Source organism: Schistocerca serialis, chromosome 2, assembly GCF_023864345.2.
Source record: "Schistocerca serialis cubense isolate TAMUIC-IGC-003099 chromosome 2, iqSchSeri2.2, whole genome shotgun sequence".
Lineage (NCBI taxonomy): Eukaryota > Metazoa > Arthropoda > Insecta > Orthoptera > Acrididae > Schistocerca > Schistocerca serialis.
Genome location: NC_064639.1, coordinates 205,592,306 through 205,736,484, shown reverse-complemented (window position 1 = coordinate 205,736,484; position 144,179 = coordinate 205,592,306). Strand labels below are relative to the sequence as shown.

At 44.3% G+C, this 144,179-nt stretch overlaps 1 protein-coding gene across 1 annotated transcript; it reads left to right on the top strand.

Moving 5' to 3' along the window:
- The first annotated feature begins 37,863 nt into the window (after positions 1-37,863).
- Positions 37,864-142,387, top strand: LOC126455845 (uncharacterized). Its single transcript, XM_050091606.1, has 3 exons — positions 37,864-37,984; positions 61,927-62,315; positions 142,292-142,387. The coding sequence occupies exons 1-3, from the start codon at positions 37,864-37,866 to the stop codon at positions 142,385-142,387; spliced, it is 606 nt and encodes a 201-aa protein (XP_049947563.1).
- The last annotated feature ends 1,792 nt before the right edge of the window (positions 142,388-144,179 follow it).

The window sequence follows — 144,179 nt, the reverse complement described above, 5'->3', positions numbered from 1 at the left end:
GTCAGTAGGGGGCGAGCTGGATTGTATGGTAACTGCAGATAATTTCACAAGCCAAGCTTGCTAAAGAAGAGTTTTATTGGATGACCAGTTGTAATGATATTCATAACAGTATATATGCAGTCTGAAACGACTTGAAACCCTGATTTACAACACGCTGTAGTATTTTAAAGTATGATACCTGATGATGATAGCATAGCTCTGTCGAAAACAATGAAATGCATTTTTAGCTATATTGGCTTGGAAAGTTTTCTTCAGTTACCAATATCCCCAAAATTCTCCAGAAAATCGACTTTGAAGTTTCCTGAGTGCCTTTAATACCCGAAAGTTAGGTCGATATCTTTTCATATTCAGCGTGGGTCTGGATGTAACTCACCTGAGGTGTAGGGGTCCTGGGTTCGATTCTCGACCGATGCAAATCCTTAAAAGTTTAAAAAAATGGATATAGATATCTACATATGTATTTATGTATGTAGGTACCTGATCCTAAAGTACTGGACCGATTTCAACCAATCCTGGTACACATATGATTTACTGTCTGGAAAGAATCACTTTGGGAGTAAGAACTACGTATCTTCAAAGTGGTGGGGATGGGTGTGAAATAGATGTGTAGCCCAAGACACGCAAATACCCACAGCTTAGTCATCCAGTATTTCAGAATGAGTGCACTTAGAGACTTGCAGCGAACTGTACACATAGTTTCAATACTTTGCGAAACCTTTTCTCGCTGACGACACACACAACGTAATGATAGGAAAAAAGTTTGTCGCCTAGTACATTACCGGTGTTCATGCAGCAAACCTACCACATGAAACAAGACGTTTCAATTTATTACTCCTTTTCTATTACCAAATTCGTGACACATTTTTCAGGCAGTATTCACATATACCACGGACTGTACCAGTAAAATTGCACCATTGTACGATACTTAGTTCATGAATGTGACGTCATATACACTGAAAAGCGCGCAAAACTACAGCATCGTGCAAGACTTTTAAATTTGTTAATTCGTTGCTACTAACACTATCTGTAACACTTTTCGCAGACAGTATCCAAATTTTCCGCGAATGTACCAACAAATATATATGAATTTACGGCTCATAGTGCAGCAGATACGATGTCAAATACAGAGATGTGTGAAGAACTGCCACATCATGCATGACGTTCTAATGTATTACTTCTTTACTGCTAACTCTACTAACAAAACATTTTGCAGACAGGAGTCACATATAACTCTGAATGTACCCGCAAAACTGTCTCATTGTAGAGCACGCAATTCAGTAGAAAAATACTGCCATGCTTGGAAATGAAACTGTAGGGTAAAATTCACTACGCACTCAGATGAAAAATGAGTAGCAAATATGTTTGAAATAGATTGAGATTTTCACTATGCAGTGGAGTGTGCGCTGATATGAAACTTCCTGGCACATTAAAAATATTTGCTGGACCGAGACTCGAACTCGGGACCTTTGCCTTTCGCGGGCAAGTGCTCTACCAACCTTTTTTTTTCATTTTGTTCGTTATTGATCGTTGTGTTTGGTCGTTGTGGACGTCGCTAAACATCCTGTTCAAGTTCGGTGGTTGATCCTTCCACTCACTTCTTTGTTACAGAGGCCAACCGGCTCTCTGACCGAACACGCTGAGCTACCGTGCCGGTAGCAACTGAGCTACCCAAGCACGACTCACGGCCTGTCCCCACAGCTGTACTTCTGCCAGTACCTTGTCTCCTACCTTCCAAAACTTTACAGCCCCCAGGCCGTGGCTAAGCCACGTACCCGCAGGAGTGCTAGTTCTGCAAAGTTCGCAGGAGAGCTTTTGTAAAGTTTGGAAGGTAGGAGACGAGGTACTGGCAGAAATAAAGGTATGGGGACGGAGCGTGAGTCGTGCTTGGGTAGCTCAGTTGGTAGAGCACTTGCCCACCAAAGGAGTTCGAGTCTCGGTCCGGCCCACAGTTTTATGTGCCAGGAAGTTTCATGTTTGAAATATGTTAAATATAATTGACAGGTATTTTACATGCGCATATGTGGGCAAAGCCACGGGTAAAATGTTCATCCTGATCCCTAGGAACAATTTCGTTCAAATTTGGTGCGCATGTTAGTTACAATTTGGAAAGAAATACTTTATGGGTAAGAACCACCAGCCTCCTATTGGCCTGAGCGTGATAATGTAGAGAGACGGGGGGGAGAAGATTATAGACAGAGGAGGATGAGGAGGAGGAGATGGACACAGCCCATGGGAGGGGCAGATGGACATGGTGAGGGGGAGGGGAGAAATGGACAGAGAGAGGGGAGAGAACGAGATGAACAAAGAAAGGAAAGGGAGGAGATGAACAGGGAGAAGGAGAGGTGGAGATAGACAGAGAGGGGGAAAGAGGATGTGGTCAGAGGGAGGGGTGAGGAGGTGGAATTACTGGGGCAAGAGGAGTTGGACAGAGGGGGAAGGAGCAGATGAACAGAGCTACAACCAGCAGATTACAGAGATAGGGGGAGGGAGAGGAGGAGAAGAAGGAGGAGGAGGAGGAGGAGGAGGAGGAGGAGGAGGAGGAGGAGGTGGACAGAGAAAGGGGCCGGAGGGGTTGGAAAGAGAGTGGTGGGGGGTGGGCGTTGGAGGTGCCCAGAGAGGGGCGATGGAGGAGATGGACAGAGATGAGGTGAAGTGGGGGTTGGAGACAGAGGGTGGAAGAAGATGATCTAATAGAAGAATAGAATATACACATGCGGGCAACGCAGGTTACTCAGCAAATCTGCGTGTTCTACGAGCATTTATGTGAAGCGTAAAATACATGAAGAAGGAAAAATTCAGTAGTGCATGAGATGTAATCAGTGGAACGCTGGTTCAAGTCTCGTTCTTGTCAATATTTTTTTCATTTTTTCCCGTTCGGTTCAAATATCTTAAAAACGTGCTCCTCGTCTAGGTCGTGTAGGCCCAAGAGTTGTCGTCCGGCCGCCAAGTCACCCTCTGCCTCACGGAGTCATGCAGAAGCGATATGGATCAGAACTGCAATATGGTGGTGGGCGCAAAGTGCTGACTTCAGTGACACCAATGATACTGCGTACGGTATTGCCAGTACAGCAATGATTGGATATAGTCTTGCTTAATCCAATGTACCCTTTTGAAACAACCTGTATTTCGTTATCATGTAAATCAATGTCAGTTTATCTGTATATGAACGGACGAATCGTCTGTGATAGTCTTCTCTCTGACACACACACACACACACACACACACACACACACACACACATATATATATATATATATATATATATATATATATATATATATATATATAGGGTGTCCCAGCTATCTTGTCCACCCAAAATATCTCTGGAACAATAACAGCTATTGGAAAACGACTTTCACCAGTACATGAATGTACATATTTGGAAACATTCTAAAACGAAAGCATATGTGTTTTTTAACACAAACTTATGTTTTTAAATGTACCTCCTATATTTTTTCTTCAGCAATCCATAGCATGACAAAGCACATACACAATGGCGTTGATTGCATCGCAATATTCCCATTACATCCCGAGATACTTGGACGCGAAGTGGACGCTTGTAACACCCGACATGCGCTGCTAGCGCACGTCCTGAGGCTCAGGCGTGAAACCCATGCTGCCCGTAATCGTGATGTGATTGACATATGTAATCACACCTCCATGCTTATCAAGAGATCCGAAACGAATAAAACGGTCTGCTGCCATCAACTATCATAAGCACATAATGGTTTCACTCTTGCACGTTTTACGTATCTACGTACACAATACTATTACGAGTGAATGATTAACTGTCACTTGCGCTAGATCTACAGTAAAGTAAAGTTTTAACGTTGAACGGCATTACCTTTTTAGTAACGGATTAACGATAAGCGAAGTTAACTTTGTGACTAACGTTGCGGTACACAGATATGTTACAGAACCGTATCACCCCTAGCTTATGGGATAAATACCTGCTGGAATGTACGACGTTAATGCAGGATGGCAGCAGACCGAATTATTCGTTTCGGACCTCTTGATAAGTACGGAAGTGTGATTACGCATGTCAATCACATTGCGATTACGGGCAGCATGGGGTTCACGCCTGAGCCTCAGGACGTGCGCTAGCAGCGCATGTCGGGTGTTTCAAGCGTCAACTTCGCATCTCAATATCTCGGGATGTAATGGGAATATTGCGATGCAATCAACGCCATTGTGTATGTGCTTTGTCATGCTATGGATTGCTAAAGAAAAAATATAGGAGGTCCATTTAAAAAAACAACTTTGTGTTAAAAAACACATATGCTTTCGTTTTAGAATGTTTCCAAATATGTACATTCATGGGCCCCAGCCCTAGATTGATACCGGTGAAAGTCGTTTTCCAATAGCTGTTATTGTTCCAGAGATATTTTGGGTGGACAGGATAGCTGGCTCAAATGGTTCAAATGGCTCTGAGCACTATGCGACTTAACTTCGGAGGTCATGAGTCGCCTAGAACTTAGAACTAATTAGACCTAACTAACCTAAGGATATCACACACATCCATGCCCGAGGCAGGATTCGAACCTGCGACCGTAGCGGTCGCTCGGCTCCAGACTGTAGCGCCTAGAACCGCACGGCCACTTCGGCCGGCCCAAGATAGCTGGGACACCATATATATAAGAGCAGTACATGTCGTGTGGCAGCCCGCTGCTATCGCACATCCAGTGACAAAATGCCGTACTACAAAGAAAAGCGCTGCCCATTGCGCGAAGTCAATTAATGACAGACGAGTGAAAGCAACAATGTCAGCTAAACGTATTAGTACTATTACCGTTCGTGTAACAGCTACTGGATATGGGTGTTGCCAGAGAGCAACATTGTCAATTAATGGGATAAAATGGGATAACACAAAGCTGGAAACAACGTAACGTGGCTCTAATAACTACAGATCCGACACCTGTCATCACACCGATTTAAATAAATGTTTCTTTCACCTGTTACGAACAGATTTGTGGGTTTCGTTACTCTTCGGCAATAACGGCGTAACAGTCTCAACCGAATCGACCTGCGGCTTGTAATTCGCGTTGTCACCTCCGATTGTGAGTTTATCCAAACCACAAGCTGATTACCAAACATGCGCTTCGTTTCAGCAATAATGGTGTGTCAGCGAAAACTGTCCGTACCTGCGGTCCATTTGGTTAACACAATCCCAGACGCCGATAAAACATAATTCTTAATTTTCCACTTATCTCATGAACAGTTAATGGAGCAGAAGCTGCAATGCAGTAACGGCTGTGTTTAAAGCGCGATTAAGTTTTCGTCGTAACTTTTCTGTACGTGTGTCCTTTCCCCTTCAATCGTAACGAAGCTGAGATGTATTACACTGTGGAGAATACAGACAATGACATGATCAAAAGAGCCAGTAAATAGAACGAAAAATCCAGGATTAAAGTTCAGGATGAACGATATCAATCAAGAAAAATGCTGAAGGCTTTGTTTTCCTCTGCGAATGTTAGGAAGATTACACAATCTGCTGAATGGAATAAACAGCCTGGTGACCAGAAAATATGGCGTGAGTGTGCACGAAAGGAGGACGAAAGTAAAGAAGAGTAACAGTAATGAGATTAGCGACAAAATTAACATTTAAATTGTGGACTGCACAGTAGAGGAAGGAAAGGATTCTTCTGCCTTGAAAGTAAAATAACGGAAGATGAGCGAAAAGACGAGAATATAAAAAGTAGCTTAGCACAGCAAAGAGAGTAATGTTCACCAAAAGAAGCCTACGAGTACGAAATGTAGGTCTTAATTTAAGGATGAAAAGTTCTGAGAATGTACATCTGCATTGAACTATTATGGCACTTAATGCTTATCGCCATCTTTCAGAGTTTCAGAAAGGATTAGTTATTACCATGAGGTACCTGGAAACATTATGCACAGATATCGAGTAGACAGCCTGTTGTTGCGCAAGGATTGCAGAACGATTAGTGACAAGATCAGCAGTTCCCAATCTGGGGGTAATTACCCCTTGAGGGACAAAATGAAATTATATGAGGGGCAAAAAAGGAAGGTTCAACCGCATTTCGGTGACGAAGCTAAATTGTTTCTAAAAGATCATTACTATAATCATTATTCCTTAAAACAGTAATATTGATTACATAAGTTACCAATAACTACGTTTTTTAAGATACTAGCAATAACGAGAGACGTAATGTGGCGGAAGGCTACAGTTTGTGAAACGAACGTATGGACAACACCTTCCTTGCATGATCTTCGCAGTACACATACACTTTGAACCAAGCATCTCTGACAGCGAAATTGTGACGTACAGTGAGGTGTCAAAAGTGATGGGATAACGATATGCACTTATCGAGGTGGCGGTAATATCGCGTATACAAGGTATAAAAGGGCGCTGGATTGGAGGAGCTGTCATTTGTAGTCAGGTGATCCACGTGAAAAGGCTTACGAAGTGTCCCCAAGACATTACATCAGTGGCTGAGATATTGCCAGCTTACGGCGACCAGGTTTATCAGACCAGGCGGGCAGAAATCTCTACGCTAGGCAACACATTACAGGGGCCACATAGCAGCTGTCTCACTGTAACCAAACAGCGCATGGGCCTCAAAGCCTGAGCATTTACTGCTGTCCGTCTGAGGCAAAGACGCTAGGTTTTCCCTAGGATGACTGCATTTGTCCACGTTTTCTGGGCTCATGAGCACTCTTCGCCACACGTCGGTGTCACAACAGTGGCTTTCAATGTTTCAACTTGGTGCTTTTCCTTTGTATCAGGAGGCTGATAGGTACTCTTCTGGAACATTATCTCATTCTTGCAGCATAGTGCTGTCCTGTCAGAATGACGATACGATCACTCCTTAGAGAGGTCATGTTGCTGAATTAACGAATCAGAGTCTCACCCGAGCGAGGTGAAGCAATAGTTTCCAGGGTGTGCCATATTATTTACAGTATCGTCCCTCTTGTCAATCTGACTGCTACACGGAGTGCTGGCCTTGACTTAGATTAGCGTTGGCTGGACAAAATTTAAAGAAAATTTTGCGTTTGCCGAGAATACTTCTCTGTGATGCAACAAATGCATATAGGTCATAAATTATACTCATGAACATTAGTTTCGAACGAATGTAATTTTAATCATTCATCACCTGCTACGAGATATCAGACCTGCGCTTAATGCTGTAACATAAGACTAGAAAAATATATAAACTCGAGATGTTCACTGAACTCCAACAATTCAATCAAATTTGAAAGATGACGATACTTTTTTTTTGACAATTTGATGACAACAACTTAATTTTCCAGAAGAGAGGATATATAAATCATTTAATCTTTTAAAATTCAGGTGCTGTAATTTACGTGTTATAGTTACATAGTGTTTATGTTTACTAAAGAGTATTAGGATTTTTCATGAGAGCAAAGGAAAATGTGTAGTAATATTTTAGCACTATCGTCCTGTAATAATCTCTTGAATTTAAAATTCATGACGTCCATCGTTTGCACTAAGTTACACGCCTGTATACTCACAATTTGGTACTTCGTGGATCATTTGAACAAACTTCCGTCGCCCATCTTGTGAAAGGGTGTGCCCACGAACAATCCACTTCGTGTTTTTTCCGTATCAGCGGTGTCGCCCGAGGAAATTGGTATACAGGGTGTTACAAAAAGGTACGGCCAAACTTTCAGGAAACATTCCTCACACACAAATAAAGAAAAGATGTTATGCGGACATGTGTCCGCAAAAGGCTTAATTTCCATGTTAGAGCTCATTTTAGTTTCGTCAGTATGTACTGTACTTCCTCGATTCACTGCCGCATCTGTGGGCTGACGAGAATCCGCACGCAATTGTGCAATCACGTCATCAACACAGATTTTCTGTGAACGTTTGGGCAGGCATTGTTGGTGACGTCTTGATTGGGCCCCATTTTCTTCCACCTACGCTCAATGGAGCACGTTATCATGATTTCATACGGGATACTCTACCTGTGCTGTTAGAACATGTGCCTTTACAAGTACGACACAACATGTGGTTCATGCACGATGGAGCTCCTGCACATTTCAGTCGAAGTGTTCGTACGCTTCTCAACAACAGATTCGGTGACGGATGGATCGGTAGAGGCGGACCAATTCCATGGCCTCCACGCTCTCCTGACCTCAACCCTCTTGACTTTCATTTATGGGGGAATTTGAAAGCTCTTGTCTACGCAACCCCGGTACCAAATGTAGAGACTCTTCGTGCTCGTATTGTGGACGGCTGTGATACAATACGCCATTCTCAAGGCCTGCATCAGCGCATCAGGGATTCCATGCGACGGAGGGTGGATGCATGTGTCCTCGCTAACGGAGGACATTTTGAACATTTCCTGTAGCAAAGTGTTTGAAGTCACGCTGGTACGGTCTGTTGCTGTGTGTTTCCATTCCATGATTAATGTGATTTGAAGAGAAGTAATAAAATGAGCTCTAACATGGAAAGTAAGCGTTTCCGGACACATGTCCACATAACATATTTTCTTTCTTTGTGTGTGAGGAATGTTTCCCGAAAGTTTGGCCGTACCTTTTTGTAACACCCTGTATACAGGGGAGTCACTAGTTGTTGCTACTCAGAATAACTCCGAAAGTATAACAGTAGATGAAAAGTTTGTGGGATAAATGTTGCATGGGACAACGGGGGCCATAATGTGACGTTGGTTTTTTGTTGCTAGGTGGGTTCGCGTGAGAGATATTGGCAACTTTGTTTTTGTAAATGGGATACTATAGTTTGTTACTTATTTTCTGATAGCGGTTATCGAGACGAATCCAATGATGTGTTGTAAGTGAGCTGTTTAGGTTTTCTTATTGGTAACGCCACGTAGAGCTCTGTGTGAGAATCACTGGCTGTGCTGTGTGCAGTCTGTGTCTAGTTTGCATTGTTGTCTGCCATTGTGGTGTTGGGCAGCGGCAGCTGGATGTGAACAGCGCGTAGCGTTGCGCAGTTGGAGGTGTGCCGCCAGCAGTGGTGGATGTGGGGAGAGAGATGGCGGAGTTTTGTAATTTGTCATGAACTGCTATATATATTATGACTATCAAGGTAAATACATTGTTTGTTCTCTATTAATATCTTTCATTTGCTAACTATCCCTATCAGTAGTTAGTGCCTTCCGTAGTTTGAATCTTTTATTTAGCTGGCAGTAGTTGCGCTCGCTGTACTGCAGTAGTTCGAGTAATGAAGATTTTTGTGAGGTAAGTGATTTCTGAAAGGTATAGTTTAATGTTACTCAGGGCCATTCTTTTGCAGGGATTTTTGAAAGACAGATTGCGTTGCGCTAAAAATATTGTATGTCAGTTTAAGCACAGTCCTGTATAAATTGTTCTAAGGGGACGTTTCAGTGTAACAGTAAAGTGATTGAAGGTCAACGAAGGTCCAAAAGGTGGCATGAACGTCCATTTACAGAAGGTTTTCGAAGTGATGACCATTGATACCAATGCAGTGCTGCAATCTTCTTACAATGGATTCAGTGGTATTCCTTATCACTTCAGCACTTATCGAAGCAAATGCCCTGACAATTCTCTCTCGTATGTCGTGCAAATATTAAATATTCGCCGAATACGGCGTATCCATCTAACGTGCCATTGACATGTAAACACCGTACGACGGTATCGTCGAATCAAGTGAATATGAATGATGTATTCCTTCGAAGAACAAATCGATATGCTTCTCATTTACCGAGAATGCCAACGAAATTGAATGAGTGCTAGAGACATATGCGCTGAAATATACCATCAACGTACTCACCCTACACGTCGTACATTTAAATAGGTGTATGATAAATTGAGAACAACTGGATCTTTAACGCATCGGAAAGATATCAGGCAAATGAAATTTTCTAACGAGGAAACAATAATTGGTGCTCTTGCCACTGTGGTTCGACATCCTTGTATCAGTTCGCGTCAAATCGCAAGGGAATCTGGCATGATCCAGAGTAGTTATGTTCGTGTTCTGCATCGCCATAAATATCATCCTTACCATAGCAGTCTCCACCAAGAAATAACTGGTACGGATTGTATGCGTCGCGGTGAATTCGGCCGATGGGCTCAAGTTCAAGTTCAGAGGGATGACACATTTATTAATTTAATTTTATGTACTGGCGAGACTACGTTCACGAACCATGGAAATGTTAATTTGCATAACATGCATTATTGGGCAACTGAAAATCTATGTTGGCTGCGGCAAGTTGCACATGAAAAACCGTGGTCGTTGAATGTATGGTGTGAGATTCTGGAGGACAGAATTATAGGCCCGTAATTTATAGAAGGAAATCGTAATGGTAGGAAGTACACCACATTCCTACAACAAACATTAGGTTTGTTATTGGACGAGATACCTTTAGAAGCAAGGAACAGAATGTGGTATCAACACGATGGATGTCCGCCACATTTTTCGCTGATGGCTATAAATGAGTAGCAGAGACAATTCCCAAATCACTGGATTGGGCGCGGAGAAAATGTGTCGTGGCTGGCTATTTTACCAGACTTGAGACCTCTGGATTTTTGCTTGTAGGGATTCGTAAAAGGTACTGTTTGTAAAGACGTTCCACCTACACCTGAAGATATGCGAGGGAAAATTGTCAGAGCATATGCTTCGATAAGTGCCGATGTTATAATGAATACCACTCAGTCCACGATAAGACGATCGCAACACTGCATTGATACCAATGGTCATCACTTCGAACACCTTCTGTAAATGGATGTTCATACTACCTTTGTGACCTTTGTTGACCTTCAAAGCCTTAGTGTTGCACATCATTGGACTCGTCTCGATAGCCACTATCAGTAAATGAGTACCATTTAAAAAGAAAAAACAAAGTTGACCTTCATATCTCTGAAGCGAACCCACCTAGCAACAAAAAACCAACGTCATGTTATGGCCCCCGTTGTCTCATGCAACTTTTGTCCCACAAAATTTTCAGCTCCTATCATACTTTCGGAGCTATACTTGGTGGAAGTAGTTAGTGACTCTCCCTGTATACTATCATCTCGTTACACTAACTCCTCAAACGACGTCACAACGAGCCACACTGTCGTTTCTTTTCTTCCTTTAAGCGCAAATTTCAGTATCTGGAAGAAAACAGTTAATGAATATGTACAGTAGACTATTTATTTCCGTCATGAGAGCGTGTAGCTTTACATTCTCACCTCTGCAAATTGGAACGCGAAGAACATCTCATCCATTAGTTTTACATAAAACAGAATAAAGGACGGAGCAGCAGAGCAGAAATTTTTTCTAGACTGTTCCCCGCTTGAATCTAGACAAAAAGGAAATTACATAGACAAAGTTTTTTAACTCTGCAAACAGTCACAGAGATTAAAGCCGCTCTGACTGTCTCGCGTATAATTCCGTGAGTAGCTGTCTGTCCACAGAAAGTTTACTAACTGTAAAATGCTGTATATAATTGTTCGGTGCAGTTCCATACTGCTACCTCTTTTTCCAGCCCTAAATTTCTCAGCAGTATAGATTCTCTTTCATTCTACCTCTTTTGTCTCCTCCATTCACTTTTGTTCTTCCTTTAGGTTCCACAGCAATAGCTCTCGGTATTCTCGACATTTATACTCTCGTACTGTTCCTGGAATTCGTTGATAAATAAGGTTCCACAGTCGCACTTCTGTCAGCATAAGTTCTGTGTTTCGGAAAATCAGTGTTCTAGAAAATTGATGTCGTGAAAATTTTCTTCTTTATCGGAAACCGGCTCTTCTATATACAAGTTAATGTAGGCTCTTGTGTGTCTGAAGTTCGCTGTATGAATTTTTCTTTGAAGAAATGCGTGTTACCACAATTAGCTGTTTTTAATGACAATGCTTTCACAATCTGCAACTGTGAGTAAGTTTTCAAATTAGTGTACACTGGCAATCAGTTGTCAGATTTCATTCGTTTTTAGACAAGACCTAGGTTTCGATACCATTAAGTGAAATTTATCTTGTTCCGAATAATTCACAATTGTGCATATAAAGTGATAAAAATTCCTAAATGGAAAATAAAAACTATCACTTACTTGGATTACATTCTGCAAAACTTGACACATCCATCATACCAGAGGTGCCCAAGACACATACAGATAATATGATTAAAATCCACAAAAAATGTAAGGTTAAGAAAACTGTAGCTGTTGAACAGTTAGAAACATATGGCTGTTGAACAGACAAACGTTAAATTAAGCACGTAGCAACCAACTCTAACGCTTAGGTAAAGTACGAGAGAGCGCACGTCGGGGGCTGATGTTTTAATATAATTTCAGTTATACACTCCTGGAAATGGAAAAAAGAACACATTGACACCGGTGTGTCAGACCCACCATACTTGCTCCGGACACTGCGAGAGGCCTGTACAAGCAATGATCACACGCACGGCACAGCGGACACACCAGGAACCGCGGTGTTGGCCGTCGAATGGCGCTAGCTGCGCAGCATTTGTGCACCGCCGCCGTCAGTGTCAGCCAGTTTGCCGTGGCATACGGAGCTCCATCGCAGTCTTTAACACTGGTAGCATGCCGCGACAGCGTGGACGTGAACCGTATGTGCAGTTGACGGACTTTGAGCGAGGGCGTATAGTGGGCATGCGGGAGGCCGGGTAGACGTACCGCCGAATTGCTCAACACGTGGGGCGTGAGGTCTCCACAGTACATCGATGTTGTCGCCAGTGGTCGGCGGAAGGTGCACGTGCCCGTCGACCTGGGACCGGACCGCAGCGACGCACGGATGCACGCCAAGACCATAGGATCCTACGCAGTGCCGTAGGGGACCGCACCGCCACTTCCCAGCAAATTAGGAACACTGTTGCTCCTGGGGTATCGGCGAGGACCATTCGCAACCGTCTCCATGAAGCTGGGCTACGGTCCCGCACACCGTTAGGCCGTCTTTTGCTCACGCCCCAACATCGTGCAGCCCGCCTCCAGTGGTGTCGCGACAGGCGTGAATGGAGGGACGAATGGAGACGTGTCGTCTTCAGCGATGAGAGTCGCTTCTGCCTTGGTGCCAATGATGGTCGTATGCGTGTTTGGCGCCGTGCAGGTGAGCGCCACAATCAGGACTGCATATGACCGAGGCACACAGGGCCAACACCCGGCATCATGGTGTGGGGAGCGATCTCCTACACTGGCCGTACACCACTGGTGATCGTCGAGGGGATACTGAATAGTGCACGGTACATCCAAACCGTCATCGAACCCATCGTTCTACCATTCCTAGACCGGCAAGGGAACTTGCTGTTCCAACAGGACAATGCACGTCCGCATGTATCCCGTGCCACCCAACGTGCTCTAGAAGGTGTACGTCAACTACCCTGACCAGCAAGATCTCCGGATCTGTCCCCCATTTAGCATGTTTGGGACTGGATGAAGCGTCGTCTCACGCGGTCTGCACGTCCAGCACGAACGCTGGTCCAACTGAGGCGCCAGGTGGAAATGGCATGGCAAGCCGTTCCACAGGACTACATCCAGCATCTCTACGATCGTCTCCATGGGAGAATAGCAGCCTGCATTGCTGCGAAAGGTGGATATACACTGTACTAGTGCCGACATTGTGCATGCTCTGTTGCCTGTGTCTATGTGCCTGTGGTTCTGTCAGTGTGATCATGTGATGTATCTGACCCCAGGAATGTGTCAATAAAGTTTCCCCTTCCTGGGACAATGAATTCACGGTGTTCTTATTTCAATTTCCAGGAGTGTATAATTTTCAACTTTTCTTGTTGCGATATACCATCGCAACATACAAACTAGTAATCTAAGTTTCTACCTAAATAAAATAGTGTAATAGTAATGGTGTGAAACCAGATAAAATTAAATGAGTAAAAAGCACTGAATATCTTTAATTATACAATCTCCCACATTTCTTCGCAGTAAAGACAGAAAGGCAAAAAACTGTATTAACATGAGGGGACAAATGGCCTGCATCTATACAGAAAAATTTAATACTTTTAAGCTTTGAAAAAGACATTATGGGAAGTAATTAACAGTGCCTTGTTTTGGTAAACTAGCTTATCAAGAAACATGCCATCTCCTGAAAATAGAGATAAGTAGTACGATATTTGTGTGGGGAAAACAACTCTTTCGAAGAGGAGGAGATTTTGATAAACTAAAACACCCCGGCAAAACGTTACACATTCACGAGCAACGACTTGAAATCGTTAAACAAACGTCTATTTCTCTATTGCGAGTGTGTCTTTAATAGAAAGCTATTTTTCCCTGCTGCGTAGCAAAAAATCTCCACCATCGTTTATCTTTACACATAATCTCAATTTATTCTGCTCTCTTTCGGATTGAGAACTGATGTTGACGAGTGTTCTTAGAATTATGACTATCGGTGCCTTTTTACTTAACAGGTGTTCTTTATATCTCCTCGTATGTCTGATATAAAATACTGGACATACATCAATGTAATTTCGTAGACACCCTGAACTACCTGAGGGGTCTGCTACTTTGCAATCATATTTATTAACCAGCAAACGTCTAATCCTGTATGAGATACTGCCTATGAAAGGTACTGAAATGCACTTTTCACATTTATTTTTCCCGTTTTTAGAGTCCCCTAAAAAGGGAACCACGTTTGTAGTTTTCTTTTGAAAAATTTTCTCTACTATACAAGGATCGTAGCCGTTATTATAAGAAGAGTTTCATGAATACTCATCTCTTTTTCATTTCCTCCGGAGGTACAGGTGTTACTATAGCAAAAATTTATGATTGAGTGAAACGACATCTTGTGTGAGTGCTGGTGCGTTGAGTCAGCGGAATAATTTGGTTCACATTAATTACCTGCGAAATACATCGAAACCATTTTGTCACATGTAACCTCGAGTTTTATTTGGAGTTTAATGGAACGTTATCAACAGTTAGATGGCCTTGCAAGGGGTAATGCGTTAGCAGGCATTCTGGCCGATATTTTTATAAACACGTTAGAAGAAAGTTTTTTTAATATGATGCACCTACAAAACTTGCGATTCAGTTGTATTTGAGATAATGGAACGGGAGATAAAATTCATCAGCTCTTTGGTATGTCCAACAGTCTTCAAGAAAAAGTTAATTTTACACGTGAGTTGCAAAATGAAAATAGCAATTTTTTTTTTATATATCTGAAACGCGGTGTTTCATGTGACAGAACGTGTTTCGATATTTTCCGCAGACTATCCAATACGAAGCAAATTATACGATCTCACTGAACGCCCCCAGCAGTCCCACAACATGGCGATCTTTCACTTAGTCCTAAATCGCTCAATAGTAACACATTTATCTCTGGAAAAAGTATAAAAGTGATGAATATAATCAAAATAACGGATACGATGCATGCCAAATAGAAAAGTTTTTTGTGAAGAAAGCTGTAAAAACGGAAAAATGAAAGTAAATGGAACATTTCAATACTTGTCATAGGCAATATCTCATATAGGATTAGATTTTTGCTGATTAATTAATGTGGGTGCAAAGTAACATTCTCTACTGCCAACGCCCTACAGAAAGACTTCAGCTACAAAGTGAAAGCCACAAGTGATTCTTAAGGTAGTTTAGGCGTCTACGAAATTACACTGATCTATGTCCAGTATTTTATATCGGGCATTCGGGGAAAGATAAAGAACACCTGTTGGGTAGAAAAGGAACCAACACCAATACTTCTAAATTCGCAGAACACTCGTCAACATCAGTTCTTAATCCGAAAAAGAGTAGAATAATTGAAGATTCTGCATAAAGAAAAGAAAGGGTGGAGACTTTCAGAACGCGCGGCAGGGAAAGATAGCCTCCTATTAAAGGAACAGTCGCAATAGAGAAACAGATGTTTGTTTAACGGTGTCAAACAGTTGCTCGCGAAGATGTAATGTTTTAACGGGGTATTTTGTTTATCAAAATCACCTCCTCTTCGAAAGAGTTGTTTTCCCCACATACATCTTGTACTACCTCTCTCTACTTTCACGAGATGGCAGATGGCTTTGTTTCTTGATAAGCTAATTTATCATAAGAGGGCACTGTTAATTACTTCTTGTTACGTCGTTTTCTAAGCTCAAATGTTTTGCATATTACTACATTTTTGTCTAGAGGAGCAAGCTACTTACAGCTTCATGTTAATACAGTTTTTTTTTCCTTTTTGCCTTACACTGTGAAGAAATGTGTGCTCATCGAATTACCCGATGTACAGTACTTTTATCCCTTCTAATTTTATCTGATTTCAGTCCATTACTGTTATACTGTTTTATTTTGGTACCACAACTGTATGTTGCAACAGAAAAAGTTAAATATTATAGAACTGAGCATATACTAAGGCATCAGCTCATGGCACACGGTCCTCTCCCTGCCAATCTACCACAGGGCTGCAGCTAGTTGCTTCGCGGTTAATTTGACCTTTGTCTGTTCAACAGCTATACTAGTGTCAATCTTAAAGTTTTATGGATTTTAATCATACTATCTGTATGTATGTTGAGCCCCTCAGCACATGTTTTACGTAATGTAAGTAACACTTATTCTTTTCCATTTATAAATTTTAATTTATTTATATTCACAACTGGGAGCAAGGTATCACCTATTATTGTTCAACAATATTTCTAATTTCCAGATAATTCCTTTTTCTTCTTAGGAAGATATCTAAAATTGAGTCAAACCAAAAACGAATGAAAACTGGGCACTGACTGGATGTGTACTTCGTTAATTGGAATAATTCGATAGGAAGTGTCATGTTCGAGTAGACGTCAAAATACATTGTGGGAACAGCACACACAGCCGTAAGGAAAAAATTAGAACTTTTCCCATACAAAGTGACAGTCGTGCAAGAACTGAAAAATACTGATCATGGCAAGAGACTATAATTGTCAATGGTTCAAAATGGAAGGGATATTCTTAATGCAACGATTTTCACTGATGCGTGGTTTCATTTATCCGGGTTCATGAACTCGCAAAATTCTCGTATCCAGAGTACTGCAAAAAATGGTTCAAATTGCTCAGAGCACTATGGGACTTAACATCTGAGGTCATCAGTCGCCTAGAACTTACAACTACTTAAACATAACTAACCTAAGGGCATCTCACACGTCCATGCCAGAGGCAGGATTCGAACCTGCGACCGTAGCAATCACGTGGTTCCGAACTGAAGCGCCTAGAACCGCTCGGCCACCGCGGCCGGTGGAGTACTGCAAATCCATTGTGTATTCATGACGAACCACTTCATTCTATGAAAATAGGAGTTTGGATTGCAATTTCTAGACGTCGCATTGTGGGTCCCATATTTTTCAACGAAACAATAAACGCACAACCATACTGCAGTGATATTCTGTACCCATTCATAGGAGAACTTGTGTTAAGTCAAATACTGAACGGTTATTTTCAACAAGGTGGTGCAACTGCGCATACAGCTCGCGTTTCAATGTCACTGCGTGCTGATGTTTTTGGTGATCGCATAATTTCACAATGACTTTGGCCTTCACGATCGCCTAACCTAACAAAAAAGAAACAAAAAAAAAAAAAAGTTCAAATGTGTGTGAAATCTAATGGGACTTAACTGCTAAGGTCATCAGTCTCTAAGCTTACACACTACTTAACCTAAATTATCCTAAGGACAAACACACACACACACACACACACACACACACACACACAAATAGACTGTGGAAATTAAAATGTCCTGTGGTGTCTCTCCTGCTCCAAAACGGCCCGTTTGACGTCCAACCCCCCTTAATGTGTGTCTGAGCGCTGATGACCTCGACGTTGAGCGCCCGTGAGCCGCTACACACACACACACACACACACACACACACACACACACACACAACAGCGCTCGGCAGTGCGGATGGTCACCCATCTAAGTGCCAACCCAGCCCGGCCGCGCTTAACTTCAGTGATATGATGGGAACCGGTGTTACCACTGCGGCAAAGCCGTTGGCAGTCAAGAATATAGGTCATAATAAAAGAGACAGGCATTTATCATGGAGTAATAAAATCACAGTTGCAAGCGGCGGCACGATTTAATTGCTGTAGCCGGCTAACACTGAGACATACAAAGCGCAGAAGGCATCAGACTAAACGGCATGTAAGCCGACACTGCCATGAGATGCACACGCGGATTAGTCGTGCCACGGTGGCCGAGCGGTTCTAGGCGCTTCAGTCCGGAACCGCGCGACTGCTACGGTCGCAGGTTCGAATCCTGCCTCGGGCAAGGATGTGTGTGATTTACTTAGGTTAGTTGGGTTTAGGTAGTTCTAAGTTCTAGGGGACTAATGACCTCAGATGTTAAGTCCCATAGCGCTCAGAGCCATTTGAACCATTTTTAGTAACAAAACGGCAAACTCACAAACGTCTGCGTCAAGAGCAAAATTACGTGGCAGTAGGTATACACTAATAACATGTAGCACCCAGATAATAGGCAATATGAAAGTTGGCAAAAACAGTAAATCAGCCTTTTCACAGGTAGTTTTAAATAAAGTAGAAGCCTGAAAATGGCGGTTGAATAAGGGAAATCGAGATTCCCGATGCTACTGAGAGGAAAATTCCAAAGATCAGGCAGTTCTAAGTAACGGCTGTAAACCTTGAAAGACTTTTTTACTACGCAGCTGCTTGTTCGTAAAGAATAAAACCATCTTTAAACGACAGATGTTTGAAAATTTCCATGTCTTCAAGGATATCGAGTCGGAGAACCGTTTTCTCGGAATGCAGGATCTGACATTGTGCACTTCCTTGGGTTTACGGCCTGTGATTAGCAAGTGGTCGGCAAAGGATGAATTATGAATATTAGTAGCCTTTTTTCCTTGAAGATGTTCCCTAAATCTTACTGATATAGCTGTCCTTGTTTGTCCTATGTAATAGCCCGGACATGAGTAACAGACGATTTTATAAACTACTGACTTTTTCAAATGAGACCGTGTTGAATCCAGATTGTGAATAAGATTATTTTTTAGAGAATTTTTGGTAGAAAAAGCTACTTTGCAATCATATCGGATGACTACAGGATGTAGTGTCATTCATCACTCCGAATTACTTTTCGTTTCCTATCACCCACTGTCCAGTGCCATCCCTTAGTAACGCCTATGGAAATGTGTGGCTTATGGGGAGTTGCTCGATCATTGTAACCGATTATGTTTAGTTTCAAACGCACACTCATTCTGCTAGCTAGATTGATGATAGTCCTTTGGAACTCACGAGTGACTTCTTCTGCTTATTTCATGTCATTTCTTACAACCACCCTGCGTAACGCTTGACGGTCCCTGTCGGCTTGTACAAGAGGTCATCCTGTACTACCGTCAGCTGTGGTTCATCCTTCCCGTTCCCAGATCATTATCACATCATAAGCAGTCGACCTGGACAGCCTTAGAAGAGTTTATATGTCTCTGGGAGTTTTGTTAGTTAGGTGACATCCAATGACTAGTCCACATTTGAAGTCACAGTACTCTCTGCCTCCTTTAATGAGCCTCTCGTGACATCTACTGGTCAGTTCCGCACTACATAGGGATGTCCGGACAATCTTGGCCAGATAGTATAAATACAACGTTTAAGCAATCGTTCTTCCCTCGCTCCATACTCTAGTGAAACGGGAAGAAACCTTAACATATTGTGCACTGGGAAGTACCCTCTGCCATACAATTCACACTGGTTCGTAGATTATAGATGTGGATGCAAGCGTAGATACGAGGGCAGTTCAATAAATAATGCAACACATTTTTTTTCTCGGCCAATTTTGGTTGAAAAAACCGTAAATTTCTTGTGGCATATGTTCAAACATTCCCGCTTCGTCTCGTATAGTTTCATTGACTTCCGACAGGTGGCTACCTCAAGTTGGTACATTTATCCGTCTCCATCATCGTTGAAAGTTTGTAACATCGTCACGGAATCACCCTGTGTATACGTTTACTGGCGGCGGCACCTGTAAGACTGCCGCTCTGTAGCGTTGTTGGGTAACGGTTCTGGACGTGACTTCCCATGTAAAACTTAGTAGATCAAGTCCCTACTATGACTTCTAGAAGTGTGTAACATGAACTGTGAAACATTCCATATATGTTTGTGTCATTTGCCTTGTGTACGTTAGGAAAGCAGGTGTTGACAGATGTGAAAATTACCGAACTATCAGTTTAATAAGTCACAGCTGCAAAATACTAACGCGAATTCTTTACAGACGAATGGAAAGACTGGTAGTATCTGACCTCGGGGAAGATCAGTTTGGATTCCGTAGAAATATTGGAACACGTGAGGCAATACTGACCCTACGAATTATCTTAGAAGCTAGATTAAGGAAAGGCAAAGCTACCTTTCTAGCATTTGTAGGCTTAGAAAAGCTTTTGACAATATTGACTGGAATACTCTCTTTCAGATTCTGAAGGTGGCAGGGGTAAAACACAGGGAGCGAAAGGCTATTTACAATTTGTACAGAAACCAGACGGCAATTTATAAGAGTCGAGGGGCATGAAAGGGAAGAAGTGGTGGTGGTGGTGGTTAGTGTTTAACGTCCCGTCGACAACGAGGTCATTAGAGACGGAGCGCAAGCTCGGGTTAGGGAAGGACTGGGATGGAAATCGGCCGTGCCCTTTCATAGCAACCATCCCGGCATTTGCCTGAAACGATTTAGGGAAATCACGGAAAACCTAAATCAGGATGGCTGGAGACGGGATTGAACCGCCGTCCTCCCGAATGCGAGTCCAGTGTGGGGAAGAAGTGGTTGGGAAGGGAGTGAGACAGGGTTGTAGTCTCTCCCCGATGCTATTCAATCTGTATATTGAGCAAGCAGTAAAGGGAACAAAAGAAAAGTTCGGAGTAGGTATTAAAATCCATGGAGAAGAAATAAAAACTTTGAGGTTCACCGACGACATTGTAATTCTGTCAGAGACAGCAAAGGACTTGGAAGAGCAGTTGAATGGAATGGACAGTGTCTTGAAAGGAGGATATAAGATGAACATCAACAAAAGCAAAATGAGGATAATGGAATGTAGTCTACTTAAGTCGGGTGATGCTGAGGGAATTGGATTAGGAAATGAGATACTTTAAGTAGTAAAGGAGTTTTGCTATTTGGGGAGCAAAATAACTGATGATGGTCGATGTAGAGAAGATATAAAATGGAGACTGGCGATGGCAAGGAAAGCGTTCCTGAAGAAGAGAAATTTGTTAACATCGAGTATAGATTTAAGTGTCAGGAAGTCGTTTTTGAAAGTATTTGTATGGAGTGTAGCCATGTATGGAAGTGAAACATGGACAATAAATAGTTTGGACAAGAAGAGAATGAAAGCTTTCGAAATGTGGTGCTACAGAAGAATGTTGAAGATTAGGTGGGTAGATCACGTAACTAATGAGGATGTATTGAATAGAATTGGGGAGAAGAGGAGTTTGTGGCACAACTTGACCAGAAGAAGGGAGCGGTTGGTAGGACATGTTCTGAGGCATCAAGGGATCACCAATTTGCTACTGGAGGGGAGCGTGGAGAGTAAAAATCGTAGAGGGAGACCAAGAGATGAATACACTAAACAGATTCAGGAGGATGTAGGCTGCAGTGGGTACTGGGAGATGAAGAAGCTTGCACAGGATAGAGTAGCATGAAGAGCTGCATCAAACCAGTCTCAGGACTGAAGACCACAACAACAACGTTAGGAAAACAGATTGCATCTATTCGATCGACTCTTAAGCAGAAAGGAACCAGGAACAGCTGAAATCTGTAACGCTTTCTGACTTTACCAAGGAGAGTAGATAACGACGGCATTGGCAGGAGTGTTGAAAGCAGACAACGGCGTGTCGCCATCCTGCTGTGCACGTTTACCTGTTCCCGCAACCAGCCGTCAGGCCTTCATGCCTGGCGGGCGTAAATGAGAGGGTCGTATCACACTTGTGCGGCTGCCGTGTAATCGGCGCCAGTACACGGTTGTCGGAGGTACACACGTCGCGTAAGGCACTTCACAATGGTCCGACGCCGCCTAAACGGCACGGCTGCCGTAATACTGCTGCTGCGCGAAGCCGGCAGCCCTCACTGCAAGATCCGGCAGCCGCAGACGGAAAACCAAAACTACTAATGGGTGGCGGCTGTGCGGCACAGTTGACGTTCACGCTTACTGGTGTTCGGAGTTTGTTTACTGCTCGTGCGCTATTTCGCGTGAAATTATACACGTTTGAGCAGATCTTACCTGTCTCATACCGGACGGAGTGGCCAAGCGGTTCTAGGCGCTACAGTCTGGAACCGCGCGACCGCTACGGTCGCAGGTTCGAATCCTGCCTCGGGCATGGATGTGTGTGGTGTCCTTAGGTTACTTAGGTTTAAGTAGTTCGAAGTTCTAGGGGACTGATGACCTCAGAAGTTAAGTCCCATAGTGCTCAGAGCCATTTGAACCATTTGAACCTCTCATCATGGCGAAAATGTTCCTGGAAGTACTAATTGCCTTAAAAAAGCAACTCTACTTAAAAAATGGAAAACGATGAAGAAGTTTTATTTCAGTACAAAGGAAAGAGTGGTTCACTTGCAAAGCAGACGGCGTATAGGACGCTGGTCGACCTGTTCTTGAATACTGTTCGAGTTTTTGGGATCCGTGCCGGGTCAGACTGAAGTAAGACATCGAAGTAATTCTACATCTACATCGATATACATACTCCGCTAGCCACCGAGCGGTGTGGCGGAGGGCACAATTCGACTCGCAGATCGCCCGAGGGAAAAACGACTGTCTGAACGCCTCAGTACGAGCTCTAATTTCCCTTATCTCCGAATGGTGATCATTGTGCGATTTGGAAGTTGGGGGTAAGAATATATGCTCTACATCCTCGGTGAAAATCAAAAATGGCTCTGAGCACTATGGGACTTAACATCTATGGTCATCAGTCCCCTAGAACTTAGAACTACTTAAACCTAACTAACCTAAGGACAGCACACAACACCCAGCCATCACGAGGCAGAGAAAATCCCTGACCCCGCAGGGAATCGAACCCGGGAACCCGGGCGTGGGAAGCGAGAACGCTACCGCACGACCACGAGATGCGGGCGGTGAAAATCATGTTTCGGAATTTAGTGAGCAGCCACTTCCGTTTAGCTGGTCGTCTATGTGCAATAATCCCACTCCAAACTTTCAATGAGATTTGTAACGCTCTCGCGATGGCTAAATGTACCAGTCACGAATCTTGCCGCTCTTCTTTGGACCTTCTCAATCTCTTGAATCAGACCCAACTGGTAAGGGTCCCATATAGACGAACAATAGTCTAAGACTGGACGAACTAACGTATTGTAAGCTATTTCCTTTGTTGAAGGACTGCATCGCTTCAGGATTCTACCAATAAACCGTAATCTAGAGTTCTCCTCGCTCGTTATTTGTGTAATCTGATGATTCCATTTGAGATCATTTCGAATAGTCACAGCCAGATACTTCACGGATATTACCGCTTCCAAAGACTGGGCATTTATTTTGTACTCTTACATTAATGGAGATTTTAGCCTTTTTATACGCAGTAGGTTACACTTAATAATATTGAGAAATAACTGTCAGTCATTACATCACGCATTTATTTTCTGCAAATCCTCATTGATTTGTTCACAACTTTCTTGTGATACTACTTTCCTGTAGACTACAGCATCATCGGAAAACAGTCTAATGCCACTGTCAATACCATCAACCAGATCGTTTATGTAAATCGTAAAAAGCAGCGGACCTACTACGCCGCCCTGGGACATACTTGAAGTTACGTTTGTTTCTATTGAAGTCACTCCATTCAGGACGACATACTGCTCTCTCTCTCTTAGGAAAATTTTTATCGAACGGCATATGTCATCGGATAGACCAAAAGCGCGCACTTTTTGGAGCAATCAACAGTGCGGAACTGAGTCGAAAGCCTTTCGAAAATGGAGAAATATGGCATCAACCTGGGAGCCAGTATCCAGAGCCTGTTGTATATCGTGCACAAATAGGGCCAGCTGTGTCTCGCATGACCGCTGTTCCCTAAAACCGTGCTGGTTTCTGCAGATGAGCTTCTCAGAGTCTAGAGCACAAAATATGTTCCATGATTCTACAACAAATCGATGTCAGTGAAATTGGCCGGTAATTGCGTGCATCCGATTTTCTACCCTTTTTATAGATTGCTATGTCCTGGGCCTTCTTCTAGTCCCGTGGAACTTTCCGCTGTTCCAATGATCTCTGATAGATGACGGATAAGAATGATGCTGTATTTGTAGCATAGTCAATATACAGGGTGTTTCAAAAATGACCGGTATATTTGAAACGGCAATAAAAACTAAACGAGCAGCGATAGAAATACACCGTTTGTTGCAATATGCTTGGGACAACAGTACATTTTCAGGCAGACAAACTTTCGAAATTACAGTAGTTACAATTTTCAACAACAGATGGCGCTGCGGTCTGGGAAACTCTATAGTACGATATTTTCCACATATCCACCATGCGTAGCAATAATATGGCGTAGTCTCTGAATGAAATTACCCGAAACCTTTGACAACGTGTCTGGCGGAATGGCTTCACATGCAGATGAGATGTACTGCTTCCGCTGTTCAATTGTTTCTGGATTCTGGCGGTACACCTGGTCTTTCAAGTGTCTCCACAGAAAGAAGTCACAGGGGTTCATGTCTGGCGAATAGGGAGGCCAATCCACGCCGCCTCCTGTATGTTTCGGATAGCCCAAAGCAATCACATGATCATCGAAATATTCATTCAGGAAATTAAAGACGTCGGCCGTGCGATGTGGCCGGGCACCATCTTGCATAAACCACGAGGTGTTCGCAGTGTCGTCTAAGGCTGTTTGTACCGCCACAAATTCACGAAGAATGTCCAGATAGCATGATGCAGTAATCGTTTCGGATCTGAAAAATGGGCCAATGTTTCCTTTGGAAGAAATGGCGGCCCAGACCAGTGCTTTTTGAGGATGCAGGGACGATGGGACTGCAACATGGGGCTTTTCGGTTCCCCATATGCGCCAGTTCTGTTTATTGACGAAGCCGTCCAGGTAAAAATAAGCTTCGTCAGTAAACCAAATGCTGCCCACATGCATATCGCCGTCATCAATCCTGTGCACTATATCGTTAGCGAATGTCTGTCGTGCAGCAATGGTAGCGGCACTGAGGGGTTGCCGCGTTTGAATTTTGTATGGATAGAGGTGTAAACTCTGGCGCATGAGACGATACGTGGACGTTGGCGTCATTTGGACCGCAGCTGCAACACGGCGAACGGAAACCCGAGGCCGCTGTTGGATCACCTGCTGCACTAGCTGCGCGTTGCCCTCTGTGGTTGCCGTACGCGGTCGCCCTACCTTTCCAGCACGTTCATCCGTCACGTTCCCAGTCCGTCGAAATTTTTCAAACAGATCCTTTATTGTATCGCTTTTCGGTCCTTTGGTTACATTAAACCTCCGTTGAAAACTTCGTCATGTTGCAACAACACTGTGTTCTAGGCGCTGGAATTCCAACACCAGAAAAATCCTCTGTTCTAAGGAATAAACCATGTTGTCTACAGCACACTTGAACGTTGTGAACAGCACACGCTTACAGCAGAAACACGACGTACAGAATGGCGCACCCACAGACTGCGTTGTCTTCTATATCTTTCACATCACTTGCAGCGCCATCTGTTGTTGAAAATTGTAACTACTGTAATTTCGAAAGTTTGTCCGCCTGAAAATGTACTGTTGTCCCAAGCATATTGCAACAAACGGTGTATTTCTATCGCTGCTCGTTTAGGTTTTATTGCCATTTCAAATATAACGGTCATTTTTGAAACACCCTGTATAATCTTACGATGCCTTCCTGGTGTCTAAGGATCTTAACTGATTTACAATCCCAGATACACTAAACACTATGTCAGCCATCCTTGCGTTTGTTCGATAACTGAAAGAGGGTATGGTGCTGCAGTCCTCTAACGTAAACGAGTTTTGAAATCTAGGTTTAGAATGTCGGCCTTCTGTTTATCATCATCAGTTACATTACCCGTACTGTCAGCAAGAGAAGGTATTGAATCATTTGTAGCGTTCATAGATTTTACGGACAACGAAGAGGCAGGCTGCTTGATTTGTGACCGGTAGGTTCGAACGACACGTAACTGTTACTGAGATGCTCGGGGAATTCAAATGGGAGTCCCTTGAGGGGAGTTGGCGATCTTTTCGAGAAACATTATTGAAAACATCTAGAGAACCGGAATTTGAAACTGACACCCAAACGATTCTATTCCCGCCAACACACAAAGGACCACGAAGATAAGATACGAGAAATTAGGGCTCATATGGAAGCATATAGTTAGTCATTTTTCCCTCGTTCTGTTTGCCAGTGGAACAGAAAAGACGCTAACCGCCCAGGTGTTTCTTCGAGATGAAACATGGGTGGCCTACGTCACACCAGAATCGAAGCAACAGTCCATGGAATGGCGGCATTCAGATTCACCCAGAAAATTGAACTTTAAGCAAACACCTTCTTCCCGGAAAATCATGTGCACAGTTTTTTGGGACAGAGAAGGAGTATTGCTTGTGGAATTTCTGCCTCGTAATGAGACAATCAATGCAGCAGCTTACTGTAAGACATTACACAATCTGCGCCGTACAATTCATAACAAAAAAACGTGGCAAGTTTGAAACATCCCCTTAGAAAAATTAGTGAATTACTGTGCTGGTAAACCTCATACATTATTTGATATTCAAACAGCTGAGCAGAACTGAACGTAGTCAGACATTTCGTTCTTACCTATTCTGATCAACAATAAACTGACACACAATATTATAGCGCAACACAACCTTACTTTCAACAATCCCTGCAAATGAATGGCCCTGACTAACAACAACCTCTAACTTTCATGAATCACTTACATCACAAAAATCTTCGTTACTCGAACTACTGCAATACAGCGAGTGCCAATACTGCCAGCTAAATAAAAGATTCTAACTACTGAAGGCACTAACTACTGATAGGCATAGTTAGCAAATGAAAGATTCTGATAGAGAACAAACAATGTATTTACCTTAATAGTGTTGAAAAGTATATATATCGGTTCACGACACCCAGTCTTACAAATTTACTCTTTCTGGCGGACACACGTCCAGATCGTCTGCTCTTAAAATTCTGCCATCTCTCTCCCCACATCCACCACTGCTGGCGGCTCACCTCCAACTGCGGAACGCCAACTGCCCAACACTACATTAGGGAAGTTTGCAACAATGCCACCCAGCCACAGACTTCACACAGCACAGTCAGTGATTTTCATACAGAGCGCTACGTGACGTTACCAACATAAAAACCTAAACAGCCTACTTACAAGTTGAGAAAGGGCATCGTTTTGCTGCAAGACAGTGCCCGTCCGCATGTGGCGAATCAGACCAAAGATCTCATAACACCTTTTCGATGGGAAACTATAGATCATCCTCCGTACAGCCCCGATCTTGCGCCCAGAGACCCTGCACTTGAAGAAACACCTGGGCGGTCAGCGTCTTCATGACGAAGTCAAAACAGTGGTGATGCAGTGGTTAACAAGGCAGGTGGCAGATTTCTATGAGGACGGTATTCAAAAACTGGTACAACGCTATGATAAGTGCCTCAATATTGACGGAAGTTATGTAGAAAAGTAGATTAAGGTACAGGGTTTCATGTAAAAATAAAATTATTGAGATATCTTAGCGCCGGCGGGAATGGCTGAGCGGTTCGAGGCGCTACAGTGTGGAACCGCGCGACCGCTACGGTCGCAGGTTCGATCCCTCCCTCGGGCATGGAGTGTGTGATGTCCTTAGGTTAGTTAGGTTTAAGTAGTTCTATGTTCTAGGGGACTAATGACCTCTGAAGTTAAGTCCCATAGTGCTCAGAGCCATTTGAGCCATTTTAGATATCTTAGCACGTCTTTTTTTTTTAATTTCAAAACTGTACTTGCTTAAAAAACACGCCTCGTATGTACGCCCGTAGCCGTCTGGACACACGACCTGCTGGGAAACCATGTACGGCCATAACCGCGATAGGGTGAAAATTGGTATCAAGTAAATTGACAAAGTAGTTCAAAAATGTTCAAATGTGTGTGAAATCGTATGGGACTTAACTGCTAAGGTCAACAGTCCCTAAACTTACACACTACTTAACCTAAATTATCCTAAGGACAAACACACACACTCATGCCCGAGGGAGGACTCCGGGACAAAATAGTGCACGTCCTTAAGAAGTTCTGCTCGCTTTCTTCCGGGCGTCTGATGTGCAGAAGGCAGGAACGGAAGAACGTGGCGCTCACGTGGAATGTCAGGGGACGCGCAGCAGCCTGGAGGAGACGGGGTTTCAGCGAGCGGGGCAGAGAGACGGCCGCGCCATGTTTGCCCGGAGAGGCACCGGTGCTGCCTCTTTATGAGTGTCCGGCGGCGTCGGCTGTTTGCCAGCGACACGCAATAAGCCGGCCAGCTGCGCCTCGTCCACCTCTGGACGCTGGATGGCGGACCGCGTGGGGCTGGACCACCCCCGAGGGACAGTGGTCACTGCCGCGGCGGTACACTCCACAGGGAGCAACCTCACAACCCCACGCTTGTAATAAACCTACGATTTGGCAACAGCCTCTATTCCCAGAATTTCAATCGCGTTGTAAAGGGATGGCAACATTCTCCAATAATACTGTGAACTTGGACCTTCTTTCGCAGCTGATGCAGGTGGCATCCGTCCGACTACAGACTGACGCACTCCTGCGTAGACGCATTCCAGCAGTAGTGATGAGCTGTCTGTTTCCACGAAAACGCTGTTACAGAAGGTGCGCCATTCCACACTCCCCTCCCCCCTCCCCTCACCCCAACCGGCATCACTACAGTCATCGAGAGGAGAGAGATTTTGAACAAGAGCATGTCGTGCAACAGCGAATCCTAAATTACGAACTACCAGTGCAATCAGGGAGCTGAAGTAACAACAGGTTTTGCAGATATATTCGTACTCTTATACTCGTACATCAAGAAGAAATGCAGATGATAAATGGGTGTTCATTGGACAATTATATTATACTAGAACTGACACATTTTCACGCAATTTGGGTGCATAGATAATGAGAAATCAGCACCCAGAACAACCACCTCTGGCCTTGATACGCCTGGGCATTGAGTCAAAGAGAGCTTGGATGGCGTGTACCGGTACAGCTGCCCATGCAGTTTCAAATCGATACCACAGTTCATCAAGAGTAGTGACTGGTGTATTTTGATGAGCCAGTTGCTCGGCCACCATTGACCAGACGATTCCAATTGGTGAGAGATCTGGAGAATGGCAGCAGTCGAACATTTTCTGTATCCAGAAAGGCTCGTGCAGGACCTGCAACATGCGGTCGTGCATTATCCTGCTGAAATGTAGGGTTTCGGAGGGATCGAATGAAGGGTAGAGCCACGGGTCGTAACACATCTCAAATGCAACGTCCACTGTTCAAAGCGCCGTCAATGCGAACAAGGGGTGACCGAGACGTGTAACCGGTGGCACCCCATACCATCACGCCGGGTGATACGCCAGTATATTGATGACGAATACACCCTTCCAATGTGCGTTCACCGCGATGTCGCCAATCACGGATGCGACTATCATGATGATGTAAACAGAACCTGGATTCATCCGTAAAAATGACGTTTTGCCATTCGTGCACCCAGGTTCGTCGTTGAGTACACCATCGCAGGCGCTCCTCTCTGTGATGCAGCGTCAAGGGTAACCGCAGCCAAGGTCTCCGAGCTGATAGCTCATGCTGTTGCACACGTCGTCGAACCGTTTGTGCAGATGGTTGTTGTCTTGCAAACGTCCCCATCTGTTAACTCAGGGTTCGAGACGAAGCTGCACGATCCGTTACAGCCATGCGGATAAGATACGTGTCATCTCGACTGCTAGTGATACGAGGCCGTTTGGGAGCCAGCACCGCGTTCCGTATTTCCCTCCTGAACCCACCGATTCCATATTCTGCTAACAGTCATTGCATCTCGACCAACGCGAGGAGCAATGTCGCGATACGAATAAGCGCAATCGCGATAGGCTACAATCATACCTTTATCAAAATCGGAAAAGTGATGGTAAGCATTTCTCCTCCTTACACGAATCATCATAACAACGTTTCACCGGGCAACGCCGGTCAACTGCTGTTTGTGTATGAGAAATCGGTTGGAAACTTTCCTAGTGTCTGCACGTTGTTAAGTGTCGCGACCGGCGCCAATCTTGTGTGAATGCTCTAAAAAGCTAATCATTTGCATATCACAGCATCTTCTTCCTGTCGGTTAAATTTCGCGTCTGTAGCACGTCATCTTCGTGCCAGTAGTGCCAGTAGTGTAAAAATTTGTGTTGAATGGATCGCTAGCGCACACCTGTGCAGTGGAGCTCGACTTGGAGGTAAGCCGCTTCGAATCCTGGTGGTGGATGAAATTTCCACTGCAAGCATTTGCCCGCCAAGGGGTAGAGAGGTGCTAGCGTAAAGTTTCTGATCACAGTCCTCGAGAAGCGAGGGCATGTGACACTGTTCATGGTGATCCGTCGGTCGAATGGGGACGTGAAGCTCGGCAGGCCGATCCGTGCTTTTCGAGAGGTGAAATGTATCAAGCACTGGGTTTCACCCGCTCCCTTCCCGTTGTTTATGACAAATCCAACGCAACACTGTACAAGCACACAGCACTCATTTACACGACACATGAGCCAAAACATTATGATCACCTGCGTAATAGCTAGTTGTCGAAGTATTTGGCATTAGATGTCTACGCACAGGTCTATAGTTCGCGTACATAACGTTCCCCTGGTTTGCGTATGCACTGACGGCGCCTGGTATGAACCAAGATCGGTTCTCTAGGATTTACATCAGGCTACTTTGGTCGCCGAGACATCAACGTGAGTTTACTGCAATGCTCCTCAAACCACTGTAGCACGGTTCTGGCTCCGAGACAGGGAAAACTATACTGCTGAAAGATGGCATCGCCGTAGGGGTAGACATCAAGCATGAATGGATGACAGAGGTGGATTACAGTGCACGATTCTCCAAACGCTATTGTGGCTAATTCCAGGAATTTGTGTGGCAAGCCTTCATGTCGAGATTTCTGGAGTGTTTCATACCGTCAGCGTGTCTTCAATTACTAACACAGGTCCCATGTAAGTGCAGGAGAATGTCTCCCATAGCATAATACTTCTCCCACTAGCCTAGACTGCGTCCTTTGCGCGCTGCACGCTTCGAGCAGCCGTTCACCTACATGAAGGTGTTTGTGGTGACTACCAGCGACCCAGTGTAGCAAAAATGTGATTCACTCGAAGAATCGACACGTTTCCGTTAACCGACTGTTGAATCTCGATGGTCCGTACCGACTGCTTGTGTCCTGCCATGTGGTTTGTTGTGTTGTTTGTGCTTATCTATGTCTTCTTCCATACGGGCTTCGGCGCTTGTATTATTCGTGTGGTGTGTTTGATACAATATCTGGACTGCGCATTACTCTGGCTATGTTACTCTATAGGTCTCACATGTGCTGTCGTGTTGCATTGTAATGTGATATATTCTTGTGTCCCAGCTTCTTCGCAAATCCATATTCCATTCTTAGTTAGTCTCATGTGGTTTAAGTGTACCAGGTAAGGCCCATGGCTGGTTAGGAATTGGACCATCCCCCGGTTTGGGTAGACATGTTATAGTTGTAATCTTTCGCATGCATCACAGAAGAAAGCGTATGACATATGGAACTATTATTGCACCCATGCGTGCACATCTTCATCCGAAACAAATCTACAGCCACTTACATCCTTCTTCAGGGCTCCAAAAATGGCAGTCGCATAGGGAAATCGGAACTGTATTGGGGATGTGTAAGGGCTTCCCAACGAAACTTCTGCGGCGTACTCGAAACAACTTTGGCAACATGCGGGCAAGCATTATCCTGGGACAGAACATTCGCGGGCGCTTAGATTTGATGGTGCGTTTCAGTGTTTGCAAACTGTACACGTACCGCTGTGCGTTAATTGTGGTCAAGTGTTTCAGAAAGTCAATAAGCAGCGAACCCCTTCACTCAAAGAAAAAGATTATCATGACTTTCTCATGAGCTGGTGTGCACGAATTTGGATTTTTTCGATGGGATTCAATCCACGTGCTGAGATTGTTAGCTCTGATTCGTGCTTTTCGGCACAAAACAGTAACACCATCTTTCATCTCTCACAACAGTACGGGCCAGGAAACGACATTCTTAATAGTGATACAATTCCAGATACTGCAGTGATGTCGGCATTCTGTTCAACTGCTTCTCCGTCATCTGTGAGGAACCCAGGACTTACTTCGGATGCTCTGTTATAATGTTCGGAGTGGTACCATAGTCGATGCACAGCATGTGCCGAATGACCTCCACCATCCACCGTAGGTTATTTCTGAGGGAAGCATCTACCGCAGCAACGACTGAAGGAATAATGGCACGATGTATCTGTTCTGGCCGACTGCTGTCTTTCAATGACACCAGATCTTCTCGAAGTCGTTTATTCCACGCAGACACATGCGCACGTGTTACACTTTGATCGCATACACAGCAGACATTCGGGCATGAATTTTCTTGCACAGTGAAAATTCCCCCACTATCCTTGCTATTCCTCTTCCCCGGCCTCCATATCGATGTCTGACGGACGCAGACACTCTGACCTCACGTAGATCACGTATAAGAAACAAATGGCTCAGCGGTGAGCGTTAGCCATGTTCCTTCCTGATTCCCTATAGAAGGCACGTCAATACACACCAATGTACGCTCCACGTTCGTTGCATAGTCTGTCTCGTTTTCATATCACTGCCCCTTATATTTACCTGTCTTATTATTTTTAAGTTATTTTTGTCACTATGTGATAGTAACTTTACTTAAATTACGTGCCTACGAATGGTTACTGTGACTCATGGCACGAAGGCGTCGCCATAACTTATGAGTTCCGCAATCAATTAACATATGGTTATAGAAAGTTGATTCACCTCGCAGACGCTGACGTGTGAATTGTCAGAACTTACCTATATAGCCGGCTGGAGTGGCCGAGCGGTTCTAGGCGCTTCAGTCTGGAACCGCGCGACCGCTACGGTCGCAGGTTCGACTCCTGCCTCGGGCATGGACGTGTGTGATGTCCTTAGGTTAGTTAGGTTTAAGTAGTTCTAAGTTCTAGGGGACTGATGACCTAAGATGTTAAGTCCCATAGTGCTCAGAGCCATTTGAAGCATTTTTAAGCAACAAGCTAACATAAATGCCACGAGTGTATTGTATGCAATCTCTTTTCCTGCATTTTGTGAAATGCGTTATTTTACACTTCTGAACATTTAAAGAAAGTCGCCAACCTCTGCATCACTCTGAAATCGTACCACGGTCCAGTCTACGTAACTGCATCATCTGTAGGAAGTGTGAGGTTACCATTAATTATTGTCTGGCAGGTCGTTAACATACAGCAACGCTATCATAAATATAATAGGGACATAACATGCTCTAATGCCACAGCCGTCGACATCGAAAGAGTTATGTTTACATCGCGATTGTACGACTTCAAATCCTTTCTTAGAATTAAGACGCGAAGGAATTTCAGACATATTCTGCGAACGTTCATTGATTGAAATCAGCGGGAAACGTTGAAAATTTGTGCCGGACCGGGGTTCGAACCCGGGTCTCTTGCTTAGTAGGCAGATGCTCTAACCACAAACAACCAAACCATCAGATGTCAGATACTCAGATCGGTACCAAACGTTCTATGTAGATGCAGTATCAACCAAAACACCGTTTTAGTTCGTGCTATGTGCTGTCGTCCAGTAGAACATGCGTAAACAGTAGTTAAAAGTAGCACCAGAATTACGGAGTACATGAAAAGGATATCTGTGAGTGATAATGTTGCAGATCTTTCGTGGGTAAGCTGGGAGAGAGGGATGTCGTAGGAAACGTCCCGCGTTCAAACCCCACTGATGACCATTTATATTAACTGTTTACAGGTGAAACTTTTATAGGGGAGAACATTTTCCTGACGTGTAGAAGGACTTTTCGGAGTTTATAGCAACGTTCTTTTGGCAGTCTCCTCTCTCTTCGTTAGTTGAAAGCAATAAAACCTCTAAAGTGCATTTCTAGCGATAAGTCTGGTGTTGTCGGACATGTGTGGCAGAACAGACAATACTCGTAATGCAGCAGCTAGTGCAATTGTTGTGTCACAGAATGAACATACACAGTGGGAAAGGTACAGTAAAGAAACAATTGTATCACACGCGCGGAAATATTAGTAGTCCCATACAACACTTTCACTCATAATACAGTGAAAAATAATTGTCATTATTGGGGTACGAACACAGGACCCTTAATACGACGATCCAACCTTCAACCAACTTCTCCACGGAAGTTATGCATATTAGTTACTCACAGTTATGCTTTTCCTGTGCTCTGTCGATTTGGTGTTACTGTTAACTAACGTTTACACCCGTTCTGTCGGACGACAGCACATAGTACGAACTAAATGGGAGTCTTGATTGATACTCTATCTACCTACAACGTTTGGTACTGATCTGATTGTCTGGCATCTCGAGGCTTGGGGACGAAGGGGCACCACATTAATAGTGCGTGGATAAGTTGAGAATTTGAGTTTGACAGGAGGCGTGCTAGGCTAGTCTGTGCAATTGCCATGACCACTGTGTCGAATGGCTATTATTGTTCAGAGCATCTGCATAGTAAGCTGGAAAGCGGGGTTCGAATCCCTGACCGGCATTAAGTTCCAACTTTTCCCGTTGATTTCAATCAATGCCCCCTCTCAGCCAATGCCTGTAATTCCTTTGTACCTTAATTCAAAATTGCTCCTGGATCAAAATGGTGTCTATTCTTTGCACGCATCTGAAAGCACAACTCAACACACACACACACACACACACACACACACACACACACACACACACACACACACACAGTTTCACCCTATCATCCAGAAAACAAAATGTGAGCTTACAGAATTTCAAGTCTGGTTTGTTCCCGGATTGATGTTCTGACAATAGAAACAAAATTTCTACTGTACCACTCGAACGAGTGAAAATTTCATTCTAAGTGTATAATAAATAATTTATCAGTTATTTAGTACAAAAATTGGATAACGATTTTCCTCACGTTCCCGAGGCGACACGAAGACAGAACTCAGATAATGCTATTCCTTAGTTACTAAATGTTTTTGGACGATTTTATCTTAATGTAATTTCTATCACCTTATATTTACTTATTATCTCTTTACAAGACTGCGGTGACCACTGTTTTGTATGAAGTAGGGCGAAATGAAATCATAAACCCAATAAATCTGCAGGATTTCCTCAGAAGTCACTACCAAAAGTGAACTGTTTTTCTTCGTAACATTCAGTTTGCGCGTCTATAAAATACAGAGTAAAAGGCGAAAGTATACTGTTGAGGCCAGGTTTAGAAATAAATGCCAGAAAGATTACGTAGTCTTATTTCTGACAGTTTTATGGAGAAACCGATCATGTAATCAGTGTTCACCACAATCTACCCTACGGTAGGCAATACTATGGCCAAAGTTTCTTGAAGTTTTCCCGGCGGCCTGTTAACTCGTGTACTGATACTGTGGCTGACAACCTTTCAGCCATTCCCAACCTGAGTCCCTTGCAAAATTGTTTATGGGTGGCATATGTTGCAATGCCAGGCAGTGAAGACCTACCACTAAATTTCCTTTGAGAGCGCAGGGTTTCCACGGTATGTCGAGACGTAACCCTCACCCTCGTTGAGCAGTTTGTCAAGAAATTACTTTGCCACAGATTCCTTGACCAGTGAACAGCAAGGAGAGCTCTGTTACGACGTTCAATCACATCCCAGATGTGTTCGACCGGGTACATATCTAGGGAGTTGAGGAGCCAGCACGTCAACTGGAACTAACCACGGTGTCCAATGAACCGCTCCATCACATTCTTGACCATGTGACATGGCCTATTATCGCCTTGAAATATGCCACTGCCCTCGGGAAACAAGATCACCATGGAGGGATGTACGTTGTCCGCAAGCAGTCTACGACACTCCTTTGGCGTCATGATGTCTTGCACGGGCTCCACTGGACCTATGGATGCCCACGTGAATATTTCCCAGAGCATAATGGAGCCGCCGCCAGATTGTCTCCGTCCAGCAGTTCAGGTGTCAAGGAGTTGTTCCCCTGGAAGACGACGTATTCACTCCCTCCCATCAGCATGATGAAGAATGTATCGAGATTCATCAGACCATGGAACGCTGCCACTGCGCCAACGCCGTTGATTATGGCCCATTTCAGTCGTAGTTACCGATGTGGTGGTATTAACAATGGCACATGCATAGATCGTTGGCTGCGTAGGCCCATCATTAGCAGTATTAGGTTGAATATGTGTTCAGACACACTTCTACTCTGCCCAGCATTAAAGTCTGAAGTTAGTTGCGCCACAGTTCTCCGCCCGTCCTGTTTTACCAATCTGCCCAGTCTACGACTCAGACAACCGTAATGAGGCGTGGCCGCCCAACCCCGCGACGTCTGGATGTGGTTTCCTTTGGTTTTGCCACTTCTTGAAGACAATCACCACAGCACTCCTCGAACACTCGACAAGTCGCTTAGTTTCCGAATTGCTCTTGCCGAGCCTCTGGGCCATCACAGTTTGCTCTCGATCAAATTCAGATAGAGCGCGCGCTTTCCCCATTCTACACAAGGACAGCACGCTCACTAATACGACATGCAACTTGAGTGTGTCTGACTAGCAGTCATTCCTCAGCAGGTTACGCTGGTACCGCCTGGGTGAGCTCATATCGATGGTAGGTCAGCGGTCATAATGTTCTGGCTGTATACGTTCGATGTATGTCATATACGAATATGTTCAACAACCCCTCCTAGTACCTTGGATCAATTTCAGATAACCTTGGTACACCATATTTCAAAAAATGGCTCTGAGCACTATGGGACTCAACTGCTGAGGTCATTAGTCCCCTAGAACTTAGAACTAGTTAAACCTAACTAACCTAAAGACATCACAAACATCCATGCCCGAGGCAGGATTCGAACCTGCGACCGTAGCGGTCTTGCGGTTCCAGACTGCAGCGCCTTTAACCGCACGGCCACTTCGGCCGGCACACCATATTTATTTCTGTCTGGAGAGAAATGCTGTTGAGGTAAAAACCACCAATCTCACATAGGATTGGGGTTGGGGATGATAACGGTGTGGCGGACAGAGAAAAAGAGGTGGTGGTAAACAGAGGAAGGAGATTGATAATGGACAGAAGGTGTGGAGAGATCGCAGGGTATTGACAGAGGTGGTAGGAGAAGATGGACAGGATGAGGGACGAGAAGGAGATGGGCAGAGAGAGAGAGAGAAGAGGAAGCGGACAGAGTGAGGGGGAGGAGGCGATGCTGGAGAGAGGAAGGAGGCGGAGATGGACAGAGAGTGGGCAGAGGAGGAGATAGACTAATAATCGGAATAAACAAATACCTAGGTGACGCAGGGCTTCCACAGATACTACACAAACAAATAAACAATATGTCTGGTAGCAGTAAAGAAATAATTTTTAATAACACTACATTTTTGCATGATTTCTTCTCCGGTAATTTTGTATTCGACGTAGAATAGCTGAGATTGGTACTGCATAACTGATTTCAGTCCCGAGCTACTGTAGTTTCATCGATCTTTCGTGTGATGCGGGCAGTTTGTAAGGCTATATTAATGAGAACTAACAACCGTAAAGTGAGAAACTTGTTGAAGGTGTGGTAACAAAGTTTGCTACCCTATCCCGCCTTGTCTCACTCCGCAGAAGAGCTGGAGACAATGAAATCTTCTTCTAAGTACAGGGAAGAGACAGTTCTGTTATTACAGCAGGACGTCGTTCGAGTTTTGTCGAGGACCGAGCGCATCCCCCTTTCGAATTAATCCTGCACCTTAAAAGCTGATAACTCGAATCTACGAGCACTATAAGTTTATAGCAGAGAAAATAGATTCCGCGAGAACTCCGTAAATCCCGTAAGTTCATTAAAGTCGGCTGCAGTAACATTCATTCCCGTTAAGCAAGGAAAACAATCACGATGGAGGATCAGGGGCAGCTACCCTGGGCCCGCGCTGCTAAACTAAATTACGCGCCGCCGGTGAGGAACGGGTTCGCAGCTGCTCGCGAGCGACTGGACGGCGTGGGCGAGAACGAAAGAGGCGAGAAGTGGGGATAGTTCTCACAGGAGCTCCCTCGCGCGGCGCCCGCATGCGCAAACTGTAAAAGACTGTAAATGCGTTTGTGGCGAGTTTCTGCACTAGCCGCGCAGCCGTGAAAATACCATGCTTCCCGCAACTCTGCCGTAACAATAAAGCAGAGCGTAAATCTTTGAAATATCCTAGCAGGAGAATTCTCAACAGGTGTCCACGAAACCGAACAACAGCTAAGCTGCGCCTTGGCATCCACTTTTAGCAGTAAAAAGTACGGGCATTCTGGCTATGTGACCTTTAGCGCCAATTCGAGTTCCAACAGTTTTTACAGGGTGGTCCATTGATCGTGACCGGGCCAAATATCTCACGAAATAAGCGTCAAACGAAAAAACTACAAAGAACGAAACTTGTGTAGCTTGAAGAGAGAAACCAGATGGTGCTATGGTTGGCACGCTAAATGTCACTGCCATAGGTCAAACGGATATCAACTGCGTTTTTTTTAATATGAACTCCCATTTTTTATTACATATTCGTGGAGTACGTAAAGAAATATGAATGTTTTAGTTGGACCACTTTCTCCGCTTTGTGATAGATGGCGCTGTAATAGTTACAAACATATGGCTCACAATTTTAGACGAACAGTTGGTAACAGGTAGGTTTTTAAAATTAAAATACAGAACGTAGGTACGTTTGAACATTTTACTCCGGTTGTTCCAATGTGATACATGTACCTTTGTGAACTTACCATTTCTGAGAACGCATGCTGTTACAGCTTGATTACCTGTAAATACCACATTAATGCAACAAATGCTCAAAACGATGTCCGTCAACCTCAATGCATTTGGCAATACGTGTAATGACATTCCTCTCAACAACGACTAGTTCGCCTTCCGTAATGTTCGCACATGCATTGACAATGCCCTGACACATGTTGTCAGAAGTTGTCGGTGGATCACGATAGCAAATATCCTTCAACTTTCCCCACAGAAAGAAATCCGGGGACGTGAGATCTGGTGAACGTGCGGGCCATGGTATGGTGCTTCGACAACCAATCTACCAGTCTTGAAATATGCTATTCAATACCGCTGCAACCGCACGCGAGCTATGTGCCGGACATCCATCATGTTGGAAGTACATCGCCATTCTGTCAAGCAGTGAAACATCTTGTAGTAACATCGGTGGAACATTGCTTAGGAAAGCAACATACATTGCACCATTTAGATTGCCATCCATAAAATAGGGACCAATTATCCTTCCTCCCATAATGCCGCACCATACATTAACCCGCCAAGGTCGCTGATGTTCCACTTGTCGCAGCCATCGTGGATTTGCCGTTGCCCAATAGTGCATATTATGCCGGTTTACGTTACCGCTGTTGGTGAATGACGCTTCGTTGCTAAATAGAAAGCGTGCAAAAAATCTGTCATCGTCCCGTAGTTTCTCTTGTGCCCAGTGGAAGAAATGTACACGACGTTCATAGTCATCGCCATGCAATTTCTGGTGCACATAAACATGGTACGAGTGCAATCGATGTTGATGTAGCATTCTCAACACCGACGTTTTTCAGATTTCCGATTCTCGCGCAATTTGTCTGCTACTGATGTGCGGATTAGCCGCCTACTTGGGCATCATCATTTGTTGCAGGTCGTGGTTGACGTTTCACACGTGGCTGAACGCTTCCTGTTTCCTTAAATAACGTAACTATCCGGCGAATGGTCCGGACACTCGGATGATGTCGTCCAGGATACCGAGCAACATACATAGCACACGCCCGTTGGGCATTTTGATCACGTTAGCCATACATCAACACGATATCGACCTTTTCCGCAATTGGTAAACGGTCCATTTTAACTCGGGTAATGTATCAATAAACAAATACCGTCCGCACTGGTGGAATGTTACGTGATACGACGTACTTATACGTTTGTGACTATTACAGCGCCATCTATCACAAAGCGGATAAAGTGGTCCAACTAAAACATTCATATTTCTTTACGTACTACACGAATATGTATTACGAAATGGGGGTTCCTATTTAAAAAAAAAACGCTGTTGATATCCGTCTGACCTATGGCGGTGCCATCTAGCGGGCCAACTATAGGACCATCTTGTTTCCCCCTTCAAGCTAGACGAGTTTCCTTCTTTGTAGTTTTTTTCGTTTGACGCTTATTTGGCGAGATATTTGGACCGGTCACTATCAATGGACCACCCTCAGGTGACTAAAGTCGTGGGATAGGAGTAAGCATATATACGAGGGCATTTCAAGAAGTAAAGATACAATGGCTCGCAGTCCTTAAATAGAACATTTATCTAGAAAACGTCAGTTACATCTTATTAACTGGATTATTTGTTATTTTTCGACGTAATCACCCCTGTTATCCAAACATTTGTTACGTCTGTGCACAAGCTTTTGTATCCCACAGTCATAGAAGGTTGCCGCCTCTTGTCGGAACCATATTTCAACTTCATCTTTGATCTCTTCATCGTCGTGGAATGATTTTCCACCAAGATGTGACTTCAGGTAACGGAAGACATGGAAGTCGGTGGGAGCAAGGTCCGGGCTGTACGGCGGATGGTCCAATATGTCCCATTTGAATTATCTGAGTAGTGCTTTGCTTACGAGCGCTGTGTGAGGCCGAGCGTTGTCATGAAGCAAGCGGACTTCACTTGTCAGCATTCCCCTGCGTTTGTTTTGAATTGCTCTTCGAAGACGTTTCAAAGTCTGGCAATATGCAGCAGCATTAATTGTCGTTCCAGGAGGCATAAATTCCAACAGAAGAATGTGTCTGTCCCAAAAAAAAAAAAAAAAAAAAAAAAAAAAAAAAAAAAAAAAAAAAAAAACAGAACCTATGATTTTCTTCGATGAAATAAACATTTTGCATTTCTTGACTTTTGGTGAATTCGAATGGCGCCATTGCATTGACTGTTGCTTGGATTCAGGTGTACGGTGATAACACACGCCTTGTCACCTGTCACAATGTGATCAAGGAACTCACACCTGCTTCAGCATAGCGTGTGTGGAAGTCGAGTTCAAAGTCCATCTTTTTCTTTTTGTGTTCTTCCGTTAACAGTTTTGGAACCCAGCCCGCGCACAATTTCCTGTACCCTAACTTGATAGTCACAACGTCATAAAGAGTTGTCATTGACACGTCCGGTATGATCTGATACAATTAGTTTAATTTGAGACGACTATTCGCAAGAACTGCTTCCTCCGTTCTCTGAAGAAGGGCATCAGAGATCACAGATGGCTGACCTCTTCTTTGTTCGTCATGAACATCGGTCCTATCTTCAGAGAAATGACGACACCATTTCGTTGCATTTTGTCGGTTCATAATGTTCCCATAAACAGAAACAATTTCTTTGTGAATATCCGCTGGTCGCTGCCCTTTTGCATGAAGCAAACATATGACGGAGCGCACTACACATTTGGCGGGATTCTGAATCGGCGCAGACATTTTAAACACGACCTACTCCAACCAGAAGCAACGTTTTACTTCCGAACGACCGCGAGGAGAAAGCTAACGGTTCAAGGTTAACACCAGTGTTGCCAACTTGCTCGCCAAAACTCTTCTGTTCCTCTGGCGTGCGGTGTATCTTTACTTTCCGAAATACCCTCGTACAAACGGCGGTAGTAGAACTTACGCAAGGCATAAGAGGGCAGTCCATTGCTGCAGCTGTCATTTGCACTCAGGTTCAAAAATGGTTCAAATGGCTCTGAGCACTATGGGACTTAACATCAGTGGTCATCAGTCCCCTAGAACTTCGAACTACTTAAACCTAACTAACCTAAGGACATCACAAACAGCCATGACCGAGACCGGATTCGAACCTGCAACCGTAGCAGCAGCGCGGTTCCGGACTGAGCGCCTAGAAACGCTCGGCCACCGCGGCCGGCTGCACTCAGGTGATTATGGTCGCACGACGGTAACTAACAAACTCTGAACGTAGAATGGTAGGTGGAGCTAGATGCATGGAACATTCCATTTCGGAAATCGTTAAGGAATGCAATATTTCTGGAGCCACACTGTCGAATGTACGATGCGAAAACCGAAATTCAGTCGTTACCTCTCACCACAGACCACGCAGTGGCCGGCGTCTTTCACTTAACGACCAAAAACAGTAGCTTTTCTGGTGAGATTTCAGTAGAAACAAACAATCTATTCTGCGTGAAATAACGGCAGAAACCAATGTGGGATGTTCGACGAACCTAACCGTTAGAACAGTGCGGCGAAATTTGCCGTTAATGGGCTGTGGCAACGGATGGACGACGACATTGCCTTTGCTAATACTGAAAGGTCTCTGTTGGATTCCTTTCATGTTAATTTCTTAAATCTGTTGTCATTTACGGCATAAATTCCTCTTCTAAAATTACTGTTGTGTTTCTGACTATCTGGGAGGAGACTGAGTAGTGGAAAGTGTTACTTTTACACATAAACAAGAACGATCTGTCACACTACTACACTGTAAAACACAGTTTATATGTAATTCATGTCACACAGTCTCATACGGAACCTACATCCGTTTTCTTTTATATACTGTATATGATAAGATACTGTCATCCCACTTCGATTCTGTGTGAGAGGATGAATGAGTAAATGTATTTCTAGTTGCATGCTGGATGGTAGCAGACAAGCCTGTCTGCTAGAGAACAGTAGGACCAACGTCGGAACAGGTAGCTAGGCTTTCTAAAAGCAAAGAGGTTTCTATCCTTAGTATGGTCCCGTCCGTCCCTTGTCATGTTGGTATAGGAAGCTGCCTCTCTGGTCACTTTCGTTTGTATCTGTCAAGCACCCTCGGTAGGGGCCCAGGCAGTCTGTCCGTGGCGAGCGTCTGAAGTGGTAAGATCTCTGGCTAAGCGCGTGTCTGCTAAGTCCGTAGGACAATAGATTTCTTAAGTTCAGCCTAACTGAAAATTTAATCACCTTTATTTCAGGTTTAGCTCTAAAATATCTAATGTTATCTTAAATTGCTACGCAGTGTAATTCGAGTGTGAAGTTCAGAATATATTCCGGAAGTTGCTTTGTCACTACTTTGTGAGTAAAGTGGAACCACGTGTTGATCAGTAACTCTAACTAAGATCATCAATCGTAAATGCGAAAGTGCGTGCGATTATAACGTCTCGTCTTGACAATATTTTTCAATATAGCAACTTTTCTTTATGTTCAACCCACGTGGGGTGTACTTTGTGAGACCAGTACCACGTGCTTATACAATTGTTTGACCCATCAGGTTAATAGTAAGACGATAGTAACCAGTTTGAGGTTTTTCTTTTGTAAATTGCTTTTCGATCTAATTTATTTTAATTATCAAAATTATTGTGGAGTTACACTCCTTGTGTAAACCAAGTTGACCACCTGAAGCATGTGGTGTAATCATCAAAGTAGCCCTCAGCTATTCTTTTCAGGAAGATTTCACAGAGAGTTAGTATGAATTTAGTATACCAGTGTGTGGTAATTACATGACGGACAGGATTGTGCTACGAACGTAACTTCTTTGGGTGAAAATTGAATCAGTTGGTTGTGGTTAATTTCCTCTTGCATATGTTTCAACATTCTTCGTGTGTTATTTTATGAATGCAGTGTTGTATGCAGTCTCCCAATCTTGGCTCCATATTTGAAGTGTTCCATAAGATTATAATCTCACATTTTCACAATCCTAAATAAGGCATCAGTTTAGTTATGAATCAAGTTTAATATGCTGAAATTTCAATGATCAATGTTAAAATAAATTTCCAAATGTAAACTGATTTATTTCTTTTTATTTAAATTCTCTTTTTTCATATATATATCACCGGTTGTCGTATGACTATTAAAAGATTATAATTAATGTTAGTCTGGTTGGGAATTTGGTAAGCTAGACTGGATACCTGGTGAAACAGTTGCGCAGTAATGCAAGGTTAACTTCCCCACATAGCTCACAGCTTTTAACCCGCTTTTATTGTCTATCAGCACCGCTTTCAGAGCAAAATAGAGCAACAACATTACAATACCACGACATCCCCTGCAGCGTCTATCATCGGCTCATGACTACATCGATTATACACAACACGAACGTAAAACCGTGGCCTGGTCAGAGGCGTCCCGATTTCATTTGGTAAGAGCTGATGGCAGGATTCGAGTGCTGTGGGGATCTCACGAAGCCTTGGACCCAAACTGTGAACAAGGCAATGCAATAAGCTGAGTGTGGTTTCGTAACGATTGGGCTGTGTTTATATGGAATAGACTGTGTTCTCTGGTTCAAATAAGTCGATCATTCATGGATTCCGTGTTCCCAAACGACGATGGAATTTTTATAGATGACAGTGCTCTACGTCACTGGGCCACAGTTGCTCGTGATTTATTTCAAGAACATTCTGCACAATTCGAGCGAATGATTTGGGCACCCAAATTGTCCTGCATGAATCCCATCGAATATTCATGGGACGCAAGCAAGAGTTCAATTCGTGCACGAAGTCCTGCACCGGCAACACATTCGCAATTATGGACTACTGTAGAGACTGAATGGCTCAATTTTCCTGCAAGGTACTTCCAGCAACTTGTTCAGTCCATACCGTGTCGAACTTCTGGGCTGTGACGGGCAAAAGAAGGTCAGACACGATGTTAAGAGCCATCCCATGACTGCGGACACCTTAGTGTATGAAACGTCCCCTTAGAAAAATTTAAAAATGACAGTGCTGGAAAACCTCTTACGTTACTTGATTTTCATACAGCTGAGCAGAACTGAAGGTACTCAGACATTTCTCTCTTTACTTATTCTGATCAACACTAAACTGACACACAATATTTTTAGCGCAACGCAATCTGAATTTCAATAATCCCTACAAAAGAATGGCCCTGACTAACAATAACCTATACCTTTCATGAATCACTTACCTCACAAAAATCTTCGTTACTCGAACTACTGCAATACAGCGAGCGCCAATACTGCCAGCTAAATAAAGGATTCTAACTACTGAAACACTAACTACTGATGGGCATAGTTAGCAAATGAAAGATTTTGATAGAGTCAAACAATGTATTTACCTTAATAGTGTTCAAAAGCCATAATATATATATCAGTTCATGATATCCAGTATTACAAATTTCGTTTTTCTGACGGACACATGTCCAGATCGTCCGCTCTCAAAATTCTGCCATCTCTCTCCCTACATCGACCACTGCTGGCGGCTCACCTCCAACTGCGCAACGCTACGCGCTGTTCACATCCAACTGCCCAACACTACAATAGCAAATATTCCAACAATGCAAACCAGCCACAGACTGCACACAGCACAGTCAGTGATTTTCATACAGAGCGCTACGTGGCGTTACCAACATGAAAACCTAAACAGCCTACTTACAAGTGTACATGCTATTTAATGAGAAATAGTGAATATTTTAGGAGATTGTGACACATATGGTGATTCAGCTGCCCCTATCAATGTCGTTTTATGTAACACGCAATGTCATATCTCGCCTTCAAAAATCTCGAGTAAGATTTGCAAGTTCTATCGCTCACTGCGCGCAAACTCTTAGTCCTACAGAAAAAAATAAGCAGTTAATTTAATTTATTTAAATTTTCTACTGGGACACATTTTCCCTGGAGGCCGTAGTTTTCGAGTTATTTAAGAAAAACGTAACCTTCAGACGCACTGCCGCTACCACAATTAGCCCCCACTGGTCAGGATTTCTAGTATGTTGTTCCCAGCACTCCCTCCTAAAATGTACAAGAATTTCCGACTGCAAGAATTATCTTGGACAATATGCCCGTTTTGACTTTCACTGACAGGCCATATTTTGTCACCAGCCTTGTCAGGCACTTACAAATTACTGAGTTGACATCCGTGTAAATTTTACCTAACAATTTTATGATTTTTAACATCATAAAATAAGCAATAACGTCGTTCTGTTCGTCAGGCCTTATAACTACAGAACTGCTGCGCTAGTAAGGGTTAAGTTGGTATCTAATTGTCAATATCATTACTTTTAGCATAACGTTTACAAAAGTCGCTTTTCTTTCATTGCCCTCGCAGGCATGATTAAATTGTTAATGTTAACTAAATAGCCGACTATGCTGCCGGCTTATCAGCCCGTTCTATAGAAAGGAAAAAAAAATCGGAAATTCTTGTTGTGTGACAGGAGGGAGTGCCACGAACAACATGGTAGAAATCCCGACTGTTAAGGGATGAATGTAGGAGTGGGAGTACGTTTGAAGGTTACAATTGTGCGTTTTTCTTGAATAACTCTAAACCTACGGCCTCTAGCGAAACCTTATCACAGTACAAAATTTAACTACATTAAATTTCCTATAGAAACGTCCTATTAATTTCTTCTTTCTAGCGAGCGAGAAAAATGAAAATTTAGTGCGTGGTTTTTGAAGACCAGATATAACATGGCGGGTTGCATAAAACGACATCGGCAGGGCCAGCTGAATCACCTAGTGTGCTAATTCGAATCAAACATTCCGAATAACATACCTCCAAATGTTATTTGTTACAGATACAGGAGTGCTAGAACGTAACCCAAACAGTAGGCGATATGACTACGTTCAAGGTCGACTTTCGTGATTTCTATCTACTACATCAATCTACTTTCGAATTCTCTTCGGAATACCACAAAGGGTTCAAACGGCTCTGAGCACTATGGGACTTAACATCTTAGGTAATAAGTCCCCTATAACTTAGAACTACTTAAACCTAACTAACCTAAGGACATCACACACATCCATGCCCAAGGCAGGATTCGAACCCGTGACCGTAGCGGTCGCACGGTTCCAGACTGTAATGCTTAGAACCGCTCGGCCACCCCGGCCGGCGGAATACCACATGTAGCTCTTTTAAGATCGTCTCAGCATTCTTTTACGAAAGTATCACTATTCGTAGTACGAATGATCAATTCGTCACTTGTGTTTACTTTTACTTTGTATACTTCACCTGTTAACCACCCCATAGAAACCAAAGGGGTAATCTCTCTTGTGGACAAGATGATATGTTACGTTTCTTGGACACTAAACTGCAATTGAGACAACACACGAACATTTGTTCACCAAACGCTGCTCATGACACACAGCATTTGAAGGTGACCATTCTGGGGCGAAACCGGTAACAGACATATCGTAAAAAAGTATGTGTCAAATATAAACAGAAGTAGGTAATAAGTCAATCACTAATCTCTTTCAATAGAAACCTTTTTATCACAAAATGTATATTTTCTTCCTCATCTTATCACAAACACGTTAGTAAATCGCTAATCCAAGAGAAGATCGAAATATATGCATCCCCTTAGCAACGAACAAACTTTCATAATAAAATATCCTCGCAAGTGCAGAGGTACATCGCCGCACTTATTCGCGATTTGATAAATGCCTTTCGTATAACTGGACGTTTAATGTAACGCAAAAGCAAACCTGCAGGCACGAATTTTCAATTCCATATTAAATTTTGCTGATATTTGTAGACTGGAAATTGCATTAAAACTTGTATTAAAAATGTCGCAGCATTTAACCGTTCTGTGAAATTTCAATTTCATTGACAAATTAGGAAGTTTAATAAGGGCATCGGTTGTTGTCGGTAAACACACACACACACACACACACACACACACACACACACACACACACACACGTAAAGCGCGCGCGCATACACACACATTTACACCAAATTATCGACACAGCGCTGTTTATCAGAATGAGTTTTTTAGCCAAAAACTCTAGTCGCCTTCGCACTTCAATAACAAAAATGTTAACATGTAAATGAAAAACTAAACTCTAGAAGGGTGAACACCATTGCAAAGACTTTTTTTCCAACTGAAATGCCGCTCTCACTTTATATTCCATCGCTTACAGCCTGCAATAGACAGACCACTGGTTCTAATTTCTTTTTTTTAACCAGACCTGGTAGTTTTGCCAAGGGGAGCCTATACCAGAAGGTTTACATCTCTATTTTTGCCTTGTTCTTAAAATGCCGTTGCCGGAAATGTGTACAATGATGTGCTTACTCCAAGAACAACATATTTCTCAAGACAAACAAAACTGGGTTGTTACGTGCAAACGAGTCTGAAGCAAAGGATGCTCGAGGACGCATTCGAATCGAACTGACGTCCAACTCCAGTCACAATAAGCAGAGTTCCTAAAAGGATGAGACAGGCACTTAAAACTCATTGTGAGATAAACTCTATTACGAACTGACATTACTCGATCAGGCGAATCTGCTGTGTGTGTTCCTGTAAAGGATATCGTTGTATCGCCCGTTTCAAAGCAACTCGTTTGATTTGCCGCTTTAATTGCTTCTGTGACTGTGCTCACTACAGAATATCTTTGCCTCCACACGAAAAGTACATCGAATTTGTAAGAAAAATAGTTTACTTTGATTCGTGGTACTTGTTGCTGAGAACACAGTTAAGTACCCTGTTCCTTCTTCGCCCTTAGTCTGAATGCTGACAGTACTGCTGCAGCAATGACGTGCACCGGAACATACTACGAAAGCTTAAGAATAAAAGAACGAAAGTTAGAAAGAAAAACTAATACAATAACCGTGTCACAGTACAGAATATTACAAAATATAACTGTGGTGTCACTGCCAGACACCACACTTGCTAGGTGGTAGCTTAAATCGGCCGCGGTCCATTTAGTACATGTCGGACCCGCGTGTCGCCACTGTGTAATCGCAGACCTAGCGCCACCACCAAGGCAGGTCTCGTGATACGAGAGAGCACTCGCCCCAGTTGTACGAGAACCTAGCTACCGCCCAGTTGTACGAGAACCTAGCTACAGCCCAGTTGTACGAAGCCTTTCTCTCTCATTAGCCGAGAGACAGAATAGCCATCAGCTGAGTTAATGGCTACGAACTAGCAAGGAGCCATTTGTATCAGTGCCTATAGCTTACGAGTATTCAAGAGAGATGTATTCCAAGGACTAATAAAAAGATAAGTAATAAGCATCTACATACTTTTCTTCTTATTCATTTATAAGTTCTCATGTTCCAGACTTCACGCCCGTCGGCGTTAGCCTTGCGTGCCCTATCGGCTACAGCGTTAGTCTAGAGTTCATTTTCAGCCATCTCAACTTCACGGTGTCGGCCCAGCTACCGACACAACAATAACCTCATCTTTAGCACAGTCTCTCTTGGCAAAAGATATTTCAGAAAGCTGTAGAAAGTCCAAAGCAAAGTCAATGAGGGTATTTATACAATCCAAACAATCTCTTGCAGAACAATCTGATTTTGAAGATAAAAAGAGGTAGTAATCCAAGTTATTACATTCTATTTATCAATATCCTCTAACATATGATGGTACTGCGACACTCCACTCTTTGACTGTCGCACACACGCACAAACAGGTGATACTGAAATGTAACCAACTTAAAGAGCACATGACAATGTTAGTCTCTCCATATAACCTGTATTATATATTAAATAGAATTCTCGGGAGTATCATCTCTTCCCCTAGCTCATATTTAATGAGAATATTTCACACAGTTCATGGTCTTGTATGGCCGAAAAATCGCATGTTATCCCGTATCTAATCACTACGGAATATACATTCACTCACATTTTAAAACTTTAGTGTGAGACAGCGGACAAAACTGTTGCAGAAATAAATTAATAACTGCTCCAACCTTTGGTTCCGACCAAGGCTTTCGGGAGGAAAATGCTCGAATTGGAAATAAATATTCCCATTACCCCTCTGCCCCCCCCCCCCTCCACAGCAACAACATGAGTATGTGGTTGCAAATAAGTGAACATTACTCTGGACTGGACCACTATCCGTTTGCTTTGTTCATCGGGAGAGACAATGGAAAGGATAAAAAATGAATCAACTAAGTAAATAAACACGTGTTAAGATAGAGTGTACAGAATTTTTCAGTCAGCCAACACAAGCTCAAGGAGCACTATTAGTACAAATTTAAGCACCGTGAAGGTGAAAAGGCAGATTCCGTCCTCTTAGATTATAAATAGTATTTCGACAATACAGCATGACACAGACAACCAACCAAGATACAATCAAGCGGAGTACCTTGGTAAATACCCGATTAGTGCAAAAAGAGTTGTTGATTGAACAATTATAGTAGGTTACACAAGATGGAGAATGTCGACAGAGACGTGTGTGTGCATGACGGGGCGGGGGGGGAGAGGAAGAGGGGGGAGGGAGGTAGTAAGGGAGAGGGAGAGAGGGAGAGGGAGAGAGATAGTGAGAGAGGGAGAGTGAGAGAGGGAGAGAGGGAGAGGGGGGAGAGGGGAGAGAGAGAGAGAGAGAGAGAGAGAGAGAGAGATATTGAACACAGCAGTGCAGTGAAGTATAATCACGAAAAAAAAATAAAGGGATCTTAACATTAATGTAAAACCCTAACCTGAAATAGTTAATCATGTTGCCAAATTTCTCGTAAGGGATGGACAAAATGTTACGAAAACGCATTTCTTTCAAAGTTTGCACACTTTTAGTAGTTCACGAGGACAACACGATGTGCAAGTAGTAAGGTGTACTACTTAGGCCATTTCTAGAAATTCGCAAAAGAAATCTTAGGCGTCGAGTATATACCGCCGCGTTGTGACTCTCAGCGTGGCAAGGCGGCGGTCATGTGCTCCGATTATCATGCTGTATTGTCGAAATACTATTCATAATCTAAGAGGACGGAATCCGCCTTTTCACCTTCACGGTGCTTAAATTTGTACTAATAGTGCTCCTTGAGCTTGTGTTGGCTGACTGAAAAATTCTGTACACTCTATCTTAACACGTGTTTATTTACTTAGTTGATTCATTTTTTATCCTTTCCATTGTCTCTCCCGATGAACAAAGCAAACGGATAGTGGTCCAGTCCAGAGTAATGTTCACTTATTTGCAACCACATACTCATGTTGTTGCTGTGGAGGGGGGGGGGGGGGTAGAGGGGTAATGGGAATATTTATTTCCAATTCGAGCATTTTCCTCCCGAAAGCCTTGGTCGGAACGAAAGGTTGGAGCAGTTATTAATTTATTTCTGCAACAGTTTTGTCCGCTATCTCACACTAAAGTTTTAAAATGTGAGTGAATGTATATTGCGTAGTGATTAGATACGGGATAACATGCGATTTTTCGGCCATACAAGACCATGAACTGGGTGGATTACTGGGTCGAGTCCTGCTCATATATTTTTTTCTTTAAATTTGTATTTCGCGTCATACATGGTTTGCATCCAAATTGCATTGCTCAAAACGTCGATCACAAGATGCTTTCTGTTGTCACGACACCATTTTTTCTAGAACTGAAGTGGACGCACACTGCTGCTACCAAGCGGGAACCATGTAAAACTCGCTAGTTTGCTATTTCCAACAGTACATTGTTCACGCACATGCCCCAAATAACATAATAGTTACGATTCTTTTTTTAGTTGCGGTGCTGACCAAGTTCGAAACACGATACAGTTGCCACGCAGCTATTCGGCTTGCAGAAGCAGTGCGGTAACATTACGGCGGCCGCATCGCCTCTCTGTAGAAATTCAGCCAAACGCAATGACCGGGCGGTGTGCGCCGAACAAATGCCTATTACGCGGCCGTTACACGTGTGCCTGGGAGACACGGCTTACGGTAGCGCCGCTAGTGGCCGGTAATCGAACGATATCAGCGGCAGTAATCGCGCCGATGGCTTTTGTCGGCGAGCGCGCGACGCGGAGGAGTGTTTACTTAATAGAGTGGCTCTCACCGGCTAACGTCAGGTATTTCGAGAGGGTCCCCACGTGCGTAGCACCCATTCTGTTCGAGAGCGTTAACGCATCGTTCCAAAACAGCGTAACTGCCCAACCAGTGCAAGCTCCGCGAATAAAACTTCGTTTAAATGCCGTAAAGCGACGCGGTAACGATAAAAACTCAACTACAGGAACATTTTTATGATATCTGAGCAAAGCAAAGCGTTACGTTTGCGCACATCAACTGTATCTATGTTCCTACGTAATGCGTCTGATTGGTTATAACAACGCGAGAAGCGAGACAGTTAAATAGCCACTGCCTGACAAAAAAGAGTGAAGCACCACGAAGACATGATGGATATCAGTGTAAATTTGTATAAGAACATATCGTTGTCGGCTATGCAGATTATTGGAGTTTCTATTTTCTGTGACAGATAGGCCGGCCGCGGTGGCCGAGCGGTTCTAGGCGCTTCAGTCCGGAACCGCGCGACTGCTACGGTCGCAGGTTCGAATCCTGCCTCGCTCATAGATGTGTGTGACGTCCTTAGGTTAGTTAGGTTTAAGTAGTTATAAGTTCTAGGGGTCTGATGACCTCAGATGTTAAGTCCAATAGTCCTCAAAGCCATTTTTTGGTGACGGATAGAACGGCCCCCAGAATACGTTAGATTTGTTCGCGTTTGGTGTAGTTGCCAGTGACGGTAAATCTCAATCGCGCCATGGTGCCTCATTCGGTAGAACATTTGTCCCCGAAATACAACGGTTCCAGGTTCGAGTCTCGGACCACGACACAATTATAATCTTTGCGGAAGCTTGTGCACATCGACATTGAAATTTCGTTGGTTGAAAGGAAGTTTGTTACTGACTTTGGTCCATGAATGCAATAAAGGCTATGAAACATTTTCATATATTTATTTACTCAATCTTTACATTCGTTATCCTTTACCTAAACAACTAAAGTAGCTCAAAACATATGTTTACGTGTAATAATTACTATTGCATTCGAAATTCTGGTATTGGCAAAAACTAATTCAAAGAAACAGAAAGAGAAAATGTTAAAAAAGGGAAACTACTATTGACTTTTTAACCTGTTACTTACCAGGATCACAGATTCCAGGAGGAGTTAATGCGTTTCTGCGGGTTACCTGTTACGAATCCATCGCACAGCTTTATCACGGATCAATATAAAGATTTGACACCCTAGTTGTCTGAATGTGTGATTTATTTAATTTAAAACACATGTTTCTCGAAGACATGATTCCACAATCAAGCCCTTTAGAGGCATATGCCATTAGCCACAGGCAAAAGACAAGGAAGCAACAAACATCCAGTGTCAGCCATTTAAGACTGCACAGTACAAACCATGGCGTAACATTCGTTGTTAGTGGTGGCACTTAACACTTTCGCAATGGCATAATACTTGTAGGAACTCGATAAGCCCTTCTCTGGTGAAAAGCCATTGTGTGCGGGAACCCTTGGACGCAGTAAGGCAAATCAGTAGCATTTTCGCCGGCCGGTGAGGCCGAGCGGTACTAGGCGCTTCAGTCTGGAAGTGCTTGACCGCTACGGTCGCAGGTTCGAATCCTGCCTCGGGCATGGATGTGTGTGATTTCCTTAGGTTAGTTAGGTTTAAGTAGTTCTAAGTTCTAGGGGACTGATGAGCTCAGATGTTAAGTCCCATAGCGCTCAGAGCCATTTTTTTTGTGACAGATAGAACGGCTCGCAGAACGCGTTAGATTTGTTCGCGTTTAGTGTTGTTGCCACGCCTGTTAGGGTATATACAGTGGGACAACAAATGTCATGGAATAGTGATATGCACACATACCGATAGCGGTAGCGTCGCGTACACAAGGTATAAAAACGCAGTGCATTGGTGGAGCTGTCATTTATATGGTTCAAATGGCTCTGAGCACTATGGGACTTAACATCTGAGGTCATGAGTCCCCTAGAACTTAGAACTACTTAAACCTAACTAACCTAAGGACATCACACACATCCATGCCCGAGGCAGGATTCGAACCTGCGACCGTAGCGGTCGCGCGGTTCCAGACTGTAGCGCCTACAACCGCTCGGCCACTACGGCCGGCTGTCATTTACAGTCAGGTGATTACGCAGACTGGACAGCGTTAACAGCCTGTGAATGAGGAATGGTAGTTGGAGCTAGAGGTATGGGACATTCTGTTTCGGGGATCGTTAGGAAATTCAATATTACGGGATCAACAATATCGAGTATGTGCTGAGAATACCAAATATCAGGCATCATGGTCAACGTAGTGGCCTACAAGCCTTCACTTAACGAACGAGAGCAGCACTATTGCGTAGAGTTTGAAAGGTCTCTGTTGGATTCCTTTCATGTTAATTTCTTAAATCTGTTGTCATTTACGGCATAAATTCCTCTTCTAAATTTACTGTGGCGTTTCTGACTATCTGGGAGGAGACTGAGTAGTGGAACGTGTTACTTTTACACATAAACAAGAACGATCTGTCACACTACTACACATTAAAACACAGTTTATATGTAATTCATGTCACACAGTCTCATACGGAACCTACATCCGCTTTCTTTTATATTCTGTATATGATAAGATACTGTCATCCCCCTTCCCTTCTGTGTGAAAGAATGAATGAGCAAATGTCTTTCTAGTTGCATGCTGGATGGTAGCAGACAAGCCCGTCTGCTAGAGAACAATAGGACCAACGTCGGAACAGGTAGCTACGCTTTCTAAAAGCAAAGAGGTTTCTATCCTTAGTATGGTCCTGTCCGTCCTTTGTCATGTTGGTATAGGAAACTGCCTCTCTGGTCACTTCCGTTTGTATTTGGGAAGCACGCTCGCTAGGAGCGCAGGTCAGTCTGTCCGCGCCGAGCGTCTGAAGTGGTAAGATGTCCGGCTAAGCGCGTGTCTACTAAGTCCGTAGGACAATGGATTTCTTAAGTTCAGCCTAACTGAAAATTTAATCACCTTTATTTCAGGTTTAGCTCTAAAATATCTAATGTTATCTTAAATTGCAACGCAGTGTAATTCACGTGTGAAGTTCAGAATATCTTCCGGTAGTTGCTTTGTCACTACTTTGTGAGTAAAGTGGAACCACGTGTTGATCAGTAGCTCTAACTACGTTCATCAATCATAAATGCGAAAGTGCGTGCGATTATAACGTCTCGTCTTGACAATATTTTTCAATATAGCAACTTTTCTTTATGTTCAACCCACGTGGGGTGTACTTTGTGAGATCAGTACCACGTGCTTATACAATTGTTTGACCCATCAGGTTAATAGTAAGACGATAGTAACCAGTTCGAAGTTTTTCTTTTGTAAATTGCTTTTCGATCTAATTTATTTTAATTATCAAAATTATTGTGGAGTTACACTCTTTGTGTAAACCAAGTTGACCACGTGAAGCATTTGGTGTAATCATCAAAGTAGCCCTCAGCTATTCTTTTCGGGAAGATTTCACAGAGAGTTAGTATGAATTTAGTATACCAGTGTGTGGTAATTACATGACGGACAGGATTGTGCTACGAACGTAACTTCTTTGGGTAAAAATTGAATCGGTTGGTTGTGGTTAATTTCCTCTTGCATGTGTTTCAACGTTCTTCGTGTGTTATTTTATGAATGCAGTGTTGTATGCAGTCTCCCAATCTTGGCACCACATTTGACGTGTTCTGTAAGATTACAAATTCACATTCTCACAGTCCTAAATAAGGCACCAGCTTAGTTGTGACTGAAGTTTAATATGCTGAAATTTCAATGATCAATGTTAAAATAAATTTCCAAATGTAAACTGATTTATTTCTTTTTATTTAAATTCTCTTTTTTTATATATATATCACCGGTTGTCGTATGACTATTAAAAGATTATAATTAATGTTAGTCTGGTTGGGAATGTGGTAAGCTAGACTGGATACCTGGTGAAACAGTTGCGCAGTAATGCAAGGTTAACTTCCCCATACAGCCCACAGCTTTTAACCTGCTTTTATTGTCTATCAGTACCGCTTTCATAGCAAATCAAAGCAACAACGTTACAAGTTGTCAGTGCTAAGAGACAAACAACACTACGTAAATTAACGGCACCACTCCCTGCACAAAGTGCCTATCCGCTGCAGATCTTCCTACCAATCGCTGCAATTTTGTAATGCTGCAACTTCTGTGTATACTACAGCATCATCCGCGGAAAGCCGCATGGAACTTCCGACAATATCTACTAGGTTTTTTATATATATTGTGAAATCAATGGTCCCATAACACTCCACTGTGGCACGCCAGAGGTTACTTTAACGTCTGTAGACGTCTTTCCACTAATTCAGTCAGAGACAGCAAAAGACTTGGAAAATCAGTTGAAGCAGGTGGGTAGTGGTTTGAAAAGGCAAGACGTTGTAAGTTGAATATCAAGAAATATAAAGCCAGGATAATAAAATATAGTGAAACTAAATTAGGCAGAACAGTGATGGGGGGGAGGGCGGGGCGGAGCGCACTAGTTCAGAAAAGGATACACTGTTGGTTTACTGGTGTGCCGAACTTCACGACGAAAGTAACTTTCGCGTTACGTGTCGCTGCCGAGAAACACCACTCGATGAAACTTGGACCACACACAGAAAAAAACTGCTACTGTGTAGTTACCACGATTCATAATGATCTCTTGGGGCCGGTCGTAGTGGCCGAGCGGTTCTAGGCGCTTCAGTCTGGAACCGCGCGACCGCTACGGTCGCAGGTTCGAATCCTGCCGCGGACATGGATGTGTGTGATGTCCTTAGGTTAGTTACGTTTAAGTAGTTCTAAGTTCTAGGGGACTGATGACCTCAGATGTTAAGTCCCATAGTGCTCAGAGCCATTTGAACCATTTTGAACGCGATCATGTTCCACAATGTTCCTGGATGCTTTAAGTGTTCCCACCTTTCACCGTCTGAGAGCATGTCCGCAATCACCGCTCAGACTGAATCTGTTCTTGTTGTAACAGCGACAGGACCGGTCGCGGCGTGGTCGCTAACGAAAACGCGGTGGGACCGAATGGGAGTGGCCCGCGAACAAACAAGGCGGATGAACGGGAATGGAAAGACAAGCATGATGACAGACAACTCATCATGCATTTCATTAATCTCTTCGTCATCCGCGGAGCTAGTTGGCATATAAACTTGTACTTCTGAGGCAGGCGTGGGCTTCGTGTCTATCTTGGCCACAATAATGCGTTCACTATGCTGTTCGTAGTAGCTTACCCGCGCTCCTATTTTTTATTCCTTATTAAACATACTCCTCTATTAACCCTATTTGATTTTGTATTGCTAAAATTTACAGACGCGGACTTCAATGCGAGATGCCTTTAATAGGTTCCACAACGAAACATTATGTCGAAATTTGGTAGAAAATCCTAAGAAATTCTGGTCGTATGTAAAGTACACAAGCGGCAAGACGCAGTGAATACCTTCGCTGCGCAGTGCCGATGGTACTGTTACGACGACTGTCCCGCTAAAGCCGAGTTACTGAACGCAGTTTTCCGAAATTCCTTCACCACGGAAGACGAATGGAATATTCCAGAATTTGAAACACCAACAGCTGCTAGCATGAGTTTCTTAGAAGTAGATGTTATGTCCTAGCCAGTAATGCCACCCGAGCCCGCTGCCAAAAAGGTTGGCAGCATCAAAGTCCGGACGCCGTCCGCATAAGCAGCGCCAGCGAGACAGCAAATCGCCGCAAGTCTGCGCGCGCCACCGCTGGCTTCTTGCTTCTTAAGCGCTGGAGTCGCGAGCGCTAGGACAGTTCTGCATTCGCCGCTCAGTTGTGTACTCGCCACCGAATTGTGTACTTGCTAGTCAGTTGTGTTTTCATCGCAGCAGAGTTGTTGTTTGTCGTCAGCCGACGCTGACCTAGCCGCTCCTACTCGAACTAGACAGATTTCTGTAGACACTGAGTTCACTACTGTGTTTGTGTATCTTCGTAAATAAAAGATAAGTACCGACTTTTATTTAATATGAGTGTTTGGGCTTTCATCTTTCTGTTCACTGTTCCAGCGGACCGGTCGGCCCGCTATTAAAAGTGTGGCGGTGACTTCGTAAGCCACTTCCACAGCCAAGTGTTTGTCGCTACGAACACCGCCACAAAACTGGCGACGAGGTCTTCCGAACTCGTGTGCAGGGCTGGTTCAACTTGTTCTTGTTATACTAATTATAGCGATAAACTTTTGGGGGCTGGTTTAATTTGTGTTCACTATGTCTGCCGAATCACAACAGTTGATCTTGTTACAGAGTCAGCAAATACAAAGTCTGGTGGAAGCAATCGCCAAACAAGCGGCTAATCCTCCAACGCAAACCGAACAAGCACAGGCAGCACCACCGTTCAGGGCTTTTGATGAATCCAGAGAAGAATGGCAAGAATATTTCGCGCAGTTGCAGGCGCACATGACAGTCTACAAAATCACAGGTACTGAGCGGCAGCTTTATTTAATTTCCACTGCAGGCGTGCAAATCTATCGACTCCTTTGTAAGTTGTTCCCGGAATCCCAGCCAGAAGCTTTAGACTATGACGTTGTTGTTAACAAGCTTGCTGAGTATTTCGAGTCGCGAGTTCATGTGGCAGCAGCCAAATTCAAGTTCTTCAGATTAAAGAAACTGCCACATCAATCTAATAAACAGTGGTTAACAGATTTACGGGGCCTCACCCGTCAGTGCCGATTTAATTGTGTGTGTGGAGCTTCCTACAGTGATGTCATGTTACGAGACGCTATTACTCAAAACATTGCAGATTCTCGTATTCGTGCTGCTATCTTAAAGTTGCCTGACCCGTCTTTAGAGACTGTGATGAACATCATTGAAGCCCAAGATACTTTTGACTATGCTGAGTGTGAGTTAGATCAGCCATGTATTTCTCAAATTGCCTGTGCTAAGCAAGTTACGTCACGCCCGCGGCCCCACCGGCAGAGTCAGACTGTAAACACTAGCCGGCCGCGTCATGTTCAACACATTCGTCAGCCGCGTGTGCAAAATGATAAAGTTAAGTCTTGCCCTAAGTGTGTTCTTGCTCATCCTCGTGAACGTTGCCCGTTAAGAAACGCGGTTTGTCACTTTTGTCAAAGGAAAGGACATATACAGACTGTTTGTTTGCGTAAACGCAAGAACAATTCTAGTGCTGCCCAGCCCATGGATATTCTTGTTCTTCAAAGCCAGCCCGCCCAGAAGGTCGCGTTTCAAGACTCTTCCACAGTTCGTGTGGGTAATAAACTTGTTCGCAATAAGCCACCCACCCAGCCCTCTGCTATGCGACCCAAGCGTACTTCAAACGGTGTAAAAAGTAATGTACAGACTGCAAGTGAAGCGGGAGTTGTTGTTCCACCCGCCCAACCCACGAGTTGTCGTAAGCGGCGAACACGCGCTAAACGCGCTGATTTTGTGTCTTCCGCCTCCACTGCAACGATCCAGAGACAGTGTAATAAACTATTTGTGAAGCTACGCATCCAGGATAAGACCTTCAATTTTCAATTAGACACTGGTGCGTCTGTGACTCTCATAAACAGTGCTACGTATGCGGCTATCGGCCGCCCTAAACTTTCAGCGGCAAAACATTCTTTGGCTACTTATAGTGGCGAACAAATTCCTGTGTTAGGTGTATGTAGCGCGCCAGCCACATTCTGTGGCAATACCAAAACAGTTTCATTCACAGTGCTCCGCGCTACAGACAGTGTAAACATTTTCGGATTAGACTGTTTTGACTTGTTTGGCCTGTCTATCCAAGACAATGTGTTGCAAATTAATTCTGTTGTTGTTCCTCAAGACAGCATAACCGATTTGTGTAAACGATACAGTGACATATTTAAAGACGAACTAGGTTGTGCTGCGAACTTTGCCGCTCATATTACGTTAAAAGATAATGCTCAGCCTCGATTTTGTCGTGCTCGTCCAGTGCCTCACGCCCTCCGGGCACCTGTAGAAGATGAACTTCGTCGTTGGCAAAACAACGGTGTTATTCAACCTGTTTCAGCGAGCCAGTGGGCTTCTCCCTTAGTTATTATAAAGAAACCGTCTGGCAAGTTACGTTTGTGTGCTGATTTTAAGTCGACAGTTAATCCTCAGACTGTCATTGATTCTTTTCCTTTGCCTAGACCGGACGAGCTGATGGATAAGTTAGGGGAAGCTCGTTTCTTTTCCAAAATTGATCTCCGTGAAGCATATTTGCAATTGCCCCTCGACGAGCAATCACAACAGTATTTTGTCATAAACACGTCGTTGGGGTTGTTCCGTTTTCTGCGTTTGCCTTTTGGTTGTGCGTCAGCTCCAGCTGTTTTTCAGCGTTTTTTGTCTCAACTTCTGGCTAAGGTGCCATCGTGTTGCAACTATTTAGACGATATTGTTGTGTCCGGTCGGACGCCTGCTGAACATTTCCGTAATTTGGAGTGTTTGTTTAAAGTGTTGTCTCAGGCAGGCCTACGTTGCAACATCGATAAATGTTCATTTTTCCTTACGGAGATGGAGTATCTGGGACATGTTATTAATGCTCAAGGCATTCATCCCTCCCAGTCACATTTAGCAGCTATTCGTGATTTGCCCGCCCCTCGCAATCTGCATGAATTGCAAGCAGTTCTTGGCAAATTGACGTATTATATTAGGTTTATACCTAATGCATCACAGATTGCTGCACCGTTGCATCGTCTCCGCCGTAAGAATGTTCCGTTTGTGTGGTCAACTGATTGCCAATCAGCCTTTCAGCAGCTTAAAGAGGCTTCATTGAATGATCGTTGTCTGGTCCATTACGACCCTAACAAGCCTCTGGTGTTAGCTTGTGATGCCTCTTCTTACGGCCTCGGTGCTGTGTTGTCTCACAGAGTCGGTAACACCGAACGTCCTATTGCGTTCGCATCTAAATTGCTAAACAAAGCTCAGTGTAATTATAGCCAATTGGACAAGGAAGCGTTGGCTATTGTGTTCGGTGTCACAAAATTCCATCACTACCTCTATGGTAGACCATTCTATTTAGTAACAGATCACAAGCCCCTGACGTCACTGTTGCATCCGTCTAAACCAGTTCCTCAGCGGACAGCTCAGAGACTACAACGTTGGGCTCTTTTGTTATCACAATACCAGTATGAGATACTGTATCGTCCTACAGCTCAGCATGCAAACGCTGACGCGCTTTCTAGATTGCCGATTGCTGCGGATGTTGTCTTCGATTCCTCTGAAGACTCTTGCCGTCAGATTGACGCCGATGAGCATCAATCCCTCCGGGATTTTCCGATTGATTATCGTCAGGTGGCACGTGAGACAGCTACGGATCCTCATCTGAGCTTACTATTACGTTTTGTTCAACGTGGTTGGCCGTCCAAGGCAAAGGACATATCGGATCCTGTGGTTCGTCGCTATTATCCGCAACGTCATCGGTTGTCTGTTTCGCACGGAGTTTTGCTGTTACGCACCGAGAATGACCAACTTCGTGTAGTGGTTCCCCAAGTGCTCCAATCCAAGGTCCTCGACTTGTTGCATCAAGGTCATTGGGGAGTGGTCCGCACCAAGCAGCTTGCCCGCCGTCATTGTACATGGATCGGCATTGATAAGCAGATTACGCAGATGTCTACAGATTGTTCGACGTGTGCCGAACTCCAAGCTGCTCCGCCTCAACGCTATTTTGAGTGGGCACGCCCTGGCGGTCCCTGGCAGCGAGTACATATTGATTTCGCTGGTCCATATTGGAATTCTCGTTGGCTCATCGTGATAGATGCATTTAGTAATTTTCCGTTTGTTGTGCCCATGCAGTCTACAACGTCTGCACAAACTATACAGGCGTTGACTTCAATTTTTTGTATTGAGGGTCTTCCAGAAGTTTTAGTGTCTGACAATGGTCCACAATTTACCTCTGCTGAATTTGAAAGTTTTTGTTCTGCCAATGGCATTCGCCATGTTCTTACTCCGCCGTTCCACCCTCAATCGAATGGTGCAGCGGAACGTTTTGTACGCACATTCAAGGATCATATGGACCGCCTTCGTGCTACACACTCTCGTCAGCAGGCCCTCATCACGTTTCTGTCGTCGTACCGGACCACGCCACGCGACGGCCCTTCGCCTGCGGAGCTTCTCCACGGCCGTCGTCATCGCACCCTACTACGGTTGTTGCACCCCCCGGATCGACCCGCCGCTTCTGAGCATCGCACGCGTTTTCAGCGCAACGACGCCGTTTTTTTCAGAGTTTATCACGGTCGCCGTCGTTGGGAACGTGGTACCGTGATAAGTGTCCAGGGTCGCGGTTTTTATACTGTTCAAGGTGCTACTGGGGTGCACAGGAGGCATCAGAACCAGTTGCGCCGCGCTGGCCGCCCGGATTCTGCCGCTCGTTCTTTGTCCACAGATTTGGTCCGCGGCGGGTTCCAGCCGCGCCTTCCGACTTCGCTGCCGCCCCCAGGGCAGCAGCAGCAGCAGCCGTCGCCGCTACCACGCCGACAGCCCGTCCCGTTGATGCCTCCCGCGCAGCTTCATCCGGGAGCGCCCCAGGTGGTCGCTCCGGCGCCTGCGGTCCCTCTTCAGTCGCCACCGCCTTTGGAGCTGATGGACGCCGACCCCTCAGCCGGGCCGCCTTCCCAAGCGGTGGCTGTGCAGCCTGTCCTGCAGCCGCTTTCCTTGGGCACCCCCGAGGAGTCTGACACCGTAGCGCCTTGTCCGGCGCCCACTCAGCAGCCGTCGACGCAGCGTCAGGAGACGCTGCCTCTCTTCGTGGATCCCGACGCCCCGTCGCGTCCAGTACCAGAAGCTGCGCCCGTGGCCACAGGCGTGCACCCTGACCTCGGTTTTCAGTCGGTGTTTCCCGAGGCCCCCCGCAGCCAATGCTGGGGTGCGGACCGGGGACTGCCACCGACAACAGTCTCCGCCCCGGTCTCTTCTGCTACGCCTGCGGCCCGACCCCTCCCCCGCCGTCGACGCTCGCCACGTCATTCAACGGTGCGGCGATTTGGGGGGGAGGAGTGTTATGTCCTAGCCAGTAATGCCACCCGAGCCCGCTGCCAAAAAGGTTGGCAGCATCAAAGTCCGGACGCCGTCCGCATAAGCAGCGCCAGCGAGACAGCAAATCGCCGCAAGTCTGCGCGCGCCACCGCTGGCTTCTTGCTTCTTAAGCGCTGGAGTCGCGAGCGCTAGGACAGTTCTGCATTCGCCGCTCAGTTGTGTACTCGCCACCGAATTGTGTACTTGCTAGTCAGTTGTGTTTTCATCGCAGCAGAGTTGTTGTTTGTCGTCAGCCGACGCTGACCTAGCCGCTCCTACTCGAACTAGACAGATTTCTGTAGACACCGAGTTCACTACTGTGTTTGTGTATCTTCGTAAATAAAAGATAAGTACCGACTTTTATTTAATATGAGTGTTTGGGCTTTCATCTTTCTGTTCACTGTTCCAGCAGACCGGTCGGCCCACTATTAAAAGTGTGGCGGTGACTTCGTAAGCCACTTCCACAGCCAAGTGTTTGTCGCTACGAACACCGCCACAAAAGTAGATACCTTAGGGGTTGCGAAGCAACTCAGATCGCTTGATACGGGCAAGTCTTCAGGTCCAGATTGTATACCGATTAGGTTCCTTTCAGATTACGCTGATACAATAGCTCCCTACTTAGCAATCATATTCAACCGCTCGCTCACCGATAGATCTGTACCTACAGATTGGAAAATTGCGCAGGTCGCACCAGTGTTTAAGAAGGGTAGTAGGAGTAATCCATCGAACTACAGACCTATATCATTGACGTCGGTTTGCAGTAGGGTTTTGGAGCATATACTGTATTCAAACATTATGAATCGCCCCGAAGGGAACGATCTATTGATACGTAATCAGCATGGTTTCAGAAAACATCGTTCTTGTGTAACGCAGCTAGCTCTTTATTCGCACGAAGTAATGGCCGCTATCGACAGGGCATCTCAAGTTCATTCCGTATTCCTAGATTTCCGGAAAGCTTTTGACACCGTTCCTCACAAGCGACTTCTAATCAAGCTGCGAGCCTATGAGGTATCGTCTCAGTTGTGCGACTGGATTCGTGATTTTCTGTCAGGAAGGTCGCAGTTCGTAGTAACAGACGGCAAATCATCGAGTAAAACTGAAGTGATATCATTTGTTCCCCAGGGCAGCGTCCTGGGACCTCTGCTGTTCCTGATCTATATAAATGACCTGGGTGACAATCTGAGCAGTTCTCTTAGGTTGTTCGCAGATGATGCTGTAATTTACCGTCTAGTAAGGTCATCCGAAGACCAGTATCAGTTGCAAAGCGATTTAGAAAAGATTGCTGTATGGTGTGGCAGGTGGCAGTTGACGCTAAATAACGAAAAGTGTGAGGTGATCCACATGAGTTCCAAAAGAAATCCGTTGGAATTCGATTACTCGATAAATAGTACAATCTCAAGGCTGTCAATTCAACTAAGTACCTGGGTGTTAAAATTACGAACAACTTCAGTTGGAAAGACCACATAGATAATATTGTGGGGAAGGCGAGCCAAAGGTTGCGTTTCTTTGGCAGGGCACTTAGAACATGCAAGAAGTTCACTAAAGAGACAGCTTACACTACACTCGTTCGTCCTCTGTTAGAATACTACTGCGCGCTGTGGGATCCTTACCAGGTGGGATTGACGGAGGACATCGAAAGGGTGAAAAAAGGGCAGCTCGTTTTGTATTATCACGTAATAGGGGAGAGAGTGTGGCAGATATGACACGCGAGTTGGGATGGAAGTCATTAAAGCAAAGACGTTTTTCGTCGCGGCGAGACCTATTTACGAAATTCCAGTCACCAAACTTGCTCTTCCGAATGCGAAAATATTTTGTTGAGCCCAACCTACATAGGTAGGAATGATCATCAAAATAAAATTAGAGAAATCAGAGCTCGAACAGTTAGGTGTTCGTTTTTCCCGCGCGCTGTTCGGGAGTGGAATGGTAGAGAGATAGTATGATTGTGGTCCGATGAACCCTCTGCCAAGCACTTAAATGTGAATTGCAGAGTAATCATGTAGATGTAGATTTATAACCCTGTATTCACCTGACCAGAAGTCTTGTTCCTCCTGCCACCGAAATTCACTAATTCACACTATATCTAACTTTAACCTATCCACTTCCCTTTTTAAATCGTCTAACCTACCTGCCCGAGTAAGGGATCTGACATTCCACGCTCCGATACGTAGAACGTCAGGTTTCTTTCTCCTGATAACGACGTCCTCCTGAGTAGTCCCCACCCGGAGATCCTAATGGGTGACTATTTTACCTCCGGAATATTTTACCCAAGAGGGCGCCATCATCTTTTAACCATACAATAAAACTGCATTCCCTCGGGAAAAATTAAGGCTGTAGTTTCCCCTTGCTTTCAGCAGTTCGCAGTACCAGCACAGCAAGGCCGTTTTGATTAGTGTTACAAGGCCAGATCATTCAGTCATCCCAGTCATCCAGACTGTTGCCCTTGCAACTACTGAAAAGGCTGCTGCTCCTCTTAAGGAACAACACGTTTCTCCGGCCTCTCAACAGATACCCCTCCGTTGTGGTTGCACCTACGGTGCGGCTATCTGTATCGCTGAGGCACGCAAGCCTCCCCATTAACGGCAAGGTCCATGGTTCATGGGGGGGGGGGGGTGATATTTTTATTATTCGTGTAATAAAGTGAACTGGTATTTCGTATGTTGTAGTCCGATGAACCATCTTACGGGCTCAATAAAAAAAGAACTCACATTTATAGCGCGCCGATTGTAGTTTCGTCTGCTCCTAATACAACCTGTTATTCGGAGCTTTTTGGTTTCCATTTGGGGTCAGATCTTAAGCAACTGGATTGATTTGTGCATGGTTGTTATTTTGCAAAACTTGTTCTGATTGGACAGTTATTACGCGCTCTACAATTTACCAAAGGCATTTATTCTCGACCACGCTGTGAGCCGTGCTAATTATTTAACAAATCGTTTTCTTATGTCCCCGGAAAAGTTTTAAGCAGAGGTGGTTTGTATTGTAGTTTTGAACTTTTATGTTAAGTTGGGTTTCGATAATAAGTCTTAGTGGTTGAAATATTAATACAAAAAGAAGTCATCAGCTCTGTAGACTACTGGTCGCCTCCTGTGAAACTTAACAGGAATAATATAATTATATTACCGCTATATAGTACTAAAACTAGTTTATTTTCAGTAATTATGAAACAGAATTTGACAATGCTCTAAGGTTGCTCAAAAATATTCACTGTTTTTTTGTGAATTTCTTATTGTTTTTTGTCATAACGCGTTTTGGGATCATCCCATCATCTGATGACCATAGAGTACATATGCACAACACTACTTTGGCATAACAACGCTACTGCATACCTACCTAACTTTCAGACGGATGTAGCACGGAAACGGTACTTGGGTACCCATTCAAAAGATTACGTAATCACTATCCTTTACAAGTTCTAGAATTTTGTAAGGGGAATTTCCGAGTACACTGTATACAGGCGTTTCGGTAAGAGCGTGCAAGAGTTTACAAGAGATAGAGGATGCTCCACTGAACAGTTTGTGGTAGGGGACCCGGGATCCGAGCAGCCAGCTTAAGGAAACATCCCCCAGTCTGTGGCTAAGCCATTTCTCCGCAATATCCTTTCTCCCAGGAGAGCTAGTTCTGCAAGTTTGCAGAAGAGCTTCTGTGAAGTTTGGAAGGTGGTAGACGTGGTACTGGCAGAACTGAAGCTGTGAAGACGGGTCGTGAGTCGTGCTTGGGTAGCTCAGATGGTAGAGCACTTGCCCGTGAAAGGCAAAGGTCCCGAGTTCAAGTCTCGGTCTGGCACAGAGTTTTAATCGGCCAGGAAATTTCATATCAGTGCACACTCCACTGCAGAGTGAAAATCTCATTCTGGAAGTTTACTTCTATATCTCCTTGAAGGGCTTCTCCGACAACGGGTTACCTAGTTCAAATTGTTCGGTGGAGCATTCCCTATGTCCCATTACATTTTTTCACGCCATTACGGAAACGTCCTGTAGACACATGTCTCACATTCAAAAGAAACTGGGTTCTTATACCCGCTTGGGGATCGTGAGCTACACTACTGACCATTAAAATTTGCTACGCCACGAAGATGACGTGCTACCAACGCGAAATTTAACCGACAGGAAGAAGATGCTGTGATATGCAAATGATTAGCTATTAAGAGCATTCACACAAGGTTGGCGCCGGTGGCGACACCTACAACGTGCTGACATGAGGAAAGTTTCCAAACGATTTCTCATACACAAACAGTGGTTGACCGGCGTTGCCTGGTGAAACGTTGTTGTGATGCCTCGTGTAAGGAGGAGAAACGCGTACCATCACGTTTCCGACTTTGATAAAGGTCGGATTGTAGACTATCGCGATTGCGGTTTATCGAATCGCGACATTGCTGCTCCTGTTGGTCGAGATCCAATGACTGTTGGCAGAATATGGAACCGGTGGGTTCAGGAAGGTAATACGGAAAGCCGTGCTGGATCCCAACGGCCTTGTATCACTAGGAGTCGAGATGACAGGCATCTTATCCGCATGGCTGTAAAGGATCGTGCAGCCACGTCTCGATCCCTGAGTCAACAGATGGGGACGTTTGCAAGACAACAATCATCTGCACGAACAGTTCGACGACGTTTGCAGCAGCATGGACTATCAGCTCGGAGACCATGGCTACGGTTACCCTTGACGCTGTATCACAGATAGGAGCGCCTGCGACGGTGTACTGAACGACGAACCTGGGTGCACGAATGGCAAAACGTGTTTGGCGACATCGCGATGAATGCACATTGGAAGCGTGTATTCGTCATCACTCGGCGTGATGGTATGGGGTGCCATTGGTTACACGTCTCGGTCACCTCTTGTTCGCATTGACGACGCTTTGAACACTGGACGTTACATTTCAGATGTGTTACGACCCGTGGCTCTACCCTTCATTCGATCCCTGCGAAACCCTACATTTCAGCAGGATAATGCACGACCGCATGTTGCAGGTCCTGTTTGGGCCTTTCTGGATACAGAAAATGTTCCACTGTAGCCCTGGCCAGCATAATCTCCAGATCTCTCACCAATTGAAATTGTCTGGTCAATGGTGGCCGAGCAACTGGCTCATAACAATACGCCAGTCGCTACTGCTGATGAACTGTGGTATCGTGTTGAAGCTGTATGGGCAGCTGTACCTGTGCACGCCATCCAAGCTCTGTTTGACTCAATGCCCAGGCGTATCAATGCCATTATTACGGCCAGAGGTGGTTGTTCTGGGTACTAATTTCTCAGGATCTATGCATACAAATTGCGTGAAAATGTAATCACATGTCAGTTGTAGTATAATACAGAGTGATTCAAAAAGAATACCACAACTTTAAAAATGTGTATTTAATGAAAGAAACATAATATAACCTTCTGTTATACATCATTACAAAGAGTATTTAAAAACGTTTTTTTTCACTCAAAAACAAGTTCAGAGATGTTCAATATGGCCCCCTCCAGACACACGAGCAATATCAACCCGATACTCCAACTCGTTCCACACTCTCTGTAGCATATCAGGCGTAACAGTTTGGATAGCTGCTGTTATTTCTCGTTTCAAATCATCAATGGTGGCTGGGAGAGGTGGCCGAAACACCATATCCTTAACATACCCCCATAAGAAAAAATCGCAGGGGGTAAGATCAGGGCTTCTTGGAGGCCAGTGATGAAGTGCTCTGTCACGGGCTGCCTGGCGGCCGATCCATCGCCTCGGGTAGTTGACGTTCAGGTAGTTACGGACAGATAAGTGCCAATGTGGTGGCGCTCCATCCTGTTAAAATATGAATTGTTGTGCTTCTTGTTCGAGCTGAGGGAACAGCCAATTCTCTAACACCTCCAGAAACTGTAGTCCAGTTACAGTAGCAGCTTCGAAGAAAAAGGGACCAAAAACTTTATTGGCTGCAATGGCACAGAAAACGTTCACCTTAGGCGAGTCACGTTCGTACTGAGTTGTTTCCCGCGGATTCTCAGTGCCCCATATACAGACATTGTGACGGTTGACTTTCCCGTTAGTGTGGAAAGTTGCTTCATCACTAAACACAATCTTTGAAACGAAAGATTCATCTGTTTCCATTTGAGCAAGGATAAAATCACAGAAATCGATTCTTTTAATCTTATCAGTTGCAGACAGTGCTTGAACCAATTTCAGACGATAAGGTTTCATAACTAACCTTTTTCGTAGGACTCTCCATACAGTTGATTGTGGAATTTGCAGCTCTCTGCTAGCTCTGCGAGTCGATTTTCCTGGGCTGCGAACAAATGCTTGCTGGATGCGTGCTACATTTTCATCACTCGTTCTCGGCCGTCCAGAACTTTTCCCTTTGCACAAACACCCATTCTCTGTAAACTGTTTATACCAACGTTTAATACACCACCTATCAGGCGGTTTAACACCATACTTCGTTCGAAATGCACGCTGAGAAACTGTCGTCGATTCACTTCTGCCGTACTCAATAACACAAAAAGCTTTCTGTTGAGCGGTCGCCATCTGAGCATCAACTGGCGCTGACGCCTAGTCAACAGCGCCTCAAGCGAACAAATGTACAACTAAATGAAACTTTATAGCTCCCTTAATTCGCCGACAGATAGTGCTTAGCTCTGCCTTTTGTCGTTGCAGAGTTTTAAATTCCTAAAGTTGTGGTATTCTTTTTGAATCACCCTGTATATTTGTCCAATGAATACCCGTCTATCATCTGCATTTCTTCTTGGTGTAGCAATTTTAATGGCCAGTAGTGTAATTTTGTCTTTGTTTCCCCGAAATTACTTGAATGAATGGTGGGATGTGGGATGATTCCTTTGACAAGGACAATTTCGGTTACTCCTCCTTTAGCCGCTTTCGTACGAGCCATCGTCGGGTCACTAATGACGTCGCCCGTCCCCCGCTGTCTTGTAGCTACAGAGTGTGGTCCTGTGGGTCAGCGTTTCGCGGGTAGTGATGGAATTGGTGCAGGGCTAGCGAGTGACGCCCGCAGCCGCCAAATGAGTTTCTAACGACGCGCGGCGCGCTTTGCGGTAAGTCGGCCAGAACAGCTGCAGCCTCATTACGTGTCGATTAACCGCGGGCCGCCAGCAAAAACGGGCCCGTCGCGACGTGCCCCGCTCCCCGTAATCCCGGGCCGACCGAGATCGATATCCGCACGCCAGGCCGCGCGCGCCGTCCAACGCCTGCCCTTCCCACGGAAGGACTTGTCGCTCACTTCACACCTGCAATTACCGAGGGACTAACGCGGACTCTTCTGCGTTTAATTGGACTCTTGTGGAACTCTCGTGCAGATCGGTTGCTTTCGAAGTTGTGATATCTTCCGGCTTCGGTGGGGCGATTTCACTTGTCGAAGGTGAGCTGGCAGGACTAGGTTCAAATGGCTCTGAGCACTATGGGACTCAACATCTGAGGTCACCAGTCACCTAGAACTTAGAACTACTTAAACCTAACCAACCTAAGTACATTACACACATCCGTGCCCGACGCCGGATTCGAACCTGCGACCGTAGCAGCAGCACGGTTCGGACTGAAGCGCCTAGAACCGCTCGGTCGAAGAGGCCGGCGGAGGACTAGGAAAGTGGAGAGGGGGTTTGAGGGGCGCCAAGGGTAGGTGCTCTGTGTTTTGCTTTCATGACTTTATAATGCAGACTTGGACGCCAGATTTTCCATCTTTACTGAATTTTGTTTCACGGACATCAGGCCGTGATCTAATACATAATTCTGTGACGAATGTATCTTCTCCTTATGCTGGAGACGTCATCACACGCTGTAAGGAATCGATAGCATTTCCAGAACTATTCTCAGCGAACTGAATCTGTGAACCACAGTACCTGGAGAAAGAGTTTAATAACGAAAAGTGTGATGACATCCACATGTGTGCTAAAAGGAATTCGTTAACCTTCGGTTACACGATAAGTCAGTCAAATCTGAAGGCGGTAAATTCAACTATATACCTAGGAATTACAATTAAGAACAACTAAAATTGGAAGGAACACAGTGAAAATGTTGTGGGGAAGGCTAACCGAAGTCTGCGTTTTATTGCAAGACACTTAGAAAATGTAACAGATCTACTAAGGAGACTGCCTACACCACGCCTGTCGGTTCTCTTTTAGAATACTGCTGCGCGATCTGGGATCCTTACCAGATAGGACTGACGGAGTACATCGAAAAAGTATAAAGAAGGGCAGCACGTTTTGTATTATCGCGAAATATGGGAGACAGTGTCACTGAAACTATACAGGATTTGGGCTGGACATAATTAAAAAACAGGCATTTTTCGTTGCGACGGAATTTTCTCACGAAATTCCAATCACCAACTTTCTCCTCTGAATGCGATAATATTTTGTTAACACCGGCCTACATAGGGAGAAAGGTTCACCACGATAAAATAAGGTCAATCAGAGCTTGTACGGAAAGATATGTGTGTTCGTTCTTTCCGCACGCTATACGAGTTTGGAATAATAGAGAATTGTGAAGGTAGTTCGAAGAACCCTCTGCCAGGCACTCAAATGAGATTTGCACAGTATCCATGTAGATATAGATATAGATTTAAGAAAGGTTTTGGGAATTTATGGTAAGCTCCTATGGGATCAAATTGCTGAGGTCATCCGTCCCTAGGCTTACACACTACTTAATCTAACTTAAACTAACTTACGGCAAGGGCAACACACACACCCCCATGCCCGAGGGAGGACTCGAACCTCTGACGGTGAGACTCGCGCGAACCGTGGCAAGGCGCCTAAGACCACGCGCCTACTCCGCGCGGCTGTCATTTAAAAACTACGCTGTTCAACAGCTGCCAAGGAAAAATTGACACTTGCTAAGGAACAATCACCAACTGCTACGGAACACCCGACCAGTCATAGAAAATGATTTTTAGAGGGTGGGACTTGTTAAGTGCAACGAAGCTTTTGCACGGACGCTCTGAGTTCGACATTTCACGCAGTACGGGGTTTGACGAAGGTTGTTTTGGAACGGTAAGTGCGACATTTCGTGTGGTGCGGCAACACGTCTTACGATCCTGGATGAGCCGGTGAAAGTGTTACTGTTGTGGCCACAGTCATGGATGTGTCCAAAAGCGTCATCTCGGGTTTAGGAAAGGTCGCTGAAGGTGGAAACACATTGCGAAAGCATGCCGATGGTCGTAGAAGGACCACCACACTACAAGAGGATCGACATGTAACCATAGTGGCGAAAAGCAACACACGTGTCACACCTAGGCAGATAGCTGCAGACCCTTCAAACACTACTGGTATACATGTCTCTGCCAGAAACATTTCGCGGTGATTATATCAGGCTTGTTAGTATGCTCGGAAGTGTTTTGCATGGAACCCAGTTGAACCACGCCATCGTCGAGAAAAAGTTTGTTGGTGTATGGAGCAAGATAGATGGGGTCAGAAAACAATGGTCCAGAGTGATTCTGTACGACGAATCATGTTCCACTGTGGCAAGTGATTCTGGTCACGAGTTAGTGTGGAGGGAAAGAGAAACACGTTACACACCACGGAATGTTCATGATCATCACCGATATGATCTTGGCGTTGAGGTGTGGGCAGCAATTATGCACAAAGTCCTAACACCGTTGCTTATCTGTGCGCGTGGTAACGTTACACTGTAGTGCTATTGCAGCGAGATTATTCTGGACCATATTCATCTGTTTATGTGTGCAGTAGGTCTCCACTTTCTGTTTACGCACAACAGTGCCTTCGCAGATAGGTCCGATGATGCTTCTGACTCAGTGGAAAGTGAGGATATTAAACATATGGACTGGCCTGTGTATTCCCCGGGCCTAAACCCTGAGGCGCAAGCTCGGGAAATGGGACAATATCCCGCAAGAACTGGAAAAATATCCCACGAGGACTGCTCAACGGTTTGGTATTTAGCATGAATCGAGGTGCAAAATGTGCATTACTGCGTGGGGAAGGCATATTCCTTGCTGAGAGTACGACATCGACCACAGCGTTGGGAATCTGACCTGTGTCAACATGATCGTTGTAGATCTGTTATCCCACGTTCTCATGTGGTGAAATTTGTACCATTTGTCGTTATAAAGTTACCACTACATCTCTATTACGCATGGTATGTGTTTCATGTCGTCCACCCTTTGCCTGTGATTGTTCCTGTCCGACAGCACCTCTGTTCGTTAGCCACTATAAGCAGTATACTTTCAGAAGAATTAACTAGTCTGGTAAAAATATAAACATCACAACGCAAAATGTCTGGCGCTTCTAGTGAAAAAGAACCAATTGAATGGAATATTTATCAATATTACCAAACCGCTATCCCAGAATACCTTACCAGTTGCAAGTTGCTTAGCTTACGTCTTCCACTAGCAACAAAATTTTTATTTTGAGTCTTCCGTATTATTATTAATCATATTTAGAAATTTAAAATGCTGCCATAATGTACGCATTAAGAGGTATAACTGAACTCCTTGGAAGGCACTACGGTACCGATCGACCACCGTGTCATCCTCCGCCGATAGGCGTCACTGGATGCGGATTTTGAGGGGCACGTAGTGAGCACACCGCTCTCCTGGCTGTTAACAGTTTTCGTGACCGGAGCCGCTACTTCTCAGTCAAGTAGCCGTTCAGCTGGCCTCAAAAGGTCTGAGTGCAGCCCGCTTACCACCAGTGCTCGGATACCCAGATGGTCACCCATCCCAGCCCGTCAGCGTTAACTTCGGTGACCTGATGGAATTGGTGTTACCGCTGCGGCAAAGCCGTTGGCTCATTAGCAGGTGTAGCCTTGTGTAAAATATTTAACACAATAAGAAACTGTGTTTTTGTATTGAGGCAGCCCGAGTGACGGCGCACAAATACCCTGACTTCATCATCCAGTATTTCATAATAAGGGCACTTGACGACCTCACTGGGATAGAAACAGACACGACAGTGTTATTCTGTAAGAACAAGAGAAAGGGGATAAACACTTTACTGGAAGAAACTGTCATACAGAATACCACGAATAAAAACGAATATTTTCTCAATGACCAAAAGGCAACAACAGAAGAGCAATATCCAAAGTAATTCAGTTTACCAAAGTTGTAAATAGGAAATAAATAAATAAATGAGCAGCTAAGGATCACTACAGATCCCTCCTTGAAACATATATAACAAAAAAATTTCTTGTACACTATAGACCACTGAAGACGCCTAGTATGAATAGGCGAAACGTGTTTGATACACACAAATAAAACATTCATTTGGAACAGACAGAATTTTTTATTATCTACATAATGAAGAATAAGAAAACTAAAGAGTCAGTGCTGAACTGTAGTTACTTATTTCAAAGTACTCAGTTTAGTATCTTCTCCAATTCGAATAATTCTGGCAGTAAGGGTTTGGAACATCCCGTAAATGCTTTAACGTAAGGTAACGGTAAAGTACTATCTCCTGAGACTCGATTCATCCTGTCTTTTGTTCCTCTGGAAACTCATTGTTCATTTCTTGATCTTCCCTCTGACTACGCTGCTCCCCTTCTCTCCTCCATCCACACAGTATCCTCTGCTGCCCCTTACATCATCTTGACCTTCAGACAGTAAATACGCTATCAAAAAAGAAGAATAGGTTTCTTTATACAAGGATTCACACTCACTATATGAATGTATATGTTGTTACCTAACTCCTAATAAAAAAATTTCTCACACAACTAGTCGATTTCGGTATCTTAATCGTTTATAAATTTACACAAATGTACCATATAATAAACCTTAACATATTTTGTGCAACATCTCTAAGAGGCTGAAATGACATGACATATCCATCACACATCTGAATCCCTAGAGGAAATTCGAGATTTGTCACTACATAACAACATACAATAAACGAAACTCCTTCGCTCCGATGCATACGCGTTAAACATATTAAGTAGAGCTTAAAAAGTCGTCTTCAGATATAAGTAAATGTGCAGAGTCACCCTGAGCAGCAGATAAGAGACACATACAAGCAGTGAACAAAAATATGCGAAATACAGCAAGCAATATGTGCTTGTGCAGAAATGCAAATGATAGCCTATCCTGCAGGTAGTGCTGTCATATTTGACGACGAACGGCACCTGTGTATTGAGGAATATGTTGCAAGTGTCAGTCTCGTGAGAACAGTGCTCTCTGTCGTTGTGAGTACATTATACCGGTAGTCAGTGAATTCGAATGTGGGCACGTTATTTGTGCTCGCATTGTGGATGCTTCCGTAACAATGTAGATGAAGTGATCGGTGTTACAAGAGACACAGTATCGAAGATCTATACCACATACAGGGAAAGCGGAAGAAATATCATCCGCGAAGTCTCAGCACAGTCAAGTCTCAGTGTTGAGTGATCGTGACAGGCGGTCGTTGAAGAGGATTGTGACAAAAAATAAGACGGCGACAGCTCCAAAAGTCTCTGCAAAACTTATTGTCGTAATCGCGAACACTGTCAGCACCAAAACAACATGAGGGGAGTTCTAAGAGCAGTGAACTGCATGGCGAGTTGGCATTCCAAAACTACTCGTCAGTGATGTAAATTCTCGTAACAGAAAAACCTGCACGAAACCACAAAAGCCGGCCGGAGTAGCCGAGCGGTTCTAGGCGCTACTGTCAAGAAGCGCGCGACCGCTACGGTCGCAGGTTCGAATCCTGCCGTGGTCATGGATGTGTGTGATGTACTTAGGTTAGTTAGGTTTAAGTAGTTCTAAGTTCTAGGGGACTGATGACCTCAGAATTTAAGTCCCATAGTGCTCAGAGCCATTTGAACCATTTGAACACATCCATGCCCGAGGCAGGATTCGAATTTGCGAACTTAGCGGTCGCGCGGTTCCAGACTGTAGCGTCTAGAGCCGCTCGGCCACCTCGGCCGGACACAAAACCTGGGCTACGGAGCAGTGGAAGAATGTCATTTGGTAGACTGAGTGTTCTTTCACATTATTTCCAGCTTCTGGCTGAGGTTACGTATCAAGAAATCAACATGGTGGCGGTTTGGTCATGATTTGGGCAGTCATATTGTCATGGGCCCCATGGTTCCCACCGTGCAAGGACGCATTACTGCCAAGAATTATATGACCATTTTAACTGATCAGGTCCATTCATTGGCAATGTTGGTTCCCCATTGTGATGCCGTGTTCCAAGACAACAAGGCCCCTGTCCGCACAGCTCGCATCATCCAGGACGGGTTTGGAGGGAAAGGTGCACGGCCGCTATCCACCTCCATCATCGTTACCTGAAGGTGCCACTACTATACGGGAAGACTGGTGTCAGATTTCCTTGACAGTCACTCAGTATCTTTATTTATAGACTCCGAGACGACTGGAAGCTGTTTTGAACGTCAACGGTTTTCCTACACCGTATTAAGAATAGCTATGTGTTTTTCTGCTTTCGTATTTTTATCCAGCCCCTGTATGTACAACAGGCTGTTTAGGAATCTAGAATACGCTGAAACTCCTGATAAAAGAACAAAACAGTTGATAAGTAGGACAGGCAGAAGGTTTGCAGAAATTCTAGGCGTCATTATGAACATACAAGGAGAGGTTTTTTAATATCCGTAAAGGTAGAACCCACATTTGATGACAACTGAAGCGTCCCCTTAGAAAAAATAATGAATTACTGTGCTGATAAACCTCTACGCTGTTTGATTTTCAAACGGCTGAGCAAAACTGAACGTACTCAGACATTACTCTCTTTACTTATTTTGATCAACACTAAACTGACACACAATATTTTTAGCGCAACGCAATCTTTCAAACATCCCTACAAAAGAATGGCCCTGACTAACAATAACCTATACCTTTCATGAATCACTTAGCTCACAAAAATCTTCGTTACTCGAACTACTGCAATACAGCGAGCGCCAATACTGCCAGCTAAATAAAAGATTCTAACTACTGAAGGCACTAACAACTGATAGGCATAGTTAGCAAATTAAAGATTTTGATAGAGAACAAACTATGTATTTACCTTAATAGTGTTCAAAAGTCATAATATATATACCAGTTCATGACATCCAGTCTTACAAATTTACTGTCTCTGATGGACACACGTCCAGGTCATCCACTCTCAAAACTCCGCCATCTCTCTCCCCACATCCACCACTGCTGGCGGCTCACCTCCAACTGCGCAACGCTACGTGCTGTTAACAGCCAACTGCCCAACACTACAATAGCAAATTCCAACAAAGCAAACCAGCCACAGACTGCACACAGCACAGGCAGTGATTTTCAATCAGAGCGCTACGTGGCGTTGCCAACATAAAAACCTAAACAGCCTACTTACACAACATACATTTGCAACTTTTTTAGTTACTGTATTACGATCTTCACTCCCTATCGAAATGCAACACTTTACGAGTGTTGCCCAGAAAGTAATGCACAGAATTTTTTTTCTCCAACAATTCCTTATTGAACATAATGAGAATCAAACACACGAAAGAATAGCGTGTTATCTACACACCTTACTTCCACGTCATCTCCATCCCGATCTATGGCCTTCCTCCAGCGCGAAACAAGGGCGTGCATGCCCTGTCGGTACCAATCCTTGTCCTGGTGTCGGAGCCAATGCTTCTTTGTGTGAATCATCTCCTCATTGTTCTCGAAACGTCTTCCACGAATGGCATCCTTTAATGCACATACAAGTGGAAGTTCGTTGGCTCTGGGTCAGGGCTCTAGGTAACACTGTCCAACCCTGTTTTGCGAAGTATGGGGCCGAGCGTTATCGTGTTGCAGCAAAACATCTCCTTGATTCCAGAATGAGATTTTCACTCTGCAGCGGAGTGTGCGCTGATATGAAACTTCCTGGCAGATTAAAAGTGTGTGCCGGACCGAGACTCGAACTCGGGACCTTTGCCTCTAGCGGGCAAGTGCTCTACCAATTGAGCTACCCAAGCTTGGATAGTTCAGTTGGTAGAGCACTTGCCCGCGAAAGGCAAAGGTCCCGAGTTCGAGTCTCGGTCCGGCACACACTTTTAATCTGTTAGGAAGTTTCATCTCCTTGGTTGCTGTGGCACTGAAGTCGCTAGAAGCGAGTCTTTAGTTTTGCTAATGTGTTGACGTATGCCTCTGAATTAATGGTACCGCATCTTGGCATCACGCCATTGAGAGTCACACCTTAACAGTTCCAGAAAACGGTGATCATGACCTTACCTGTGGAAGCAGTTGCTTTGAATGTTTTCTTGTGTTGGGAGTGGGAATGGCGCCACTCCATCGACTGTCGTTTTGTTTCGGTCTCAAAATGGAGAACCCATGCTTCATCACGTGTCACAGTCTGGGACAAGAAGGCCCCTCAGCTTCAAAACGTTGCAGTAAATCAAGAAAAATGTTTTTTTTGTGTGATTTGTGATCTACCGTTAGACACCGCAGGACCCGTCTTGCACACACTTTTGAATACTGAAGAGTGTGGATAATTGCATCCACACTTCCTCTGCAGATTGAGCCGGCCGGAGGGGCCGTGCGGTTCTAGGCGCTACAGTCTGGAGCTGAGCGACCGCTACGGTCGCAGGTTCGAATCCTGCCTCGGGCATGGATGTGTGTGATGTCCTTTGGTTAGTTAGGTTTGAGTAGTTCTAAGTTCTAGGGGACTGATGAACTCAGATGTTAAGTCCCATAGTGCTCAGAGCCATTTGAACCATTTGATTGACAGATGCAGCTCCAACTGTCGAGTCGTAATGCGTCTCTCCTCGCAAAAGACACATCAGCTCGCTGCAAGACGTCAGTTGTGACAGCCGTGGATGGTCTCCGCGACCGCAGCAAATCGTGGGGCTCCGCCGAACCGAATTCTGATGACCTCACCCTCGGTTACCAGCGACTAACTGTACTTCAGTCGTCAGCAGATACTCCATAGATTTTGCACAAGCGTTTGTGAATGTTCCCCAAAGTAGTTTCTTTCCCTGCAATGAGAAATTCAATGACGACACGTCGCTTGTAACGTACATCACCTACAGACGCCATTTTGAAACTGTCCTGCAGTTACGCTATCTGTCGGAAGTGACAGAAACTTGGCGCTCTTAGTCAGAAGACTTCAAATATTGAATACTTAACGTTTCGCAATAGTAGCACTGTTTTCGGCTGAGAAAAAAGAATGCGGTGCATTACTTTCTTGGCAACCTTCGTAGTGATAATACACCGTCCACAGAAATTCGGTACTCTATCCCTCGGTAAGTACCCTATATTGCATCGGTTACATCGATGTAGTACTTTTATGGTGTAACAGATATGAAATGAAAGCGAAAACAATGTTTGTCTCTCTCGCTGTGACATGAATGAGTGACGTGCAAGCGCATTGCCATCAGTGTCTTTTGCATAAAATTGATATCCATCACAACTGCACCGATCATTTAAATGCTAATGGATAACGTTTCATGTCGATTCACGCCGCTCACAAAGTTAGTGAATGACCTCTGGAACTAGAATCGGTATAGAATATCACGAGATTCGAAATTTCTTGTACAGTTTTCTAGAGCTTGTGGTAGGTACTACCTAACATTGTTTACATCTATTAGCGCTTTTGAGAATAAGGTGGATGTATCTGGGTAACTAATTAAGGAGTACTGAATCGAATAGGTATAAAAAGGCCTTAATGGTACAGCTACGCTAGAAGAAGAGATAAGGCACATCATGTGGCATCTCAGAGTGGTTAATTAAGTAATGGAGGGACGCCTGGGGAGTACAAATTGTAGAGGGAGAAATGGTTCAAATGGCTCTGAGCACTATGGGATTTAGCTCCTGAGGTTATCAGTCCCCTAGAACTTGGAACTGCTTAAAACTAACTAACCTAAGGACATCAACAGGTCCATTCCCGAGGCAGGGTTCGAACCTGCCACCGTAGCGATCGCGCGGTTCCAGACTATAGCGCCTATAACCGCTCTGCCACTTCGGCCGTCTGTAGAGGAAGAACAAGGCTTACTACCATAAGGATGTTCAGATGAATGCATGGTGCAATAGCAATACAGGGACGAAGAGAGTTGCACAGAATAAAGTAGCGTGGAGAGCTCCAGAAATCAGTCTTCGAATTGCAGAGTACAACACAATACATGCCGCAATACGTCACCTGTTTAAAATGCGACGATGGCTGCTAATAGCATCGTAACTTGTGTATTTAATTTCAGTATTTTAAACAACGCCTTCCGCATTGCGTGGAAATGAAACGCAAGTAAAATCAAAATCTGAATCATAATGTCCGCAGGCTAGAATGAAGCCCTAGCAACGTAGTATGACCGATATGAACAACGAGATAAACAGGTTGTAGCAGGCAATCTGACGAAATTGAAAAACTGCAGTGGTGGACGGGGTTTCCCGAAATTCGCAGCGACCAGTGCATTAGGACGATTGGAATTGAAGCGACGTCTCGCAGGCAATATAGCGGCGGATTTGCAATCAACGAGGCTGAGCGTGCAGAAAGACCAACAACGGAATAAAAAGGACTCTCTGGAAATCGATCACGCCATTCATTTCAGGTCCACAAGGTTGTGATCTTCTGCCACGAAACAGCCAACGATTTACAAGTTTTTTTATGTACATCGAAAAGCCGTTATCGTACCTTTCCATGGTCCATGACAAGAAGTATCCGGACACTCCTGCGGTGAAAAATCTGGCTGAGGATCGGTGTTCGTGATGAAGGTGTCACAAAAATGAAGTATCTACACTCCTGGAAATTGAAATAAGAACACCGTGAATTCATTGTCCCAGGAAGGGGAAACTTTATTGACACATTCCTGGGGTTAGATACATCACATGATCACACTGACAGAACCACAGGCACATAGACACAGGCAACAGAGCATGCACAATGTCGGCACTAGTACAGTGTATATCCACCTTTCGCAGCAATGCAGGCTGCTATTCCCCCATGGAGACGATCGTAGAGATGCTGGATGTAGTCCTGTGGAACGGCTTGCCATGCCATTTTCACCTGCCGCCTCAGTTGGACCAGCGTTCGTGCTGGACGTGCAGACCGCGTGAGACGACGCTTCATCCAATCCCAAACATGCTCAATGGGGGACAGATCCGGAGATCTTGCTGGCCAGGGTAGTTTACACCTTCTAGAGCACGTTGGGTGGCACGGGATACATGCGGACGTGCATTGTCCTGTTGGAACAGCAAGTTCCCTTGCCGGTCTAGGAATGGTAGAACGATGGGTTCGATGACGGTTTGGATGTACCGTGCACTATTCAGTGTCCCCTCGACGATCACCAGTGGTGTACAGCCAGTGTAGGAGATCGCTCCCCACACCATGATGCCGGGTGTTGGCCCTGTGTGCCTCGGTCGTATGCAGTCCTGATTGTGGCGCTCACCTGCACGGCGCCAAACACGCATACGACCATCATTGGCACCAAGGCAGAAGCGACTCTCATCGCTGAAGACGACACGTCTCCATTCGTCCCTCCATTCACGCCTGTCGCGACACCACTGGAGGCGGGCTGCACGATGTTGGGGCGTGAGCGGAAGACGTCCTAACGGTGTGCGGGACCGAAGCCCAGCTTCATGGAGATGGTTGCGAATGGTCCTCGCCGATACCCCAGGAGCAACAGTGTCCCTAATTTGCTGGGAAGTGGCGGTGCGGTCCCCTATGGCACTGCGTAGGATCCTACGGTCTTGGCGTGCATCCGTGCGTCGCTGCGGTCTGGTCCCAGGTCGACGGGCACGTGCACCTTCCGCCGACCACTGGCGACAACATCGATGTACTGTGGAGACCTCACGCCCCACGTGTTGAGCAATTCGGCGGTACGTCCACCCGGCCTCCCGCATGCCCACTATACGCCCTCGCTCAAAGTCCGTCAACTGCACATACGGTTCACGTCCACGCTGTCGCGGCATGCTACCAGTGTTAAAGACTGCGATGGAGCTCCGTATGCCACGGCAAACCGGCTGACACTGACGGCGGCGGTGCACAAATGCTGCGCAGCTAGCGCCATTCGACGGCCAACACCGCGGTTCCTGGTGTGTCCGCTGTGCCGTGCGTGTGATCATTGCTTGTACAGCCCTCTCGCAGTGTCCGGAGCAAGTATGGTGGGTCTGACACACCGGTGTCAATGTGTTCTTTTTTCCATTTCCAGGAGTGTATTAACATGTTTAAATGAGCTGAGTTGCGAGATCTGCGCATTTATGATAGTTAAATAAATATTAAATAAATAACTTGGCCATATTTATCTGTTGCATAACGTGTAGCAGACGTAAAAAATCGAAGTTTGCGAGGTAAGCACGTGCTCCGGTAAAAATATCACGTTTATTGAGGACACAACTGAACAAATGTGTGTGTGTGAATTTCTAAGGGACCAAACTGCTGAGGTCATCAGCCCCTAGACTTACACTCTACTTAAACTAACTTATGCTAGGAACAACACACACACACACACACACACACACACACACACACCCATGCCCGAGGGAGCACTCGAACCTCTGGCGGGAGGGGCCGAACAATGCCTGACATGACGGCTCAAACCTTACGGCCACTCCGCGCGGCTACAACTGAACAAACTAATAAACTAAACAGCTAACTAATGGGTGATGGATGCTGTTCTACTTAAGGCTCTTGACTGGGTTACAAAATTATATTTACAACTGCGCTTTCGAGACCTCAGCACGATTTAACATTGATTATTAATTCAAAAATGGTTCAAATGGCTCTGAGCTCTATGTGACTCAACAGCTATGGTCATCAGTCCCTTGAACTTAGAACTACTTAAACCTAACTAACCTAACTAACCTAAGGACATCACACAACACCCAGTCATCACGAGGCAGAGAAAATCCCTGACCCCGCCGGGAATCTAACCCGGGAACCCGGGCGCGGGAAGCGAGAACGCTACCGCACGACCACGAGCTGTGGACGATTATTAATTGTGGAAGGGTCAGAGGATTCTTTCAATGACGGCATTCACGCACGAACACACATATAATAGGGATTCAGGACAAATATAATAATAAATAAAAACTTCACCAGTATGCAAATGGTTGGCAAACGGTCGTTTCCTTGGCTTGAGTGCACGAAACAAGTGAACAAGAATCCACCGATAAGAATAAACTGTTAACAGTTGCACCACGAAAGAAATTCTGAAACTTATTTAGAAGTTTTACTCCGAGAATTAGTAACTGTGACATGTAACGATTCTCGCGATCCGTGAACACGTGGTCGTCAGAAAAAAAAATATTCTGCATAAAATGAGTGGAAAAATTCAGAATAGTTGACCAAACTGGTCAGGATACATCTGCGGCCGGCAGAAGTGGCCGTTCGGTTCAAGGCGCTGCAGTCTGGAACCGCAAGACCGCTACGGTCGCAGGTTCGAATCCTGCCTTGGGCATGGATGTTTGTGATGTCCTTAGGTTAGTTAGGTTTAACTAGTTCTAAGTTCTAGGGGACTGATGACCACAGAAGTTAAGTCCCATAGTGCTCGGAGCCATTTGAACCATTTCATTTTGAAAGGCTACCATGCAATGGTTTTTCGACCAGGCGCCTCACGGTCACAACAGCCTCCCATATCCTCTCAGCAGGTTTCAGCAGTTTTCTCCTATGACGGCTACCGTCTTGCTACCGTAATCCGTTAGCACCACACCAAGTCAGCCGCAAAAGATACCAGTCATCGCCTTGCCCGACGATGGACGGCCCATCGCGGTTTTCGGCCATACATCTGCGACCTTACGGCGCCCAGATCCGTACTTAATACGTAATGAGACAAGAAAGACGTGTGGAAACTAGATTAGTAACTGAAATCGAAGTTAGCGAGGTTTCTGCTAATCTGTTGAATTATGCTATACTCTTAATATCACCACCTAAGTACATCCGACCGAACTGAGAAGATATGTTCTACATGTTTGAACAGAGGTAGAACAGAACAATGGCTTGCATGTGTGTCCAAGTGCAGCTGGCTATAATGTTCCAAAATTCGAGAAAAAATCCGTATACTGCTCAACGAGCAATGAGCGATGAGTCCAAAACGTTAATTTTGACTAAAGCTGAAATCTACAAAAATAAGACACTGTTATTCTGCCACAGTAGCAAACTGCTTTTACTCCCACAGATCTAGACACTGTCATTCAGGAATAAAAAGAGAGGGAATTACTTAGAGAACAATACCAAACAATGTAAGATAACGAGTCAATAATGGCAAGCCGGATAAAAATAAAATAAAGAAATGACAGTAAGTACCCACGAAGGAAAAATAGTTTCAATTAGCCGACAAATTAAAGGATAAAAAGGGAAGAGTGAGTGGGAATACTGGTGAGGTTTGAACTCTGTTACAAAAAAGATTACTTAGACGATACATGTACTCCAGCATGGTTCGATCGTTAAGAGTTGATGAATGATTCCTGTTTAAGCTGTGTAAAATCTATTTCCTCTAATAAATTAAGGTCAAGGCCTCTATGATACCGATGAAGGGTACTCAAACTGATATTTATGTCTTCAATAGAGTACCCGTTGGCTTTAGTATGACTGCTTAAAGTGGACTTAGAATTACTAAGGAACTGACGTTCCTTGAATTGGATGTTAAAAGTGCGCCCCATGTGAACGATGTAGAGGCACTGCAAATCACTACATTTAACTAGACAAATGCCTGAGCCCATATGGCGGTTGTGGGACCTAGCTTCATAGTAATGATGGGCAGTGCCTCTACATCTGCCAGAAAGGACACACTTTTAACATTCGATTTTATTTTTAAAATTTTATCTTTAATACAATTTTTAACAGATGATTGGGCACTCATCATTTATGTCCAAGGACATAATTTTCACCTTATTTTATACTGCGACGATGTCCACTTAACCATTTTCTATTCACTTTTTTTGTACACACCGTTTGTTAACGTTCGGGCTGATCAGTCACCTATTACGCAGTTCCTTATTAGATGCCTTCACTTTCCTGTGTAATAAGACGGTCGCTAGTTAATGTGTGCGGCTGCGTTCTGCCATCCTGTCATTTCGTATCTCTGCTTCACATGCTGCTACCACCGTCCCCCAGAATAGTGTTCACAGCGTGCGGCGGCCACGCGCCCAACAGTCTACGTTACCTTACGTTATTCTGTAATGTTCTTTTAGTAATTCTCTCCCTTTTTATTCCTTTGAACGCTCACTTTTCTCGGGTAATCCTGCGGCCATCTGGTGCGATGTGTTTTCATTCTGGCTAACCCAGCCGCATACACCTCATGTTTATACACTGAAGAATCAAAGAAACTGGTACACCTGCCTAATATTGTGAAGAGACTCCACGAGCACGCAACATGGACTCAACTAATGTCTGAAGTACTGCTGGAGGGAACTGACACCATGAGTCCTGCAGCGCTGGCCGTAAATCCGTAAGAGTAGGGGATGAACATCTCTTCTGAACAGCACGTTGTAAAGCATCCCAGATGCTCAATAATGTTCATTTCTGCCGAGGTTGGTGGCCAGCGGAAGTGGTTAAAGTCACAAGACTGTTCCTGGAGCCACTCTATAGCAATTCTGGGCGTGTAGCGTGTCTCGTTACCCTGCTGGAATTGCGCAAGTCCGTCGGAATGCACAATTGACATGAATGGATGCAATTAATCACACATTACGTAAGTGTCATCTACCAGAGTCGTATCTAGACGTATCAGGGGTCCCATATCACTCCAACTGCACACGCCCACATCCTTACAGAGCCTCCACCAGCTTTAACAGCCCCCTACTGACATGCAGGGTCCACGAATTCACCAGGTTGTCTCCATACGCGCACACGTCCTTCCACTCGATACATTTTGAAACGAGATTCCTTCGAGCACAGGCAACATGATCCCAGTTCTCAACAAGCCAATGTCGGTGATGACGGGCCCAGGCGTGGCGTAAAGCTGTGTGTCGTGCAGTTACCAACGATACACGAGTGGGCCTTCGGCTCCGAAAGCCCTTATCGATAATGTTTCGTTGAATGGTTCGCACGCTGGCCCTTGTTGATGGCTCAGCATTGAAATCTGCAGCAATTTGAGGAACGGTTGCGCTTCTGTCACGTTTAACGGTTATCTTCAGTCGTCGTTGGTCCCGTTCTTGCAGGATCTTTTCCGGGGCGCATCGATGTCGGAGATTCGATGTTTTACCAGATTCCCGATATTCACGGTACACTCGTGAAATGGTCGTAAGGGAACATTTCCACTCCATCACTACCCGGGAGATGCTGTGTCCCATCTCTCGTGCGCAGACTATAACACCACGTTCCAGCTAATTTAAATCTTAATAACCTGCCATTCTAGTAGCAGTAACCGATCTAACAACTGCGCCAGACACTTGTTGTCTTATATAGGAGTTGACAACCGCAGTGCCGTGTTCTGGCTGTTTTACATATTTCTGTATTTGAATACACACGCCTATATCAGTTTCTTTGGCGCTTCGGTGTAGTTTGTCTGTGAATACCCTCTACAACTGCAGCAACTAGTCTTAAGTCTTGTACAATCTCTCATTATAGCTTTTCCATTTTCCCTTTTGCAGTCTTTTGCACATGAAAAAATGGTATTATAGTTGCCCAAGCCGGTAGTGTTTTTTGAACCAATAAAATAATTTGCAGCTGCAACGGTTGATTATTTGATTCTACTATGAAGCTCAGTTGCAGATCCCTTTCCTACCAAATCTAAATTCGTAACTACGGCTGTGTACGCTTCTCCCGAATTACATAATGTTGACGCTTAAATCAACGACGCTACAGATATTGCTAACGCACGATCGTCGCTTTTGGTTGTTAGTTAGCTGCTTGTTCAATAGATCACTTGAACTATTCTATTATCGAAATGATATGGAGCTAGTCAGCTTACAGGATATGTATACATGATTAGTGTTAACACTAGTGGATGCATTATCTTTTAGTCCTACTCATCCAACTACACTTAAGAACGAGTGATTTTTTTTTTCTGGCTACCAGTTTTTGCAATTGATCAAACGTTTTTGTTGCTGCAGATTGAACTTCTCTTTGAGCCAATGACTGCTTTAATAATTGGTACTAAATGTCATTATTTTTCTTTTATGTAGGTATGGACATCACTGCTCTCCCCAAATTGTGATAGATTATTCATGACGAGTTTCATTAGCCAATGAATAGTCATAGCTCCACAATTGTGGTTGTATTCAAAATTTCGCGCGATTCGATTTCCATTACACTCTTATGTCCTATTTTGAGGTTGTTTTTCAGCTTCGTGCATATTTATCATTAACAGATGAAATACATGGTCATCAGCATACATAAAAAACACACATTCATTCATGCTGTCTGCTGCTGAGAAGAATGCACGGGACAGGAATTACAGGAAAGCGGCTGCCATATGTGTGCGATTTGTGGTTAGCGCTGGAGTAGAATATTATTACACTGTTCCAAAAACACATTCATGACTGAAATTATGAAAACAGAGCCACTGTGAGAAATACGATGAAATTTGAACGACGTGAATATTTTAAATCGACTCAGCTGTCAGCCTACTTGCAATATATATCCAGAGTGACGCCTGTATCTACATATTATCAGTAAGTGATGTATCAATAGTTTATTCTAGTACTGTGTATGCAAGGACTACTGTATAATTTTTTGCTCCATGATTCGCGTTTGGTTTTATTAAGTTACAAGATCACCAATGGTAGGATTTTCACATGCGTTTTATGCTTAGAATTAAGACGTGACGTCTGCCTCCGTGTTTCACTAGACTTTCCTCTTTAGCACTGATTCTGGACATACAGAATGAAAGAAAATGGGCTGACAACGTAGTCTACTGGAATAGGGGCCCACCCTTTGGGGGGCGGGGGGTGCCGTTAGTCTTCTCACTGGTTTCATGTCGCTCGCCACAAAAATTCTGTTCTTCACCAACCTCATTATCTGAGAGCAGTACACACACAACATGCTCGATAATTTGTCTGATATATCCCAGTCCCTGTCTTCCCTTTCAGTTTTCACCCTCTGAAGCTCCCTCGAGTTCCAACGAAGTTATTCCTTCGTGTCCTACATATGTCCTTTCATCCTGTCCGTTCTATTCCTCTCCTCGACGATACTGGAGATAAACTGCTCATTTCTTATTTTATCAATCCAACTAATTTTCAACTCTTTCTACACCGTATACAGCAAAAAATCACAAATTTTTAGAATCTGTTCCTTTCCGTTTTTTCACAGTCCATGATGCACTTCAGCACAATTCTGCGCTACATCAGCACATTCTCAGAAATTCCACTGGAAATTAAGGGAAATGTTTGATGTCTGTACACTTTTTTCCAGTCTGTTTTTTATGTCATCCTTGCTTCGCCCCTTCCCATGTGTTATTCTGCTCCCAAGGTTGCAAAATTCCGTAGCACACACGGATAGCTCTGGAACGGCTGGGGGAGTTTTAACCATATCTAGTACATAGTATAACATTATATCTGGAACGGGTCAATGGTGTTAAAGGGCTGACGCGAAAAAATAATGAAAAAGGAACGATATTAGTTTCGAATATGTAGTTCTCGAAATTGATGGGGTGAGTAGTATCAGTGATGGTGATATATCGCTATTTCGCCTAAAAAGTTAGAGAATATACCATTATATTTGCTACGGTCGCAGGTTCGAATCCTGCCTCGGGCATGAATGTGTGTGATGTCCTTAGGTTAGTTAGGTTTAACTAGTTCTATGTTCTAGGGGACTGATGACCTCAGAAGTAAAGTCCCTTAGTGCTCAGAGCCATTTGAACCATCTGACCACAATTTAAAGATTGATAAACAGTAAAGGTTATTTGGTCTCTGTCCACGAAATCGCTTAAACGATTACAAGTTCCACAAAAGGAATCACAGTGATGGGAGTCACTGAACTACTTTACGACAGGGATAATAAGTCCTACGTTCAATTAGCACTGGTCCCTTTTCAAGAACTGCGACACAATCAAAGTGTGTTCGGTAGTACAGTGTTGGCAACTATTGAGCACAGTCGACAGTGGAAGTTCTACGCAAGAATGCCAGTTTTGGAGCGCCGAATCCATGGAAAGTGAATTCGGACGAGGAAAATTGCCGGGGGGAAAGTCTGGCGGCTTGTATGGGCTACGGTGGATCCTCGAAGTCATGCTGTTGGCGGCACCACTTTGTGAAGATTCTGGTGGTCCTTTAGCTTCGGAACTGCTTGCAGTGGCTCAGAGAACTGAACAGGAAAGCTCCCGTGCGCTGTTATAAGTACACGTCCAGCGGGCTGGTATCTGCTTCGTGCCTGGATGGCGTCTGATTCAACAAGGCAAAGTAGTTCTTCCAGTTGTGGCGCGGTTGTCCGGGATGCATCCACTGCTGATATTGGGCTGACAGTCCTCGTGGCAAAGCTACCACCACATGTTTCCATGGTGACGGCTAGAGCTCCAATCCAAAACAGACATACATGTTTTGGTCACTATCATGCTTGTTGTGGCCGATACACCGTGCCTAGCGTTGTGTTGCCCTCTGGGTCTGCCAAGGGAATGCTTCATGTGAAGTTTGAACACTGGCCTGTATTGCGGGCAGCGGTGATCTCAGCCGAAGACTTCGGGAACATCAATGTTTCTACAGGGTGTCTCGGAAATGTTGCGACAAACTTCGAGGTGCTGTAGAGGTCTCGAGGAACAAACCGAGGATATAACCAGAGTTCGGAAATGGCCTCCAATGCCGGCATCGAGCAGCGGTAGCAAATTTTTTTTTCTCGGGAGCCAATACTGACATTGTGGAGAGCCACATCGGGTCGAATTTGTATCGAACTTATTATTAATTGATAGACTATAAACATTAGTATGTTATGAGCCCCCAGTAGACTAGCAGTCGTAAGGGCGCGATAATTTGTCCGCTGGCTGTCAGGTACTGTTCGTTAAAAGTCGGCGGCACCATTCGGGAAACTTCGTGTCGACCGTTCGTTGCATCAGGATGCTACCACCTTCCGCGAGCTCTTAGCTGTGACACTTTATTTACTAGTATGGCTAGTGTCCTCCATCGGACAGACCGTTCGCCTTGTGCCGCTCTTCCAATTTGACTCCGGTGACCCGCAGTCGATGAGGAAGATAGCATGAGGAGGACAGCACAACACCCAGTCACTGAGCGGAGAAAATTCCCCGACCCAGCCGGGAATCCGACCCGGGCCCAGAGGATTGACAATCCGTCACGCTGACCATTCACCTATCGGGGCGGACAGCTGTGACACTGCAATTGCCTGACGAAATGTTATTGTGTTGTCTTTGTGAGTGGATGATTAACTGATTAATACTAGTAACTACAATTGTTTTTAAATGGTTTATACAATATAGGACACGATCAGAATTATTCGCTAAATGTTTTGAATATCGTTTCCCTTCTAGTCGTCGTGTTGTATCACATCAGTCTTAATTTAATTTCATATAGATTGGTAAAAACAAGTACCACATTTGAAGGTGAGCGTCTCTATAATGCGAATTCACGACTCCGTATTAGTAACGTCTGAAATTTACACCATAGTCGAGGGTACTCAACCTTTTTCACCTCCAGCCCACTCTTGTATCTGCATTAGTAGTAAAATTTGTTAACTGCTCACTGGTTCCCCAGTAATGGTGATTTATAAACCACGACAGCCACTTTACATCTACGAAATTTATGAAGCAGAGTTACAACAACCTAAAATACACACTCACGTTCAGAGGAAACAGAACACCTTGAAGTACTAGCGATACGACGTTCATATTCACAGCATTAAGTACATTAGTATGTTCCGGATGTAAGTAGGCTGTTTAGGTTCGTATGTTGATAACGCCACGTAGCGCTCTATATGAAAATCACTGACTGTGCTGTGTGAAGTCTGTGGCTGGTTGGCATTGTTGGAATAGTCGCTATTGTAGTGTTGGGCAGTTGGATGTCAGTCGCCAGCAGTGGTGGATATGGGGAGAGGAGAGGCGGAGTTTTGAGAGCGGATGATCCGGACGTGTGTCCATCAGAAACAGTAAATTTGTAAGACTGGATGTCATGAACTGATATATATATATATATATATGACTTTTGAACACTATTAAGGTAAATACATTGTTTGTTCTCTATCAAAATCTTTCATTTGCTAACTATGTCTATCAGTAGTTAGTCCCTTCAGTAGTTAGAATCTTTTATTCAGCTGGCAGTATTGGCGCACGCTGTATTGCAGTAATTCGAATAACGAAGATTTTTGTGAGGTAAGTGATTCGTGAAAGGTACAGGTTATTGTTAGTCAGGAACATTCTTTTGTGGGAATTATTGAAAGTCAGATTGAGTTGCGCTAAAAATATTGTTTGTCAGTTTAGTGTTGATCAGAATAAGTAAAGAGAGAAATGTCTGAGTACGTTCAGTTTTGCTCAGCTGTTTGGAAATTAAATAATATAAGAGGTTTATCAACACAATAATTCATCAACGGTTCCGCATGTGACCTTTAGCTTAGTAGGCACAGGGGCCGCAATGGCCCCTGGTAACTTGTTCCATGCGTCAAGGCATCGGCGCCTATAAAGCACGAATGGCGCCCTGTATTGTAGCCATCCATGCTGCATTCACTTGCTTTCAAAGTTTATCTGTGCTGGTTGGCAATATGTGGCAGCGCTGAACACCTCGTTTCACCATATCCCACACATTTTCGATTGGTGACAAGTTTGGTGATCCGGCGGGCCAGGGCAGAAGACTGACATCGTGAACCATCAAGAAGGCACGTGTTCGTCAGCAACGTGTGGTCGTGCATTGTTTTGCTGAAAAACGGCGTCTCGTGTGTTTTGCAAAAAGGGTATGGCTACAGGTGGCAGAATATCATTAACGTAGGTCACACTGGTCACAATGCCCTGGACACGCACCAACTGTGATTTGTGGTTGTTCCCATAGCATCCCACACCATAAGACCTTGAGCTGGCGCTGTGCGTGTGCAGTCACTATCATGTCGCTACCCCTGTCTGCGGCGAACCCAAATGCGGCCAACGTTTTCAAACAAACAGAACCTAGATTAGTCTGAAAACACTGTCTGATGCCATTCATGTCCCCTGTCACGTCGTTACATACATAACTGTCGTCTAACATGTTTCTGCATATTCGTGCAAAAGTGGACGATGCGCACGTAACCTACGCCGCTATAAACGGCGGCGGACTGTCACCCCTCACAGTGTTCGATGTGTTACACTGCCCCGGGGTTACGCCAGAACTGAGGAGGACACGGACCTTTCCTGCAATGACATTCGGATGAGGTGTCATCTTCTCGGGGGGCGGTCTGGGTGGTTCGATCTGACCCATATCGTCGTGTTCTGTGGTCTCCCTTGACCCATTCTGCACACACCCGTTGCGCTGCCAAAACACTTCGCCGTACACGAGCAGCAATTTCCTGGATGGTGCATCACATTCTATCAAGCGAATAATGCGCCCTCTTTCAAACTCACTGACTTGATGGTGCGGTTCGTACATACAAACATACATCTGCGAGGTATCCTGCATGTCTGCTCAAGTCACACTGATCCATTACCTTCGGTTTATAGCGACAAAGAGAGGCGGCGGAACATTTTACCGATATGTGGTGTTGTGCCGCGATTTCGATGTTGACTTGGTTCAAATGGCTCTGAGCACTATGGGACTTAACATCTATGGTCATCAGTCCCCTAGAACTTAGAACTACTTAAACCTAACTAACCTAAGGACATCACACAACACCGAGTCATCACGAGGCAGAGAAAATCCCTGACACCGCCGGGAATCGAACCCGGGAACCCGGGCGCGGGAAGCGAGAACGCTACCGCACGACCACGATGTTGACTTGAACCCGTTGGTCGACATGGTTGAAATGTTAATCATTTCTGCAGGAAACACTGAAGTACATGTACTGTGGGTATGGACAACCTATCCCTAGTCGTTCCAGGTGTTCAATTTTTCTTTTAAACATGAGTGGATGATAATTACTTACTAAATACTTATTTCAGAATTTTATGAAAACCCAGTGAAAATGTTTTTAAAACGCACTATCGCTCACCGCCCACCATGAAAGGGGAGCGGCCACTAGTGTGCGATAGAGACCAGTTGACTACCGCAGCCATTGCTAGGAGGACACATGCCCATGAGTCGTCAGTACTGCAAGACAAACAATACATAATTTCCCCTTTCACATCCTTTTATCCGGCAGTTGACGCGCTACTTACTCCTCTGCCGCTTTGGTAACCGGCCAATATTACTTACCTCAGGGCCGAATTCAACAACCTAAATTAAAGCTTAGAACATCTTAAGATATTACAGCCTCTATAAGTATATCTGTTTGTTTCTGAGCAGGAAAATTACCCTCCTAAGAAACTTTTAACGTTGGTTGATTTGTATTGATCCGCTTGTTAGTTGCTAGATGCTTGGAATTATAAAATATGGCCGAGAACTGCAGACCGCAAGATTCGGACCGTATCCGGCCCGCGGGCCGCAGTTTGACGACCATAGCTGCAGAGTTCTAGACGAGGGCGTCTGGCTGCCACCATTCCATCCCTTCGATAGGAATTTTGTACGCTGAGAACCGTAGGCGGAACATCCCTGCAATGGTGTTTGTTAGTCAGTGATCGCCACTGATTGCCACCATCGCCAGAGGAGAGGTGGGAGCTGGATGATGTGTAGAAACGCCTTGTCTCCTATGAGTGCGATGCTATGTTGCATCGACTGATGAGTGTTTCGGACGCAAGTTTTTATCCTGCAAGAACCCCCCACTCGTACTAAACCTCCAGAAATTTCTCAGCTTAGCTAGTGAGCCGGTAGATGGTGAAGCACCGGGGCCGTACAGTATAACTGGCCAAGCTTTCCCACCTAAAGTTTTCGATAATTAAGCCAGCCCGTCCTTGAACAAACTTTGTGAGCCGCCGCGTAGGAATTCTTCCTTTCTGTTATGTGGACCTGCTCTCGTAGTTTTATGTCCCCATGCAGAGCCGTAGTAGCGCCGTCGCATTCTGAAAGTGCAATACTACGTTCTATGTTTTACATAATGAAGTGAGAAGTAGTTTTTTGCGCAAACCATTTTTACACGTGATGTCATTTATGATGCATTTATTCAAGAAACACCGTGAAATGAACTTGTTCACACTGGTTATGGGGGAACTATTAATGGTGCGAGAGGACGATCTACCTCATGACTACTTCGAAGGGCATTCTGTCGACGAGTGATGACTGTGGAGCAGACTGTAACTTGCGCCTAAAATCGGTATAGGTCGTATAAGATCGTACGTTTCTGGTTATGCCAAAATTGTTCATTTATTTATTAATCTCAGCGTTTCCTGGCATTGTAAATATATTGTAAGATAGTATTTATGACCCGTAGAATCCTCCTAATGTCTGAGTAGCGGAAGGTAACTTTTGTTAGCAAATATTTATTAATAACAGTTACTTGATCCGCGCGAGAGTAAATGTATTTACCCTACGTGTCTCTTAGTTGACGTCACGAGCGATGTTTGCGTCGGCACCTCATCTCACTGGCTCTGAAAGTGCCAGATGGCCATCCGCCTATGGTAGACAGCGTGGGAACCTACCATTCGCTCCTTATTCCGTACGTACTGCAGCGCTGATAAATCCACTTCATCTATGTGAAACAGGAAAACAGGAAATAAAGTAAAGTGCTCTCTTATCTACAAATAAGGGGTACCTAAAAATCCACAGTCTATTTTTCTCCTAGAATACTCTAAAATCTCCAATGTTCTTCGGTACGCAATCCGCGGAAATCGATGCGTTCTGTTTCCACAGACACAGGAATAGCAGAGAGCGCTGTGGTAAAATTTTGACACAAATGGCTGCCCTTCCATGAACTCAAAGTGCAAGTCTCCCAAACTTTGTAGCCATATAACAGTCCAGAAGTGCTGAGTTTGCCAGGAACGTGGTCTAATGTATCAATACAGACAATGATTCCATTATTAAAGCTCGTTTTTTCCGATGAAGCGCCTTTTCACATCTCTGGGAAAGTAAACAGGCATGTCCGGATCTGCGGGTCGGATTACCCTCTTACCGTGAAAGAGCAGATTAGATACTGCCATTTTTTTCCACTGAGCCTGCCTTCAGATCAATAGTTTGGACATGTTGGAAATTTACATTGTACCTCAGTATAAAGATAAAGGATGACAGCCAAAAACAGTTGCAGGACAAAAATTTATTAAAATTATTGACCAAGGTTTCGGTACATATAAATATACCTTCATCAGAAGTAAAAAAATCCTGAACAGGAAGACACTTTCATTAGAAAAGCCTTAGCATCGGAAGTGAGAAACACAAAAGCTTAAGTAATAGTGAAATTACCAAAGTAATACGGGCATAAAATCTTTAGTTACTTACTAAAATTACATCATGCAATGGAGATTAATAAAACAATTGTGCCAAAGGCGTCGTCAATAATTAAGACATCTTCTCCATTTCTACAACATGACTATAGGCACAGGGTCAAAGCGAACAGTTCAGCACCATTGCTTCGCCTATGAACTATCGAGACAAGAGTGTGAAAGCACTAGAGCAGATGGTTTCGCCGAGAGAGGGCACTTGTATGTGCCAGACACTCACGCATATTAAAATCCATGAATAGATACATAAGCGCATCAAAAATTATGCAGCCATGTTTAAAATCTTCAGTATAAAGAAATTCAGTCATGGGTAGTATTTCAACAACATAGTGCACCGCCACACTCAGGGTTATTTCTTCGCCAGTTCTTGAATGAAAACTTTCTGTACGGATGGATCATAAGAGATGGTCCAAATCACGGTCACAAAGTTCACGAGCCTTACAACTTTTTATGGGATTACGTTAAGGATAAAGTGTTCAGTTCACCAGTTCCTCATGTGCGAACTCTTGTGGCACAGTTGCGCGGGGTAGCTGCATGGTCTGGGGCGCCTTGCCACGGTTTGATAGACTTCCCCCGTCGGAGGTTCGAGACCTCTCTCGGGCATGTGTGTGTGTGTGTGTGTGTGTGTGTGTGTGTGTGTGTGTTGTCCTTAGTGTAAGTTAGTGTAAGTTAGATTACGTAGTGTGTAAGCCCACGGACCGATGACCTCAGCAGTTTGGTCCCATAGGTACTAACCTCAAATTTCCAAAATTTTCTTGTGGCACAAATACGAGCTGCTATGTAGGTGATGACGGACATACATGAAGAGAAACTGAGTATCACCAGATGTTCTACTGGAAAGTAACGGTGGACTATCCATAAAAAGCATTATGACTTAATCTACCGTCTGCAAAAAACCGCATATCTGCCTCCAGCATAGTTCCTTAGACATAAATGTTTGTAAGCAGAGAAAGACTTTGCGCTCACATTGTGTATTTGTGCCTCATGTAAAGCTAAAAAGTGGAGCAACGTATAGGGGAAACTTGCCTGCTGTATACACTGTTTAAGCGGGTTTTACGAAAGAAAAACGAACAGTTCCTTTAGGGCAGCTAACACAGTGTCAGACACAACACACAGAGCAGCCACCACAAACGAGAAGAACACACCAAACAGACGCTACAGTGGCTGGAGATATGCCCCGGGCAGCGTAGAAGAGCGACATGTGTGTTCGCATAGGTCAGAGGTCAATGAGGTGACGGTCGCCATGCAAATACCTTCTCTCTTACTTGGCTGACCCGCGTATAACGTCGGCATGACTCTTCGAGCTCAGCCGCTAGAAAAACTACAATACATGCATCCTGCTTCCTTTTGATAGCTACAACGGTGTAATGCGCGAAGGATAGAGGCGGACAGCCTCTCGCCTACCCTTTAGAAAAAATGTAACCTTCGCAAAACTAATTCATAACCTGTCCTGCCACACAGAAAATCTTATCTATTCACCATCACTTCTAAGAAGCCAGCATATTTAATATTTATTGACTAGTTGGGATATAATACTATTGAACTCTTCACTTAAATCCGAATTCGATTGCGGCTGTTCGATCTGTTTCAGATCGAATGCTTCAGATGAAAACTGCTTTGTTCGTCGTAAACTAAATCCTACGCCATAGATATTAGTTCGGATGTAAGAGGGGCTTTCGATAAGTAATGCGACAAATTTCATTCCTCGGCCAGTTTCGGCCGAAAAAATTCGGAATTTTTTGTGGGACATCGTGGAATATTCCCGTTTCAGCCCCTACAGCTACATGAGGTTCCGATAGCTGGCGGCGCTACGAGTTGCCTTCACAACAGTATCTCTAACGGAGGTGGTTTCCATGGAGAGAGGTATCATTGTTTCTGTTGATGGCAAACCAGAGATATTCATAGGCGCCTGCAGCATGTCTACGGACACCTGGCAATGAACAAAAGCACGGCGAGTCGTTGGGTGAAACGTCTGTCATCACCGCGACAAGGAGGCGCAAAACCTGTCCGATGGGCCATGTGACGGCCAGCTGCACATACCTGTGACTACTGCGAAGCAGGAACGTGCAAACACTCTCATTCGAAGTGATCAAAATCAACCAGTTTACTGCACAATTGGTCATCTCTGTTGACGGTTGTCACAAAGCTGCATTGGGCTGTTCTCGCTCATTATCTCTGCAGTTGGAACTCACACCTTCCCACTTTTCATCTGTTTGCGGCGGATAGGCACTTGGTGCAGGGAGTGGCAACTGACCCTTAACATAGACAAATGTAATGTATTGCGAATACATAGAAAGAAGGATCCTTTATTGTATGATTATATGATAGCGGAACAAACACTGGTAGCAGTTACTTCTGTAAAATATCTGGGAGTATGCGTGCGGAACGATTTGAAGTGGAATGATCATATAAAATTAATTGTTGGTAAGGCGGGTACCAGGTTGAGATTCATTGGGAGAGTCCTTAGAAAATGTAGTCCATCAACAAAGGAGGTGGCTTACAAAACACTCGTTCTACCTATACTTGAGTATTGCTCATCAGTGTGGGATCCGTACCAGATCGGTCTGACGGAGGAGATAGAGAAGATCCAAAGAAGAGCGGCGCGTTTCGTCACAGGGTTATTTGGTAACCGTGATAGCGTTACGGAGATGTTTAATAAACTCAAGTGGCAGACTCTGCAAGAGAGGCGCTCTGCATTGCGGTGTAGCTTGCTGTCCAGGTTTCGAGAGGGTGCGTTTCTGGATGAGGTATCGAATATATTGCTTCCCCCTACTTATACCTCCCGAGGAGATCACGAATGTAAAATTAGAGAGATTAGAGGGCGCACGGAGGCTTTCAGGCAGTCGTTCTTCCCGCGAACCATACGCGACTGGAACAGGAAAGGGAGGTAAGGCAGTGGCACGTAAAGTGCCCTCCGACACACACCGTTGGGTGGCTTGCGGAGTATAAATGTAGATGTAGATGTAGATGTTTGGCCCGATAAAGAATGCAGTACATGGATGATGGAAAGGCTATTTATGCAGCGAGACATCGGCTCCAACGTCGACCAATAGATGATGATGATAATGATGATTGGATTGTGGGGCGGTCAACTGCGCGGTTATCAGCGCCCGTACAAATTCCCAACCTTTACTCAGCCCGATTTCACCACACGCATGAATGATGATGGAATGATAAGGACAACACAAACACCCAGTCATCTCGAGGCAGGTGAAAATCCCTGACCCCGCCGGAAATCGAACCCGGGATCTCGTGCTCGGGACCACGAGCTGCGGACGTCGACCAGTAGAGTGGTACCATGCGGGCGTACAGGATCTCCCAACAATGTGGTGTAACGCCATCACATTAAACGGAGATTACGTTGAAAAACAGGGTTTTGTAGCCGGAAGAGCGGGGAATAATATGGCGTATTGGAATCCTCAATAAAATCAGCCTAATGTCAGAAAAAATGAGTGCAATACTTATTGAACTTCCTCGTAACGTAATGGACACTTTTAGCCACTACTCGAAACTATTTTATATTCTCCGTCCCTTTTCTTATCGATCTTTTGAGTTATACAGGATTTTTACTTCATAAGATAGCATCTTATGGTTCAAGTTCCCATACTTAGTTTCTGTTTTAGAAATCATCTCCAGCTGTAATAACGCGTACTGAAGGTCGGAACCATCCCTTTTTTGCAATGGCGTAACAGGTTTTATGTGCTTTAGTTTCCATGAACTAATCGTAAAAAGTTAAGTGACAACATTGTTCCTATTAACTGTGCAACTTCTTCAAAAAACTTTTTACAACAGTTTAAGTATTTTATTCGAAGCGCAATGTCAAAATACTCTGATTACGATAATTAATTTTACTTAGAAGCCAATGTTTTGACTACTGTTAATTAATTATAAGCATCCATACAGCTACATCGAGAACTTTCGTAATTCTTTCCCTACACAAAATTCGATTTTAATTTCGTAACATCCTGATCCTGTTTAACGGTATCATTTGATATATATCACAATAGCACTCAGTTTGATTTTTATTTTGCCATTTTCCTAGCGATTTTAATTTTTGTTCGTTTCCAGCTGTTTCGCCACCTTTTAAATTGTGAGATACTTCCAGTACACTGAATTGTAATTATAAAGGGGATTAACATAGCTTAAACTCACATCAAACCTTAATTTGATTCATAATTGACGTTACAATTGATGAAATAAAAGTGATGCTTATGTTTAGCCTAATGATTATGCTTAGATAGGAACCCGCTACGATGAGCGTGGAGTTCTATTGGTTCTTTACATTGACTGCCCTACCTCTTGGCATCACCTCTTTCAACATATGAAATGAAATGCCTCTGAGCACTATGGGACTTAACATCTGTGGTCATCAGTCCCCTAGAACTAAGAACTACTTAAACCTAACTAACCTAAGGACATCACACACATCCATGTCCGAGGCAGGATTCGAACCTGCGACCGTAGCAGGAGCGCGGTTCCGGACTGAAGCGCCCAGAACCGCTCGGCCACAGCGGCCGGCTTTCACCATATGACACGGTTTTTTTTGAACAGTCGGATACTTTGATAGGTGGGGGAGAAATATTTTCTTCCCATTTCTTTCTTTTTGTCTTATCGTCCCTGACTGTGAGTACAATGTCGTACAAAACAGTGGAAAAGTTTCTGACCATACCCAGGTGAAGGTCGTGGTAACACAAGGAACGGATAAGGTCTTTGGAGTCAGCACGGCTACACAGTGGCAATCGATTCCATTAGGTTTTATCGGAGTTAATTACACCCTTTGGAATTCTTTGTGACAAGGAAGTCTTTTTAGAAAATGTGTAGCTCTGATTACTGAAACTGCAGATGTTGAAAGGGTACAGTACCGCCCGACATTGAAAATAAGTACAACATTCTTCGTTATTCTTGTCAGAACAACATATTTTTTGTAATAATAACTCAATTTCACTTAATACACCGAAGCCGGATACCAGTGTAGGAAAGAATGACAATTTAGTTATTTAATTGATCACATGTGCACTCTCACAAAATAAATCTCTACATCCAATTTGGTGAGATCTGCAAAATGAATGAATTTATGGTCGTCTGCTAACCGCAGATAGTCAATGTTCAATATATGATCATCTTTGAGACGGTCCTTTGGTCACCTTTGGTATAACCAAAGAGATGAAATTTACCTGAGCTTTGAGCGCCTGAAATGTGGCTGACCAATACGGTAGCAATGTGGTCCCCCACTTCGACAGAGGTGCGAGATGACCTGAAGAACGGCCACGTTTTCAGCATTGGCGCTGGATGTTGTGTTGGTAAGACCTGTCTTAGTTGTGCTCCGTGAAGACAAAAGAGTGGGGAGAAAGGTATGCATGTGGAATACTTAAGAGTAGTTTGGAATAATAATTTCTCTATTTCAGGAAGTTTTGTGGGGAGAATTAAATGTCAGGCAGGTAATATTAAGGGGATCGTAGTAATCATCGGAAGTGACCAACGGTCACAATGAAACCACGTGTAGCAATAAGTTGAAATACTTCTGAGTGCTTAAGTTAAGCTGAATTACTGGCGTGTGTACTATAAGTTGGAAATGTTTAAGAAATGGCGTGTGCCAGACTTGAAATTAGAGACGAGTACTTCCACGTGGTGAGTACTGTGTGAGTCTCAATCTGTGTACGACACAAAGGATGAAGAGAAGTACTCGTCCATGGTATCAGTTGAGAACTCGTGCGTGTGACGAATATGTTCTTAATATTACTTTGCGTGTTATGCTTCCGTGTGACGCTTGATTCAAACGATAGTACTCTGAGAGTGAAGCAAGGTGAGTCAGCCGTCTATCTAGCAACGCCACTTGGCTTGCACTGCACAGGACGACGTGCATGCTGAAACGTCCCCTTAGAAAAATTATTGAATTACTGTGCTGATAAATCTCTTACATTATTTGATTTTCAAGCAGCTGAGCAGAACTGAACGTACTCAGACATTTCGCTCTTTACCTGTTCTGATCAACACTAAACTGACACACAATATTTTTTTAGCGCAACGCAATCTGACTTTCAATAATCCCCACAAAAGAATGGCCCTGACTAACATTAACCTATACCTTTCACAAATCACTTACCTCACAAAAATCTTCGTTACTCGAACTACTGCAATACAGCGAGCGCCACTACTGCCAGCTAAATAACAGATTCTAACTACTGAAAGCACTAACTACTGATAAGCATACTTAACAAATGAAAGATTTTGATAGAGAACAAACAATGTATTTACCTTAATAGTGTTCAAAAGACATAATATATATTTCAGTTCATGACATCCAGTCTTACAAATTTACTGTGTCTATTCAGATCATACGCTCTCAAAAATCCGCCATCTCACTTCCCCACATCCACCACTACTGGCGGCTCACCTCCAACTGCGCAACGCTACGCGCTGTTCACATCCAACTGCCCAGCACTACAATAGCGACTATTGCAACAATGCCGACCAGCCTCAGACTGCACACAGCAGTCAGTGATTTTCATATAGAGCGCTACGTTGAGTTACCAATACAAAAACCTAAACAGCCTACTTACAATGTATCCTCCAGAGTTCATAGTAGGAAAGAAAAGCTACGAAGTGGGGCAGTGTCGTGTGAAACTGGGATGGATACTAATTGAAGCGGAAAAGCTGAAAGTGATGTGATTATAACGTTGTGACTATTCCTTGTGTTGTATTCCATGTTGCCAGTGTGGTGTATTTCATGTAATTTAAGTATGTGTGGTTTGCATGGGAGAGTAGTAACATAGGGTCACACGTAGTGGGTTATGCATGTTACTTTTGTACTGCTCGGTCTGGAGGAAATTTTTGTGATGATGGGTGTGAGAGTCGAAGTGTGAGATATAGAAAAAGCTCCACTATCCTATCCAGAAAGTGCACTGTAGCGTGAAATAGTTACGACACCATAAGATAGAGAACCACCAATGTAAAGCCATGCCCACTGGGCGGAGTTTCTCATGTGTAATTGTTCTAGAAAATGTAATGGTGTGTTTAGGTGATAGAATTTATCGGAATAAAAAAAGATAGAAAAAGATTGGTGGCCTTTTCCTTTGAATAGTATGTTGTCATGATATCCAGAATTTATAATGTGTGCGCCATGCATATACAGTGCGATGGCCACGTGTTGATCAAAGCCGTTGGGTAAGAAAGAAAGTGTGGTATTGCCAGTGTGTAGTGAACAGAGTTGTGTAAATTACTAATAGTCAGATGTCCGTTATCCGTTTCCGTTGCGTAATATTCAAACAGGATAATAATTTCTAACTTAATTGTGAGTACTAGAGCTCATGTTACTCGATAAATAAGAATGAATCCACTCGCTTGGCAGACCACTCATCTTGCAGGCCTGATTCTTGATGCCACAGTAATGAGCAAGGCATGTGGGCGCCTCTCAATGTTAGAAGGGTAAACGGAGCTTCAGAGGGAGTAGACCAACTGTAGATCATATACACTGTCGAGTCACATTAATGTGACCATTGTCTATGTTCGACGTCAACGTGTAATGACCCCTCACACACAGCAGGTGGCAGCACATGCAATGGAGGGTATATAAAGCGTGTCCCGGGGACGCGCCAAACAGTGCAGTCGCTGCACTGAAGAAAAGTAGCGATATATTTGACGACCAAACGGACATAATCATTGGCTTTCGGGCTAAGGGTGGAACCATTTCCGAAATGGCTATGACTGGAAACTGTTCAAGTGCCGCCGCGGTTATACCGTGCATGGCAAATTGGCGCTACCCAAAACCGGCGACGAGGCAACCGTGGTGCACCACGGGAAGTAGATGACAGGAAGGGATTACGGCCGCGGAGATGTGTACGCGTGAATAGGCGTGTTGTGTATGTGACGGCCCAGATGAACTAAGGGGGTAATAACAGAGTCTCCTCAACGATCATTCAGCGAACGTTGCTGCCTACGGACCTCCTCAGCAGGCGCCTGGTCCATGCTCCCATGGTGACTGCTGTTCACCGGCAGGACGGAACTGGACGTTCAGCGAGTGGTGACAGGTGGAATTTTCACATGGATCAAGGTTTATCTTCCACTGGACGGCCATTGGCGTGTACGGCGTGAAACGTCTGAATGCAAAGGGCCCAGGACGGAGAGGGGAACGTTAAGGTCTGGGGAATGTTTCCGTAGCATTCCGTGAGTGATCCTGTCATTCTGGAAGGCACACTGGATCAACACTGCATCTACGCGTGGGTGTCATATCCCCAACTACATACAGCTTGTTTTTTCCAGCAGGACAAAGCAAACTGTCCGTCAGCTCATAATGAACCTGCGTGACTCGAAGGACACCAGAATTACACTACTGGCCATTAAAATTGCTACATCAAGAAGAAATCCAGATGATAAACGGGTATTCATTGGACAAATATATTATACTAGAACTGACATCTGAATACATTTTCACGCAATTTGGGTACACAGATCCTGAGAAATCAGTACCTAGAACAACCACCTCTGACCGTAATAACGGCCTTCATACGCCTGGGCATTGAGTCAAACAGAGCTTTGATGGCGTGTACAGGTACAGCTGCCCATGCAGCTTCAGCACGAAGCCACAGTTCATCAAGAGTAGTAACTGGCGTATTGTGACGAGCCACTTGCTCGGCCACCATTGACCAGGCGTTTTCCATTGGTGAGAGATCTGGAGAATGTGCTGGCCAGGGCAGCAGTAGAACATTTTCTGTATCCAGAAAGGCCCGTACAGGACCTGCAACACCCGGTCGTGCATTATCCTGCTGAAATGTAGAGTTTCGCAGGGATTGAATGAAGGGTAGAGCCACGGGTCGTAACACATCTGAAATGTAACGTCCACTGTTCAAAGTGCCGTCAATGCGAACAAGAGGTGACCGAGACGTGTAACCAATGGCACCCCATACCATCACGCCGGGTGATACGCCAGTATGGTGATGACGAATACACGCTTCCAATGTGCGATCACCACGATGTCGCCAAACACGGATGCGACTATTATGATGCTGAATACAGAACCTGGATCATCCGAAACAATGACGTTTTGCGATTCGTGCACCCAGGTTCGTCGTTGGGTACACCATCGCAGGCGCTCCTGTCTGTGATTGCAGCGTCAAGGGTAACCGCAGCCATGGTCCCCGAGCTGATAGTCCATGCTGCTGCAAACGTCGTCGAACTGTTAGTGCAGATGGTTGTTGTCTTGCAAACGTTCCCATCTGTTGACTCAGGGATCGTGACGTGGCTGCACGATCCGTTACAGCCATGCGCATAAGATGCCTGTCATCTCGACTGCTAGTGATACGAGGCAGTTGGGATCCAGAGAGGTGTTCCGTATTACCGTCCTAAACCCACCGATTCCATATTATGTTAACAGTTATTGGATCTGGACCAACGCGAGCAACAATGTCGCGATTCGATAAACCGCAATCGCGATAGGCTACAATCCGACCTTTATCAAAGTCGGAAACGTGATGGTACGCATTTCTGTTCCTTACACGAGGCATCACAACAACGTTTCACCAGACAACGCCGATCAACTGCTGTTTGTGTATGAAAAATCGGTTGGAAACGTTCCTCATGTCAGCACGTTGTAGGTGTTGCCACCGGCGCCAACCTTGTGTGAATGCTCTGAAAAGATAATCATTTGCATATCACCGCATCTTCTTCCTGTCGGTTAAATTTGGCGTCTGTAGCACGTCATCTTCGTGGTGTAGCAATTTTAATGGCTAGTAGCGTAATTTACCGTTGCCCCGTCGCCATTAATCTTCCCCGATTTAAGCTCAATCTACCATCTGTGGGTCCACGTGCATCGACCTGTTCGCGCCAACCGAGAAACCTAGTGCAGCTGACCGCGGCAGCTTGGAGAACACCACTGACTTTCTTCCTGCATGTCCACGCTGCAGAAAGTGGCTATCCATGCTTTTGACTAGTGGTCACATTAATATGGTTGGACAGTGTACAAATTAAATAGACTTCCTTGTGAATCAGTGTATCTAGTAGTTAAATTCGGATCAAAGTTCTCGAAGTGGTTCCTGAGATTAGCCTGTGCGCAAAACCTGAAGCGAGTAGGAAACTTCATTTTACATATAGGGTGTTCCAACACAGCGGTTAGTGATGTTCAGAAGAGACACTTAGCCGATGTAAATTCACATAGCAATGCGTGGTCCGAAGCGCTTTCCTGACGCAGTTGTGACGTCACAAAACACAAGAAAGGAAGGACACGAACAGGGTGAGGAAACAGGTGTATTATGCTTAATACACCAAAAACTAAGAAATAAAAAGAGAAACGGATAACGATCGTCAACAAAGAAGCCTTGATGTGGATGGCAGCTGCTGGAAAACTTCGGGACATGTCCGGTATTTTCCATAACATCAGATCTTCCTTGCGCCGAAAATGTGAGTCCGGCATAACGGTCCGGGGTCATAATTTTGAAAACCTTCTTTAATGACAATCGTCGCCTTATCTCATGTTTTCGCACCCTGTTCGTGTCCTTTGTTTCTTGTGTTCTGCGTGGTCACTACCTTGCCAGGAGAGCGTTTCCGACGATACATAGCTATGTGATTTTCCATCACCTTGGTGTATAGTATGGAACTGGGGACCTAGAAACGACGGAGAGGCTTAGTCCCCGCCGTAGCCCTCAGTGGTTCACAACCCCATAACAGGTTACAGCACTCCACGCACCCCACCGCCGCAACACACCGAACCCAGGGTTATTGTGGGGTTTGACCCCCAGTGGACACCCGCGGGAACGTCTCACACCAGACGAGTGTAACCCCAATGTTTGCGTGGTAGAGTAATTATGGTGTACGCGTACGTGGAGGAGGTGTTTCCGCAGCAATCGCCGACGTTGTGTAGCTGAGGCGGAATAAGGGGAACCAGCTCACATTCGCCGAGGAAGATGGAAAACCGCCTGAAAATCCATCCACAGACTGGCCGGTTCACCGGACCTCGACACTAATCCGCCGGGAGGATTCGTGCCGGGGATCGGCACGTCTTCCTGCCCGGAAAGCAGTGCGGTAGACCGAACGGCTAACCGGGCGGGCCACCATCTAGGTGTACTCTGTCCCTCCTGAGAGATTGTAACCGATGTGTTGAAACACCTGGTACATAGAAAAGTGATAACACTTCCGTGACAGTCCGTGGAGAGACGCGGAGATATTGCCCCGTAGCCTACACTATTCCTCGTCTAGCATTCCACAGGGGCGAACTACTCACACCGGCGCAGACGGTGTTTAGTTCACCCTGCTCTGAACAGTTTTTGATCGCAGCTGTCTCTCTCAATCGTATCCCCTTTGATCACTACAACTGATCCTAGCATTTTCGTTTGAAACTTTGTAGTGGTCACACAATATTTTACTGAAAGAGAATATTTTCCTGTGCGACGCCATGTGTAATATAGGCTATCACTCCTAAAAAAATAAAACTGAAAGAATTTTTTAAGGACATGGCACGATCGCCAGCGTGTTCTGAGAGATCCCTTCAACTGTGGATTGTTGCTAAAATATTTAATAAAACTGTGGAGGAGCCACATGTCGCATACAACTCTCCTTTATTACAGTATGTTCGCCTCGGCAGAGGCGAGTATTTTCATAAATTTAGTACCCAACAGCCACCCGTAAATGTTTCTGGCTATGTACATAGCCGACAACATACTTAATTTTATGCACACAGTCAGAAACACGTTAGTGTGGGCATTGGCTACAAAATTTCTGAAAATTCTCGTGGCTGACGAGCGAAACATTTAATAAAGGAAAGTTGTATGCGACCCGTGGGTGCTCCGCAGTTTAATTTTCTAATCCCCATGCAGGCAATGCTTGCGCTGACTAAAATATTTAAGTTAAAATGCTCATAAACCGCACTACATCAATTTCTTGAGTCTACAATCTGCAACATACTAAAACATACTAAAATTATCAGATCAAAAGGTAATTAATCTACACAGATTTTATGAAACTCAGTGTCTAATCAGCTTTTTAATCAGTTTACTAATTTAAAATTGTACAATGAAGATTAAACCTGATGAAAGTGTTTTTATATCAGATTACATGTTCTTATCAACTATAAACTTCCTATCTCAGTTTCCTACCGGCCAGAAAACATTGAAAACCATATAACAGCGTTTAAAACCCTTACTTCAGCAGCTTCAAAATTAATCAAACTTTATTCTCTGCATGTAACACAACTAAATGATAGAAAAGTTATAGCAAAGTACCTGTTCTTAATGTGAAATGATTGCACAAGAATGTCAATGTCATCAGCTGCGCCAGGCGTGGACAGCTTGAGGGAACACCTACTAAGATTGTAGGATGGCGACTTCCATAGATGGTAGTATGAACCAATACTAGAAAAAAAGTCTGGTAAACAAGGGCTCTGAAACGCATAACTTAAAAACTATGAGCACTTGTTCATCTTCGCTGTTGTGAGACATCTCTTCTTCTGAACAACTGCCCATACCTCTTAGGCAGACATTTCAGAGCCCGTGTTTACTGGACTTCTCTTTCTCTCTTTCTTTTTTTTTTTTTTTTTTTTTGTCTTCACTACCACTTCTGAAAGTTGCCTACCTACAATCTCAGCAACAACAGTAATGTATTAATCTATCAGAGGTGTCAGTTTCCGGACCAGGATCCCTTACCTCAAATTTATGCATTTACCTTTCTCCATCCCTTGAATGGTCATATGATTTCCGATAATGGAAGATCAGTGGGGATATCACTATGTTTCTGATGAAGAAGTTGAGATAAATGTGAGAGGGTGGTTGCGGAAACAGAATGCCGACTTCTTCCATGAGACTTTAGAAAACTTATTCATCGTTGGCCGAAGTGTATTCAATTACTTTTCATTCAGTACAAATCCAAAAACATGTAGCACTTCTCATTGTCCGTGAAATTACGTCAGATCTACTGGTTGGCTGTAATTAAACTGACTGTGTTCTAAGTGCTGCAGTGCGGGCAGCACACAATGCACAACACTGAAACTGGAAATTTGTGGTAAGGCCATATGGGGCCAAACTGCTGAGGTCATCGGTTCCTAAGCTTACACACTATTTAATCTAACTTAAACTAACTTAAGGTAAGGACAACACACACACCCATGCCCGAGGAAGGACTCGAACCTCCGACGGGCGAAGCCTCCCGGACCGTGACAAGACGCCTCAGACCGCGCGGCTATCCCGCGCGGCCAAAACTCTGAAGCCGCGGGGGATTAGCTGAGCGGTCTACGGCGCTGCAGTCATGGACTGTGCGGCTGGTCCCGGCGGAGATTCGAGTCCTCCCTCGGGCATGGCTGTGTGTATTTGTCCTTAGGATAATTTAGGCTAAGTAGTGTGTAAGCTTAGGGACTGATGACCTTACGGGTTAAGTCCCATAATATTTAAAAAAACTCTGAAACATCGTACGTATGTTGATTAATCGATGCGCTCGCCGAGTATGCTGAAACAAAAGTAACGCTTCCACGTTCTGACATCAAGAGAAATATTGCGCTGAAACCAGTCAGGATTTGAAATTTTTCCTGTTTTGGGGTCAGTACGTTGTTTGTCGCTTGGCGACGTCTGTTGATTCGTCTTTTTTTGTGAAGTTACTGTTGGTGTAAAGGGTTAAGAAGGTTGAAGTTTCCCGTGCGAAACGCATTTGCTATTGAAAAGAAAGACCGCGCGCTCCTTGTGAAACAAAGTCATTCCAGCTTTGCAATAACGTTACTCTGTCCACACCACTACTTTCGTGCACGATGTGGCAACACCACATGTCGCTTTCTAGGTGAAATATTTGCTTCGAGACACCTTCGGTAACGACCGCATCATCCATAGGCAAGTTCAAGATGTTTTGCCTCCCTGATCCACCAACCTAAATCTATGTAATTTCTGGTTATGGGGATATATGACAGATCGTATCAATCAGGGATGTATCTGGGCTCTTCCTGATCTGAAGGACAGCATACGGCGGCATATCGCTCTGATTACACATGATATACTGTGAGCAACTGTCGGCCATGCCGTGCAATGGCTGCAGCATGTTGCTGAGTCGGGTAACACATTGAACACATACTGTAACTTGTGATGATATTCTAATCAATGCCCAGAACCATCCTTATCATGTGTTTACCATTCCTCCTCTCTTCCCAAATATACACCAGTTCTGACTGCTTACAGAGTCACATTTTCACCGTGTGATAGCAGATGGAAGTTTTATTTTTTTTAGCATACTCTGTGAGCGCACCTACGAAATTTCAGCGTCCCGCGGTTTATATAGCCCAGACTATAGCACTCAGATCTCTCTCTGTTAAGTTATAATCACCCTATACAATAAACGGCTTGTTTCGATACAGACACTGAAGTAAATTCTTTCTGCCTCGTGCGTAATTTAAAAAGTATTTTTTTAAATATTTTTCGCACTGCATTCACATTTTTTTGAACATCGCCTATATATCTGTTATTACCGTTAAAGTTTTTATAATTGTAGCAGCTGATGACATTTAAAAGGCGAGGAAGAGTGGCTCGAACTTTTATGCTAAATAACTGCGGGCGGTGCTTGTGACAAACCATAATGCGCTATTTACATATGCATTACAGACAATTTACGCTTTTGGAATAGATATACACGTGATATACAAACGCATCCTATGAAAATATTGACGTGGAGAGGATTGTGATGGTATGATAAACATCACAAAGTAGGAATGTAGTAAATTAAAAGTACACTTGTTGCTATGTAACTAACTTAACTAACTGGATAAAGAAAAACAACTGACCTGTTGCTGTTGGCAGAATAATGAGACCAGCAATATACTAATTGCAGATGTTTGTGGCTGCAAAATTAAATGTAAATATCAGCTAGCATTCTATAAAAAATAGTAATTGCTTCGTTATCATAGCCAGCAGGCAGCTGCATTGCACGGAGGTCACTTGATTACAATAGCGTTGTGGCTCACAAGACGTGGCGTAAAGGTGACCGTAGTGTTCAACAGTTCTTTTTCTCCCCCTTCTTTTTAGTAACTTTGTGTCTAATACTAACTAGTCTATCAGTATGTAACAATTCTAGACTGTCTCCAATGCGTTTGACGAAGTGCATCCAAATTTATTCAAAAAACGCAAAACATGGAGTTCGAACGCAATTCATTTATGAACTACATTCTAAAGTAAAAGCCATGAAGACGCTATACGCTTACGCGTAGTGTCTACAGTCATGCATCGACAGTTGATTAGGCTGTATCCAGCAGTAGATGTAATCTTTGGCTGCTGACAAAGTCTAATTGGCGTTGTTGCCTTTGTCGCGTGCATAGTGGAAGTAATATATGATAACATTCCCAGCTGACTGGCAGTGCTTTTGAGACGTAGACGCGTTTGGATGTGTGTATTTCGATATATCGATATAACCGCGATGAAACAGCGGCCATCTCGAGATTGTGTTCGATTTAGTCATCAGCGCCGCTTCTACAGCATACCTGAAATTTCAATATGAAGAAATTCAGTATATGTTGTGGCATTAGGGATTTTTCTGGCAGAAGGTGAGCTAAAATTGGTTTCAAGAGTAGGAACAATTCGAATAATAAACAATACACTTTGTGGTCCGTTATTAATGGTTTTTAACTGCATCCTTTGTTGTCCGAATCGTTATATTCCACTGAAGGGACATGTATGACTCGCCAGTTGGAGAAACGGATGGAGAGATGAGTAAAGTAGGACTGACGGGGTCATGTCTTCATGGCAGTATTTAGAGGACATAGGCAGAAACGGCACATTTAAAAGCAGGAGATATGCCCAAAGTTAGATTTAGACATGCTTTTTCCGCCTGGCGAATAAGAGAGATAGTGGGAAAAGTAGATACCAGACTGGAATCCGATTCATGCATTCTCGCATTTGTGTTCGCTGCTGCGGTAACTGTAGCTCGTGTCCCGCTGAAAGAGCACTTGCTTGGGATCTGGGAATCTTGGCCATTTCCAAATCACGTAATGTTTCAAGAGATCTCAAAGAAACTAAAAGTAAAAGCTATTGCCAGTTATGTCTCTCTCTGTTCCCGTGCCGTCAGTGAATGTTACCCCTTGGGAATCCAAAAAATAATAGCCATCACCTTTCCACCCTACAAACTGGTCTTCGCCTTCCTTTGCATCTTCTCGTAAGTTAGTTATAGTCAATTCTGATTGCATCTGCTCTCAAGAGACCACACAAAAAACGCAACAAATCGCGTCTAAATATTGTGGCATTGTAATGTGAGCACCACATATTACTCTTCCCGTATGGTTTCTAGTGACGAAGGATCTCTTTCTTAAAGATGAGTTACACCAGAACATTATTCCATATGACATTATTGAATATGCAAACTATGTCGGCTTACTGGTTTGTCTCTCCCAAAGATTTGCGATGGTTCAAAGTGGAAACATGGCTGAAATATGTTACTTTAGTGATTCCAAAATGTGATTTTCCCAATTTAAATTCTCATAAATATAGACACCTAAGAATTTTGAAGTATCCGCCCTATTTATTATTTTCTCACCGTGTGCTACACTTATCACTGTCGTTGTACCCCTAGGTGTGTAGAACTAAATGTGTTGTGTCGTTTTAAAATGGAGGGTGAGACCATTCGCAGAAAAACCAGTCAGTTATACTTTTAAGAATATTATTTACCATTTCTTCTCTTTCTGTATATGTGCTTGGATTTATAGTAAGAATTTTTAACATGTTGCAGCCCTGTCAGTAACTGTGATAAACTAATACGTCGAAGGTCTGCCGCAGTTGCGAAAAGTTACTGGTCTTTTCCCAGGTTTCAGCTAGAGTAATCTAGCCTTCTTCAGAAGCATAAAATAAACTAATACATGCCAGAATAAGGCACGGTCAAACATAAAAATCTAGAGTACTGTAGTACTATGTCAAGCTACGTTACCTAGCTGAGGAACAGCCCCGGCCCCACTTCATGGAACGTAGCTTGACATGGTACCACGGTACTTTAGATTTTTATGTTTGACCGTGCCTTATTCTGGAATTTATTAGTTTATTTTATGCTTCTGAAAAAGGCTAGATTACTTTAGCTGAAACCTGAGTAAAGACCAGTAACTTTTCGCAACTGAGACGGATCTTTGTCATATTGATTGCAATAGTACTGTCGTCTACAAAAAGAACTAATTCTGGTTGTTGTATGTTACATGGAAGATTGCTTACAAAGAAACCCCATACCCCAAGAACCCCATACGTAATTTCTCACCAGTTATAATTACGTTCCCGGCTATATTGGTTGAATCACTAAAAAGAACTTTCTGCATTCTTTTGGACAGATATGACATTATCCACTGGTTGGCTAGACATCTATCCCACAAAATGTCAATTTATCTAGGAGAATACTGTGATTCACACAGTCAAATGCCTTAGGTACGTCAGAGAAAATACCAACCGGCGCTATTTTGTTATTTAACGCATGTAAAATGTGATGAGTGAAAATGTAAACAGCATTCTCAGTAGAACGACTCTGCTGAATCGCGAACTGTGATTTGCTGAGATGAGATACTACACCAGAATACATCACGCTCTAAATAAAAAAAAAAAAAGGCAAATGATGTAATCAGTGAAGCAGGTCGTTAGTTATTCACATTTCTTAAAGACAGGTTCTACAACGTCATATTTCGGTCTCCCTGGAAAACAGCCTTGAGTTAGTGATATGTTACATATTTCAGATAATACTGAGTTTATTATATTGGAACAAATGTTTAGTACTCTATTAGAAACACCACCAAAACATCGCTGCCTGCTGCACGTATGTGGCACTCCCGGATATGGGAATGGCTGAAATCTCTCGCCATCTAAGTCTTTGACTACAACAATTACGAGACCGAATGTCCTCTGTATCCTGGTCTTCGTCTGTCTCTGTTATTTTTCTCTTTTATTGCTCCCGCCAGCGCCATGTTAATTTGTTGCTGAAAGACATAGACAGACTTCCCTCTACTGTTATCTTCCCCACCGAGTCCCAGAAAGGGTGAAATATGACAATGTTGAAATTATAGTGTCGGCTTCATTTTTTTGATGAACTATGGTGGCGTCGAAATTACAGCGTCGACTTCATCTTTCTGGAATTTGGTAGTGACAGTAAGAGTAGAAACCCGTGTGGCAAACAATTTAATACTTAGAGATAGCCGTTTCTGCCTGGACAAACTCTTTAATAAAGTCGTAAAGACGTCGATACAGTGCAGCTGAAAATGATACATCGATATTATAGCATTGATCGACAAGCTAGTCACAGATTATGTTTACGTAGTTTTTTGCCGCCGAACGACATCTCTGGCGTTTGTGAATCTGTGGCCACATGCCCAGAGTCTGTGTCCGCGGCTTTAAAAGCACGCGCAAACTCGACTCGAGTAATCCTGCAGTTTCCCCCTACTTCCCAATCCTCGTATGCTGCCGTACCTTTACCAACATATTCCACTGACCCTACCCCTTGATACCATCCATATACTCTCCCAATTAAACTTCAACCATCTCCTCATCCCGAATCTTGAATATCGCCCTGACATTTACCCATCCTACCAGCTTCTAAGTCCACCCAACCCATTCCACCTCATTGGGGCTCTCTCCCCCTCCCTTCCCCTTAATTCCTTACCCCCTCCTTTCCCCGTCTGCCTATCTATCCCCATCCTCCCTTTTCCGAACTACTATTAGCCTCACCAATACCCCATCTACTCCGAAAACTTTTCTGGCCTAACAGCCACTCTTATCCTATCGATACATGCATCACTCCTCCATACTTAAGCAACCATATTTCCACCCTCCTCACCCGTCAGCCTTTACCCCTTCAGCAGCTGACTCCCCATCCCAGGGCAGGTACTTAGACCTTTAGTGCCAGGAATGTGCTTCTTTTAAACATCAGTGTTTCGGCATAATGTCTTGCACATATTTCAATGTGATCTTATTGTGTTTCGTTTTACCTTTTATTATTACTAAATTTAAACACAAGAGCAGGAAATCCTATTTCTAGTATATATAAAAAGTTCCATTTTTCACCCCTTAAAAGGTTTTTAATACATTATAATATCTCACCTTCCTGTTTCTTGTATTTTTCTCTCCGTTTAGTTTTTATTGACAACTGGCTGAAGAGCTGGTGTCCGTGCCACGTATGGCTTCCCTCCCACGCTCCCCACCCCCGCTCACCCCCACCTATATGTGATGCAGGGATTAACAAAAAAATTGAAAATTTGTGTTAAGTTCTATGGGACCAAACTGCTGAGGTCATCGGTCCCTAAGCTTACACACCATTTAATCTAACTCACGCTGAGGACAACACACACACCCATGCCCGAGGGAGGACTCGAACCTCCATCAGGGAGAGCCGCGCGAACCGTGACAAGACGCCCTAGACCGCGCGGCTACCCTGCGCGGCAGGGATTAAAAATAAAGAAGAAAAACGCAGTAGCTTCTGGCTGTCGGCTCACTGATAAGATGAGCGAAAGGTTTGCAGCCGTAACATCATGTGAACAAACACACTTTCCGTGGTTACACGCCCGGAATCCTACGAATCAACATGGTATTTGTATCTGGTCTCCGTTCGACTAAGGAACTCGATTTACTCTCCTGCATCCCTTAGGGAACAACTCGCCTTAAGATTTCTCCACTTGTCTCTAATGAACAAGAGACCAGTAGGCGTAGAGTTCCGCGTGCTAATTCGTGCCGATGAGAAGAATTTAAAGAGCCTCGGGAAGCGTGGGTTTTACATTTCAGCAGCGGTAGCAGTAGCGCCGACTAATTCGCTTAATTACTATTCAGAAAACGAAGCAGCTCCCACTCCGTCGGGTGCTGCGTATATTTTTATAATTAAGTGTATTCGGCAGATATCGAACAGAGATTACACCAGGCGAGACTCCGCGCTTCGGGAACATTAGGCGGAGAGAAAGTTTCTTGCAGATTCTCTCCCGTAGGAATACGAAACCAGATTCCTGGAGTTTGCTGCCGAGTCGTGATTCGAGGAAAATGGCTCTTAATACAGGAATTACGAAGTATCAAAGTTCTTGTCCGGAATTTAACGCAGAAGACTTTTCAGATGAAGGAGAATTTAACACAGAATTTCGAGTTCTTTTTTTTTTTCGATAATATGAAATACCGTCTTTACGACTTATTTTAGACTATAACATGAAGGAATATTTATAGTATTTGTACATTTAGAGTAAGCTTTTGAAAATGCAGAAATTGAATGCATACACACAACTCGCACAAAAACCCAGATTGCAGTTGTAAGAGTCAGAAAACAGGAGAAGGAAACAGCAGTTAAAGAGGGAGTGAGGTGGATTGGAACCGACCCTCGATCTCATTCTGTAAGTATATTGACCATTGATTTTGTTAAAACCATTGGTAAAAGGTAGACTCAACCACCTGACACAAATGACCGTTTCGAAGGAGCATGTCTTCACAATTGAAATTACTCCACAGGACTCTTATAGTCACCACCATAATTTCCTTAAGAATTTAAAAATTCATGAGCATTTCCAGTATAACCGTGTCTTCCTAAAATGTGCTTCAACATTATTCGTCCAGAAGGTAAGATAAAATTAAAATGGGAGCTTACGCAATTATTGAACTGTCGTAGTTCGTATTCCTCTCGGAAAGGCACCCGGCACAAACACACGTAGACTGACTGAGCCCTTCGTGTGTATAATCAAAATGATGAAAGATAATGCGCTCCTCTACGGAGATGCCAGGAAGTTCCAATCTCGCCTCGTACTTAATGCCAATAGTATAAATATAACTAATTTATCTAAAAACACTCTTAATTATAGTAGGTACACGAAATATTTAAAACAGTTGTTTCCGTATAGTGAAATCTGTTCATTTAATGTATTTTCATTTTTCTTGGCTCTGAGCACTATGGGACTTAACCGATGACCTCGCTGTTTGGTCTCTTCCGCCAAACAACCCAACCCCACTATGGGACTTAACTTCTGAGGTCATCAGTCTCCTAGAACTTAGAACTACTTAAACCTAACCAACCTAAGGACATCACACACATCGAAGCCCGAGGCAGGATTCGAACCTGCGACCGTAGCGGTCGCGCGGTTCCAGACTGTAGAGCCTATGTGTCGTAATCTCTAACTATTCCGGTAGATCGAACCTTTTACCCTTCTCCTGTATGTGCAATGTACCTATCGATGAGGTCTTTGATGGGACAAGGGCCAAGTTACTCAATCACAAGAGATTATCTCTACAACAAGTCATCAAATTTATTGAATTTATACGGTTTGTTGTTAAATATAATTATTTCTCAACAGTCAGTTTTACGTACAAAAAGACGGACTGGCCGTGGGCTCCAGTATATCCGGAACTATAGTGGATAATTGTGTTAACCATCTGGAAAAGATGATCTTCACTAACCGCAGCATCAAGTGCTACAAACGCTGTAGGCGCTAAGTTAACGATATACCGTTTCTATTAGATGGAGGGGGAAGGCAGACCGTGGAATTGAAAAATAAATTTCATGGTTCTCACGACAAAAGTGAATTCACCGCCGAATAAGGAAATAATGGTAAACTGCAGTTACGTAATGTAAATATCACGAAACGAGATGGTAAAATGTACGATAAGTCTCAACAACAGTGATTTTGAAACTTAATAGCTCTTGTCATTCGAACGGCGAAAAACTAATCGCCTTTCGCTGTTTTAATGCCCTGGTGAGTAAGTGGGATACAACGCAGGAGCCGGCCGGTGTGACCATGCGGTTCTAGGCGCTTCAGTCCGGAACCACGCGACCGCTACGATCGCAGGTTCGAATCCTGCCACGGGCATGGGTGTGTGTGATGTCCTTAGGTTAGTTAGGTTTAAGTAGTTCAAAGTTCTAGGGGACTGGTGACCTCAGAAGTTAAGTCCCATAGTGCTCAGAGCCATTTGAACCATTTGAACAATGCAGGAGCCGCTAAGGGACGCTATGAAAACATAGTGAATAATACGCAAGAAACTAACTGGGAAATCCACACAGAATATTAACAGAGTTAGGATTGAGTATTTCGGTAATTTATATCAGAATTTAGCTGATTATTTCAGCCATTTAAATTCAAAGCCGCATTTTAGCATCTCCGTAATACAGTACTTGCGTGCTATTCGAACCTACCGGTAACAGATAGAGCCCTCAGTTCCCGGGACGAAGCGACTGAAGCGCTAAAGCCGTAAAATTCCAGACAAATGGCACCAGCCAACAGATTACCAGAGAAGGCTTCTGTTAACGTACCCTGTCTCGATCGTTTTAGTGATTTAGAACCTCCAGCTCCCGTCACATTTGTTCTCCTTTTTCTCCCAATCAGCAGCGGTGCTAATGAATTCGGAACTCGTGGTGACGGTCCGGATCGCGCTCCGCGCTGAGCAGAAACGTAAACGTGTCGTGGAGTGCTGAATTCACGGCCCGGAGCCGTGATCCACTTTGACCCGCGCGGCCGGAGAAGCCGCAGCCCGCGTCACGGCGCACCGCTGTTTTGATTTTCGTTACGGGGCTTATCGGCTTTAGCCTGAGCGCAGCGTGTGTGGAGAGCGTTATAGGGTCGCAAAACCCGGCACGCAACGGCAGCTGCGACCGGGGCTGTTCCGTCAAACGCACCGCCGCCAACGAATATACCAACAACGTGACGCAACGGCAGAAAAAATACCTTCCAGTGATAGACTAATTAATCCGCTAGCATCACCATCTTATAGCCTGGCACTGAATGATCCCAAGAAGAGTTTTCAGAAAGTTTTCTGTTGAAAACAGAGATGGGCCAACGTGTTTCTCTTTTGAGACTGGTTGTCTGGTGGCAAGTCAGTTTTGGGAGTGATTCACCTTTATTCGTTAACCGTTTCTTTTTTATGTAAGTACGAGGGTGAGTCAAATGAAAACCTTAAATTTGTAATAACAAATCGAAATTTCGCGCCGTTTTCATGTAAGTTGGTAAGCGTGCTACAAAAAGCGTTCAGAATGGGCTGTAGGTGGCAGCATCTACATCTACATACATACTCCGCAATTCACCATACGGTGCGTGGCTGTGGGTACCTCGTACCACAACTAGCATCTTCTCTCCCTGTTCCACTCCCAAACAGAACGAGGGAAAAATGACTGCTTATATGCCTGAAAACCTTAAATTTGTAATAACAAATCGAAATTTCGCGCCGTTATTATGTAAGTTGGTAAGCGTGCTACAAAAAGCGTCCAGAATGGCCTGTAGGTGGCAGCATCTACATCTACACACATACACCGCAATTCACCATACGGTGCGTGGCTGTGGGTACCTCGTACCACAACTAGCATCTTCTCTCCCTGTTCCACTCCCAAACAGAACGAGGGAAAAATGACTGCTTATATGCCTCTTTACGAGCCCCAAACTCTCTTATCTTATCTTTGTGGTATTTCCGCGAAATGTAAGTGCGCGGCAGTAAAATTTTACTGCAGTCAGCCTCAAATTCTGGTTCTCTAAATTTCCTCAGTAGCGATTCACGAAAAGAACGCCTCCGTTCCTCGAGAGACTCCCACCCGAGTTCCTGAAGCATTTCCGTAACACTCGGGTGATGATCAAACCTACCAGTAACAAATCTAGCAGCCCGCCTCTGAATTGCTTCTATGTCCTCCCTCAATCCGACCTGATAGGGATCCGAAACGCTCGAGCAGTACTCAAGAATAGGTCGTATTAGTGTTTTATAAGCGGTCTCCTTTACAGATGAACCACATCTTCCCAAAATTCTGTCAATGAACCGAAGACGACTATCCGCCTTCCCCACAACTCCCATTACATGCTTGTCCCACTTCATATCTCTCTGCAATGTTACGCCCAAATATTTAATCGACGTGACTGTGTCAAGTACTACACTACTAATGGAGTATTCAAACATTACGGGATTCTTTTTCCTATTCATCTGCATTAATTTACATTTATCTATATTTAGAGTTAGCTGCCATTCTTTACACCAATCACAAATCCTGTTCAAATGGCTCTGAACACTATGCGACTTAACTTCGGAAGTCATCACTCACCCAGAACTTAGAACTAATTAAACCTAATTAACCTAAGGACATCACACACATCCATGCCTGAGGCAGGATTCAAACCTGCGACCGTAGTGGTCGCTCAGTTCCAGACTGTAGCTCCTAGAACCGCACGGCCACTCCGGCCGGCACACAAATCCTGTCCAAGTCATCTTGTATCGTCCTACAGTCACTCAACGACGACACCTTCCCGTACACCACAGCATCATCAGCAAACAGTCGCACATTGCTATCCACCCTATTCAAAAGATCATTTATGTAGATAGAAAACAACAGCGGACCTACCATACTTCCCTGGGGCACTCCAGATGATACCCTCACCTCCGATGAACACTCACCATTGAGGACAACGTACTGGGTTCTATTAATTAAGAAGTCTTCGAGCCACTCACATACTTGGGAACCAATCCCATATGATCGTACCTTAGTTAGGACCTGCAGTGGGGCACCGAGTCAAACGCTTTCCGGAAGTCAAGGAATATGGCATCCGTCTGATACCCTTCATCCATGGTTCGCAAGATATCATGCGAAAATGGGCGAGTTGCGTTTCGCAGGATCAATGCTTTCTAAAGCCGTGCTGATGCATTGACAGCAACTTCTCTGTCTCAAGGAAATTTATTATATTCGAACTGAGAATATGTTCGAGAATCCTGCAACAAACCGATGTTAAGGATGTTGGTCTGTAATTTTGAGGATCCGTCCTTCTACCCTTCTTATACACAGGCGTCACCTGCTCTTTTTTCCAGTCGCTCGGGACTTTACGTTGGGCAAGAGATTCGCGATAAATGCACGCTAAGTAAGGAGCCAATGCAGTAGAGTACTCTCTGTAAAACCGAATTGGAATCCCATCAGCACCTGGCGATTTATTTATTTTCAACCAATTCAGCTGCTTCACAATCTTAGGGATGTCTATCACTACGTCCTCCATACGGGAATCTGTACGAGACTCAAACGGCGGTATGTTTGTACGATCCTCCTGCTTGAAAGATTTCTCAAATGCAAAATTTAAAATGCAGATGCACACATACCGTCGCAGTATCAGTATGAAGATGGCCGCCCCACTTGCGACTTGCACCAGGCAGGAACAGCGTTCTGTTATTCGGTTTTTGCGTAGTGAAGGTGTGAAACCCATTGAAATTCATCGAAGAATGAAGGTTCAGCACGGTAATACATGTTTGTCACAGCAGCAAGTCTACGAATGGAGCAGGAAGTTCGCAAATGGTGCGACTTCAGTGGAAGATGCTCCTCGTCCAGGTCAGGCACAACGCGTTGTGACTCCACAGAACATTGCAGCAGTTGAAGCCATAGTGAAGGAAAACCGCCGAGTGTCACTGAATGACATTGCAGCATGTTTACAGATTAGTCATGGGTCAGCACACCACATTGTGCATGATGTGCTCCAGTTTCGCAAAGTGTCTGCAAGATGGGTGCCACAGCAGCTGACTCCTGAAATGAGAAAACGACGTGCTGATGCTTGTGAAGAACTTCTTCGGCGCTTTGGACGAGAAGGTGATGGCTTCCTTGCAAGAATCGTTACTGGGGACGAAACCTGGGATCACTGCACCAACCAGAAACGAATAGAGCGAGAAAGGAATGGCGCCATTCCTCATCACCAAAACCAAAGAAGTTTCGAAAAGAACCAAAAGCAGGGAAGGTTATGCTGACAGTCTTTTGCGACGAAAAAGGCGTCATTTTGGAGCATTAGATGCCTAGAGGGACCACTGTCACCTGCGTATCATACACAGATCTCCTAAAAAATTATCTTCGGTCTGCAATCAAATCAAAGCTACGTGGATTGCTGTCAGCAGGGTCCTTCTGCAACATGACAATGTAAGGCCCCACGCTGCCCGTACAGCAGTTGCAACAATCACAGACCTGCATTTTGAGTGTCTTCCTCATCCACCATACTCACCAGACCTTACCCCAAGTGATTTCCGTATGTTTGGACCACTCAAAGACGCCATGGGAGGAAAGAAGTTCCGTTCTGATGAAGAGGTACAACACACGGTGCATGAGTATTTGCGCGGACTACCAAAATAATTTTTTTCTAAAGGAATTTATGCACTTTATAAGCGCTGGAGGACTTGCATTGAGCGTGGGGGAGATTATGTTGAAAAGTGATGCAGCTTTGTACCACTTCTGCACAACAAATAATATTTAAAAAAATATTTAAGGTTTTCATTTGACTCACCCACGTATGTAACGATGTATAGATTTAAAATAAACAAGATGGAAAGCTGTACCCAAAAACAAGAGCAGGAGGCGCGGCGGTAGCTCATACTAATTTCTCGGTGAACGAGGATATTGTTTTGAGATTTCACGACACACAAATTGGCGGGAAAAATGCTGCGCCGTGGAGGAGTTGTACGTCATAAACGAAAAGTTGGCAGACGTGTTTGTACATCTAAAAAACCACGTCTATTCAAATTTCAAGCCAATCGCCTAAGAGTGGAGCTCTTGGTGCCACAATGAGGATGCAAATGAGGTTTGCTTTAAGGGGAGCCGGAACGATGAAAATGACAAAATTAACATTTTGTTGGTTTTTTCATTATAAAATTATTTGGAGTTTTCTGAATAAAACAAATCAAGTTTCACCCTTCTAAGTGAATTCTAAGTGCGTTTTTTTGTCCGGCAAAGTTGATACGCCGCGTAACGTTTGTAGCGACTTGGTGTATCACCTCTGACGGCGCAGCTCACTGGCTGCAAGAAGGGTATCTTTGAGGAATTATACAGTGTTTTAGTTTTCCAACGTTTGCTTCACAACTTTCACTATGTTCGTCCTTTGTATTGCCCTTACATCTACAATGTTTTGAGAGAATAGCAACATCAATTACTTTGCAACTGTCTCCACTGGTAGCTGTCACAACTCCATTTAGAGATTTATGACCTCTACGTTGCCCTTATCCATGGTATTATGGTATTATGGGTGAGCAATTAGGCAAAATACAAGAAGGATTGAGCATATGAGGAGGGCAGTATTGGCATTAATTTTTTTATACTGCATCAACAAATGAGCACCCACAACATGCACTGTGCCCCACAAGTAATGACTCGTGATGTAAGTACCAATCAGGAAAAGAATATGCCCATAAAAACAGTTTGCCAAATGCTGTAATTGCTGTAACTAAGTCCATATTCAGAGATTTGTCACAGCCAAGTTTATTGGAAAAGTGTTTACATGGGAAAACACAAAATCCAAATATAAGTGTAAATAATTTAATTTGGATAAGGATTCCCAAAAGAGTGTTTGTTCGGATAAAAACATTGCGTTTTGGAGTGTATAAAGCAGTGGCAACATACAAGAAGGAAACATTCTCTGATGTGATGTGCTGAATCATTTAGGTTTCCAACGAGGACACAACACCATTTCCACAATGCGCCTAACTGATGAAGAATGACTTAGAAGTGCAGGAAGAAGAGAGAAGAGCCTACAGCATGCAGCAAAAGGGGAGAAAAGACCAGTGAAAAGGAAACTAACACTGGAAAAAGAATAGGATGCTGATAATCCATCATATGGGGCAATAATGTATTAAAAACATTGGAAGCCATTTTCTGCAACTTTAAAATTTTCATCTTTGCGGAACATTTTCTCAAAAACTGCTGACAGTATATCAATGAAATTTATACGCAGTACTGTTTGCTTCTTTTCCTTCATTTTTGTAACAAATTGTAAAACAAAATTTGTATAATTCAAGAGCTATAGAGGAAAAAGTGCAAAATTTTAGAGAAAAAAATAAGCATCTGTTTAAAAAAATTGTAAGACAAACACCAATATATATTTCTTAACTTTGTAGAGAAATGTTCACTGAACATGTAGTCCAAATTTCAGAGCAATATGTTTAATGGTTTTGGAAAAAGTGTACCTTCTATTTGCTAAAATTAACATGAAGGAGATGGATCGTTCCGAAGTTAGTTAACTTTGAGACTGGACGTGATGAGATGATGTTAGTCGAGAATGCATTTAAGGCAACAAAGACGCCATTATCAACACGTCACTGTGTTTGAGAGAGATCGTGTAATAGGGCTACGAGAATCTGGATGTTTCTTCTGCGATTTTGCACAAAAGCTTAGCAGGAATGTGGTCACTGTACATATTGATGTCAGCAGTGGACACGAGAATGTACGGTCCCAAGAAGACCCTGCTGCGGACGTCCACGTGGCGTTCGGTAGTGGGAAGACCATCTGAACTGCGCATGGCTCTGGCGTACCATACTGCATCTGTAGCAGCAATCTGAGCAGTTATGAAATCTTCACCGGTTATCAGCCGAGTGGCGTCGTCTTCCGGTCGCAACGTTTCAATGGACTGCCTATCCATCATCTTCAGGCTGATAACCCGTGAAGATTTCATAGCTTAAATAGTCCGAGAAGCCTACAATCGCATATAATCTGAGCAGCAGCTGATACCGAAGTGAGACAGCGAACTGTTACAAATCGGTTATTTCAAGGACAGCTATGAGCCGGACCCCCTGTTGCTTGCATTCCACAGACCCCAAACCACCGCCAATTGCGACTTCAGTGTTGTCAAGTGACAGCTCATTGGAGATAAAGGTGGATGTCTTTTGTGTTTTCTCATAAAAAACTAGTTCTGCCTCGGTGCCTTTGACGACTGTGTGTTGGTTAGGTGGAGGCTACTTGAGGGCCTACGGCCAACCCGTGTGCGTGCTAGTCACCCTGGTCCTACATCTGGGGTTATGGTCTGGGTTACGATTTCATGTGGCAGCAGGAGCCCTCACGTGTTTATCCCACGCAAATAGCTGCAAATTTGTACGTCAGTCTGGTGATTCGACATGTTGTGCTGACATTCATGAAAACCATACCTGGGTGTGTTTTCCAACAGGATAATGCTCGGTCACATACCGCTGTTGTAAGACAACAAGCTCTACTGAGTGCGCACATGTTGCCTTGGCCTGCTCGAACACCAGATATGTCTCCAATCGAGCACATGCAGGACATCACCGGACTACAATTCCAGTGTTATCCACAAACCCAAAAACAGCATTAACAATCCCTTTATTGAGTGGCCAAGTGTGACAGGTATGCAACTCTACTGTATCAACCAGTACCTGTTCAACACAATGCAAGCACGTATCTATGGTTGCATTCAACATTCAAGTGTGTTTCTCATGTGAAACTAAAATTCATGTATTCCATGTATGAAGTGCTCAATCAGCATTTAATAAGTATAATCTGTGCAAACATACATCAGCGCAAACCATTTCAGATGAGAATAGCTCGAGGTTGTACCGAGACCTTCTCATCTGAAATACACTCCTGGAAATGGAAAAAAGAACACATTGACGCCGGTGTGTCAGACCCACCATACTTGCTCCGGACACTGCGAGAGGGCTGTACAAGCAATGATCACACGCACGGCACAGCGGACACACCAGGAACCGCGGTGTTGGCCGTCGAATGGCGCTAGCTGCGCAGCATTTGTGCACCGCCGCCGTCAGTGTCAGCCAGTTTGCCGTGGCATACGGAGCTCCATCGCAGTCTTTAACACTGGTAGCATGCCGCGACAGCGTGGACGTGAACCGTATGTGCAGTTGACGGACTTTGAGCGAGGGCGTATAGTGGGCATGCGGGAGGCCGGGTGGACGTACCGCCGAATTGCTCAACACGTGGGGCGTGAGGTCTCCACAGTACATCGATGTTGTCGCCAGTGGTCGGTGGAAGGTGCACGTGCCCGTCGACCTGGGACCGGACCGCAGCGACGCACGAATGCACGCCAAGACCGTAGGATCCTACGCAGTGCCGTAGGGGACCGCACCGCCACTTCCCAGCAAATTAGGGACACTGTTGCTCCTGGGGTATCGGCGAGGACCATTCGCAACCGTCTCCATGAAGCTGGGCTACGGTCCCGCACACCGTTAGGCCGTCTTCCGCTCACGCCCCAACATCGTGCAGCCCGCCTCCAGTGGTGTCGCGACAGGCGTGAATGGAGGGACGAATGGAGACGTGTCGTCTTCAGCGATGAGAGTCGCTTCTGCCTTGGTGCCAATGATGGTCGTATGCGTGTTTGGCGCCGTGCAGGTGAGCGCCACAATCAGGACTGCATACGACCGAGGCACACAGGGCCAACACCCGGCATCATGGTGTGGGGAGCGATCTCCTACACTGGCCGTACACCACTGGTGATCGTCGAGGGGACACTGAATAGTGCACGGTACATCCAAACCGTCATCGAACCCATCGTTCTACCATTCCTAGACCGGCAAGGGAACATGCTGTTCCAACAGGACAATGCACGTCCGCATGTATCCCGTGCCACCCAAAGTGCTCTAGAAGGTGTAAGTCAACTACCCTGGCCAGCAAGATCTCCGGATCTGTTCCCCATTGAGCATGTTTGGGACTGGATGAAGCGTCGTCTCACGCGGTCTGCACGTCCAGCACGAACGCTGGTCCAACTGAGGCGCCAGGTGGAAATGGCATGGCAAGCCGTTCCACGGGACTACATCCAGCATCTCTACGATCGTCTCCATGGGAGAATAGCAGCCTGCATTGCTGCGAAAGGTGGATATACACTGTACTAGTGCCGACATTGTGCATGCTCTGTTGCCTGTGTCTATGTGCCTGTGGTTCTGTCAGTGAGATCATGTGATGTATCTGACCCCAGGAATGTGTCAATAAAGTTTCCCCTTCCTGGGACAATGAATTCACGGTGTTCTTATTTCAATTTCCAGGAGTGTATGTTAGGAGACACTGTTTTCATGTCCTGAGCTGAGTCTGACAACCTGATGAGGGAATTGCCTCTCAAAATAAGTTGTTGCGTTGTTTGTAGGACATAAAATAGTTGGTTCAAAATGGTTCAAATGACTCTGAGCACTATGGAACTTAACTTCTTAGGTCATCAGTCCCCTATAACTTAGAACTACTTGAACCTAAGTAACCTAAGGACATCACACACAACCATGCCCGAGGCAGGATTTGAATCTGCGATCGTAGCAGTCACGCGGTTCCAGACTGAAGCGCCTACAACCGCTCGGCCACTTCGGCCGGCCCTAAAATAGTTGAATGCTACCAAATATTACTATTGAAATATAACAACTGCTACCTCATATCCTTAAAAAGTATAATACCCGCGCAGGATTAGGCGAGCGATCTAAAGCGCTGCAGTCATGGACTGTGCGGCTGGTCCCGGTGGAGGATCGAGTCCTCCCTTAGGATAATTTAGATTAAGTAGTGTGTAAGCTTTGGGACTGATTACCTTAGCAGTTACGTCCCATAAGATTTCACACATATTTGAACATTTTTTGAGAGTATAATATTAAATTCGTTTCACTCGTTATTTTGTAAGTTACAGAGAAAAACACGTAATCTGGAACACCCCGTATATCATTGATCAAAAACATCATAATTATATTATTGTTCTACAATAAGCTGCCTATATCATAATTTCCTTGTACTGCAAGTCTCAAAAAATATCCCTAAACATTATCCAATATTTGATTTCCTGATTCCTTGTTCAAAAATAGTGTGCTGAAAAGGTGAGGATCGGCTCCACTTTGAGTATTATCTTGCGAAAATGCATTGCTAAGGGTAGCCGGATTTAGAAACGGTTTCCAGCCTATCCCTGGTTATTATCACAGATGAGCAGGCACGGCCACGCTGTTGATTCGGAGAACACAGCGCGCGCTACTGGCAAATGGAATTGCCGCACAGGGGGGAACAAGGCGCGGGCAGTAAAAATGTCCATTTTCCGCTGGGAGATAACAGAGCTGCGTTGGCGCTGCTGCTCGGCGAATATGCGGGCGGGGGCTCATATTTCGTGCGTGTCACGATTGAGAGGTGTTTTTAATTTAGCAGCCATCATTCAGTCCGCCGGAGGTGTCACGCCGGCAGGAAATACAGCCGAATAACTGACTGTCGCGCCCGCTCATTGGCCGACACGTGTCGCCTGTGCGCCAGTGCTGCCAACGCACGCGTGGCGCTCTGGATCTGATGACGTCACCAACTGAGGACGCGGCCTACACGGCTGACTGCGAGCTTAGACCATAGATACATATATACGACTCTCCACAGAACGTGGGGTTCAGAGGCTTATCTACTCCCTAAAGTGGGATAGATGGTGACTTCTCTGCCGAAAGAGCACAATGCTGGTGCACACACAAGTGCTTCGGAGCGCACTCTTCCTCCTACAATGTTGCACACAAAGTTCCACAGCAGAAAACTTCTACTTGTTCACATGTTGACCCAACGACATTGTCAGTTACGATTGCAGTGGGCACGGGACCGTAAGGATTCGACCACCTATCAGTGGAAAGGTGGCAGGAGGAACAAGACTTCTGGTCAGGTGAGTACAGGGGTATAAATACAAAATCAAATAGAGGAAATGGTGGAGTAGGTTCAAAATTGAATAAAAAATTGGAGTGAGTGTAAGCTACTATAAACAGCGTAGTGGACGCATTATTGTGGCCAAGATAGACACGAAACCCACGCCTACTACAGCAGTACAAGTTTATACGCCAACTAGCTCTGTAGATGACGAAGAGATTGATGAAATGTATGATGACACAAAAGAAATTATTCAGATAATAAAGGGAGACGAAAATTTAACAGTCATGGGTGACTGGAATTCGACAGTAGGAAAAGGAAGAGAAGGAAACGTAGTAGGTGAGTATGGATTGGGAGCAAGAAATGAAAGAGAATTTTGCACAGAGCATAACTTAATCATAGCTAACACTTGGTTCAAGAATCATGAAAGAAGGTTGTATACATGAAAGAAGCTTGGAGATACTGAAAGATGTCAGATTATGTAATGGTAAGACAGAGATTTAGGTACCAGGTTTTAAATTGTAAGACATTTCCAAGGGCAGATGTGGACTCTGACCACATTCTTTTGGTTATGAACTGTAGATTAAAACTGAAGAAATTGCAAAAATGTGGGAATTTAAGGAGATGGGACCTAGATAAATTGACTAAACCAGAGGTTGTACAGTGTTTCAGGGAGAGCATAAGGGAACGATTGACAGGAATGGGGGAGAGAAATACAGTAGAAGAAGAATGAATAGCTTTGAGGGATGAAGTAGTAAAGGCAGCAGAGGATCAAGTAGGTCAAAAGACGAGAGCTAACAGAAATCCTTGGGTAACAGAAGAAATATTGAATTTAATTGATGAAAGGAGAAAATACAAAAATGCAGTAAATGAAGCAGGCAAAAAGGAATACAAACGTCTCAAAAATGAGATCGACAGGAAGTGCAAAATGGCTAAGCAGGGATGGCTAGAGGACAAACGTAAGGATTTAGAGGCATAAGGATGTAGACTTAGACAACGTTTTGTCAATGTTGACTGGAATCCTCAATTTCAATTTCTGAAGGTGGCAGAGATAAAATACAGAGAGCGAAAGGCTATTTACAATTTGTACAGAAACCAGATGGCAGTTATAAGAGTCGAGGGACATGAAAGGGAAGCAGTGGTTGGGAAGGGAGTAAGACAGGGTTGTAGCCTCTCCCCGATGTTATTCAATCTGTATGTTGAGCAAGCAGTAAAGGAAGCAAAAGATTAATTCGGAGTAGGTACTGAAATTCATGGAGAAGAAATTAAAACATTGTAATTCTGTCAGAGACAGCAATGGACCTGGAAGAGCAGTTGAATGGAATGGTTCAAATGGCTCTGAGCGCTATGGGACTTAACTTCTAAGGTCATCAGTCCCCTAGCACTTAGAACTACTTAAACCTAACTAACCTAAGGACATCACACACATCCACGCCCGAGGCAGGATTCGAACCTGCGACCGTAGCAGTCGCGCGGTTCCGGACTGAGTGAATGGAATGGACAGAGTCTTGAAAGGAGGGTATAAGATGAATATCAACAAAGCAAAACAAGGATAATGGAATGTAGTCGCATTAAGTCGGCCGATGCTGAGGGAATTAGATTAGGAAATGAGATACTTTAAGTAGTAAAGGAGTTTTGCTATTTGGGGAGCAAAATAACTAATGATGGTCGAAGTAGAGAGGATATAAAATGTAGACTGGCAATGGCAAGGAAATCGTTTCTGAAGAAGAGAAATTTGTTAACATCGAGAATGGATTTAAGTGTCAGGAAGTCGTTTCTGAAAGTATTTGTATGGAGTGTAGCCATGTATGGAAGTGAAACATGGACGATGAATAGTTTGGACAAGAAGAGAATAGAAGCTTTCGAAATGTAGTGCTACAGAAGAATGCTGAAGATTAGATGGGTAGATCACATAACTAATGAGAAGGTATTGACTAGAATTGGGAAGAAGAGAAATTTGTGGCACGACTTGACTAGAAGAAGGGATCGGTTGGTAGGACATGTTCTGAGGCATCAAGGGATCACCAATTTAGATTGGAGGGCAGCGTGGAGGGTAAAAATCGTAGACGGACACCAAGAGATGAATACGCTAAGCAGATTCAGAAGGATGTAAGTTGCAGTAGGTAATGGGAGATGAAGAAGCTTGCACAGGATAGAGTAGCATGGAGAGCTGTATCAAACCAGTCTCTGGAGTGAAGACCACAAGAGCAACAATCAATGGAAACGTATCGGCTCTTCGGGTGAATCACATTTTTGCTACATTAGTTCGATGGTCGTCTCCATAAACGTCGTCAACGAGATGAACGGCGGACACAGGATAGTGGGAGCAGTATTATGCTACGGGAGACGTTCTCCTGCGCTTGCATGGGACCTGTGGTAGTAATTGAAGGCACACTGACAGCTGCGAATCACCTGCATCCCTTCATGCTTGATGTCTTTCCCGACGGTTATGTTATCTTTCAGCAGCATAATTGTCCGTATCTCGGAGTCAAAGCTGAGCTATAGTGGTTCGAGTAGCTTAATAGTGAACTCATGTTGATGTCTGGCCACCAAATTGGCCTGATGGAACCCGTCTAGATGCTATCTGGCGCTATCACCGCGTATGGAAATCAGCGGTCTGTTATTTCCGCGAATTACATGATCTGTGTGTATACGTCTAATGCCACATACCTTCACAAACCTACCAACAAACTGTTGGATCCCTGCTACGCTACATAAGTGATGTCAAGAACAGAATTACTGAACTCCACACGTTGTTATTTGTCACTTTCACGGAAAGCTTGCAGTAGCTGAATTTTGTCTGGTTTCATGTGTAAACGTCGACGCAACACACGCCAGACGGACATCGGGAGGATGTTGAGCTGTCGAGCTGCATGGCGAATGTATTTCTGCGGACTCCTTGTGAAACTATGGTGGGTGCGTTCGACGTCTGTGTCAGAGACTCGTGGTCGCCCCGGCGATTTGCCTTTACACAAACAACCTGTTTCTCGGAATTGTTCATGCCATCGTCTAATGCTCTGTGCTGTAGGAGTATCCACACTATACCTAGTACTAAAGTCACGGTGAATAGTTATTGCTGACACGCACTGCGCAAAACATAGACACAAAACGCTTTCTATTGTCCCGACACCATTTTTACTATAACTGAAGTGGGTGCTCACTGGTGGGGGTTTAGTGACATCTCTGAACAGTCAAAGGGACTGTGTCTGAGATACAATATCCACAGTCAACGTCTATCTTCAGGAGTTCTGGGACCCGGGGTGATGCAAAACTTTTTTGATGTGTGTACATTTTATATGTTGAACATAGATGCATTACACTTCCATAATTGCCGGTTGTAGTGTTTCGTCGTTTCTTAAATGTAGTAGGCAGTACTGCTGTAATCCATTCGTCTGCCTCATGTCCGTATGTAAAAGGAAAATCTTATATCGTAGCAGTCTCAATGCTAAAACAATACCTTCAATAGCGGAGCAGGTCCCAACTGCGAATCGTTGTTGCAGGTGGATAAAAGCTTCGTACTCACCTGAAAATAAGCAGAAAAGAATTTGTAACATCATAAAAAACTGTGTTTTATCAACTATAGGTAAAGAAGGAAAAGCTTTGGAGAAGATTGGGGAAAGGAAGGCTCGTATTCTTTTAACTGGGAAACTGACACAGACGAAAAGCTAGATTAGTTTCTGTCGTTCGTAAAACAGCTAGTTTAAGTTCAAGAGAAGGGAGGAAGGAGGATGATGAGATTAGTGTTTAATGTCCCTTCGACATCGAGGTCATCAGAGACGGAGAACAAGCTCGGGTTTGGGAAGGATGGAGAAGGAAAGTGGTCGTGCTCATTGGAGAGAACCACTCCGGGATTTGCCTTAAGGGATTTATGGAAGTCACGGAAAACCTAAATCAAGATGGCCGGACGCGGGTTTGAACCGTCGTCCTCCCGAATGCATGTCCAGGCAACCGAATCGCTCTCGCGATCTGTATGTCAAATGGATATAAAGCATCAATCGGTTTATTATTGGATGTAAGTATACGTTTCCGGAACAGATTTCAAAATTAGGTACCCTTGCCTAAGTTAAAATTATGCTGTAGAGGATAAGGTAGTTACGATAAGCCGCCCCAAATACATCCAGGACAAGTAAATTTGGCGAGTTGCCGTTTTCACTAAGGAGTAACGGCCAATGTGCTGAATTTTCTGACGTTAGTAACCAATTTCTAATGTTTATATCTGCCAAGTTATGATAGCAATATTTTTATGGAACTATAAATGTGAAGAGTGGAAATGTCAAACGTTCTACGTTGCATTTTTCACATAACTCGTTTTCGGTGCTCTTGTGTTCTCGGCACTCTTTTGCATGTCCCTAGAGAGGGTAATTCCAAGTAACTTCATGGAGAAAAAAGTTTTTAATATTCATTGCTAGATGGCGCATGGTCTTCGTGCCAAGTAGTGTTTCCCTCTGGAGCTTCAAGTGCCTTGCGTCTGAGTATCCTCTAGTTAGTTGATGTGAAAGTGGAGAACACTTGGCCTTGTGTTTACATCAACAAAACATCTTTGTAATGGAAGGAGACAATTTCGGTTCCCAGAATAGCAAAGACGTTGGAGAACTGAACAAAGCAGCAGATGGAGTTCTTAAGTACACTTTGCAATGTCTGATACTAAGAGTGTATTTAGAAAACAAATAATAAGAAAGAAAGGAAAAGAATCAGGAGTCAATTGTGGAAGATCTTTTCTTGAATTTAATTGTTTATTTCTTTGGGGAAAAAATTTAAAATATATGAGAAACGGTTTTTGATAAATTGAGATTTACTACTTCAAATTTTACTGCTGTATTTCAGTACTTTTATCATAACAAGTAAAATATAGTGCCTCAGTATTAATTGCACTTGAAACAAGAACTTTCTTATTGACACTTAAAACCAGTCAGTTCCTTGGTATGGAATCTTATAAATTATTTATTTTATAATTTTTCTCATAATTTTTGCAGTGATGAGGTCAGCAGCATAATTCTGTGGCATCAGAAAACGTTCTCTATTTTTTGGATCCAAGCAAGTTGTGTGCAAGAGAGATACATTCTTTTATTCGATTCTACTGACAAATGTGAGATTTGGCACTAGGAACGCTTGACTTTTCATTATTCCTTTGTTCTTTTTTTTTACTCTTCATTTGGTCTTCAAAGATCAGTTCCGTAACATATGAGGAACTTGATCAAATGGTAACAAGATACAGCACCGCAAAGCTCTGTCCCACCATCAGAAGCAGATTTACTACAAACGTCTGCCCTACCGTATTAATTATAAGCAAACACATGACGTAGGTCCGTTTTGTATGGACCGATGACGTCAGCAGTTCGGTCCTTTAGAAATCCACACACACACACTCCGGTTCGTACGTTTAGCAGTGCGCTTGAATCCTGTCAGTCTATGCTGAGCTGATGTAGCAATGAGACACACTTCTCGTGAAGCTATTCACATTTGTGCAAAGCCCTCATGGTCTGTCTTCTGTCTTCGCAAACTTCACAGAAACAAATTCAAGGAAATGAAATGTGGAGAACACATTACACCAAAGACAAAGAGCAGAAATCGATGAAACGTTTTACTGGCGGAACAGACAGTCCTCATGTCGCTGCTAGGCAGCCAAAGGAATATTTATCAAATATTACTGCTGCGCCACACAATAATTTCGTCTACTTGTCTGAACTTTTTAAAGTTCTGCCCAGCGAGTTAATAGCCGAAGAGGTTAGTTCGGGGTCAGTGTGGCAACAGGAATGCCAACACAGTGTATCGCTAATGTAGCGGAAGACAGGGCACCAAACGAACGTTGCCACACAACCCCCCGGCGAAAGCATCGAAAGTGCAAAGGCCGCAGTGCTACATAACGGAGCTGTAAGAAGTGAAGTAACGGTCCATAACTTCATGCGCCAGAGTGCAACTACAGTTCTCAGACATTGCAAAAATACCCAAGCTCAGTGACCCAGAATTATTACCGAACCACCACAGCAAGGCAAGGAGCGGAGATCCGATCACGCATCCAGAGCCACTACATCGTAGGCGAAGGTTCGGCTGTTTAACCCTTTCGTGAGCCGTGGGAAACATGCTTCCCACTACATTGACCTCGCTCCTAGTCCCGTGTGATTCACAGTTCCCACCTCTGTACCGTGTTACCACCTAGTGAACAGTGTACCTTCGCGCAGAGGGATTGTATAGCTGAATGTTGCTCTGTAGAGGAGCGTTTGAGTGCTGTTTGTGTGACATTTTGTGATTTTTTCCTCAAAGCTATAGTATAAGGTAAATACTTTTGATTTACCCAAATTTATGAAGGAAAACGTAAAATTGGAACGAGGAGAATTCCAGTTTGAAACAAAAGGAGCCATTTCTGCAGTAAAATGGATGGATAACCGTCCAGTCAATTTCCTGTCCTCAGTTCATGACCCATGAGAAACAGCCACAGTGGAAAGGAAAAACAAGGATGGTACTAGTACAGAGATTTCTTGTCCTGAAGTTGTGGCAGAATACAACAAAATAATGGGTGGTGTCGATAAGTTTGATCAATTACGAGAAAGGTGTGCTATTGGCAGACGCTCTGTAAAATGGTGGCACAGAATATTTTATTTCCTGGTGGACGTTGCTGCAATGGGCAGTTTTATCCTGTGGAAAATAAGTCAAAGAGAAAGTGGACAGCATGATCAGCTCACATACAGGATCCATCTAGCCGGACAATTGATCGCTGGCTTCTCATCCCAAAAAAGGCGCATACAAAAACCTGTTTTTCTGGCAAAAAGGTGTAAAGTACCTGACGATTTTCGTCATGTGGCTGTAGGGGAGCATCAACCCATTTTAGGAGAAACCTACTGGACGTGCCGTCATTCTAGTACCAAAGCTGCGGAAAAGAGCACTCGCTGTGTTTGTTAAATACTACTTTGCATAGACCCATGTTTCAGAAAATTTCATGGCAAGTAATCGTGCACAATCATTGTAACAAAAGAAGTAAATTTATCGAATAAATATGACACATATTGAAAAAGTTGTTTTTATCATTTAACTCCAAGGGTGGGCAGTAGGAAGAATACTTCCCACCTTGTTGTGTGACCTCACTTTCACAGTTGGAGCTAATTTGATATTCTGTATGATAAATATACCTTTTGATATTCTGTATGATAAATATACCTATCTGTTAACTACTATCTGCTCTCCATTCATTAAAAAAACTGCTCAATAATTTTGCCCACGAAAGGGTTAAAATACGATAATTTCAGAGATGAAAGATGCATCCAGTCCTGCTGATATTCTTGCCGTGTTGCTAGAACGAAAGAGAATGATGCTCTATTGAGTTTCAGTGAAACCACGATAACCTGATCAGTCATGGTCCATCTGTTATCCACCTTCTGGCCTCGACGTTTAGAGACACTCAACCTGATGTAAACCACAGCTGTTGTCTGTCGTTGTTGCTTACTAAGACATCACAGGCGAGGAGGAGACTGGTGAATTGCCAGCTCTCCTCCACTGACAGTCGATCACGCGTGACTTGTAAGCTGCTATCCCTACAGCGTCCAGGCATGATGCGTGCACCCGGTCCCTGTCCGACACGTGAACATCATCTTTAGTCTTGGTCGATCCAATGTGGATGACCAGGGTCTAGTCTTCAAGACAGCTGACACCCTGGACCACACTGTCGGCTATCCCCCAGCTAAGCGCGCGACGGGCTGTCTGCGAGAGCACGGAGGTGTAAGGGCTGACCCGTAACGCAGAAACGTTCCTGGACAGGGGCGCCTGCCCGATTCCACGATGCCACCCGCACAACATATTACCGCCACTCCATGACCTGCACGAGATCCACGAGAAAGACAGCCGTGGCGTGTACGTCACAGCTCGTGTCTCTGCAGGTCTTACGAGTGCCAGCAACCCGTGAGACGGGGGGAGAGGCGGTGGGGAGGGGGTGGGGGGGGGGGGGGGGGGGAGCGAGTAACTATTTCACACGAATTTAATAATTTTTGACTGCACATTTCAATGCATGCAAGTTCTCGATAGCGCACGGCAAAATTCAGGTCTTTAGTCGGTAACAGCGTTCCGAAAGTGTGGCGGAGAGGCCTACTATACAGGGTGGAAAGTATTTAAACCGAAAAACTCTGGGAGGTTGTAGGGGACATCAAAACAAATATTTTTCCCTAATGTAATTTTTTTCCTATGAGGAGTATTTAAACCGGTAGAGGAAGATTTATCTGGCGGCAAATTAATTAAACCAACAAACACTTTTCCATTTTTATGACCAAGAGACAGCACATTAACACAAACAAATTTCAATTACAGTAGATTTTCAAGAATGCCTCCATTGACACGTAAACAAAGGTTACACCGTCGGATCATGTTCTGCCTGACACGGGCATAAACCCCAGAGTATCCTGAATTGTTCCTGCTGCTGCTACTATCCGGGCAACCAGCCAGGTCCTCTTCTGATGCAACAGGAGTTGGGCAAACAAGGTTGCACATCTCTCCCCATACAAAAAAATCCAGAGGGGACATATCTGGGGATCGAACAGGCCACGGTACAGGACCACCTCTGCCAATCCACGTTTCTGGGGTCCAGGAATCGACGCACACGACGACTGAAATGCGCCGGCGCCCCGTCATGTTGGAACCACATGCGTTGTCTTGTACGGAGTGGGACGTCTTCCAGCAATTCTGTCAATGCTCTGACGAGAAAATTGTAATAGTGCCTGCCATTTAGTGGCCTAGGTAGCATATAAGGCCCAATTAAACAGTCCCCAACAACACCGACCCACACATTAAAGAAGAACCGCACTTGATGAGCGCTAGTAACTGTGGCATGTGGGTTATCCTCACTCCAAACATGCGAATTGTCCATGTTGAAGACTCCATTGCGCCCGAACGTTGCTTCATCGGTAAGCAACACAGAGGATGGAAATGTAGGATGCATTTCGCACTGTTCCAGGTAACACTGCGAAAACTGTGCTCTGGGAGGATGATCCACTGGTTCCAGGTTGTGGACACGCTGTAAGTGAAATGGACGTAACAATTGCTCTCGGAGGACTGTTTTTACAATCGTCTGATTCCTCCCCATGTTACGAGCAATTGGACAAGTTCTGACTGAAGGATCCCGCTCCACATTCTGCGAGACAGCTTCCTCAAATTGCAGCGTGCTTACCATGCGACGATGTCCCTGTCCAGGTAATCTGCTAAATGACCCGGTCTCACGCAGGCGTTGGTACACAGCAGCTAAGGTCGTATGATGCGGAATACGGCGATTAGGTTATTGATGTTGATAAACCCGCTGTGCAGCTTGTCCGTTGTGGTGTGCTACGTAGTACGCACCAAACATATCAGTGTACTCACTCCATGTGTATCGATCCATTAGTAAACAGAGACAATGCACTACTACACTGGTGGACAGCAGTTGCATACAACTGAAGAAACTAATGTGCCCTCTAACAACTGAAGATCGTAATACGGCCCATGACACCGACGAGCATAATATGGCCTCCACTGGTTTAAATAATCCTCATTGGAAAAAATGACATTAGGGAAAAGTATTTGTTTTAATGTCCCCTTCAACCTCCCAGAGTTTGTCGGTTTAAATACTTTTCACCCTGAATAGTGCGACGTCGCAAGTACGTTGCAGGGCCCGTATATCTCGTTCGCCTCGTATTGCGCACCTCCGACATCACGCCTAGCTGACGGGGCAGGTCATCACTTCTCCGCGCTTCGCGCTGATGCCCAACTGCTGTCCGACGCACAGAGGTACTCGTCCTGGAGAATAAATGTTATTACAAATACCGCTATGTCAATAGCGCCTCTGGCCGTACTCTGGACAACTCTCCCATGCACCTCACTCGGCATCCTGCATACAATGCGACCCCATCTCTCCAGGTCGCAAAATTACTTTGGAACGTATTTCAACTATTCTACATTCCGCTTGTTCAGTTTCATGGCAATGACGTTCAGAATCGTATAATGTTCACCTAACGGTGTCTTAGAAAATTGTGAAGAGGTGTGGCTTTTCTATGTAGGATTTTGTTTTACAAACCATGGGTAAATCGATCTTCGCACTATGCACGACTGGTAAGTTGAAACTCACGCTGACCGAAAGAAGTGGATGTTCAACGACCCTCATCCGTCAAAGTTCAATGCGGGTTTTCCAATAACCACATTATTAGTCTCCCGATTATTGATGGACTCTAAATACCCTCAATAAGTCACAGTTCCTAACAAATACACTGCTGCAGTTATTGGAGGACATCCCTACAGATATAAGGCTATCCATGCAACATGGCTAACATCCCGTCTATTCCGCACGGAAAACAAAGACGCTGTGGATTTGCTGCAGTATGCCAAGGCGTAACAGAGACTCAAGAAAGTGAAGAAGACGTGCGTAATGAGGGTAGAGCAACACTTTCTCAGAATCTGCTTCGACCACAGATTCTGGGAACTCCCAATTTGGCCTATGTAAGGTGCACGATGCTTTTCTCCGCTAGTTTCGCCCACGGATTTGACAAGCATCTTTTATGAGTCTTTATGACTAACCTCAAGCTTGAAATGTAGGACTTTTTTATTCAGTCCAGTCACATTAACGTGACAACTTAAGAAATGCTTAATAACAACATTTTGCAACTTGGACCGCAACCTTCGGTCCGGAACCGTGCTGCTGCGACGGTCGCAAATCTGTTGTCTTCCTCCTTGAAGTATACCGTATGTGGACACAGATTTTTACTGCAGTGTAAGCCTCTTTGCTGTCACCTCCTTCCTCTTGGTAAAAGAAATGACAACAATTTGCAAGTATGGAGGATTTGTCCCGGAACATTGCTCTCGCCTCGTGGTTTCTCGCTGATTATCCGTGCTACATTGCTTCCCTGTTCTGTGCACCCAGCACAGCAGTTCCCCACCACGTAATAATGAGAATTAATTGTTCGGAACTGAGCGCAGTGTGTCTTTGTTACCTGCGCGTTACCTGCTCTCCGCAAACTAGGCGGCATGTGGGAGTAACAAGATTCGCCTAATTAGTCACTGCGAAAATCAAATGGAAAGTATTCGAAGCCACGCTACTCTGCTGCTATGTCTGCAGTATTTCTACATATTTTACTGCACGATTCTAGTACGGTTGAGAATAGTGACACAAAGAACAAAACTCATTATGTACCGTCACCGTTCTGGAATACAAATACGTTGCTTGCAGTGAAATTTGCAACATCAAGCAATTAGCTTCAAAATGTCAAGATTTGCACTGCATGCTTTGATACATACATGATCCTTATTTTAACTTCTCAAATCGGTAGGAGTTATGCCATGAAAAATCTGTTGCGTCTGGTGTGTAAGACGTAATGAGTCAGGCGGAATACCCACACTTATCAAGAAGAATGTTATAATTGCAGTTACAAAGAAATCAGGCGCTGGCTGATGTTAATACCACCGAACAACCAGTTTATAGGTCATGTCTGTAAAATAGTAACACGAATTCTTTGCAGAGAGTTAGTAGCCCACCAGCGTCCTGGACGTCTCCACACATGTCTTCGCTGGACATCGAGGCTCACAAGGGGAGGCCGCCAATTCTGAAATTCAGGTTCGATTCATACTGCGCATAATAAAAGCTCATGGCCAGAGGTGTAATGTGGCAAAGCATCAAGATGCACTTCTCAGCCGTTGTCGAGAAAATTGACACTTAAAAGAAACCGTTACGGTGAAATAATCTCTACGATTTATAAGTCTCTACAGCGTCGTGGCGCAGCGGTAAGCGCTCGGGTTTGTAATCCAAAGGTCGCCGGATCGAATCTCGCGCTATGCAACTTTTTTTATTATTTGTTTTTTGTAATTCAAATATATATATATATATATATATATATATATATATATATATAAATAACTCTCGGGAATCAGTTGCAACAATTATGCATATAAGAAGTTCTTGAAAGTCGTTTGTGGTGGAAAAATAATACTTGAAATAAAACACAATATCACAAATTTCGACGATGTTATAAATTGCGCTAGGGACCGCATCTACCTTCTTTCGAAGTTAGCAGGCAACTACGCTGTTATGCGGCGGCTAGTTTCGGCCCAAGTCCTTCAAGTGTAACGAGCGAGTAAGGGAGTTTATATTTCATACCTGCCACAGCAAATTTGTGTTCGTGGGGTCTCTATTCTAATTCGAACGTTCGACTTACACTACACGTATTCGTTTCGGAATATCGTTTCTACGTCTTCCGTTAACTATACGTGGTAAACATTATGAAGACAATTAATAACATTTGTGAAATACAACTTTGTTTGCGGAAAACATAATGATGTTCGAAGTCTCCAGTTTTTCCACGACAAACGACTTTCAACAACTTATTATATGCATAATTGTTGCAACTGTTTGCCTGGAATTTATATATATATATTACAAATACTAAAAAAAAGGTCGCATGGCGCGAGATTCGATCCGGCAACCTTCGCATTACCAACCCGAGCGCTTACCGCTGCGCCACGACGCTGTGCAAAATTATTAATCGTAGAGAGTATTTCATCGAAACGGTTTCTTTTAACTGTCCATTTTCTCGACAACGGCTGAGAAGTGCATCCTGGTGCTTTGCCACATTACACCTCTGGCCAAGAGCTTTTATTATGCGCAGTATGAATCGAATCTGAATTTCACAATTGGCGGCCTCCCCTTGTCAGTTCACTGAAGGCAATGCTACTGAAGTAACGAGATTCCAGGCCGAATACGTGTCTGGAAACATCCCAGACAGCTGTGGGATACCAACCCCACTGTCGCCTCCCCATTGCCAGACAACCAGGGGCGGCTACTGTCGCAGGTTCGAATCCTGCCTCGGGCATGGATGTGTGTGATGTTCTTAAGTTAGTTAGGTTTAAGTAGTTCTAAGTCTAGGGGACTGATGACCTCAGATGTTAAGTCCCACAGTGCTTAGAGCCATTTGAACCATTTCAACCGACAACCAGGGGTCATGATTTGAGGTGCCATTTCTTTTCATACCAGGACCAGTCAGATTTTTATCCGCAGCACAATTACAGAACAGCGACACATCGGCAACATTCTACGTCCCGTTTAGTTTCCGTTCATGGCGAGCCGTCCCGGGCTTACATTCCAGCAAGATAATGCCCGCCCGCACGCGCCTAGAGTTTCTGCTGTTTGTCTTCGTGCTTGCCAAATCCTACCTTGGCCAAAATGTTCGCCACGTCTTTACTCAATTGAGAACGTTTGGAGCATTATGAGCATAGCCTTCTAACCAGCTCCGGATTTACACGAACTAAAGTTCCGGTTGCATAAAATTTGGCACTTTATCCCCCAGGACGACATCCAATATCTCTATCAAACAATGCAAAGCCGAATAATTGTATGCGTAAGGGCCAGACGTGGAGCAACACGTTATTGACTTGCTCAATTTGTGAAGATCTTTCTCTTGAATAAGTCACCTAATTTTTACGAAATTGTAATCTCTTCTTTGTCTGTATCCGTTCAATTCGGATAATCCCTTCGTGGTGCGTTGTATTTCTTATCTTAGAGTGTACTTTGTTTCCTCATCGTTGGCCAGTGGCCATAGTTTAATCGTTTTCAGCGTATAGCTAGATGTGTCTGCTGTCATCTCATTCAGTGTTTCGCCCACAGCCACCATATCATCTGCAAATGCAAGTATCGTCTTACTTCCAACCATCTCCATCACCCTATTACAGCCACCTGCACGTCTCACCCTTTCTAGCGCAATGTTAAACAGAACTGGCGACAGAAGATCGCTCTGTATGAATCCATTTTTAACTGTGAAGGGTGCCTACAGTTGATTTGCAAATCATACCTGGCAACTTGATACGTTGTACCAAGCTGCAACCAGCCTAATGTGGTGCGTTGGAATCTGGCACATAGTTAGATAAACATGTTGTTGTTGTTGTTGTGGTCTTCACCCCTGAGACTGGTTTGATGCAGCTCTCCATGCTATTCTATCCTGTGCAAGCTTCCTCATCTCCCAGTACCTACTGCAACCTACATCCTTCTGAATCTTAAATAAACATATATTTGTCAAATCATCATTATAATTGGACCATATCCGAGGAGCTACAATACTGACCATTAAAATAGCTACATCACGAAGATGACGTGCTACAGACGCGAAATTTAACGTTTGCAATAGAACAAGCATCTGCACCAACAGTTCCATAACTTTTGCAGTAGCATGGACTATCAGCTCGGAGACCATGGCTGCGGTTACCTTGACGCTGCATCACAGACAGGAGCGCCTGCGACGGTGTACTCAACGACGAACCTGGGTGCGCGAATGGCAAAAAGTCATTTTTTCGGATGAATCCAGGTTCTGTTTACAGCATCATGATGGTCGCATCCGTGTTTGGCGACATCGCGGTGAACGCACATTGGAAGTGTGTATTCGTCATCGCCATGCTGGCGTATCACCCGGCGTGATGATATGGGGTGCCATTGGTTACACGTCTCGGTTACCTGTTGTTCGCAATGACGGCACATTGAACAGTGGACATTACATTTCAGATGTGTTACGACCCGTGGCTCTACCCTTCATTCGATCCCTGCGAAACCTTACATTTCAGCAGGATAATGGAAGACCGCATGTTGCAGGACCTGTACGGGCCTTTCTGGATACAGAAAATGTACGACTGCTGCCCTGGCCAGCACATTCTCCAGATCTCTCACCGAAAACGTCTGGTCAGTGGTGGCCGAGCAACTGGCTAGTCACAATACGCCCGTCACTACTCTTGATGAATTGTGGTATGGTGTTGAAGCTGCATGGGCAGCTGTACCTGTACACGTTATCCAAGCTCTGTCTGACTCAATGCTCAGGCGTATCAAGGCCGTTATTACGGCCAGAGGTGGTTGTTTTGGGTACTGATTTCTCAGGACCTATGCACCCAAGAGCCAGCCACGGTGGCCGAGCGGTTCTAGGCGCTTCAGTCTGGAACCGCGAGACTGCTGCGGTCGCAGGTTCGAATTCTGTCACGGGCATGGATGTGTGTGATGTTCTTAGATTAGTTAGGTTTAAGTAGTTCTAAGTTCTAGGGAACTGATGACCTCAGATGTTAAGTCCCATAGTGCTCAGAGCCATTTGAGCCATTTATGCACCCAAATTGCGTGAAAATGTAATCACATGTCAGTTCTAGTATATGTGTCCAAAAATACCCGTTTATCATCTGCATTTCTTCTTGGTGTAGCAATTTTAATGGCCAGTAGTGTGCATACTAGGAAATAGGCATTGCCTTTACTACAGTTGCATTTACATTTTCCGTTTGAGGATTCCACGTATGTACACAAAGAAAAATACTCACTAGGACCTAGAGTGGTAGCACGTCCTCTCGTCCGTGCGGTAAAACAACCTGAGAAAGAAACACTTTGTCACAGCTACCGGATATTGCTACAGAAAATAAAAAAACGGGGGACCGTGTTCGGCGGGCCGAGCGCGAGCTTGCCGAAGGGTACCGGGCGCGCCGTTGCTGAAAACAGCGGTCGCATTTTAGGGGCGCAGTTTATCAGGAAATAAGGCTGCCCGCCGCCCTAATACATATTAACGAGCACGCGCCACCCGCCGGCCACTCCGTCCCACTTGGCGATGCCGCCGCGGGCGGCGCTGCAGTCGCGCCCACACAGCTGGCGCTGCGACGCGATTGGTCGGCCAGCTCGCTCCGGGCTACCTGCCGGGCCGCCGCGGGCGCGCAGATAAGGCACGGGGGTTACCCGCTTTGTCCGGGCCGGAGCCGCAGTAAGTCTTAATACCTCCGACCACGGAGAGCCAGCTGCGCTGCTTGTTGACGTTCCCAGACGAAATTGAAGCAAAAGAAAAGAAGAGAAACGAGGGCGGCAGGCGGCAGGGCAGTAGGGAAGAAGGGCGGCTGGTGCGAACAAATTGGAACGTCAGATTTGTTCCCAAACAGCAAGCAGGAAACAGCTAGTCTTACAGACTGTACTCTATCATGTAAGGTTATTTTACAAATTATATGAATATTACGATTTGTACGTTCTTATGTTGAAATGTAAGGAATTAAGAGATAATACAACGAGATATACGCTCACACAGACATACATTTCTAAACTGGTAGTGACGCATACAGCATAACTGGTGTCACTAAAGACAGCATTTTAGAACATGGTGCAACATGGTGGCGAGGGCAACGGAAGTGTAAACAGCTGTTTATTTAGAATGAAATTTGCACTCTACTGCGGAGTGTGCGCTGATATGAAACTTCCTGGCAGACAGTTTTAATCTGCCAGGAAGTTTCATATCAGCGCACACTCCGCTGTAGAGTGAAAATTTCATTCTAGAAACATCCCCCAGACTGTGGCTAAGCCATGTCTCCGCAATATCCTTTCTTCCAGGAGTGCTAGTTCTGCAAGGTTCGCAGGACAGCTTTTGTGAAGTTTGGACGGTAGGAGACGAGGTACTGACGGAATTAAAGCTGTGAGGACGGCGCGTGAGTCGTGTTTGGGTAGCTCAGTTGGCAGAGCACTTTCCCGCGAAAGGCAAAGGTCCCGAGTTCGAGTCTCGGTCCGGCACACAGTTTTAATCTGCGAGGAAGTTTCAGCTGTTTATTTACTGACGATACAGTCTGGAACCGCGCGACCGCTACGATCGCAGAATCGAATCCTGCCTCAGGCATGGATGTGTGTGATGTCCTAAGGTTGGTTGGGTTTAGGTAGTTCTAAGTTCTAGGGGACTGATGACCTGAGATGTTAAGTCCCATAGTGCTCAGAGTCATTTGAACCATTTTTTGAAACCTGGAATTAACAGAAGTAGCTCAATAATCAACTTCAGTTTTTCTTCAAGTATTTTGCTGGTTATGAAAAGTGCTTCTGTAAGGAGAACGTGCTATTTGTCGTTGATAACCGCTGTCTTTATTCACGTCAGTGTTCTCACGAAAACTACAGTCTGCCTTCAGTGTGTACTATGTGACTTGATATTCTCAGGATTGTACAATGTATGTGTAGTACCCTAATACTTCCTCAACTGTAGAACATACTCAGGCCACCTCGTAAGACTTACAACGTCATTTCATTTCAAAAAATCGTAGTAGTACCATACACGAACTTCCTGCCGCCACCATCTTGTCTCACCAAGCGTCAGGCTTTAGTGAAAGATGTACCTTTGCCAATCTAGTAATATATGTCTGTGGACACACGTCAGCTCAATGAATTCTCTGACTGTATAATTATTCTTTTGAATTTAATTTAAGATGTTTACTGAGTTATGAAACTTTTAAAGACGATGTTGTGAAACGTTGGAATAGAAAGACAC

What these genes read in the sequence shown, in the direction of transcription:
- LOC126455845 (XM_050091606.1), top strand. Translation starts at nt 37,864, where the DNA reads ATGGAGGATCAGGGGCAGCTACCCTGGGCCCGCGCTGCTAAACTAAAT. An exon ending in CGTGGGCGAGAACGAAAGAG is followed by an intron (nt 37,985 to 61,926) that starts GCGAGAAGTGGG and finishes CTTTGTCCACAG; the next exon opens with ATTTGGTCCGCGGCGGGTTC. An exon ending in CCGACGCCCCGTCGCGTCCA is followed by an intron (nt 62,316 to 142,291) that starts GTACCAGAAGCT and finishes ACTTTGTCACAG; the next exon opens with CTACCGGATATTGCTACAGA.